The sequence below is a fragment of the Macaca mulatta genome, chromosome 17, assembly GCF_049350105.2.
Source record: "Macaca mulatta isolate MMU2019108-1 chromosome 17, T2T-MMU8v2.0, whole genome shotgun sequence".
In the NCBI taxonomy this organism is placed as follows: domain Eukaryota; kingdom Metazoa; phylum Chordata; class Mammalia; order Primates; family Cercopithecidae; genus Macaca; species Macaca mulatta.
Genome location: NC_133422.1, coordinates 89,273,361 through 89,417,539, shown reverse-complemented (window position 1 = coordinate 89,417,539; position 144,179 = coordinate 89,273,361). Strand labels below are relative to the sequence as shown.

The window sequence follows — 144,179 nt, the reverse complement described above, 5'->3', positions numbered from 1 at the left end:
CATCTCAGCTATTGATTTTTTTAAAAAAACACTTAAGTCAATGGTACTCAACTTCCTTGGACAAGCTCTGTCAAGTGTTTTACCTAATTTTATTCTTGGACATATTAACTAAAAAAAAAAACCAAAAAAATGGATGTTAAAAGTTACAAAGCGAAGTTCAAAGGACATGTCTTTCAGATTGCCCACAATTGCTGAAGGTTGGCTCCTATTTATCTTCTGCTACTTAGAACTTGTGCAAAATGTGGTTTATTTTCATGACAAAGACACAAACTCAGAAACTGTCAGGCCAGGCCTTGTCGGCGTTCCTGAGATGCCAGGCCACCCGTCAGTGTGTTTGGGAGGGGCAGACCACTGTCATGCCTTCCAGCACACCTCACAAGGTATGATAATTTGCTTTGAGGTTATTTTATAAAAAGCCAAACTGTCTATTTAAAAAATGTGAAAATGAACATGTTGTCTTGAAGATTTTTTTGCCTCTATTTGTGGTTAAATTTTTTTCTGTCCAGAGATCATTTCACGATTAGCTAAAAGACGCTAAAGACTCCAAAATTGTTTTTATAAAATGGGAAGAAAGCAATATACAAGAAATTAGACAACTTTTGCTAAGTAAGTAGATGCAATTTTTTTCAAGTTTGTATTGGAATTTTGAATCAGACTGCCAGTGAATAAAAGCCATACTATCACCGGATTTTACTGTGATTTGCTTTTTGTATGAATATTTGGAAAAACATTGCCTTTGCACCACATTTAAAGCATAATAATGGAAAACAAAAGAACAGGTTTGGGATTTTGCATATAAACAGCAGATTGTGGCCTGAACATAATCTAATCTTAATAGTATATGTTGCTGTACCTACTGCCAAGTATAAGTACCATCAGCTGTTACATATATATAAATAAATACTATAGAGAATAGTAAACAAATAACTTCAGCAATTATTATATGACATGTATCAACAATTTTTCTTTACTAATATTCCCTTAAAGTATTAGATTAAATAGAGGCTGATAGCTAAAAAGAAGAGAATTGAAGTAAAGGTGTTTTGAGATTTTTTAGATACATACATTTCTATCTTTCACTGTGTAAGCTTGTGGTTTTAGTTAAATGCTATAAAATAGAGTAGAATCAATGACAAGGCCATTATTCTGTAAAAATGGACTAGATTTGAGAGTGTTATGTATCTTACAGTTGGTTTTGACATTATTAAAAAGGGGGGAATTATGTAATATTACAACTGTTTAATAATTATCTCGATTATAACTCTAGTCACATAGTTGCAAAGCTAAAAAGAGATGAAACTGAACCATTCTCTAGTAAACTGATGCCAATATCCCATCTAAACTGTTATTCAATCATCCTCTTTATTTCATATCTGACTGTTCTAAAATTGTTCTCAGAGCAACGACTGTAATCCAACATTTAGTAATGGATCACTTAAGTAGAACATGTTGCTCCCCCACAAAGCAGTCAGAATTTTTTTTTTTTTTTTTTTTTTTTTTTTTTTTTTGTTTCTGAGACAGAGTCTCGCTCTGCCACCCAGGCTGGAGTGCAGTGGCTGGATCTCAGCTCACTGCAAGCTCCTCCTCTCGGGTTCACACCATTCTCCTGCCTCAGCCTCCCGAGTAGCTGGGACTACAGGTGCCCACCACCTCGCCCGGCTAGTTTTTTGTATTTTTTAGTGGAGACGGGGTTTCACCGTGTTAGCCAGGATGGTCTCGATCTCCTGACCTCGTGATCTGCCCGTCTCGGCCTCCCAAAGTGCTGGGATTACAGGCTTGAGCCACCGCGCCCGGCCAAAGCAGTCAGAATTTGATACTGGATTCTTAACTAGAAACTACTCATATTGCTAGAGCTACAAGCAATATGAAAAAAAAAAATCTTCTGTTTTTGTATATATATGATTCTCAAATTATTATTTTCTCTAAAAATATTAGCCAGTTTGGTTGCTTAGTTCTTTACAGCTGAGAAAGAGTCTAGCATTCTTTCGGGGTTTTTTGAGACACTGTTGTCCAGGCTGGAGTGCAGTGGTACCACCTCAGTACAACCTGCAGCCTCAACTTCCTGGGTTCAAGCAATCCTCCCACCTCAGCATCCCAAGTAGCTGGAACTACAGGTGTGCAATACCATGTCCAGCTAATTTTTAATTTTTTGTAGAGACGAGATCTCCCTATGTTGCCTCGGCTGGTGCTGAACTCCTGAGCTCAAGCGATTTCCCCTCTTCGGCCTCCCAAAGTGCTGGGATTACAAGCATGAGCCACGGCGCCCTGCCTAGCATTCTTTATAAAATATCACAACTATTTTTTAAAACAATTACTGCATGTTATGATAAGACATTTTATCATGTACTAGGTGGGTTTATATGGGATAAATTTTTTGTAGCTCATTCTTCAATTAATAAGTAGAAATGAAATAATACCACACATCTACAGCCATCTGATCTTTGACAAACCTGAGAGAAACAAGAAATGGGGAAAGGATTCCCTATTTAATAAATGGTGCTGGGAAAATTGGCTAGCCATAAGTAGAAAGCTGAAACTGGATCCTTTCCTTACTCCTTATACGAAAATTAATTCAAGATGGATTAGAGACTTAAATGTTAGACCTAATACCATAAAAATCCTAGAGGAAAACCTAGGTAGTACCATACAGGACATAGGCATGGGCAAAGACTTCATGTCTAAAACACCAAAAGCAACGGCAGCAAAAGCCAAAATTGACAAATGGGATCTCATTAAATTAAAGAGCTTCTGCACAGCAAAAGAAATTACCATCAGAGTGAACAGGCAACCTACAGAATGGGAGAAAATTTTTGCAATCTACTCATCTGACAAAGGGCTAATATCCAGAACCTACAAAGAACTCAAACAAATTTACAAGAAAAAAACAAACAACCCCATCAAAAAGTGGGCAAAGGATATGAACAGACATTTCTCAAAAGAAGACATTCATACAGCCAACAGACACATGAAAAAATGCTCATCATCACTGGCCATCAGAGAAATGCAAATCAAAACCACAATGAGATACCATCTCACACCAGTTAGAATGGCGATCATTAAAAAGTCAGGAAACAACAGGTGCTGGAGAGGATGTGGAGAAATAGGAACACTTTTACACTGTTGGTGGGATTGTAAACTAGTTCAACCATTATGGAAAACAGTATGGCGATTCCTCAAGGATCTAGAACTAGATGTACCATATGACCCAGCCATCCCATTACTGGGTATATACCCAAAGGATTATAAATTATGCTGCTATAAAGACACATGCACACGTATTTTGTTGCGGCACTATTCACAATAGCAAAGACTTGGAATCAACCCAAATGTCCATCAGTGACAGATTGGATTAAGAAAATGTGGCACATATACACCATGGAATACTATGCAGCCATCAAAAAGGATGAGATTGCATCCTTTGTAGGGACATGGATGCAGCTGGAAACCACCATTCTTAGCAAACTATCACAAGAACAGAAAACCAAACACCGCATGTTCTCACTCATAGGTGGGAACTGAACAATGAGATCACTTGGACTCAGGAAGGGGAACATCACACACAGGGGCCTATCATGGGGGGGGGGAGGGGGAGGGATTGCATTGGGAGTTATACCTGATGTAAATGACGAGTTGATGGGTGCAGCACACCAACATGGCACAAGTATACATATGTAACAAACCTGCACGTTATGCACATGTACCCTACAACTTAAAGTATAATAATAATAAATAAATTAAAAAAAATAAAATAAAGTAAGTAACCCTAGCACATTACATAAACAATATTTACATAATCACAACATAAACACTGACCTGTGTCTTAACTAAAAGAGTAATATTACTTCCAGGAGGACAGGGAAACAGAATTGTGCATATAGGTGGGGAAGGTGAGCATGGTGTGAGGAAGGCCCTGTAAGTGATCTAATCCCTATATGGCAATAAACTCAACAAATAATAAATAAATAAATAAATAATATAAGGAAAAAAAAATAAGTAGAAATGCTGGTTGTTTCAGTTTGACCATTTTTAACAACTGAATTGGAGCTAATTAATAAACTTTCTATTCAGGATTCTACCTAGAACTAAACAGCAGATATATTAGCAAAATTATTTAAATTAGACAAAACTACGATTAATATATCATTCTTATAAACACATGATTGATTACATACTGCATGACCTAAAGCACTACAACACTACTCTTAACATATTCTGTGAAAATTTCACTAACTTCCTAAGGAATTCCATTTTTCTTTGTAAGTCTGTTTAAATCACTAGCTAGCCCAGCAAGTACATTAGCTGGAAAGTTAAACATGGAATATTTCTCAATAAGACTTTCCTTTCTTCATTCGTTCAGTCATCCAGAAATCCTCTGTCTTCACATGACCTTCTTCCCTCTATGCATGTTTTCTCCTTTTTATAAAAACGACACAGTCATATTGGGTGAGGGCCCACCCTAACAACCTCATCTTAACTTGATCGCCTACAAACACCCTATTTCCAAATAGGTCACATTAACAGGTACTAGGTGTCAGGACTTCAACATCTTTTTGGGGAAGACACTTTGTATTATTCCATTTTCATGCTGCTGATAACGACACACCCAAGACTGGGTAATTTATAAAGAAAAAGAGGTTTGATGAACTCACAGTTCCACATGGCTGGGGAGGCCTCAGAATCATGGCGGAAGGCAAAAGGCGCGTCTTATATAGTGGCAGGCAAGACAGAATGAGAGCCCAGCCAAAGGGGAAACCCCTTATGAATCCATCAGATCTCGTGAGACTTATTCACTACCACGAGAAGAATATGGGGGAAATTACCCCCATGATTCAATTCGGTCCCTCCCACAACACGTGGGGATTATGGGAACTACAATTCAAGATGAGATTTAGGTGGGGACACAGCCAAACCATATCACAAATCAACCCATACTGGGCAACTTAACAATAATGGAAAACCTCTGGGTTAAAACAAAAAAAAAAAAAAAAAAAAAGAGGCAAATCATGCTAAGCTGGTACCATTTTCTTAACCTCAGTTTTGATTACCAAGGAGTCTATGTTTGAGTCCTTAGCGTCTTAATCTATGCAGTCCCAGGAAGACAAGTTTTATACTAGATGATATGACACAAGATGCTGTTTCAGCAGACAGTCACAGGGCAGCTGATTACAACTCACTCTCCTGACCCACTAACCAAAAATCAATGATCAAAAGCTTGAAAGGACCTATTTCAAAAGCTAGTAGTAGCCTGATTTTGACAAATCAACATTCCCTAGAAAGATAGATTGCTTAGTTATGCAGTGAAAAGGGACAAAAGATTAGGTAGGAAGCAGGAGCTCTGGCTTCCTGGTTTCCCCAGATAACTGATGGCTTTGGCTTTGGGCAGATATTTAAGTTTTCTTTTTTTCTTTTTCTTTTCTTTTCTTTTTTCTTTTCATTTTTTAAATTGAGACAGGGTCTTGCTCTGTTGCCCAGGTTGGACTGCAGTGGTGCAACCCTGGCTCACTGCAGTCTTGACCTCCTGGGTTCAAGCGATCTTCCTGCCTTAGTCTCCCTAGTAAGTGGGACTACAGGCATCTGCCACCACACCCAGCTAATTTTTCTTTTATTTTTAGAGACAAGGTCTCCCTATGTTGCCCAGGCTGGTCTCAAACTCTTGGGCTCAAGTAATTGTCCTACGTCAGCCTCCCAATGTGTTGGGATTACAGGCATGAGCCACTGTGTCCTTTTCTGTCTCAGTCTCCTCATGAGGGAAGTAGACAATGACCCCTAAGTTCCTTCTCAGACCTATGTACCAGTCGCCCCTGAACACTGAAAGCCCTGATGTGATGTGTTCATGCATACCCGAGACAGGGAAAGAAGTAGCTCTGTCTCATACTCCAGAGTAAGATCTTCAGGCCCTTATCCATGCCTGCACCCTGTATGTTCCATTGACTTAACAGGTGCTTGTCAATAAATGTGACATTAACTCTTACACAGTGGTCATGTGCAGGAGTTGTGGATATATCAATGCACCAATTACAGGAAATGGAAAAACTTAGAGAAACTCTTACTAGGCAGCACATCTCTGTGCTCCCCTTTCCCTGTATAACTTCCTCTTCACTCACTCAGAGACATGGGGGAGTCACTGTGTGAACAGTGTTACAAAAAAAATAGGGAGCAAGGCCTTTGCCTGTGAGTAATTTGTTGGTCCCTGTAGAAGGTTTACCAAACAAAGGCATAAATGAACTAAAAGGAACATGAACACTGAGAAGTAGCCATCTAAGTATAGAGGAAGAACCTTTTTAAGTGGAGCGGCAAGGCCTGGGACACTAGCCACATTCAGAATGTGGACACTAGCCACACTCAGAAATGCCTAACAGCAGGGTTGAGAGACTGTCTTTTGTCTTTCAGAGCAAGGATCTTACAAAGTGCTTCATAACACACACATTTGTGTGTGTGTGTGTGTGAATATGAACACACCAATGGCAGTCAGTAGTGGAACTACTTCTTTAACATGTTTTCACAAGAATTTCAGCTAAAGTCTCAGAAAAGTACCCGAAATATGGCTCCTTTTTATTCTTCAATATGTCCTCGAAATATAGAAGATCCAACTGGACCCATGTACATCTGTGGATGAAGATTTGGCAAGACCCTCTTTGTTTCATCTTGGCTGGGTTAGTGCTAGGATTTTTGTAAACCTGTCTAGAAAACTGTGTTTTCACCTCCATTTGGCTACACATTATTGCAGGGGAAGGGTAAATCAGATTTCTTGATGGTGATTGCTCTAGAAGGGTGGGGATGAAGGTGGGCTTGGTTTGGTAGACTTCTTTGTGTTTCCAAGAGGTCATGTAAGACTTGCTTTCCTTCTGGCAATGACTATTGGAAGACAGACTCCTTTCCTCTGAGAAGCAGTAACTGCTATTTCCCTATCCAGTACCACATTTCAAGGGGCTTCTCTTTGGGCAACAGTCATGAACCTTCCAGCATTCCCTAAAGGGAAGTAACTCTCTTTTGGCTGGATGTTTGAAATGGCTCCCTGGGTACTCACACGAGCAGACATTTTTCTCTGAGAACAAGTCGCTGTTTTCTGCTGAGTGAGGAAGTTGGAATGAGCTACCTCGTGTCACTACTTGAATCAGTAAGGCTGAGACTGACAAATGATTTGCCCCCGTCACTAGGATAGCACGTTGATGCTGTTGGCGAGACTTTTCTGGCATGGGGCATGCTGCAGAAATCAGCGTTGAGCGTATGTGTATTTGTGCCTGTTTTATAATTTGGCTCTTTTGGGACATATCATTATATCAATAGAAAGGCTCATAGTGTGGGGAAATAATCTGCTAAGGGATTTGTTGCAACTTCTTCCTCATCGGATGTCTTTATCAAGTGCTGAGCAAAGCTGTGTCAGGTGTATTTTGGTGTTTGCAAGGGGGCTTTAGGCCTAATAGCCAAAGAAACAGGCCACACCAATAGACACCGGAATCCTTTATGAATCTCTGCATATATAAATCCTGAGTACCCTATTCAAAACAAACTGGTGATGGGTTTTTTTGTCAGTTGCCATAAACTAATTCCAGCTGCAAGTGTGTGCAACTTATCCCCGTTTCTTCCTCTGTCACTCAGCTTACCACAGCAATGACAGTCACTGATTGTAGATGCACTTCAGGGGTGGTTTATGCATAGAGGTAGCAGCATACTAAATGTTGCTTTAGGGAGGAGGAACTCATGATCATTAATGGCAAGGATAACAACAGTGGGTGTAAGGCAAAGTTGGAGTTTATCCTATTTCCTAGTGAAAGAGGAAATAGTGCTTTCTCACCAGCGGATCTGTCCTGTCAAAGACAAAGGGAATCCTTTGGACGGGAAAGTTAAATGGGTTGTCATCTTGGCCGCATCTCACCCCATGCATGGTTCCATTTATCTTTTCTCCTGACATTGTCTGTAACCTAAAGACTCTCATCCACAATAGAGACTTCAAATGGGTAGGGAGGAGAATTAAGAGCTTATCAGATATCTGATGATAGGCAACTTGGGTTTAGGCTTAGACGTTATAGGATCTCCATTTAGAAACATCAAAATGTTCATTTTGTGCCAGTTTGAAATGTGACTTTCAAAGATGACCCTAATCTTAGGGGAGTAGATAGTCTGTCTGACAGATGTGAATTTCACTAGACAGCCTGCTTTTGCTTCCCTGTGAGGAATTAAAGTAGATATGCTAAAAGGTTGTACCTCTTTCAAAGCCGATTCTCCCTGTAAGAAAGTGTTAAACCGCAGTTGGCGATGGAAATGGCTGATAAGGCATCTAGTCGGTGCCACTGCCTCCGTGGGTGGCTGCTCTTTTGACTTATCTGAATTCGAAGTGAGCGGCTGTTTGTAACAAAGTCTTATGGACCAAATGTACATGGTCAGAAAGGTTTATAATATAACGAACACCCTTATCATCACTAGAATCTTTACAACAGCTTGGATGACTTTTTAATTGTGGCTTAATATAGTTAATTATGGTAACCCTTCCCCATTTTCCAGGATGATGAATTAATATTACAGATCATTAACGTTACTAAATTGGCATAATGATACAGTAGATTTAACGTCCCAGTTACGTTAAGACCTGCTTTATAATTTGGCTCCTTTGTTATTTGCCTTAAACAGGAGAAGCATGCAATGTGCTTGCCTCTTACAGTAGGCTGCATGTAACCACTTGTACTATTTTCCTTAATAAATTATTGATATAGAAAATCCCAAATGGAAGACTTCTTCATCTTCAGACTCCATATGAAGCCAACATTTTCTTTCTAATATCCACTTCATCAGTAATAAAAGTTAGAAAGCTCTGGCTCTTCAGCCAGGTTTTATAATTAGACAAGACCGTATTTTACATCTGCAAAATACTCATGCTTAGTGGGAAAAAAATGAGAAACGCGATATGTTCCATTCTGTTGCAATGGTTATACCATTTTAATCTCTTAAGTTCAATATATATCCTCTAGCAGGCTATACTTCTAGGATTTCATTTTTAGATCCTTAAGGCTGCATATATCTGTCAAACTGACATAATGAATTTAAAGTGCTAATGCCTAGAAGACCAGAAAAACATTGAAATATATCCTTGGTTGATTAAATTACCACCTCCAGCTACTTTACATCCTCATGTCCAAATAGATTTTCTTTTTACTTACCAAGTGCCGGATCTGGAAGATGTGGAAGATGTAATTTTATGGTAAAAACATGCACATGTCTTTAGACAAGAGCATTTTATTTAAGCATCTTTTTAAAGTCTGTACAGTACTTCTGTGATAGGACTTTCCATTTGATTATGGTCCTTTCAATTATGCTCAACCTGCAGGTTAACCTTAGGATCTAACATGTACCTTACAAGTGTATACTTAGAATGAGATTTATGTTAAAAATCTGGGTACTAATATTCAAATGTTTGTGATAACAATATTTAAAATATGTCAACTTGTTTTGTAAAAATAAAAAGGCAATGATGAATCCTAATCTTCATGTTAAAAGTTATTTGTTCAGGAACTGCTTAGATCGACAGACTGGCAACTCAAGGCAGTAAAAATGACTGAGAGGCATTCCTTGCTCCCAAATGGGGTTGCCTGGTCATCTAACTAGTCTGTCACAAAAGGGAGACCTGGTGGAAACCCTTATCCCTGCCAGTAAAAGTAGCAGTCAAAATAATCCTAAAATAAAAACGCTATGGACCCGAGTGGGGAGAAAATACTGGTTTTCCATTCAACTTTTACTTCTGGAATTTAGGGTAGAATCAAAGCTGAAAGATAATCATGTCTTTCTATATGCCTGTATTCACAGACCTACACTGCCTTAAATAACTCAACACAGCTATGCACACTGTCACGTAGTCTAATTCATACACATGTACAAACACACACATGTATACTCAAGCAAACCATTACAAAACTCATATATACACATTGTAGTATCAGTAATCACTCCCTCACCATATTTAACAGGAAAAGTAACAGCAAACTGAGCAGCAGTTTTGGGGGCTCATTCTCTATTGGAAGATGACTCATTATAAGTATCAACTACACGACACCCTGTCCTGACCATGAGCCACTGGAAGGACCAATTCTCACCCATTGGTATGTTCACTGTCCACACCAGTCTGAACTTGACTAAGGATGGAAGAGAATGGTTCTGCCATTTTAAGGTTAAGTTTCTAGAACCTTGTAGTGCCAACACACAATGCAAAGACAGTGAGTATCAGTGGTTAGATATCAGGGTACTGTGATGTCTGGGGTGAAACTAAAGACCACGATGAATGTGAAATAAAGTGACAAGTATCAGAGGAAACGGGGGAAGGTACCGAAAGCAAGAGAGCAGATTTGTAGTGCTTTCAAATGAAACGTTATAATCCCTTTGACAATCCTGTTGACTATGAGCTATAGCACTAGGAGTACAACACAGAAAAAAAGATACATTGGGGGATAAACAGCTTCTTATAAGGTAAAACTGAATGGCAAAAATAGATTAATAAGGAGACACAATGGAGAGAAAAAAAGAAATGAGTCAGTGGCAATATAAGAAAAAGGTAAAAGTGAACAGAGGACAGAAAGGCAGAAAAGAAAAAAAATGTAAATGAGTGAGACAAAAAAGCCAAAAGACGAAAAAGAAAAAGAGAACAAGAGGGGGAAAGAAGTAATATTTTCCTTGATAAAAATGCACAAAAGGGAAGATGAACTTTGTTCTTTTTCTCTTTCTACTCTCCTCTCTTTTTCTGCTTTTCGCCTCGCAGCACGCCAGCCTAAGCTGAGAGCTGTAATGTCATTAAATTGCAAATGCTTTTTCATTTCCGACACACACTGTTTACTTATCTGGCAAAAACATATGTTGGAAGGAATCCGTTAAATTCTGCCCATTGCCTTGGGTAAAAGTGCAATGGAAACGGCCTCACCGAGCGTCCTCTTTCTTCTTCTTTAGCACTCCCCTTATCTACAAGACGGCTTCGCAGAAAACTGGCTAGTTCAATGAAAAATGAAGATACAGCGGGAGATTAGGGAAGAACACTGAGCACAAAATTCCTGGAGAGAGGGTCACTCCATTGCAAATGATTTCACTCCTCTAGATCTGCATAAATTACTATTTTTAAGGCATCTCCAAAGTCTGTATATTTTTCTCACTCTGTCAAACATTTAATTTCACGCCCCGTGTTCTGAATATGCTAAAATGCATATCTCTGATGCACCTTTAAGCCAGAAAAACGAATGCAAAATTGAAGATAAAATGATGTGATTTGCACTACAAGCCTATTACTTGAGGTATTTACATATAGTTTACCTCTGCAGTTCTGAGGATGATTTATTTAAAAAAATCTGGATTAAGCTCATATAAATATGTATAAATCTTTGTTTAGAAAATAGATTTTGCAGCTGTTGTGTCAAAAAAGTTCTTTAAGATTCTGTGAAGAATTTTCCTTTTAGCACGCTTTAAGAGGGGAAAAAAGGGGGACAGAATTTGACATTCTGCTTGGCGGGGAGAAAAAAGCCTATTCCACCATTCGGCAGTTATAAAGATTCCTTTTATTGCCCTTCTTTGCCCAAAGCAGCTGGTTCCTCCTTGCTCTTTTATTATACTCATTTCATTTTCTTCCCCCGCCGCCCCCCCCCCCCCGTGCTTTTTGCTTGGGACCAAATAATAGTGTCCTGGATTACAAAGCTCAAATTAAATATCAATGTTTAATGACTGAAACAATCGGGAGTTTCTGAGACGTGCCCCCAGTTCCTCCTCTCCGTTTTCCAAACAGACTGCTTTCTGCTGCTTCCCACACAGAGCCTCTGCACTGACACCAAGCCTTGGAACTGCTGAAGGAGCTGACTTCTGGACACTGATTTGAAAATGATTATTAACGTAGGGCAAGCAAGACATCTGATCCGCTGGAGAAGCCATTCTAAAAACACTGGAGTTCTGTTTAAACAATCTCCACATGTGCATTTCAACCCCTGTCTCATTTTTTTTTAATCTAGAGTTTTGCCTCTTTGTCTGAAAAAAAAAAAAAAAAGCTTCATTTAGTCCGGCCTCTCACATCCTCCCTGATCCCCATCCCTCTGTAATTATTATGGGGGAATTACTCTTTGCTATTTTCTTGTTAGGCTTTGGGTTTAGGAGCATTTAGATAACAAAGTTGGCTAATTCAGGACTGAACACACGTTGGACTCTGCAAATATACCGCCCGCTACATGATAAGGGCAGGACCCAGCTTCTGGGCTGCACCTGCCATGATGCTGTGGGAACAGCTGCTTCTGGAAGCAGGTAGTGGGAACAGCTATTACTTCAAAGCCCACATTAATCCTTTCGCAATTAAAACAAGAAAGGGATGTTTACAGGCATTTGATCGCTTTAGGTGGAGATATGAGTTTGCTTACAAAGATTGAATTCCAGTTCTGGTGTGCTGTGCCTGCTTAAAGTTGACTAATGACGATTTAAAATAATGAAACTGCAGTCATTTTCAAAAGTTAAGAGTCATTCTTTTTGCACAAAATGGCTTAACGATCCCCCCTAGTGGTCTGATTCCTGTTACTATGATTTGTGAATACTCTCCTTTCCAAAACTGCCCTCTTGGTTTGTTTATAGGTTCATAGCAAAGAAACTGCAGATAAAACCAAAGTCAGATCATTTAGAATCGAACTAAGCTTCCACTAAATTCCTCCTTTTTGCTCCTAGACAGTGGTTATTGCTCTTAGAGCAATCAGACTAAAGCTTCCCACAGAGCCAGCTTTATATCTTGAGGGTTTTCTTAAAACTGATGAATAAACTCAGGTTTCCCACGTTCACACTTTCATCGCTGGCAGCAGTGAAGAGCGGGGTGTAAGGCACTCTATCATTTCAATATTGCTGGTGGTAGATTGGAGTTTCTGAAGGGAAAATGAGTAAATCATAGAAATGGTCTATGTCTTGTTAAGGTTTGGCCCAAACTGGATTACTTCAATCCTTTAGGATAGAATTATCTTTAAATGATTGAAAAACCCTATATGTTTTTCAAGTGTAACCTCCATGAAAATGCCTGGTCATCGTTGCCACGCCAGTGTTTAATCCTTTTTCTTTGCTCTGCATACAAAGGGCGGGCCATCCATTTCCTTCAGTGTTTACAGGTGAGATGAACTCTCTTCTGCTGCCTTCAAGGCCCCTGTGGACACCCAAGGGAGGCTGTAACTGAGCTGAAGTCATCTGAATATTTTAAGCTAAGAACATGGAGACAGGGAGAGATTTCCAAATCCAAAGGCTAACTTCCTTTCCTTTGACCGTGTTCCCAGTCACATGCCTCTTCTGGAGTATGTAGATTTGGAATCTAGCACTTCCATTCATCATGGAAGAGGCTATACAGTTTTCCCCCTTAATAGCTCACATGGAAACAGTATCAAGATTTCTTACATTACTGGAATATTAGAGAAGAATATTAGATATGTACTAAATGTGCATCTACAAAAAATAGTGCAAAATAATCCTAAAACCCTAAATCCTGACTCGCAAGAAGCTTAGGACGTTAGGGAAAAGTAACACCAAAATGAATCCATTGCCAACCTCTGCACTTCAGCCTTGAAAACTTGCAGACCTTTCAGTCCTGTTTTCTTCCACATATTTAGACTATTTCCTCCAAAATCACTTGGACATGACTTCATTTCCTTCCTTTCAGTTTCTGCAGTCTCCATCCTGGTCCACAAAATCATCATTTCTTGCTACAAATATCTCTAGGAGCCCTAGTACCTACTTTTATTTATGTATTAATTAATCTTAAATCCAGTGGCAAGAAATTTTTCCCTAACCATGCAACTTTTCCTCTTGAAATCTGCTCTAGTTTCCAATTACATAATCATGCAACTTTATCTCCTTAGCTTTTAGGACCCATAAAATGACCAGCCTTTTCAATCAATCTGTTAGTAATGTAATTGTCATTTCCTCTATCTGCTAGCTTTCCTTTCCCACCCTAGTTAAACCTGTTTGTACTTCCTTGAACCACCACTTAGGATTTTGCACATACTCAGACCTCTCCTGCGTAGGCAGATCAACCCTGAAGCTAACAAATCTTAAGCTTCAGGGCCTTGCTTGCACCGGCTAAGACCTTATGCCTAACTTTGCATTGTTTTCTTAAAGAGGACCCTTATATAAATTGTATAAGCTTCACTTCCCACAAAATCAAGATCTACTCCAGCCTTTCTCCTTTATTATTTCACCTAGCTGTGGACATCTACCCAGTTCAGAATGTTCTTGGGATATACACACATGCCTGTTCATTCTCTCTCTCTCTCTCTCAGAACTATGTATTGCACTTGTGTGTGTGTGTGTGTTATCAGTTTTAGAAGCCTGAGGGTTTTCCTCCCTCCAATTGTGCTACCTTTCCCATTAGATGATATCATAAGCCATTCTAAAATAGGGACTATTTCTTATTTATATTCTGTAAGAGTACTGAGTATACTCTTATAGAATATAAGAGCATTGGTTTAATATTTTAACATATTGAACAAACATGTTTACCAATTGCTTCTTGAGGAAGCTTGAAAAGTGTTTACTTATAAGTGTCTATATTAAAAATTATTAGAGGCTTAACCTATAATTTCACAATAGCAAGATCATTCAAATAGAAATCAAAACAAACATTCATAGAACATGTTCATTGCTGTATCTTTAACCCTAGCATGGGCGGGTAATAAATACTTTTTGAGGCCACATGCAGTGATTCACGCCTGTTATTCCAGCATTTTGGGAGGCCGAGGTGGGAAGATTGCTTGAGCCCAGGAGTTTGAGACATGCCTGGCCAACAAGGTGAAATCCCATCTCCACTAAAAAAAATACAAAAATTAGCAGGGCATGGTGGCAGATGCCTGTAATCCCAGCTACCTGGGAGGCTGAGGCAGGAGAATCGCTTGAACCTGGGAGGCAGAGGTTACAGTGAGCCCAGATGACGCCACTGCACTCCAGCCTGGGCGACAGAGTGAGACTTCTTCTTGAAAGACAACCAACCAACCAAACAAACAAACAAACTTTTTGAATAAATTATACATAAGTCAGGACTTGGAGTGAGAACAGAGAGACTTTCTCATTGGTTTATGTAACTGAAAGCCAGGGGCTTTCACTGGCTCCTGGCACAGCTGGATCCAGAAATCAGTCTCTTCCCCCATTTGGTGCTTCTTTCTTCTGCATTGAATTCACTCTTAGGCAGGTCTATTTCATGCAGTTGCATGATGACCTTCAGCACCTCTAAGCATACATCCTATTGGTTCAGAAGCCACAGAATAAAAAATCAAAACGAAACTTTCCCAGAGTTTCCAACAAAAGTTGCAAAATTGAGTCTCATTGGGCAGACCTTAGGCACAACCTAAGTCATGTGTCCCTGCTGACCTGTGCTTAGAATAGACATGCACCTTTGGGGAGGGGGAGGGGAGTGAACCCCATCGAGACTATGGATTGAGAGAGTGGTTAGAGGTGATTCTCTAAAGGGAAATTGAGGTGCTGTTACCAAAAGAAGAGAACAGATGCTGGGTAGGCAAAAATGACCATACCTGCCTCTTGGCCCTCATGTAGTTTTTGATCTAGTTGGAGAGGAAAAGACAAACACCTGAAAAACTAAATAACAATATAAATAGATATGTAATAGCTATGTAAGTACTATTGCACAGCAAACAAATGATGTACTCACGTGTGAGTAGGAATGAGATCATCCTGAAGAAGTGCTAAAAAACGAATTCTAAAAGGCACCTATATAAAGTATCTTTGTCATTCTAGGCCACTTCCATTTCTTTACAGAAAAATATGACAAATACTTACAAAGCAACAAAAAATCTATAAATTGATGGTTGGGGTATAATTTGGTAGAACCACTGTAGAAAATAGTTGGGGATTATCTTGTAAGGTTGAATATATGTGTCCTCTGTGACCCAGTGGCCCCACCCCTTAGTGTATGTCTTAGAGAATTGCTTTCATACGTGTACAAGAATATCCAGCATCTTTATCATCAGCACCGAACACAGTCACAAGCCAGAGATTCTGCCAGACATGCACAGCTGTGTCTTCAGCCACTGTGTTCTATGCATTGGCAACAGTACATACAGCATCCTTCACACTAAACTCCTTTTGAAAATCTTCCTCACCCACTTCTTTTCACTGCTCCTAGCTTGCTATTCAATAAAGTGTTTTTATATTTACTCCTCATTCACCTAAGCATACCCTGGTTTCATGGCTGAATTAATGAAGTCACATATGGGGGAACGTACATGGCACAGACATTATTTCTGAGAATTTCAGTTGGAGAATGAGATTATTTGTCAAGGAACAACAAAATCTTGCAGTCATCCTCCAGTCTAGCCTCCCTGCAGTCAGCACAAGCTACTGGTAAAAAATGTTTGTGAAACGAACAAACAAACAAACAAAAATGTCCCTGGTGACTCATACCTTTCTGTAATCATACTAGTGGACTGGTAAGAAATTCACTCCTTGAAAACAGCAAGGATGCAAGTATTTTACTATCACAGCAAGTTTACATTTATGCATGCCTGCTGCATTAACACATCCCAGCACATTTGTTCTGTCCTTGGCCTTCTTAATCCCATAAAGGCTGTCTCATCAGCTGTAGTCAGTCTTTTTCTGGGGCAATAAAATTGAAACAGTGATGTTTCATCAGCATTATAGACTTGTTCAGCATCAGGTTTTCATCAGTGATGACCCTGGCAAACCCAACAATGAATTTCTTATTTTTATTTATTTATTATTATTTTTTATTTTTTATTTATTTCTCACTCTGTCATCCAGGCTGGAGTACAGTGGCATGAATACAGCTCACTGCACCCTCAGCCCTCTGGGCTCAAGTGATCCTCCCAACACAGCCTTCCAGTTAGCGAAGAAGATGGGTGCATGCCACCATGCCCAGCTGATTTTTTAAAATTAATTTTTGCAGAGACAGGTTCTTGCCATGTTGCCTAGGCTGGTCTCGAACTCCTAGGCTCAAGCAATCTTCCCACCTTGGTCTCCCAAAGTTCTGGAATTACAGGCCTCCCAAAGTTCTGGAGTCTGGAGCCACAATACCCAGCCCATGCATCATTGAATATATTTGCTGCTTCATCAGCAGCAGATGATTTATCACCATAAATATTTAAACATTTAATGCTGTCTTTTCTTAAATATCTGCAACCAGCCTGTTGAATATTCACAAATCCCTTCAATTTTCAGTTCATCATGATAGATGTTTGCTTGTTTCATGATCAGCATACCAGTAAGTGGCATGTGTCTACCATTATGCAGACAGATCCACACTTTCAATACACCATCAAGATCTTCATTTTTAGTTTTATGCAGCATTTCTTGATTTTTCAATTTCTTTTCATCACTTTCAACATAGAACTTTCAACAGTTCATCCTTCTGTTTCTTCAGGTCCTATATGGTAGTCATTCCAATATCATACTCTCCTGTAAGATGCTGCTCACTTACACAGCCGTCCAGTTTCTCCAACATCTTGACAGTCTGTGCTACAGATAAACATAAATGCATTTTCTTATCACTGTCACCCAGAGGGACATCTGCAGGCCTTTTTTTTTTAGCACTTTCAACAATATCTTTACACTGTAGAGCAGAGAATAAGTTAAAAAACAGGCCGGCCATGGTGGCTCACACCTGTAATCCCAGCACTTTGGGAGGCCAAGGAGGGCAGATCACCTGAGGTCAGGAGTTCAAGATCAGCCTGACCAACATGGAGAATCTCATCTCTACTAAAAATAAAAAATCAGCTGGGCATCATGGTACATGCCGCTAATCCCAGCTACTCAGGAGGCTGAGGCAGGAGAATCGCTTGAACCCAGGAGGCAGAGGTTGTGGTGAGCTGAGATAGCGCCATTGCACTCCAGCCTGGGCAACAAGAATGAAACTCTGCCTTGAAAAAAATAAAATAAAATAAAATAAAATAAAACAAAACAAAAACAGAGTAAGTGATGCCCATAGGTCTTGGCCCCTTGTGGGGTATCATGGGGAACTGCCAGTGGAGCATCCATTCTGCACATATACCATTTTATTACCCTTTGTGGGTGTGTTTGCATGGGGGAATTTCAGTGTGCGTTAAAAAGGTACATCACAGCTGAAAGAGGGTGGGAGGGTCTTTTTCCCTTGGGGACACTGAATAAATTCTATGTGTGGCCTTTGTTTTGACTGCAACCTGTCACATGAGGCCCAGTGTGGAATTTTTTACTTGCGGTGTCACATTGGCACACAAAAAGTTTTGGATTTTGGAGCATTTGGGATTTGGGGTTTTTGGATTAGGGATGCTCAACTTGTAGTATATTCACACAATAAAATACTATACAGTGGTGAAAAATGAAAGAACTACAGAGACACACAACAACAAAATGTATCTTGAAAACCTGACTGAAGAAGTCACATCCAGTATAACACCATTTTCACAAAGCTCAAAACCATGAAAAATGAAACAATATGTTGTGTAGGGGTATTATTGTCTCTGTATAAAGTATTACACAATAAAAGGTTTTAAGTGCCTTCAGTCATAGCTTCCGGAGTCAAAAAAAGTAAAAAGAAAAAAGAAAAAAATCCATAAACTCTTATATTTGTGCTTCCTGAAAAATCTGTTTATGGATTATTTTCTTTGAAAGGAAAAAATCCTCTCAGTTTCTGTTAGCCATTTAATATATTTTTTAAAAAATGATTGCAGAGAATTTTTATCTATAATAGTAGACCGAGTAGAACAGCAAAGTCCCATGTATTTATCAACTAGCTCTAGCAGATATTAACCCTTGGTAGTTCTTCCCCATCTACACCTCCATCGACTATCCCTACCCTGTGTATTAAGTTGAAGCAAATATCCATGCATCATCATTTCATAATGACATTCATCCATACATATTTCAGTATGTAGCTCCAAAAGTGACACTCTTAAGAAACCCACAATATCATTCTTACACTTTGCTCACGCCTGTAATCCCAGCACTTTCTCAGGCTGAGGAGAGCAGATCACCTGAGGTTGGGAGTTCGAGATCAGCCTGGCCAACATGGTAAAACCCGTTCTCTACTAAAAATACAAAAGTTGGCCAGGTGTGATGGCACTCGCCTGTAGTCCCAGCTACTCAGGAGGCCGAAGCAGGAGAATCACTTGAATCTGGGAGGTGGAGGTTTCGGTGAGCCAAGATCGAACTGCTACACTTCAGCCTGGGCGACAGAGTAAAAGTCTGTCTAAAAACAAACAAACAAACAAAGCCAAAATTCCTTAACATCAGAAAATACCTAGAATTCAAATTTCCAATTATCTCTTTTATGTCAAAAAGTTGTTTTGGTAGGGTTTTTTGTTTTTTGTTATTGTTTTTGTTTTTGAGATAGGGTCTCACTCTGTCTCCCAGGCTGGAGTGCAGTAGCACTGTCTTGGCTCACTGCTACCTCCGCCTCCCGGGTTCAAGCGAGTCTCCTGCCTCAGCCTCTGGAGTAGCTGGGACTACAGGCATGCCCCACCACGTCTGGCTAATTTTTGTATTTTTAGCAGAGACAGGATTTCGCCATGTTGGCCAGGCTGGTCTCAAACTCCTGACCTCAAGTGAGGTGAAAGTGCTGGGATTACAGGTGTGAGCCACCGCATCCAGGTGTTTTGGTAGTTTTTTAAAAGCAAGATTCAAATAAGGGACACTTTTTCTTTTTCTTTTTCTTTTTTTTTTTTTTTTTTGGTCTAGTTGATACGTATGTTGAGTCTTTATTGTTTTATTTTGTTTTTCTGTAGTTGGTCATCTTCCATTTCTTTTTTCTTTGCAATTTTTTTAAATTGAACAATCTACGTTGTTTTGTCCCGTAGAGTTTCTCTTCTTCTGCATTTTGTTGATCACATCTTGTGATAAGTCTATCCTGTTCCTTTGTCTTCTGTTTTTCTAGGAAATTGAACATTGGATCTGGAGACTTGATCAAGTGCAGGCGGTATTCTTTGACAAGTCCACTTTGTTGGGTGGTTGTATCCTTGTATCAAAAAGCACGTGATCTTTGGTTATTTTTGTGATGTTAGCAGGCATTGATGCCCAATGCATAGATCCATTCATTATCTGGAGTTGCAAAACAGGAATAGTTTCTTGTCCCATCCCTTCTTTATTTATTAGCAGAAATACTTGTATAAAGAGTAAGGTCTGCTCATTAACTAGTACAGTTTATACAGGGAAGACATGGTAAACGTTTGATTTTTTTTCACTTTATCAATCTTCAAAATTATGATTTGGTTTCCTTCAGTGATGCTCATTTTTTGGTATTATTATGAACTAATGTATTTAATCATGTTTGATGCATTTCAATTCATTGCAGCTACAATTCTTGTCCTTCATTCCTTCTTTTTCTGTATTATTGTTTATCCAGTGGAAGCAGTTACTATTTTTACTGATGCTGAAGCTCTCACATCTTTCGTTATTGGGAGCCTTTTCAAACTGACCCCTAAGTCCATTAGACAAGATCCCAGTAATCTTTGATTATGTCCTTTCTTTCTGGTTTGACAAGATTTTCTGGCATCATCTTATAAATCTCCTGCCCCAAACCTGTGATACACACAGTTGGCATCTTGGGTGCTAGAGGTGCTCACTGTTACTAGGCTCACCATTGTTTCTTGGTTTTTGCAGTGGACGGCACTAGGAAAGTATACATATCAAAAATACACTACATGTAGAGTTCATAGCAATACTTCTATTTTAAATTCAGAGCTACAGGGTTTTACTCAGTCTTGGCTGTCTTTTACTGGTAAGTTTACTTTTCCTTGTTAAGAATGGTGGTTCTCGCCGGGCGCGGTGGCTCACGCCTGGCGGATCACGAGGTCGGGAGATCGAGACCACCCCGGCTAACACGGTGAAACCCCGTCTCTACTAAAAATACAAAAATTAGCCGGGCGTGGTGGCGGGCGCCTGTAGTCCCGGCTACTCGGGAGGCTGAGGCAGGAGAATGGCGTGAACCCGGAAGGCGGAGCTTGCAGTGAGCCGAGATCGTGCCACTGCACTCCAGCCTGGGCGACAGAGGGAGACTCTGTCGCAAAAAAAAAAAAAAAGAAAAAAAAAAGAAAAAAGAATGGCGGTTCTCAAAACATTTAATATTTAGTTTAAAAACTTGCTTTAGTAGTTGATCATTTTTACTAATAAATTTAATTGTCAATGTTTCATTTTTTCTCACAGTTCTAATTAAACTCAAAGAAAAGTATCATAAATATAGGATTATTTTCCTAAAGAAAATTTTAAATTATAATATTTTATATCTAACTAGTTCAAAACATTTCATGTCTTTTCTAGTAGTGTTAGTAATATGTAATGTTGGTTAAGTTAGTATTTTCCAGTTTGGGGTCTGAAAGTCCAAAAAATGATTTTTGACTTTTGAATAGTCAAATAGTCATCCAGCTTGCTTTGTTTAAACACCTCATGTTTTGTTCAGGTAAAACATGTGATACTAAATCAGAAAAGTTATCTAGTCTTGCATTTTAAAAAGTGTCTTGGCTTAGTGATGGCTTACAATGGCATCATCATGTGAAAAGATAGGCCCAAACATTCAGTTGCTTCCGGTAAGACAAAGATATTATCAACCCTAACTAGCAGGTTAGTGGGGAGTTAGGATTAAATGCCAATCTAGGATTAAATGCTTGAAGGGTGCTTCCCAAGTAGGCTCTTCTCACTTCTCTCTTCATAAAAAATATAGAAATAGAACAACTCGTCCAAAGTCACACCATTACTTGATAGAACTGGAGAGACCCTTGACTATAAAAGGCCAGTGTCCATGCGTGTTCTTTCCACCAAGACAAACTGTTGTGACTTTAAAGTATGTGAACTATACACTTGCCTAGATCTCTACATACTTATCCTTTATCTTATTTGTGTACATATGTATACACACATCTACATGTGTGTATGTGCATAAACATATGCATACATATATATATATGCACACACATATAAAAAAAACATAAGGGATGAGTATGTAGAAGGCTAAGCATGTATATTACTCACAGGTATAACCAATACATAAACATGGCTGACACAGCTTCTTCAGATAATGAGTTCTATGTATTTACTACAGGTTTTAACAACTTGTCTTTGAAGTACATGCTTAATTTGGATCATAAATCCAAGGACCGAGTTTACTTTCCAGTCTTGACCTTGTTTAATTCTCAGCTTGCGCTCAAGAAATATTAAATTGTGGCCATACCATACCATGCCACCCTGAATGCATCCAAGATCAGACAACATTGTCTGATCTGGGAAGGTTAGCAGGCTTGATTAGTACTTGGATGGGAGATCGCCTGGGAATACCAGGTGCTGTAGGTTAAAAAAAAAAATGTGGCCATGGCCGGGCGTGGTGGCTCATGCCTGTAATCCCAGCACTTTGGGAGGCCGAGACAGGTGGATCACTTGAGGTCAGGAGTTCGAGACCAGCCTGGCCAACATAGTGAAACCCTATCTCTACTAAAAATACAAAAATTAGCCGGGCATGGTGGCACATGCCTGTAATCCCAGCTACTCAGAAGGCTGAGGCAGAAGAATCGCTTGAACCCGGGAGGCGGAGGTTGCAGTGAGCCGAGATTGTGCCACTGCACTCCAGCCTGGGCAACAGAGTGAGACCCTGTCTCAAAAAAAAATAAAAATAAATAAAATAAAATAAAAAGTAGCCAAAATGCTACAAGAAACAAAGGGAACATTTCAAAATCAAAAGTCATATCAAGGGAAAAATTCAATAGGTCATTTATGGAAAAGTAAGCTAACAGTCATTCTGATCTCAACTTTTCCAAGCAAAATAGATTGTAAGAAAAAGAACAATGTTCCAAGTAGGACATTGTTAAACATCCTACAGTAAATGTTCTGATTTCTATAATCTTTACTTACATAGCTGTCTAATAGAGCAAAATCTGGCCCTTGTACTATATATTCCTGAGGCAAGGTGGGCAACTCAATTCTAGCATTTCAGCCATTAACTTTAAATTTCTTACAACTCTAATATCTACTGGGTGTACTTGTTGGCAAACCTGTTAGCTTTTCAAATATATTACACATCATACCTAGTAACTATGAGGACTCATTTGTCACAATCTGGCTAAAGAAACTGGTGCTAAATTTTGTGTTTCTGGGTAGATGAAAGGAAAGTGAGCTAAAGTGTACACTTCCAACACCATTCCACAAATGTGGAAGCCAATGGGTGAATACTAAAGAAAATGAAATGAGACATATCTGAAAAGTAGCTGCTGTACTTATGAGCTAATCGCACCTCAAAGCATAACATTGTTTTTAAAAAAATAACAGAACCAATAAAATCCTATTATGGATTAATCTTGTGCCAAATTTTGTTTTTTAATCAAATCTATTTTGAGCTAAAGAAAATACAAAAATGCAAATGAGGGCCCTGATCCTCTAGATCTTGTGAACATGTAAGGGCTCATACACTTCAAAGATTTTTTTTTTTAACTCATAAATTTAAATCATTATACCACACAGCAAAACATACTTATTTGTAAACCTTTTAATTTTGTATTCCATGTAAAGTTTCAGCCTAATAGAGGTCTTTAGGAGAGAGAGTTTTAAAAATCCTAAAATTAGATGTTTGCTCAATACATACTGATTTAATTTCTCAACAATGTCCTATGCTCCTAGAATGTGAGTGAGAATTCAGTGGTTCCACAAGGCAAGCAAAGCTAAATGACAACAGCAAAACCATGTTTGAAAAGAGTCGGTGCCATCAAATATGCAGCCCCATCCTCTTCAGATACACACACCACTTGAACACAAAGGGTGAGCAAGTTCATGGACTGGTTGTTTGTGCAATATTCCCCTGTGTGCTTTCTCCATCTGGGATGAAATATTCATTAGTAGACCTAAACAAACTCTTCAGAACATTTTTATCTCAAAGTGAGAAAATGCTATTCAAACAGGCTGCTAATGAAGCCATCCACCATCTTGTTTGATGTTGTTTTTGTAGTTAAAGAGTGTCTCAAAGGCTTTCAGGCAGTGCCGCCTCTCATTTGGCAACTGTTTTAACCTTTGTAGGGCAATTGTGTAGCTTGAACACAGGCTTTTCCTATAAAATGCCAACCCACGTGCTGTAAATGTAAATATGGCAATATTCACCAGCATCAACTGTGTAGTATCAGGCATCACATAAACTATATTTTACTGCATAAGATTACACTCTGTAGAAGTACATAATAATATATCATTATAAAGACACCTTTTCTTAAAATTCAAAGCATAAGAAAGAATGTGTTTTAGTTTCTGTCCTGAAGCCAGAGAATCCATTAGTATTGGGGAATAAATGTATACTGTTGGTAAAATACGTAAAAGAAGCATTTTGTATATATACCTTTCATAAGAATATCTCATACTACTTATAGGCAAATATATAATGTGAAATAATTTTATATTATTTCAAGATGTGTGTGTATATGTGTCATAGACACGAAACTATGTCAAGTAAAAACATATAAGATGAAATGTTTACATTAAGATTGTAATGATGCAAAGACGTTTTAAGATGCTCTTGTCATCCATGCAATTACTACTTTTGTTCCATTGGGTGACTAAGGTGATCAGGAAGATGATTTTGCAGGATTTGAGCTGACACAAAATGTGTGCCAGAGCCCGTAGGTACTATGTAGAAAGTCACCAAATACAGTATTCTGTACCACATGACACAGATAGTTCAAACAATACTCATTTGAAGACAAAACTTAATATTTAACCCCAATGAAATTGCCCTTCTTCATGTGTTTTCTGTTTTAATTCATGACACACTCTGTGGTAGGCAGAATTCTAAGAACCGCCCAGGGACCAACACTTTTGAGTATAAGCAGGACCATGGATGTGATGAAAGAGCCCTCCAGTGATACCCCACGTGGCAAAAGTGAAGGGATCGTGCAGATGTCATTCAAGCCAAGTCCCTCCCCGGCTGGCCTTGAGTTAATCAAAAGAGAGCTAAGCCTGGGTGGGCCTGATCTAATCAGGTGAGCCCTTTAAAGAGGGCCTAGAAATAAATTAAACTCTACAAGTCAGAGAGATCCTCCTGCCGCCCCTGAAGAAGTGAACTGCTATGCTGAGAGAGGACCTGTGAGAGGGCCACATGGTAAGGAACTGGGAGCAGCCTCTAGATACTAAGAGTGGCTGTGGCTGACAGCCAGTAAGAGAACAGGGACTGAATTCTGGTATCAACCACACAGGCTTGGAAGAACATTATGGACTGCAGAAAAGAACACAGCCACTCTGACATCTTTGTTGAAGCTTTGTAAGACCCAGGGCAGAGGACGCAGCTCACCTGAGCCCAGGAGTTCGAGAGCAGCCTAGGCAACATAGTGAGACCTCATCTCCACAAAAAAAATTTTTAAATGAGGTGGGAAGCTCCTATGAGCCCGGGAGGTTGAAGCTGTAGTGAGTTGTGATTGTGCCACAGCACTTTTACCTGGGTAACAGAGCGAGATCCTCATAAATAAGAAATAAAAAATAGGCCAGGCAGGGTGGCTTATGCCTGTAATCTCAGCACTTTTGGAGGCCGAGGCAGGCAGATGGCTTGAGCCCAGGAGTTCAAGACCAGCCTGGCCAACATGGTGAAACCCTGTCTTTACCAAAAACACAAAAATTAGCCAGGTATGGTGGCAGGCACCTAAAGTCCCAGCTACTCCAGAGGCTGAAGCACAAGAATCACTTGAACCCAGGAGGCAGAGGCTGCAGTGAGCCAAGATTGCAGCACTGCACTCCAGCCTGGGTGACAGAGCGAAACCCTATCTCAAAAATAAATACATAAATACATGAATAAAATTTGTATTCCTTAGTCTGTTATTCAAAAGGCTTTTTGATTGGCCACCTTGCTAGCCTCTTCTGGTACTCTCCAACTCGTACCTTGCCCTCTGGACTTACCAAACAACATGTATCTCCCCAAATAAGCTCATTGAAACCTCTGCTTTGCATGGGTCATTTAGTTTGCTTGGAATGCCCTTCCTTCCTTGGGCCTTCTGGTAAACTTTCTGGCTCATTCTTCAAGATTCCAATATCTTCACCTTGCCTTTCATCACCATGAAGCCCTCCCTGTCCACCATCAAAACCCTGCAGTAGCTTTCTCCAGTCTTTCCATTAAACTGCGTGCAGAACTCCTCTGGTACTTCCTCACTGTAATGCCTGTATCTGATTCCATGCCTATCTGTTACCTGTAAGAGCTTCCTGAGGACAGAGCCTCCATCCCCGTTCTCATTCCTTTGTATCTTCACCTCTACTCTAACACACCCCTTGGGACATAGCAGGCAGTGAGTAAAACGTCACGAATGAAAGAAGATATAGTAGGAACTCAATAACATCATCACATGCTGTTTATGAAACTTCCAAAAATGCTCGGCATTGTACAATGTGCTATGTAAAGTTTAAAAGGTACAATGAACTGAGATCATAAACTAATATTGCTGATAAAGATAAACCATGAAAACACTACAAGTAGGAATGAAATTAAAACAAACTAAAATTAACAGCAGAAATATTATTACATTTGTGCTACGAATAAATTAACTGCAAAGTAAAAAAGTTAATTTGGGCATGAAATAGAAACCCAGAATTGAATAAGAAGTGAATTTCACTATAGAGGGGGAAGGCACTATCATGGAATCCTGCCCTTTCTCGCCTTTGCTGCCCTATAAAACTCACCTAGTGCCTCCCACGTGACAGATGGAGTGCCCGATAAAACAGGTCCACTCCAGTCTAGCGGAACTTTTAGTGAAGATGCATTTCTGTTATGGTACCTTCCCCTTTGATGAAAGAGACTACTTGCCTTTATAAATCTTTAAGAAATGATTTAGCATTGTTTATAAAAATGGAAAATTCACATCTAGGGATTCATTAAATAAGTTATGTTCACACAGTGCAATAGTGTTCAGGCATTTTAACTGGTGATAAAAATTGATATATTCTGAACATGATGAAATAATATTATACAATTATCCATTTAATATGTGCATGATATTTATATTAGACTTAACCGTAAGGGGAAAAATCTGCAAGAATATACACAAATTTATTAACAGTGGTGTCTAGCTAGTAGGGATAGGTTTTTCTGTTTTTTTGCTTATAATATTCTTTGCTTGATTATACTTTCTAATCTTCCCCTATTAAATTCCTCTAATTTTCCCGTGTATTTAGTTTTACAATGGAGTATGAGAAAAAAGGAATTTTCAATTAAAACGAAAAAATACTTCTTTTTTCTTTTGAGGCAGGGTCTCTGTCACCCAGAGTGGAGTGCAATGGTATGATCATGGCTCATTGCAGCCTCGACCTCCTGGGCTCAGGTGATCCTTCCGCCTCAGTCTCCCAAACAGCTGGGACTAAATTTTTTTAAATTTTTGTATACTTCATATTTGCCCAGCTAATTTTCATATTTTTTGGTGAGACGGGATCTCACTATGTTGCTCAGGCTGGGCTCAAAAACTCCTGGGCTTAAGCAATCCTCCCACCTCAGCCTCTGGAAGTGCTGCAGGTAGTCATTAGGAAGTCATTTTTCCCATTAGCAAACTTATTTAGGCTAGTGGTCATCTTTCAACGAATATCTATTGAGTACCTATTATGTGTTAGGCTTCCTGCTAAGTTTTGAGAATAGACTAGTGATACAGTTCTTGCCCTCAAGGAGTTCAAAGTGTAAAGAAGAGGAAGAAGATGGAAAATTGAAGTGCAGTATGGCAAGGCGAGAACCACAGGAGCATAAGGGAAGGGTATCTAACCCACCTGGGAGCCAGGGGAGCCAGAGAGGCTTCCCAGAGGAGCTCGTACCTAAGTTGAGCCCTGAAGATCAAAAGCCAGGGGATTCTTATTAATCGTTTTCTTAAAAATTAACAAACAGCTTCCTTCCTTCCATAGCTGATGAGAGCCAAAATGGATGAGGATGTGTATTGACTTAGAGTTTTCCTTTCATGGATTCCATTAACTAATACTCTCAGATGTCCTGTGGTCCCCAACTCAGGGCTGAGAGAGGCTCTCAGTGGCCAGTTGTCCTTTCCTTTGCTTCCAGGCAGCACCACCAGCATTGGACTATGGCAACTGACTTTTGGCAGCGGGGAGCGTGCCCAATCACTGAGTTCTTTCTAAAAGTCTAACCTAAATTGCTTTTACCATAGTTTTGAATTATTGCATATAATTCTGTTATCTGTGAAATATAAAAGAGCTATGTCCTCCACATCATACACTTCCCCTTCATTTACTTAAAAAAAAAAAGAATCAAAGTCTTGTTCTGTTGCTCAGGCTGGAGTGCAGTGGGGTGATATCATAGCTCACAGCAGCTCTAACTCCTGGGCTCAAGTGATCCTCCCACCTCAGCCTCCTGAGTAGCTGGAATGCAGGCGCTCACCACCATGCTCAGATATATATATATGATGTTGCTTACATGGATGTATATATCTATCAAAATTCACCAAAATGTATACTTACGATCCATGCATTTTACTCTATGTAAATTTTACCCAAAAATACTTTTTAAAGATGGCATTGTAATCACAGCTATGAAGGGGGCTGACAAATGAAGTTGTTCCACATAAGATGGGGGCTTAACTAACTAGGCACAAGGCATAGAAGCAAAATTCACCTTGGACTTAAAATCCAATGACTAAGCTATAGACTAGTGATACAGTATATCACTAGTGTATACTAGTATAGACTATACTAGTGTACTAGTGTGTGTGTGTGTGTGTGTGTGTGTATTTGTAGAGATGGAGTCTCTCTATGTTGCCAGTCTGGTCTCGAACTCCTGGGCTCAAGCAATCCTCCCACCCCAGCCATCCAAAGTGCTGGGATTACAGGTATGAGCCACCTAGCCCAGCCTCATCCACATTTTTGTTTTTAAGAAGTCCCCTCAGCCTTTTCTTTAACCCTTGTAACTATCTGTCATTTTACATTTCCTCATAGGATCTACTTCACATTGTTTTAGCTAATTGTCTTCTACTCTCTTCAATAGTCCTCTCAAAATATTAAAATCAAATTTAATCTAACATTCCACTGAGTTTAGCCTAGCTAGACTAAATAAAACAAAATAATAATTTTCCAGTTCTTCCATGTAACACTTCCATTTAACATATTCAGGTCTTACAGAGTAAAATCTACTCTATAACTTAGTCATTGGATTTTAAGTCCAATGTGAATTTTGCTTCTATGCCTTGTGACTAGTTAGTTAAGCACCCATCTTATGTGGAACAACTTTATTTGTTAGCTCCCTTCATAGCTGTGATTACAATGGCATCTTTAAAAAAATATTTTTAGGTAAAATTTACATAGAGTAAAATGCATGGAACTTAAGTGTACATTTTGGTGATTTTTGCTAAGTGTATACATCCATGTAACCAATATCCAATCAAAATAAGAATATTTCTAGCACCCCAGAAAGTTCTCTTGTGTCCCCTTCTAATCAGCTCTTACTGTTCTTATTTCTATCACCATAGATCAGTTTTGCCTGTTCTGGTCTTGGTTCTACTTCTGTGTGACCACATGTTCTTCAGCAAATGTTTATCCCTGGAGGCTTTAGATTCCTGGTCAGTAAAATAAGGGGATTATTTTAATAGAATCTCTAAGACTCATTTTCAGATCTAAGATTTTTTTTCTTTTTTTTTTAAAGACAGAGTCTCACTCTGCCATCCAGGCTGGACTGCAGTGGTGCGATCTCAGCTCACTGCAACCTCCGCCGCCTGGGTTCAAGTGATTCTTCTGCCTCACCCTCCGGATTAGCTGGGACTACAGGCGCATGCCACCACGCCTGGCTAATTTTTGTATTTTTAGTAGAGACAGGGTTCCACCATATTGGCCAGGCTGGTCTTGAACTCCTGACCTTGTAATCTGCCCGCTTCGGCCACCCAAAGTGATGGGATTACAGGCATGAGCCACTGCGCCCGGCCCAGATCTAAGATTTTAAGAATTGCCACTCTGCTCTGATCAAAATAGTCAAATGTTTAGGATAAGATGTTTCACATCCCCTTGCTGCACTCTAGCACTTAGGGAAGATGCTAGGGCTGTCAAAGTACTCTTCCATGTACATTTTTTAAAAAATCACTAGAAAAGAAAAAATAAAAGTAGGCCAGGCACGGTGGCTCACACCTGTAATCCCAGTACTTTGAGAGGCTGAAGCAGGTAGATCACCTGAGGTCAGGAGTTCGGGGCCAGCCTGACCAACATGGTGAAACCCTGTCTCTATTAAAAATACAAAATTAGCCAGGTGTAGTGGTGCACGCATGTAATACCAGCTACTTGGGAGGCTGAGGCAGGAGAGTCACTTGAACCTGGGAGGCGGAGATTGCAGTGAGCTGAGATTTCACCATTGCACTCCAGCCTGGGCAACAAGAGCAAAACTCCATTTCTAAATAAATAAATAACTAGATATTAATCTTTGATTTTTAAATATTAAAGTTCTTTTATAATTTTTCTCATTACAAAGAGTAAAATATGATCTTTGTGGAGTATTTGGAAAATGAAGAAAAGGATAAATAAGAAAATCTAAATTCTACCACCCTGAGATAATCATGAAGATTTGGTTGTATTTTTTCAGTTCTTATATAATAGTATATAAAGTAGTGCAAAGTTGGAAATGGAGAATATTGGCATATATGAAGTTTTCATTTTTTTAACATTTACTTTATCACGACAATTTGTACATCAGTATTCTTTAAAAACGTCTTTGCAGGATGGATTGGAACAATTTGGAAAAAGAAAATGTTGGATCCCTACCTGACCCTTTACACTGGTTCTTGAGTCTGGTTGTACATCTCAAGTCACCTGCAGAAATTCAGAAATAATACAGTGACCACACCCACCCTCAGAGATTCTTGATGAATTAGTCTGGGATGGAATCTAGGTAAGAATATTTTTGTTCTCATATGATTCTAATGCATAGCCTGGATGAGAACTATTGTTTTATATAAAAATAAATTCCAGGCCGGGCGCGGTGGCTTAAGCCTGTAATCCCAGCACTTTGGGAGGCCGAGACGGGCGGATCACGAGGTCAGGAGATCGAGACCATCCTGGCTAACACGGTGAAACCCCGTCTCTACTAAAAAATACAAAAATCTAGCCGGGCGAGGTGGTGGGCGCCTGTAGTCCCAGCTGCTCGGGAGGCTGAGGCAGGAGAATGGCGTAAACCCGGGAGGCGGAGCTTGCAGTGAGCTGAGATCCGGCCACTGCAGTCCAGCCTGGGCAACAGAGCAAGACTCCGTCGCAAAAAAAAATAATAATAATAAATAAAAAAAATAAAAATAAAAATAAAAATAAATTCCAAGTAGATTAAAGATTGATTGTAACAATTGAAGCCATGGCATTAGCGTATACAGATGCCAGTGAAGACGGAATCTCGGGTACTGAAGAAAACCAAACACAGGAATCCCAGAGGAAACTATTCACATACTTGATTACATGAAAACTTTAAATTTCTGTATGCCAAAACAATTACATAAAAAAACTGAAAAGCAAATCACAAAGCAGGAAAGATATTTTCAATATGCATTGTAGGCACAGTTCTTAGAAAGTGTAAAGAAAAAGATGAAGAGCTAAGAGAAAAGGCCAACCATAGGCAAATAACCCAGAAAAAAGTCATTATATATACGGAGATAAAAAGCATCTCCTTTTCAAATAAAAAATAATCTTCACTTCAGAATCGATTCCTCCCTTTCTGACTCTTCCACGGCCACTCTCTCTGCCCCTACCACTTATAACCCAGGGGTTGTACAGCAGTGTTTACATTCCTGCCCAGAATCTCCTTAAAAAAAAAAATCAAACTCAAAGCAGATATATTAAAACTAAAACATGAATATATAAAGAGGAAAGTCACACTGGACACATAAAGATCTCATAAAACCAGATGCAAAGGAACGTAGCATCATGTTATTACTGCCTGAGTCCAGCTCTGCACAGGTTCAACTTGCAATAAAAGGAAGTCTTTTCAATCTGCTCTAGTGACTTTACCCTTATTAGAATGCATACTCATTATTTTCTGATTACTCCTCTACATAAAACATATCATTTTGTACCTCGGTTTCCCACACTCCTAGTATGGTATTTATATTTTATCTCTAAAGATTGTAATACATCACTTCAAACACAATAACCCATTTAAGAATGGATTTCATAGGCAAAAAGGTGCACCTTTAGTGATGTGACTGCAATCATCAGATGATCCAATTCTCCTCAAGCATGTATTATACAGTGTGTACACAAATGATGCAGCAGTGTAGAAGAGGCTATTACAGGCTGAGTGAGTCAACTCAACTCAGTGTGTACTTCCTAGTTTCAGGATGTATCCATAGGAACCCTTTGAAATGTTTTGTTTTATTAATTTGGCTCCTTTCTAGTTTTCACTAGAGCCAACGCTTTCAAGATAATGCAGTTTAGACATGTCACAGCTGTTGAAATTCAGCATAAGCTTGAGCTGACAGTGGTGTATCATCAAGAATCAGAAAAATCAAAACAACATTATGATAAAGAGAAGAAGTATGAAAAATACGGAGGAGACAAAGGCAGGAAATATTGCCTTACCGACTTAAAGCAGAGCCCTGGAGGGAAACATCTGGTTTGGAGCAAATGGTGATTCCTTTTTTTTTTTTTTTTTTTTTTGAGACGGAGTCTCGCTCAGTCGCCCAGGCTGGAGTGCAGTGGCACAATCTCAGCTCACTGCAAGCTCCGCCTCCCGGGTTCACACCATTCTCCTGCCTCAGCCTCCCGAGTAGCTGGGACTACAGGTGCCCACCACCACTCCCCGCTAACTTTTTCTATTTTTTAGTAGAGACAGGGTTTCACCGTGTTAGCCAGGATGGTCTCAATCTCCTGACCTTGTGATCCGCCCGCCTCTGCCTCCCAAAGTGCTAGGATTACAGGCGTGAGCCACCGCGCCCGGCCTCCGTGATTCTTTTAGCACACTGAAGAGTTCTCACTGTATAGAGTAAGGAGTGGCCAGATCTGAGAGAGGGGTTCCTGGAAGTTGAAGAACAGACAGGGAAATGTTGCTCTCTGGAAGGGAATTCATATTTTAAAAGGTGAAAGACCTATGACCTTAAAATCTAGATAGAAGCCATAATCTGCAATTTTTGCTATGTGTTTAAAACCCAATCTTCCTCTGCCAGGAATGTTTTCCATCTTGAATTCTCAGGTTAACTCTATGAACCACTCTACATTCTTTGAAGAACAATCAAAGATATAATTCACAGGGATTTAAAAGGATTGTTGGTTTTGAAATATTAAAATTTAACAACTATCAGGTATTATTTATTTCCACAAAAGCTGCTGTCTTTACAAAATGAAATAAAACATAGTCTACTAATTTGATGAGGAACATAAGTTAGAGCAATTTGTGGTATATCCAGAAAGAAACCACTTTGCACTGAAACAATCCGTCTCTTACTTACCGAGGCCCCCTGGCCACAAAAAAAAAAAAAAAAAAAAAAAAAAGCCTTTACAAACTTTGACTTCTGAGTAAGTCTTAAAAACTAATCTTCTGGAAGATCTATAAGGCTCACAGGCTAGGCAAGAGATTTAAAAGTTTATTTTGTGTGGAAGTAAGTTGGAATGCAGTCATGTGTGAATTAGATAGAATCTTGAACATAACCCAAACACACCTACTTTCTGTTCTAACCACATATGTATGATTGTTTAAAACAAACATTTCATCTCATGGACATTTAAATATTATCTCCACGAACAGACAGATTAAGAAGAACATCAGGCTCACTGCAAATTTTACACACAACCTTCAGGTCTATAAACAATGAGCATTGCACTGAGTGGGAACAAGCACCATACATAATCTTTACAACAATCCCATGAGCTCCTAATATTATAACTCATCTCTCAGATTTGGCCACTTCTCACTCTATCTTGTAGGACATATTTCTGTACTAAAAGAATCACTGTTCGCTCTGAACCAGATTACAAATGAGAAAATTGTTGAAAAATGGCAGAGCCAGGATTTGAATTCAGGTATGTCTTGCCACAAAGGCCACGCTCTTTTCCAGTATATCATAATACCTTGTAATCGTGGAAGGTTTCAACATCATTTATACCTAATCAGCCATATTCTAAAGCACCTAGTGGCAATAAACCTGAAATATAAGTGATGTATAAAGCAAAAATGGAAACAGTACAACCGGTCAGGAGTGGTGGCTCACGCCTGTAATCCCAGCACTTTGGGAGGCTGAGGCGGGTGAATTACTTGAGGTCGGGAGTTTGAGACCAGCCTGGCCAACATGGTGAAACCCCGTCTCTACTAAAATACAAAAATTAGCAGGGCATGGTGGTGGGAGCCTATAATCCCAGCTACTCAGGAGGCTGAAGCAGGAGAATTGCTTGAACCCAGGAGGCGGAGGTTGCAGTGAGCTGAGATTGTACCACTGCACTCCAGCCTGGGCAACAGAGCAAGACTCTTGTCTCAAAAACAAACAACAACAACAACAAAATACAGCTGATTTTAAATAGACTTTTCAGAGCAAACAGATATGACTTGAGAGTGAATCTGAATGTTCTCATTCTTCATACTGCTAGAGTTTATACCCTATTAAGTACCCAGATTTTTTTTTTTTAAACAGAGTCTTGCTCTGTCGCCCAGGCGGGTGTGCAGTGGCATGATCTCAGCTCACTGCAACCTCTGCCTCCTGGGTTCGAGTGATTTTCCTGCCTCAGCCTCCCAAGTAGCTGGAATTACAGATTACAGCCACATGCCACCATTCCCGGCTAATTTTTGTATTTTTAGTAGAGACGAGTTTTCACCAAGTTGGCCAGGCTGGTTTTGAACTCCTGATATCAAGTGATCCACCCACCTCGGCCTCCCAAAGTGCTGGGATTATAGGCGTGAGCCAGCACATCCGGCCTTTTTAAAAAAAACTCATCAATTTGGGATAAAACTTTCCAAAATGTATTGAATGATGGTTCTACATCAGGAAATCTATTACTACTGTTCACCATATTAATAGAACAAAAGAGAATAATTATGTCATCGTATTCTTGGATGATGAAAAGGCATTAAACATCCAACATTCATTTTTTATTTAAAAAACATGATACTGTAAAACTGACTTATTTGATGTACAATTCTTTGAATTTTAACACACATCTAGACTGACAGAACCACTACATAGTCAAGATAAAGAACAGTTTCATCATCTCCCTCCCTCCCTCACCTCCATCATTTTGAAGTCAAATTTGGTGTTATCCCTTTGTACTCATACCCTGCCCTCACCTGTAACTCCTGGCAACCACTGATCTTTTCCCCATTACTGTAGCTTTGTCTGTGTGAGAATGCCATCTAAGTTGAATCATACAATAACATGTAACTTTTTAAGACTAGCTTCTTTCATCCAACATAAGGCCTTTGATTCTCATACAAGTTGTGTGAATCAATAGTTTCCTTTCATTACTAACAGTATTCCTTTGTAGGGATACATCATACTTTATCAATTAAGGACATCTGGGTCATTAACAGTTTTTTATAATTATGAATAGAGCTACTAAAACACTATGCACAGGTTTTTGTATGAGCCATTCATTTCTCTAGGGTTAATAACAAGGAGTGGAATTGCAGGGTCATATGATAATTTAACTTTATAAGAAACTGCAAAACTGTTTTTTCAGAATGGCTCTCCTATTTTGCATTCCCACAAGCAATGCAGCAGTTCCAGTTGCTACACATCCTTGCCAGGACTTGGTAATTTCAGTATTTTTGTTTTAGCTATTTTAATAGATGTGTAGTGATATCTCTCCATCCTTTTAATTTGCATTTCCCTAATGACTAATTATATTGAATATCTTCTCATGTGTTAATTTGCCAACTGTATATTATCTTTGGTGAAATGTCTGTTCAAGATTTTGGCTCATTTTTTAATTAGGTTGTCTTCTCACTGTAGAGTTTTAAGAGTTCTTTACACATTCTTTATATGGAATCCTTTATTAAACTTTATCGTATTCACAAATATTCTCCCAAACTATTGCCTATTCATTCTCTTGACAGTGTCTTTTGCAGAACAAAAGTTTTTCATTTTGAAGTCAAATTTGCCATTTTTTATCTTCTGTGGATTATGTTTAAGGTATCTAAGAATTCTTTGCATAACCTTATCACAAAGACTTTCTCCTGTGTTCTAAAAGTTTTATAGTTTTATGTTTTACTTTTAGATCTACGATTCATTTTATGTTAATATTTGTATGAGGTGTGATATGGTTTGGCTGTGTCCCCACCCAAATCTCACCTTGAATTGTAGCTCCCATAATTCCCACATGTTCTGGGAGGGACCAGTGGGAGAAAACTGAATCATGGGGGTGGTTTCCCTTATACTGTCCTCCTGGTATTGAATAGGTCTCACAAGAGCTGGTTTTATAAGGGGAATCCCATTTCACTTGGCTCTCATTCTCTCGTCTGCTGCCATGTAAGACATGCCTTTTGCTTTCCGCCATGATCGTGAAGCCTCCCCAGGCACATGGAATTGTAGGTCCATTAAATCTCTTTTTCACTGGCCAGGCGCGGTGGCTCATGCCTGTAATCCCAGCACTTTGGGAGGCCGAGGTGGGCAGATCACGAGGTCAAGAGATCGAGACCAGTCTGGCCAACATGGTGAAACCCCGTCTCTACTAAAAATACAAAAATTAGTTGGGTGTGGTGGCACACGCCTGTAGTCCCAGCTACTTGGGAGACTGAGGCAGGAGAATCACTTGAACCCAGGAGGCAGAGGTTGCAGTGAGCTGAGCTCACGGCATTGCACTCCAGCCTGGATGACAGAGCAAGAATCCATCTCAAAACACACACAACCTCTTTTTCGTTATAAATTACCCAGTCTCGGGTATGTCTTTAAAACAGACTAATACAAGGTGAGAGAATTAGGTTGAGGCTCATTTATTTTGCATATGGATGTCCCATAGTTTCAACATCATTTGTTGCAAAAGCATCAGATGCATTCCTTTCTTCACAAACTTGCCTTTGCACCTTATGCTCCCACCTCTTCTATTTTTCTGGAATAGACTGCGTAGGATCAGTGTTATTTCTTTTAATGTTTGGTGGAATTTACCCATGAAACCATCTGTGACTAGAGATTTCTATTTCAAAAGTTGTTTAAATAAGAATTTAATTTCTTTAATAGTTATAGGACTATTTTGGATATTTATTTCTTGAGTGGGTTTTGGTAGTTTGTGACGTTGGGAGAGGCAATCCACCATCCTTTTGCATCCCTGCATGTTCCTAATGGGTAGACCAAGAATAAAAGGCTCTAACTACTCTTTATCTAGGCCATGTCTCAAGGTTGTGTATATAGTGAGCAGGATGAGGAAATGTTTCCACCTTGACAAAGAGCCAGTTATAAAGGCGATAAACTGTCTAGGTTCAGTGTCCCTTTGGTACAACACAAATCCACTGAATGTGGAATATTCATGTAGTTCTGCCTGTATTGCCTCCATAAACTTCAGATATATGATAACCAATGTAAACCAACATGAAGCTCATGGTGCTTGCTGTAACAGTTTTAACTAGTTAGCTTGTAAGTATGGTAAAATCTCAGACCTTTTATAGTTCTTGCCATTTAGTCTTCAGAGAATTGGTTATTTCATCTAAATTGCCATATTTATGGTAGTAGAGAATTTTTTTTGTAGTATTTTCTTACTGTTCTGTTAATGTCTGCAGTCTGGTATCTCCTTTTATTCCTGATATTAGTAATTTGTGTCTTTTTTGTTTTGTCAGTCTTGCTAGAGGCTTGTAAATTTTACTAATCTTTTCAAAGAATGAGCTTTTGGTTTCGTTAATTTTTCTCTATGGCTTTTCTGTAATCAAATTCATTGATACCTGCTCTTTATTATTTCCTTGTTTCTGCTTGCTTTGGAGTTTTCATTTTTAAGTTGAAGGGGCAACAATTAGAGGTAAAAAATGGAATAGAAAAATAAAAATGATGATTGTTTGCAGATAATATGGTTGTTTACCTAGAAAACACAAGAGAACCAACCAGAAATTTATTACAACTGTTAGAAGAATTCAGTTAGGTGACTGGGAACAAAATTAGAATACAGAAATCAACAGTTTTCATGCATAAAACAAAAGCCATATGCAACATATAGTGAAAGAAAAAACACTAACATATTCATGAGTATCAAGAAATGTACAAGAGCTATATAAAGAAGTCTTTAAAAGGTGATTGAGAAACACATACTTCTGGTTACTTAATATATAAGTATATATAATATATATTATATATGTATCTAATTATAAGTATTAAAAAATCAAAAAGGCATTTCATACTAGTTTCTTGGATCACTATGGGAAAACCTAGTTTCAGACAGTTGATACTGATAATATGCTTGGCTGAGGAGTCAATGGCATGCTACCACCTGTGGGTTCAACACTCAACATGTTAAGAAAGTCAAATTTCCCTAAATTGCTATGGAAATTTAATTCATTCCACTAAGAATACTAAATTTGACGTTTTTCTTTTGAAAATCAGAAAAATTGATTTCAAAGTTTATATAAAAAATGAGCAAGACTAATTGGAAAATTATAAAAAACAAAAACATTTAACAGAAAATTATCCCTACCAGAGAGTATGCCAATTTTAAGACTACAATAATTGAAACAGTGTGGTACCAGATCAACAGTTCATCAGATAACCTTAAAAGTCCAGAAATCAATTAGCAACAAATCAGTAAATAAAAGATGGATTATACAATATATGATATCGCAGTAAGTGAGCAACTATCTGAAAAAAATTAAGTTGGATCTCTAGTTCATATTTTAACAGCAAAATAAATTCCAGGTGGATGAAAAAACTTGAACATAAAAAATAAATCCATAAAACCACTAGATGAAAATACAAGGCATTTAAACATAATCTCAAAGAGCTAAGGCTTTTCTACCTGTGAAACAGGTAGAACACAGAAGAAAAAAAATAAAAGACTGATAATTCCACTTGCATTAAAAACTCTACAAGAAAAAGATACCATTAAAAAAGGAAAAAGAAAAATGACAAATTGAGAAACATAGTTTAAACTCATATCACAAATGACCAATTTCTGTTATAAAGAGTTTTAACAAATCAATAAGAAAAAGACAACCAAACCAATAAAAAAGTGGGAAAAATATGTTAACAGATCATAGAACTGGAAAGAAAATGGTTTTAAAACATATAAATTAATAAGAGAAATGCAAATTAAAACTATAATGAATAAAAGTTATTTATCAGATTGATATCTAGTACAATCCATGGAAAACAAAAACAACAGAAAATTACGTTGTACTCTCTGGTTAAGGGATAATTTTCTGTTAAGTGTTTTTGTTTTGCATGGGTAATCAGGATTCTTGTGACATGAACTGCCTAAAGTTAAGCCAAACTTCACAGGTTAAGGGCCCAGTCCTCCATGACTGCCCTCACTTCAGAAACTAGCAGCTTTGGGCATTCCCAGGGCCATCATTACTTCTGACCAACTGGCTGCAAGTTCAGGGGTTCCCACAATACCTTCAGGTTAGATAATTAAATAGAACAACTCACAGAACTCAGCAAAGTGCTATGCATACAATTATAGTTTATTATAGCAAAAGGATACAGATCAGAACAGCCAAAAGAAGACATATATAGAGCAAGGAGTAGGAGAATCCCAAATACAGTTTCTGTGTTCTCAGGGACATGTCACCCTCCTAGAACACACCAGAGTATTGCCGACCAGGAAAGTTCACTTGAGTGTCACTGACCAGAGCTTCTCTCGGGGTTTCATTACAGGCATGATTGATTGACTCAATCTCTATACAAAGCTGAACTCAATCTCTAACCCCTCTCTCCACCTCAGATGTTGGGCTAATATCATATGACTCAAAACTCCAACCCTCTAATCTGATGGTTGGTCTTCTGGTATGGCCAGCCCCTATCTGAGTCATCTTGTTAGAAAAACTATCAGAGAGCTTACTATGAATAACAAAGATACTTCTATCACCTAGAAAATCCCAAGGATCTAGACCTGGAACCTGGAGTGGAGGCATTTTGGGAGCAGGGGAGGAAGCCTTGGCAAATACTTGATTACAGTCTTAATTTCAGCCTTGTCTGTATTAGCAAAAGGCTGGAAAACAGCAATGTGCAGTAACAGAACTGATTCTCTGCAAAAATCAAAGTACATCCATATAATGGAGTTCTAGGCAATCGGTGAAAAAAATGGGACAACTGTAGGTAGGACTACAGAATAAATTGCTGAATGTACAAAAGTCTGAATGGTATGCTATAAATTGTGTTTCATATATGTTTATATGTGCATGGGGCCATTTCTAGAAAGATAACTGGTAACAGAGATTAGATCCAGGGAAGGGAAATGAATGAGAGAACTTCTTTTTCCCACCTTTTTCAACTTTCTGATTTTTGTACAATGTGTATATATTACCTGTTTAACAAGAAGAAAACATTACAAGGTTTTCGCATACTTCTTTGAGGCTACTGAACATAATTTATAACTTAATATCTTCTTGATTACGATCAGTCACTGTCATGAATATATTGAACAACAAATCTCTTAAGAGTCTACTGAGATACACAACACAGGGTTTGCTTTCACCTACACTAAATGACCCCAGGCTGCTGTAATTTGAGTGTTACTGTCATTTCTAGTTTTCCTATCTTTTCCCAGCTGCTTCTGACTACTGTCAACATTCCCTCCTCTAGCTGACTAGAAACTTCTCTTTTAAATTAGTGCTTCTAGTTATGGCAGGCCAAGAAACCAGACACATGGTCCTATTACAGGACTACATAAAATAAAGAGAAACTGCCTCTGTGAGAACTTGAGAAATACTCTCATAATTCATGTTTTATAACAACTACTTGACTAGTCAAGATTTTTACACACTACCAAATTCCATACAATTGAACAAAGAATAGGCAAGGCATTATTGAAGTCACTATAGGAGCTTCTATTATATAATTAATACTACACTGGTAAGTTCAGATTTGGAACTTTTCAGCATTGCCTTCATTCATTCACTCAAAAATATTTTTGAGCATCTAGTATGCACCAGGGAGTGTCCTAGTATTAGGCATACAGCAATGAACAATAGAGACAAACTCACTTAAAATTTATATTCTAATTTGAGAGATGACAAAGATAAACCAGCTAAGTACAATAAACAAAAAAAGGGATAATATGATAGAACTAGGATGGGGGAATAGCATTAGATACGACTGCATGTTAATCAGGGTCTGATCAGAAAAGAACCACTAGGATCTAATACACATACACATATCTTAATATTCAAAATAAGGGACTTTTATAGCGATTATAGGAGGTAGTTTCTTTTGTGTCTGGCAGTTGAAAAGGGAAGACAAGGGAAATGGGGGAAGCAAGGAACTTGCTAGGATGAGTAGAACCTGTGGGAATTGAGTGGAACTTGTGAGGATGGACGGGAAGCCATACAGGTCTCTCACTGCCTCTAATCCTCCAGTGTGAATGATGGAGTTGTCCAGCGGAAGCTGGCACCCTTTGTCAGAGTAAAGCGCACACCTGGCCCAGGAGCCAGAGAAGCTGAAGGAGGCGTTCCAGCAGGAACTGGTGTTCCTGTGGGCCTGGCTGTTGTCCCACAGGCCAAGATGAGCCAACAGATAAGCAATAATGTGGATAAGCTGCAACAGTGTCTTGTGCCTTGTCTGGTCCTTCCACTTATAAAAAGAATCCAGATCTGGCTGCTACTTTACTTCTACCTTCTATATCTTGTATCAAACATTTCTTATGGCCTACACTGTCCTGAAATTATGCACGGAAGAGAATTCTGCGGAACCTATCTCCAGGTTGACTAAACTGTACCATATAAATCCACCACAGATGATGTGAGTTCTCTAAAAGACATCTGAGCTGAGAACCTGAAGGATGAGGATTCAGCCATCCAACCATGCCAAGATTTGGAAGAGAATGTCCCCGGCAGAGAAGATGGCTAGTGCCAAGTATCTGAGGCTGTGATATAAGCTAGATCTTTTTTTGATGAAGGACAATGAGGCTGGGATATGTGTGTGAGAGTGGTACAAATTAAGAGAGAACCAGATCCTATGGGCCTTGCAGAACATAGTAATGAGCGAGGACTTCTTTTCCTAAGTGCAGTGAGAGGCACATGGAGGGTTTTTGTCAGGGAAGCAGTAGTTTGATCTGATTTATATGATTTATAAACTTTGTGAAATAATTTCAAACTTACAAAAAAGTTATAAGATTAGCACAAAGAATTTCTGTATGCTCATCATCCAGATTATTTCCATTTTTAAGAGATTGTTTTGGCTACATTGTGGAGAATGGCCCTAGTGGGCAGGACCACTTCTTTCCTCCCCACAAAGGCTTCATGGCACTCCTACAGCACAACACATATGATGCCCCTGGAGCTGTGCAGAAGGCTGTCCAAGTGTGGAGGTCGTAATATTACATAGAGAGCTATTGCAAGAGATCAAGCTACGGTGCTTCTACCACACTACTTTCAGATCACAGAGGAAAACCAATCTCATTATTTTAGTCTCAATTCACAAATACACGTTGGAATAAAAAACGGTATTACCTCTTCAGATCTGGCTACTTCTAACAATCATATCAATCCTCAAAACAAACAAAAAACAACTTCAGTGATTTGACACCACAGCAGCTATTTAAGAAAATGTTTCACAGATAATTCCAGATTTCCAAATTCCAAAGAACATGCAGTCTCCTAGAAGAAACATGCTGAAGGAGCCCATGTTCATGTTGATAGATAGGTTCTAGTCTCATTATTTTAGAGATGATCTCAGATTTGTGTATCTCTTATGTTCATCAGATGTGACTTACTTTACTGGAGATCATAAATAATTACCCTAAAGCAAGCTCTTCTGCCTAGATTAACTCTCCTGCTAGTAATACTGTCTAGCTAACAGCCAGGTTCAAATACTGAAGTGTGCTGAGGTCTTACAGATATTCAAGCTCATGTTCTGATTTTAGCACAATTCTAGTTTTAACATTCAAATCAATAGCGAAAATTATGATGGATAGCAATTCATTCTCACTAAAACACAGCTAATACGTGTTCCTTAAATCATGAAGGTAAAATGGAAAAACTAAATAGTTTGGTGACCTTTGAGAAATCATTTATTCTCCCTTATACTCAGTTAAATGGGAGTCTGGTTATTACAATAGAGATTAGTAATAATCAAGGTAAAATGCTTGGTAAAATGCATCACCGTAGGCACCCATCTTATTATACACACATCAATAAAAATAAACATCTATTTTTTAAGGGAAGAAAAGAAATGCTTCTTAATAAAGCTCTGGATGAACCATTTATCTTCTTTCAAAAAACATAAAAACACATAAAAAAGCATTATCTGACAAAGGAAAGTAGAAAAGATTTCTATCTTTAATTAGAGGTTGCAGTATACACTTAACTTCTGTAAGCTGCAGTGATGAATCTCCGTGTAAACATTCAGAAAAGGAGGGGATACTGTGTCATGACTTATGAACTATAAATTACCAGTCAAGATTACTAGTCAAGAACAGTTTTATACATTAACAACTACTTTCCTCCGCTTAACAATGGCTCTTGAATAACAAAATAAATTATCAGCAATTCCAACCACAAATTTAAGAATTAAAGTTTAAACAACTGGTTTCATAAATGCAAGCAGAGTAATAAATTTCATATATGTTAATTGCAATTACTTATGTTCTTTGAGTGAAATAACACAAAGATTTTTCCTTCCCCTTTTGGCAAGTTCACAAAATTTATGAAAAGGCTTCACCTTTTTCTTTTTTGCTTAATTTCTTTTTTGCATCTCAGCTGAACACAACAGACAATAGCTGGGGTTATTAGGGAGACATGATAAAAGAAAAGGTTATGACCACTCAGACGATCATGTATACCTAAAACGTAACTCAGACTTTCTAGTCTTAACCTGTAGCTCTAATTTACTAAATGATCTACAAAGAACTAAAAGAGATATGATTTAATGAGCAGGCTGAATTTTGTAACTTTGTCACTTTGGGTCACAAACACATATTCTGCCCTGAAAGTGAGGCAGAATACTAGTCATTCCCAGTGAGACTAGGTACAAGGGAAAAAAAAAAACAAAGCCATAGATATTTTTAAGTTGCACTACATTATTTTAACTATTTAATTAAAAAATTTAACTACCAGATCAGTGCACTGTTTCTTGCTTAAACACACAGTAAGTAGATAAAAAATATTTTTAAAATAAGCCAGAAGTAAAAAGGAAAAGGCCTGAACAGCTTGACAAACAGCAACAGAGTAATTTCCAATCAGTGACTATTAATGGGAATACTCATTTTATACAGCGATTATCGACAACCATTTAGCAATTCTTTAATCAGGCACTTGATATTTTTTTAGCTAGCATACTCAATACTGGGGCATCACACACACACACAAATATGGCTTTATTACAAAGGATTCAAGATGGCAACTACTTAGAATCCAGTGCCAACACGGATTATAACAAATCCAGTGAGTGTTTTGTTTTTCAATTATTCATAGAAAATTTAATCCTGATTAAGTATCCTTGGGCAGGAATTCATGGGTAGTTGATGACTGAAACCAACATTTATATGAAATGCTTCTGTTAATTTAATCTGTGTATACGGCTTAATTATGATTGGGGATTCAATGTAAGAGAAATGAATTCTATTGGGATCAAAATTTCAGTACCGTATCACGTAGTACCTTTTCCCTTCTTTCTTTTTAACCACATAAACCTGCTTGTCCCTTCACCTAAGTGCTCAGATTTTAAAATCCTTTGTCTTTACAACCCGTTAATGTATTTAAGTTTTATTTTTTCATAAACTGTTTGTCAAAAACCTTTGCTAATCAAGCTAAAACCTGAACTAGAGCCAAAAATGGCAGAAAAAAATTGGAGACTAACTCCACCCACAAATAAACAAAAGCCTAGTCATTTAACTGTGAACATATTTTATATTCATTTCCTGAAGTAATTTCAATTCCTTTAAACTCAAATATGAAATGCATTTCCTTAAAGCATAAAAAGCAGCAGTTTTTAAAATCAATGTATTACACTGATTTCATAACTGGACTAGTTTAGATATTTATAAGCAAGTAATCATTTAACTGATTACTTTTTATAAGACTATTAAACCTGAGTTAGCTATTAAGATGAGGCATTATAAGTGGTGAATATTTTACCAAAATAGCATATAGTTATTTTTCACATTTATTTCCATATAGAAATTGCTTCAATCATTTTATAACAACACTTTCTTCAAAGTTTGTTGTTTAAGTATATTTCAAAACATTTCATTTATTACCTTTTTTTCAGTCTTGGTACTGCTTAAATGCAGTTATATAAATAACGTGCTCTGCTTTCGCTGTTCCAAGTTTTCATACTAAATGTATGAAAAAAAAGTAACTGTATTTGGATCCTTATTGCACTCTTTTAAACCAATTCACTTTTCCTCTCAACAAAAATCAAGTATCAGAAATGAGGGCGACTTTTGTGTCCAGATGATATGGTCAGTGGTAGTGTTACTGAAGAAAGTGAAGAAACTTCCCAATATAGACTGTGAGATAGAAAGAGTCTGTAGAGAATAACCATGGAAACAGACTGGCAAAGGATAACACCTATTGTAATAACCTGAAAAGAAAAAGAAAGGAATGCTTTTACTGCATGCAGAAACAGAGAAATAATACTCAATTTCTCATGAATCTATATATGCTTTTTATATAAATACAATACTCTATCTTTCATCTTTACCATAGGTACATTTTATCAAAAAAAATTTCTGACTAATGCTCTAATTGTTTAAGGATAAAAAATCCCTTTAACAGTTATTTTGTAGATGAAAAAGGCACAAAAGAATAACTTGCTAAACCATTCTCTCCCAAGGGTATGCACTACAGACAAGAGTTTCAGTAAATAAGAAAAATCAGGTTCCTAGCTAATTTAGTAATAGGAATAAAGCATGCTCCTACCTGAACTTTAAAGGGTACTCTAAAAGCCCTTTCAAAAACTCTCAAGTTGCTTCTCTATTTTTGTAGACTACTGTCCTATCTATTCACCCTTTGTAAATACCTCAGGCTCAATAAACATTTGTGCATTCAGGCACATACTGCATTGCTTGTAAAGGGCTCCTGGCAGACCTCTATTTTGAAACGATGGAGCCATTCACCTAAGAAGGTAGGTATCAACACAATCAAAATGCATCATACTTCAGCATGGCACTCTGGTTTGTAGTCTGTTAAAGCAACTAGACTGATTTTTACAAATCTTGATTTTTACTATTATGTAACAAAAAATTTTAATCATTTTTTAAAAGATGTATTATAAATTATCTAATTTATAAAACAAAATTTCTATTTTAAAATTCTCTATTGCCGTTTCTAAAATAAGCTAAAATAGAATCAAGAAAACCTATTTCCACCATTTTGCTTATAAATATTTTGAAAATATTTTAAACTTCAAATTTATCTACTTACTGGTTTACTACTTTGTTTCAAAGTTTTAAATAACCCAGAAAATGTCTTAAAAAATAAACAGGCCCCTCCTATTTAAATATTCTCCCAATTAAGACAATATTTTCATTAAAAAAAACTACTTTCATCATGTATATTTCTTACCTTGTCTCTTTGGTAGTCGCTAAAAATGACAGAAATGCATGCAAGAACCGGATGGCATAAAAACCACAAGATACAGCCCTGAAACAGATGAAAAAGTGAAATAAGTACAGCTGTGTTTTTTTTTTTTTTTTTCAGAATGTACCACATAAAAAATGTTACTAGCATATTTAGGTCCTGATTAACCTCAACAGGCCTTTAGAGTAGAGCTTGTAATAAAATGTAGAAATAAATTTACTGTTGCTGTGACATTAGTATTTTGTTTCTAACCAAATGAGTATTTTGGAGTATTTATAATCTTATGTTTATAAATCTGCTGCATACACATTTTGATACACTACTAATTATTAATATAACAAATTATTAAGTGACAAAAGCAAGGCACAAATGTGTAATATTCCTGTAAAAAGAAAAAATAATGTACATTCATATTTGCATGCTGATACACAAAGAAATTCTGTAAAAATACACAAAAAACATTAATAGTTGTTACCTGTTTGAGGGGTAGAACAGAGGAGGGGGAGCTGGGCAGGTAAGAATGGGTAACTGTTTATACTTTTCAAATATTTTTCTATTTTTCCTTGAACCAGGGGAGCTGGGTAGGTAAGAATGGGTAACTGTTTATACTTTTCAAATATTTTTCTATTTTTCTTTGAACCGGGGGAGCTGGGCAGGTAAGAATGGGTAACTGTTTATACGTTTCAAATATTTTTCTATTTTTCCTTGATCTATGGCAATGTATTCTCTTTCCCAAAATTAAATTTGAAATAAAAAAATAAGTTAGTAAATAGTAGCTGTTGAAATGTTTGGTACATTGAAGATATAGGAAGAAAAAAACAAGATATAGAAAAATGTTTCGTATGTTACTATTTGTATAAAAATGAAGGGAAATATATATAGGCATATATACTTAAAACTCTCTAGAAGGATAAATTAAGAACTAATAGTAGCAATTGTGTGAGGAGGTGAGAATAACTTTTTGCTACTCCTTACTTTTGGATGTTTGACCCTATTCAGAAAGTTAAATTAAAACACAAAATACTTTAAAATTTGCACTGCTTTAAGCATAAAGCAAAATAAGAGGCCGGGCATGGTGGCTCACGCCTGTAATCCCAGCACTTTGGGAGGCCAAGGCAGAAGGTTCACAAGGTCAGGAGATCGAGACCATCCTGGCTAACAAGGTGAAACCCCGTCTCTACTAAAAATACAAAAACTTAGCCGGGCATGGCGGCATGCGCCTATAGTCCCAGCTACTTGGGAGGCTGAGGCAGGAGAATGGCGTGAACCCGGGAGGCGGAGCTTGCAGTGAGCCGAGATGGCGCCACTGCACTCCAGCCTGGACGATAGAGCGAGACTCCGTCTCAAAAACAACAGCAATAATGACAAAAAGCAAAATAAAAAAACCTTAATGCCTAAACACCTCAAATATATATTAACTTATCAAACAATAAGCACTACTGTCCCTGTGAAAAACTGAAAGGCAGGATGACATCTTCTTGTCTTATGCTCAGAAGCCTGAAGTTGGTACCTAGGGCTGCAGCAGCAGCTTTGCAATGCTCAACACTAGGAATAAAGCAGGAATCTGGCTCTCCTTCCATAGCTGCCTTAGAATAACAGTCAATAACTCTGGACAAGATGGGCTGACTGAACAGAATCAGTCTGATCAGAATGCTGGTTTGAGGTGCTAAAATGAAGGGGTATGGATTCTCTCAATCTGACAGAAAAATGAAACCTTCTAGGGAGGGAGGGTTCTATAATGTTACTGCTCTAACCCTTCTCCTGTATAGAAAAAAACCGAATTTGCTTTTAGATCTCACTAGCAGAAGAAGGACAAGAAAGGAGGAATAAAGTGACAGGATCTCATGTGGATGGAGTAAGGCTGGCTGAAACATGAACCCAGCCTCCTGGCTCCAGCTGCTTATGCTGAAGGATAGCTCCTAACAGTTTGTTATAAAACATTGTATAACTCTGAGAATAACAGATTATAGTCAATTAATAAGTGTTGAGAAATCCAAAGCATATTTGATTTTAAAAATTTAAAATTATATTACAGAAAAAAATGCAAAATCCCTATTGACGAAAATACGAACCAGGCAAAACTGACCTGCAAAGAGTATATGGAAAGTACTGTCTCACAGGTCTTGTAAAATGGGGATAATACCTACATCACATAAGTTGCTAAGGTTAAATGAGTTGAACCACATAGAGAACTTATGGTAGTGTCTGTCACATAATAGTTTTTTTTTTTTTACAAAAAAAAAAAAAAAAACAAGGTCTCGCCCTGTCACCCAGGCTGGAGTGCAGTGGCCCAATCTTGGCTCACTGAAGCCTTCAACACACAGGCTCAAGCAATCCTCCCATCTCAGCCTCTCGAGTAGCTGAGACAACAGGTGCTCGCCACAGAGCCTGGCTAATATTAATTTTTTGTAGAGATGGGATCTATGTTGCCCAGGCTGGTTTCCAACTTGCGGGCTCAAGCGATCCGCCTGTCTCGGCCTCCCAAAGCACTGGGATTACAGGAGTGAGCCACTGTGCTCGGCCCAGAAGTTTAATAAAAGTTAGCATGTAGTTGTTTATTAACTTCCCAAAGAAACCAGAATGAAGTGGATAATCAGAATAAACCATTTTCTTTCCAAACCCATACTTTGGCAAATGTGATGTAGAACTCCCTTTTGAGTGTACTTCTCTCCACTGTGATGATCTGATAGAGTCCACAGCCTAATGACAATGCTAGGCAAATTCTTAGGACGATTAGGAGGATCCCTGCTAAGTTGTGGTGTGAATGGTAGCTATGATGACTGGTATCTTCAAACTGTTCCCAAAGTAGCAAAACACTCTGCAAAAGAAAAACAATATTACGTTTAGGAAAAAAAAGATTACACCTAATTAAATATTTTTTTCAACTCTTTAATAAACATCCCTTTAAATGTTATATAAACATTCCTATCAGACCATAGAGGTTGTTAATGAATAAAGTACAGTCTTTTCATCACTCTAATACCCTAAGCTAGAAAAAATGAATTTTTATGAAGTAAGACCAGAGTTAAGAGATTTTTTTAAAATTCTATTGCTGCTGGGCATGGTGGCTCATGCCTGTAATCCCAGCACTTTGGGAGGCCAAGGCGGATAGATCACCTGAGGTCAGGAATTTGAGACCAGCCTGGACATGAAATCCCATCTCTACTAAAAATACAAAAAATTAGCTGGGCGTGGTGGCGGGCGCCTGTAATCCCAGCTACTCAGGAGGTTGAGGCAGGAGAATCACATGAACCCAGGAGGTGGAGGTTGCAGTGAGCTGAGATCGTGCCATTGCACTCCAGCCTGGGCAATAAGAGTGAAACTCCATCTCGAAAAAAAAGGGAAAAAAAAAAATTCTATTGTTGTCATGATTCAAATAAGATCATCTCTAAGGATGAAAACGAACTGAAAAGGTTAAAAGAACAAACTTTCTTCTAAATCCATTTCCTTTTTACTTCAACATCATTGAATGTAAACCGTTCTGCATTCAAACTGGCTATCTCAGGGTAACTTTCAAACATTTCAGTGTTTTTTGTACAACTCAGAAATTAAAAAGTCAGAATTGTTGATTTCAGACTTTATTCATTTTCATGCTAACATCCCTTGGTAAAGGACAGCATATTTTTATTATTCACTATAAATCCTCAGGGCACTTATCACTGTTTACCGACCTTTTCTCCCATGTTGCTAACAGTAAAAAGCTCAGCTAGTTCCTCATTAAGCTATTCTGTTTATTACTATTCAAAAGAAATTAGTGTCCATGTTGCCTCCATCTTTACTAAACATCAATCACTTAACTTACTCTAATATTTTAACCATTGCAACACACGTCTGCAGCTCTCTGCACTTCTTTCCTTTGTCAATTCAGCCAGCCCTCACTCAGAATTGAGTCTTTGGTGACTTCCAAGAACTTTTAGAATACATCAAAACTCAATAACAAATCCAATTATTAGGTTTTATGGGGTTTACCAGCAACCTCTTGCTTTCCTCCTTCTCACATCCTCTACACTAATTTTACTCCTGCTACCATTCTTGTTAGGTAAATTCCTTTGTCACTATAACATGTGAAATTCCTTCTTGGGCTCAATATATGCTCTGTTACCGAAAGTGTTATTCTTCCAAACCACCAAATTATACCCATCTGATTTCTTTTTTTTTTTTTTTTTTTTAAGACAAAGTCTCACTCTGTTTCCCAGGCTGGAGTGCAGTGGCACGATCTCAGCTCACTGCAACCTCCACCTCCCAAGTTCAATTGATTCTCCTGCCTCAGCCTCCTGAGTAGCTGGGATCACAGGCATACACCAGCACACCCGGCTAGTTTTTGTATTTTTAGTAGAGATGGGGTTTCACCATGTTGGCCAGGCTGGTCTCAAATTCCTGACCTCAGGTGATCTGCCCACCTTGGCCTCCCAAAGTGCTGGGATTACAGGCGTGAGCCACCGCGCCCAGTCTCCCATCTGATTTCTTAACCTACATTTCTGAACTTCACTTTTGCAACACAGAAGTGCTACCACAGAGCTACCACAGCCCATGGTTCATATTTTTACATATTCAAACTTCCCTGTTTTCACATACATATGCTAATATGTGATCTGTATAAAATATGTATGTATTTGTATAGCCTCTGACTGCCTGTCTGATCTGCCTTGTCTGGGTTGTTGCTGAAGATCACAGCTATGTTTAATGTATTCTTCATAAATTCTCATGTAAACTCTAGTGTAATATCATCTTAGTTCTCAACTCATATTTGTCTATGACAGTAAATTAAAATTACAATGAAATAATAAAAATGTAATTTTTAAAAAGAAATAAAAAGTGAGAATTTAACCTGACATTGACACTACTCTCTGTAAGTCCTGGCTCAAAAACATTAAGTTGTTAGAATCTTAACCTTATTTTAATCAATTCTTCTAATTCAATTCTTTCTCATCATCCCCTTTTCCGGCACTATCTCCTTTCTAAATATCACCACCTGTGATATGGTCTCTTACCCAAATCATTCATGTAAATTCAATACTCCTATTCCACTCAAAACCTACTATATTAAATAAATACTAGGGATAGAAAGATGAATAAAGCACTGGCCCCATCCTTCATTAATATATTTTTCAATTTATTTAATGCATTAAACTTATATTATAATGTCCTTTACAGAGCCTAAGTATATATACTTCATTTTCATCTATAGCTAATGCTCATCAAAAACTTAGTAAAAATTTTATTTTTATACCTTTCTTCTTAATTTTTACAAATCCATTGAACACAGGCATATGGGTATCTTAGAATGTCAATACTATTAATACAGAGGAAAAGAAAAAAAAAAAGACATGCAGGACCCTTATAAAAGACCAGTTTTGTTTTTACATTTGCTTTCAAAAACAAGATCCCATTCTTTTTTAGTCTATATTTGGCCTTTTAATTAATCTTAAATAATCACCTGAATTCTTTTATGTAAAGCCAATCCTAAAGATTGACAATGGATAAATCTCAAATCCATTGAATCATTCATTCAATGTTAAGTACTTACCATGTGCTAGAGAAATATGAAAGAAAGCTATTATTAAGTAGGAAATAAGACTCTAACCTAGTATTAAATATATGGTGCTTAAATAAGCTGACAGGAAGCTCAAATTCAGGTAAATTATATATTCTGCAGTCTACATATAGTTGCATCCAGATAATTAAGATTATTTGATCTAATGCTCTTTAAATTCATACTTTAAATGACACAAATTGTAGAAGCTCAGACATTTCAAGAAAAAAAAAAATGACACAAATTCCTCATGGGTCCCAGCTTTCAATTCTGAAATGAGGTATGCTCCAGTTTGCATTTCTGAGGATTACTAAGCAGAAACAGAGTATCAACACTCACCTGTGTCATGACAATGAATACTGCAATGCCAGTGGATGCAGGTGTAGAATCCCACTGGAGAGGTCTGCTTTGAGACTTCTTCATTCTGACTATCGTCCAACCCATGCATAGACTCAAAAGCAAGTATAACATCTGAATTTGGGAAGCGATGTCAAAAACTAATGGGACATGAAAACCAATGTCAACCAAGTTTACACAATATTAAAAAATTTAGCGCTTTTTGCGTTATGATGAGAACATCTTTTTTTTTTTTTTTTAACCACAAAAAGACAGCTATTTTCAAAGAGAAGCTAAGGAAATTCATTGAGAGATATTCGCATGTAATAATTCTAAAGATTTAAAAATTGTCATAAATTTTGTATATATTTATAAAAATAGTTAAAACAGCAGCAATACTATTTAAAAATACATATATATGCCCATACCATATGTCCATTAAGTCCAATCTTAACTCTCTTCATTTCCCATTTTTCTTAGCTTTTCTAACTACATAATCTTGTTCTCTGCTCACTGCTTGTTAAATTCTAAATATGATTTAGAATTTAATCATATTAAATTGTTAATAACTCACTGCTTGTTAAATTCTAAATATGATTTCTGCAATGTGGAGAATACTAGTACCTTCATTTCTGAGTTTTTTTTTTTGATGGCTGAACTATAAAGTAAAGAGTATTTTCTAAAACTATTAACAAGAAACAATACAATGAAATGCATAGCTCCCATAACATCCAAACATTGGCTTTACTTTCAGAATCCTGAAGACACATGAGAAGCTCCATACATTAGTGTGATGTGCCACCAGGTGGCCATCACCTACACTGCAGGGGAAGCCTGCTACTTCAAACAGAAAAGATGTATCAAAACCACCTGTATCCACGTCAACACTATAAGAAAACAACGAAAATCTATAAATGCTTCAAGTTCCATATATATATTTATTTTGTGAGGTAGTATTTAATGATTTTTTAAGAAAGCTTATCACTTTTCTTCATAGTGTATTTTGATGTGAGTTTTAGGCTTTGGGTCAGAAATAGAAAAGAGTCAGTATAACAGAGAATGGAATTAAAATAGGAAGAAAACCTTCAGCTTTGAGGTAAGAAAATTTAGGTCTGAGTCTAGTCTCTACCACTCAATAGCTGACTGACATTTGGAAATCTGTTTCACATCACTGAGCCCAGATCCTTTATCTGCAAAATAAGGATATGCAGACATACTCTTCTATTGAGGATAAGATGAGAGAATGTATATAAATATGCCTAAAAACAATGAAGAGGCAGAGTGTAGTGACTCATGCCTGTAATTCCAGGACTTTGGGAGGCCAAGGCGGATGGATCCCTTAAGCCCAAGAGTATAAGGCCAGCCTGGGCAACATAGTGAGACCCCATCTACAGAAAAGGAAATTTAAAAATTAGCCAGGCATGATGGTATGTGCCTGTACTCCCAGCTACTGGGAAGGCTGAGGCAGGAGGATCACCTGAGTCTAGGAGTTTGAGGCTGCAGTGAGCCGTGACTGCACCACTGCACTCCAGCCTGGGCTACAGAGTAAGAACCCTGCCTCAAACAAACAAAAAAACAATGAGGAGCTGTACACATTACCTATTATTAAGAAGAAACTAAGTAGGACATATGGGAACTTAAACTGTAATCTTGTACTCAGTCAAGCTGATTTCTAAACAACTTTCGACAGAAAATTTATACTATGACAAGAAATAGTTGAAAAAAAAAAAGCAGATAGCAAGTGTAAAAGCTTTTTTAAAAATGCTCAGAAAGATACTCACATTCTGCCAAGCTTCCCATAAATGGTACCCCTATTCCATCTTTGGAGTAACTGAGGAATTGAAGAAGATTAGTGTAAATGACAAATGTGAAAAAAATTGTTCATAATCAAAGCAAGCATAATTTTGGTGGACTAATTAGGATTAATTAGATGTAATGATGAACACAGTTTTAGTGGTTTTGAGTTACCTGGAGAAATGAATGTAATTAGCTAAAGCTGAACCAGCTTGTAACAGCAAGGCAGTTGTCAGAACCTTTAAAATCATGTGCATGGGTCCTCCTTTCTTAATAGCCTGCCACAATGATTGAGCATAAATGCAAGCAATCACAAAGTACACTAGGACTAGGAGGAAAAAGAACTCATGTAACCCTGTGAAGAGAAGAAAGGGAGTTTGCTTCAGTAAAACAAAGCCAGTTATCGTATTGGGTTGCTTTCAAATCTCCCTGTCAGTATATTTCTAGAACTTGTTTTTTAACTGGAGTCATAGCATTCACCTTTGTAAGAGAAAAAAAAAAACTCTTAAAACTTGAACGTTTTTGTGCCTTGGGGCAAAATTTTAACTACAAGAAAGCAGATTAAACCAAACTAGTTAAGGTCAATCTGTAGGAAAGCATAATGGTCAGGGAAACCCAAAGACTCATCATAAAATCACAGTTTTATTTGAAAACAGTAAATGAAAATAGTGATTTTAGCATTCAGTTAAATATACGTTTTACCCCCAAAGTGAATTTCTTTTGTAAAAAGTTTAGAAATAGATTAGCTCAGTCAATAATAGTTTAAAATACCCTGACAATGTATCTCAAAGTGTGTTCTCTTGCCCAGCAGCAACATCAGGGAACTTGTTATAAACGCAAATTCTTGAGTTCCATCCAGTTTTTGATCTACTGAATCAGACACTCTTGACTAGAGCCCAGTAATCTGTGCTTTAGTAAGCCCTAAGCATGATTCTGATATAGCTAACGCACGAGAACCACAGCTTGGGAATGTCCCAATACCCTGAATTTCCATTTGGACAAATCTTCAAAATATCTGTCATGTCCAGAGATCTCTTCTGAGATGAACTGTCTACAGCTCTTGCCCAAAAAAAAAAAAAAAAAAATCCTGTGGAGATCATGCAACTCCATGCCAGGATTGGCTGAAAATTGTAACACCTAACCAAATGGCTACCAATGCAAGAGGCCAACAACATAACAATTTTAATTTAGGCTAATCATCTTCTCTTAGTAGATCAAACTATAAAGCAGAAAGGAAAGAGGCCACAGAAATTGAAGTTGAAAGGAGATGATGTTGGAACAGGCCAGAGGAATCAAACTGAGCCATGATAAAAACCAAAGTTTTGAGGGAGCAGAAATTACAAGTGAGGAAAGAGAGATGGCTGGCAAAGAACAAAGAATGTGCAGACTTTATATTAAAAATGAAACCAGTCATTACAGCAGCCTCTAGTGCCTACTAGCAGCTTTTTAGTACAGTTTTCATGTAACCTTATTATAAATGTCACTTTTTCTGTGTTAACTTGAAATCTTTTGACTGAGTCTCCATTTTTCAGAAATTTCAGAAAATTTTTATAATAAAGCACCAGGCTAGCTTTCAGTTTAACGGCTAACATTTACTTGGTTACATGTCAAGATAGTCCCTAATATTAAGACTTTTACATTCTATCTAACACCAGACTGCTCTAACAGTGGTGTGAATAGAGCTGTCTTAATTAAGTCTATGGATGAACTTTCATTCCAATGGTAAACACCAAGCCTGCTCTAGTGTGCCATTTGGGTAAACTTCAATTAACAGTCAGAGAAGAAAATATTTCTAATATGTGGAAAATAATTTTGTAAAAGCAATCAGAAGACACAAATCATAAGAATCAATAAGCAGCTCAATCATGCTTTTGGCCTGGTTAGGGGGGGAAAAGCAGCAAAAAGTATTTCTGCCACTGGGTGTCTCTCCTGCTCTATGAATATAAATGTGGACAGTTAACTTTTCTAGTGCAGGTGAAAAAGCATGTTTAGACTTCAGGAAGGGAAGATCAAGTAAAATAGCATATTTTCTTTTAAAACTCCTTACATAGAAAAGCACTCTAGCCTTAGAAATAATGGCAACATAATCCTGGGGTGGTTATAGTACTGGAACAAGACAGAAAATACAAATGCTAAATATATTATAACAACTGTGGGACAGTAAAGTTCCTTATGCTATCCTGTGTTTTGAATCTTAGTTTTTATCTTTCCTTCTTTGTATTAAGGAATTAAACATGGCATTCAATTTAAAGTTTTATTTATTTATAATATTTTACAGAATATCTTTAAAGTTTCTAACTTATAGGATAAAGTTTCCGACTCCACTAAGTTACAACTCTACCATGAAAAGAAAATGCTCAGACTATTTACTGAAGAATCGGAATAATGTAGAAGGAAGGACTCTGGAAAATAAGATATACGTTACAGTAAAAAATGTTTTAGGATTATTCACAGTTAATAATCTTCCAGCAAAAGCTAACATTATAATGAACACAAAAATTATTTCATTGACATAACATATTAAATAAATTGAACTGGGTCATGCCCCACACTTTATTCACTGAATTTTAGATGATTCTTACCTTGAACCTTTCCATAAAATACTTAAAAAGATAAAATGCTAGCTCTGCACTCAATGTTCCTTTAAACAAATCATCTCTTTAAAAAAGTCTGTCTTTTTGGTCAGGCGCAATGGCTCAGACCTGTAATCCCAGCACTTTGGGAGGCTGAGGTGGTTGGATCACAAGATCAGAAGATCTAGGCCATCCTGGCTAATGCGGTGAAACCCCCCGTCTCTACTAAAAAAAAAAATACAAAAAAATCAGCCAGGCATGGTGGCACATGCCTGTAATCCCGGCTAGGAGAATCGCTTGAACCTGGGAGGCAGAGGTTGCAAGTGAGCCGAGATGGCGCCAATGTACTAGGGGGGACAATGTCCAGCCTAGGGGACAGAGCGAGACTCCCTCTTTAAAAAAAAAAAAAAAGTCTGGTCTTTTCCTCTCTTCAGCTACCAAGTTTTTGTTTTGCCAAAAGCAAAAATTGTTTGTTCACTTTGAAATTAAACTCAATTTGTGTTCACTTTGCTTGTTCACTTTGAAATTAAAACCTAATTTTAAAACAGGTGGGCACTAATTGCCAAATCTTATTATACTTAAGAGTTAATATACACTAAAAAAGTATACACTAAAGAAGAAAAATACTCTTAATGAGCATACAACAGGTGGTGAACACTTGTAAGGGAATGTGTAAGGTTTAAGGCAAGCTTAAAGGAAGCAGCAATGGCAAAATAAAGTAGCAAGAAAACTTAGAGGACAGCTTCAATAAATTCAGCCCCAGCTAAATGATGGTAAGTAAGAAAGGAGGAGAGCCTAGGGGGAAAGGGTCCTTGGGTTCTGGGGCAGCACCTGGAACAGACATTCCCGCCTACCCATGATCCTTGTCTCAGAGCCCCAGTGGTCTCCCACACTCAAGTGTCTCAAGAAATATCCTGATTAGTCTAAATCAATCAGAAATTCCCATACCCTTACCAGTAGGAGGTAAACCTAACCCTTTTGACATATTTGTCTACTTTTATCCTCTTTCTTTCATGTCAACTTACATTTCTCTTATGATGCTATGACCCAGTTCTGAAAAAGGAAATGTGATAGGAAGCTTCTGGGAAAAATTTCCTTCCTCCTAAAAAGCGATACTGAATATTGCAATCATCTAGACATGATGCTCAGAACTGCCACAGCTAACTTTGAACTTGAGGCAGCTAGCTTAAGAACACTGATAGTCTGAGGATAGCAGGGTAGACAGATGCTAAATAAACCACCCTGGAGAAGCCTCAAAACTTCTTGTTGCATAAGATAATTCATTTCATTACTGTCTACACCACTTGCATTAGGGTTTTCTGTTACTTTAAGCCAAAAACATTCCAACATGTCACCAGTAACACACTACTGAAGCTAAATGGAAGATCCAACCCATTGTCTTTTGGGACATGGAGGAAAACAGGAATAACACTAAAGAATGAACACAGCTGCTAGAATTTTAAAAACAGTGAGATGGCAGATGTGGCAGAGCCTGTAGTATTATTCCAGTGTAAACCAGTCTACATGCCTTTTGGTAATAAGGCTCTCAGGATTCTGGGTACTTCTTGGTCTCTAATTAGAGTACAAACATAGTTAACAAGGATTCTAATATTTTAAAGATGCAGTTTTATTTTATTTTACCTTAAAGTATTATAATCCTATTTAGTACTTTGTCAAGTGGCATCACACTTGCCTTACTTTCTTTGTTTAATCTAGACCAACTCTGAAAAATAGAGGATTAACCAAAGTCTGGTAGATAGAAAATACATAATTGGTTTGAAAGAGAACAAATTACAAAATTTAACCAGAACAACATGTAACATTAATTGCAACTATTAGCACCAGGTTATTCTAATTCAAACCTCTGAGACATGTGGTAATAATCAATTTTCTATAAAAAGCATAGCAAATCAATTTTTCCTACTTGGAGGAGATAATTAGACAAACTAGCAGAAGTTTCTAAAATGAATTGAAGATTTTCCCTGTAAACAAATTCCATACCTGAGGCTACAAAGTAGGAAGAATCCCTCTTAAGGCTCTATTTTAAAACACATTACTAAAACATTGTGAAATATGGACTTTTAGATCAGTGGTTCTGTACATAAGAATCAACTTTAGAGCTTTAACTGGCTTCCACTCCAAACCAAATCTATCTGAGTCTCGGGGTGTGAACATCTGAATTTTTGTTTTAAACCTCATAACCTTAAACTAGATGCATACAGTGATGGGTTAAGAACCACTCATTGATACTTCAATGTAGAGTTATTCACAAAAGCTTTTAGGTATTTTAATCAATAAAATGATGTGATGTTTAGAGGAAGCCACAAAACAAGGCTGGATGGTTTTGGGTACTTCTAGCACTTTTTAATGATTAATTCCCACAGGTTAGCCTTGCATAGAATGTCATGCTTAATGAAAATACATACAATTATAGTGAGGTTTTGCCCCTTGTTTAAATATTGTTGCTGACATACTCAATGTAACTTACCCACTGTAGTATAAGACAGCTTTTAGACACAAGAGTAAGCATAAAATCAAAATCAGTCACAAAATCAGGAAAAGGTAGGTCAGAAGGAGTCAGAACTAAGAACTGAATCACAATGGTTAGTATGGATCATAAAGAAAAGGTTGCCACAACTCAAGATGTTGAGGAAAACACTGGAAGATATAGGCAAGGTTCAGGACAAGGCAAGGTATGACTGGCATTCAGTAGTCCAAGCATGGCACAGGGCACAAATGTGATCACTTTATAGCCTGGGATAAAAGTTTACATGCCAAATTGGTGATAAAGAAAAAGACCAAAAATGGAGGCCTGGATAAGGAGGCAAGTAAAAGCATATTAGGATCCAGAAAAGTCTCATGGATCCACTCAATACATAAAACCACCGTTTGAGCCAAAGGGCTACAGCCTGGAAGGCAGGAGAGGAAGCGCTAATTCATCTGGACTCCAGTAGAGGCAGCAGGGTTTGCACATGCAGCAACTGCAGCAGAACATTACTTCCTAGTGAGCCTTGACCAGTCCTAAAAACAAGTGTCATGTGAAATAACGAAGTCTTACAGTTAAAAAGGACCGGAAGGCTGCGTGCAGTGGCTTATGCCTGTAATCCCAGCACTTTGGGAGGCCAAGGCAGGCCTGCCTTGGCCTGAGGTTAGGAGTTCTGGTCAACATGGCGAAACCTCGTCTCCACTAAAAATACAAAAATTAGACAGGTGTAGTGGTGGGCGCCTGTAGTCCCAGCTACTCAGGAGGCTGAGGCGGGAGAATCGCTTGAACCCGGAAGGCAGAGGTTGCAGTGGGCCGAGACTGCACCATTGCGTTCCAGCCTGGTTGACAGAGCAAGGCTCCGCTTCAAAAAATTAAATTTAAAAAAAAAAAAAGGACCTGAAGAGCAGTTCAGTCCAACCACCCATTCAATGCTCTTAGTAGACCTGGGTTCCATCAATGCCTTTCCAAAATACAGAAAAATGTTGGCATCTTTTACAAAGATTAAGGAAATGGAAGGACTAAGTTAATTTCCAATAATGATCTATACTAGTCAAAGGTATCATAAATGAAATTTAACCTTTACATTCATTTGCATTCAGAAACAACTTGAGTAGTTTACACTACATCATTTCTTTCACAGAAAGAACTTTAAAATTAACCACTTTAAAACATTTAGGGCCAGGTGCAGCAGCTCACACCTGCAATCCCAACACCTTGGGAGGCCAAGGTGGGAGGATCACTTGAACCCAGTAGTTTGAGACAACCTGGGCAACATGGTGAGACCCCATCTCTAAAAAATAAAAATAAAAATAAATTAGCACGCCATTCTGTCACTAGATATACATTTTTCCCAAACAAAGGATATTTTTAAAAAGTTTATCCCTTAAAACATTATTTGTGACCTACTGTCACAAATCTCAAGTTGCTTTTTTAGCTGTGACGAATTTACACTTTGAACTAAACAATCGGTTTAAGCTAATGTGGCCTCACTCCTGCCTCACCTCCACCCACGCCACTCTATGGCCAACAGGATACAATGGAACTAAATTTTTCTCTTAAGCAGATTGACTCTTTCAAACAGCCAATGAACTCATGAAGAGGTAAACCATTAACGCTTTTCTTTGACAGATGGCGTACAAATCCTTACTCCTACATGGTAATTTACAAATCAGTTATACTTCATAGCATGTTTATCATGATCATAAGAAGTCATTCACTTCTGCTGGGGCTAGGAATCTTACCTCAGTAGGCCAGGACATAGTTACCTAACATTTTGATGAAATATTTTATATGAGTAAATCTGATTCTGGGAAGTATTATAGACTCTGATCATTTAAATTGTTGTAAGCTTCAATGAAGGCAATCCCTAAATCTGTTCAAACAACCTAGTAAAGAGTTAACCATACAAAGCAGTTCAGTTTCTAATCTCATTTAATTATTGAGTTAACAACTGAAATTGTTCAATTTATTACATTTTTCTGTTTATAAAAATAATGCAAAGTTATCATAAAAACAAAATATTTAGAATTATAGAGGAAACTAAAAACTGCACAAGTCATTTCCTGTCAGGAGCCCAAACAAACAAGCAAACAAACAAAACTATACAACTCTACCAACTCAGAGTATCAAAATAATCTGTTAACAGTTTTGTACTTCTGTTTAATTCTCTGCAGGTTTTAATACACTCAAATAATACTCTGCTTTTAAAAATTAGTATTATGGCTATCAAAAAGGTATAAGAAGATTCATTTAACCATTTCTCTACTTTTGGACATATAGGTTGCTTTCATTTTTTTATTTTAAAAATATGACATGAATATATTTGTGCATAAATCCTTTCCAGAATTTAGGATATATTCAAATACATATTCTTACCAGATTCTCCAGCACTAAAATGATCAAATGGATTCCCTTCGGCATCTGGGTTTAGTAACACCATTTCAAATGGGATATCTTCCACCTGAGAATTCTCCTTGTCATCTTGGCACGTATACTTGTCTGCATAAAACACATGCCACGTTTGTGGAGATGGAATCTGGGACACTGTCAGATTATGTTCGGTCTGGTTCATGGTCACTTTAAAGAGAAAGAAAACAACACCTTTCGTAACAAAACTCTCACACGTGTTCCATTATTTTATTATATAATCAATTTGAGGTTAGGACACTCTTTTGTTTCATTTTTATTGCCTCAGAAATCCAAGACTTTGTGAAGTATTTGGAATAAGTCTTGTAAACCAGATATTTACAGAATAAATCAGAATTTATCTGCAAAGGAGATAAAAATGATGTTTTTAACCAAGGAATCACTATACAAGTATGACTATAAAACACCACGAGTAGAATGGCTTCACTGAAACTCTGAATTTTTTTTTTTTTCTGGTTCTCACATTCGTATTGGGAGCCATGGGAGGGGCCTCCTCTGTCAGTGGAGGTGCTCAGTTTCTTCAGCCACTCCAAGCTGGGGCTCTGGGAATCCTGGGGGTGGCTGGGCACATCGGGCATGTTCCCATCATTGCGGATGGGCATTGGGTAGTTGTAGGGTGTGACCTCGTTGATCATGATGACGTACTTAGTGTAGGGGCTGAGTGGGGGCAGAATTACAGCTAGGCTCCTGATGATGAAGGACACGACCAGCACCGGCTCCTTGGCCCAGGCATTCTTGAGGAAGGCGCTGAGTCTCGCCACCATCTTGGTCTCGACAGCTGAAACTCTGAATTTTAATTTTCAGTATTTTCACAGTTTCCAGGTGGGTTAATGACATTCAAAAAAATTGTGGTGGTAAAATATACACAATGCTAAATGTATCATTTTAACCATTTTTAAGTGTACAGTCTATGGCATTAAGCACATCCACAATGCTGTGCAACAATCACAGTGACATTTTTGAAGATTACTCGAGTTAAATTTAAAATGGAGCATTCAACTTACGAAATCATTGTATCTAAAAACTACGTATTTTCAAAAGATTTTCCAAAACCTTTTTCTGATTGGTTGTTCTTTAAAAGGGTACAAAGAGCAGAAAAAATAGAAATTACAGGAATGTAGAAGTTATTATACTGGATCAGGTCCATATGAAGTAATATGATATAGTCAGGGGTGGGGGTGTGTGGCATCATTCAGATGTATGTTTCAATCCTGGCTTCAATACTTAACTGTTGTGTGACCTTGGGTAAGTTACATAAGCAATGACACTCATTTTCTTCATCTGTAAAATGAAGATACTACCTACAGCAAAGAGCTGATGTAAGCACTAAGTTATGTGAGTCACCTAGCATGGTATCTGTCACAGAGCAGTTGCTAAACGTCAACTCTGCTTTTCCTTTCTTTAAAACAAGGTGGTTATATTAGTAAGTGGTTCTCAATCCAGGGTAATCTCCTTTCATCCAGGGCCTCTGAAAATATGAGGGGATCGTTTTTTGTCACAATAGCTGGTTAGATACTTGGAGGGGGGCTATGCTGAACCTCATGCAAAGAATTATTCCCCCTAAAATGCCAATGGCACTCCCTTCTGAGAAACACAAAATGATGTATAAGATTCTCTCTGGATCTAAAACTATTAGGTTGGTGCCAAAGTAATTGCAGTTTCTGAATATGACCTGACCTAAGAGGCACTGACTAACACTAACATGAAGCTGCCTAGGAGAGGAGTGTCTCAAGTTCTGAGTGTAACGAAGAGTAGAGTCAGAAGAGTGAGTCTTGGCCTTGTGACTCAGCAAATAAATTTACAACCTCTCTAAATTTGTTTCTTCAATAGTAAAATAAAGATACCTTCCCTGTTAGCTCAGAGTTCTTGTGAGGTGCAAAGGAAAAGCATATGGAATGTTATGTAAAGAGAATGATTCTACACAAAGTATTTTTAAAACAGTATTATGATGGGCCCAATTCCCAACTCTAGTTTGCCCCCATAACATGTCAATATTTAAGGACAAATTAGTCTTAATCTCTTTCTCAATTGTAGATTTTTAACAAATAAAAGACATTTCTTGAGGTAACCAGAAATTTGTGTATGGAATAGATTTCGGAGGACATTATAAAATTATATTAATTTTCTTAGGTGTAGGACAGTTAAACAGATGAATTTCTTTACTCTTAGAAGATGTATGCTTAGGTATGGAGGAGCAAACTGTGATACCTGCTGCTTATTTTCACAAGGTTCAATTAAAACAAAAATCACATACATATAGACATAAAGCAAATTTAATAAAATATTAACAATTATTGAGTCTAAGCAGAGGATATACAGATGCTGGTTGTATTATAATTTCATCTTTTCTGTATGTTGGGAAATTTTCCTAGTGGAAAGTTGGAAAAATGTTATTTATAGGTGGTCTTTATGAATGAGATACAGATGTAGTCAGGATTTGAATTTTGAGGACTTGGACTGTACAACTGGGAATTTCATTCATTGGTAGTTAAATTGAGTAAGAGGATTTGATTAACACCACTATGACATTGCTTTTTTGGCCACTGTAAGTTAGCTGACATTTAAACTACCTTTTTAAAAAACAAACAAACAAAAACCATACAGCTTCCGGAAAAATGTAGCAAAGACTCTAGTCTCTGTTAAATATTGGAAGACTTTTAGTAAGAATTTAATAAATGCTCAATAAATGATTCAGAAATAAGACTGTTTAAATGTGCAATGTGCAATTATATAATCCGGACCTCATTATATAAAGGCTCTGCTGTGTTGCTGTTTTTATCATTTGCACTTTTTCTCTTAGATAAAATATTTAAAAACCACACTTTTACCAATATACTTCTGATGTTTCATTTTAAATTATGTGGATTTACTTCAAGCAGAAATAAAAGTGTGCTTCATAAAGTGATACTGGCCTTTAGTTTTTGTCTTGCTGTCTTTTCAGCAAGCCTGGGAAACAAGCCTCTTGACAAAACCGTGTGTTCATTGTTTCCGAGACAAAAGACTACAGCACAGCATGCATATTCTATGCTGGTGTAATTAGTACCTCAAATATTAACAAAACTTGAACTGCTGAGAATGGTGCTGAATAGCTAATTGTCCAATCATATTATAAAAGGAAATGAATACTGTTAACCAAAACACACAATAAAATACTAACACCTTTAAATGATTTACAAAATATATCAAACTACAAAAGGAATCATATGCATAACATGTAAAAAGACAACACTGAAATGTTTTGTATACAATATTTTATTTAGCTCCTATAATCTGATAGAAAATTCCTCCAAATCTCCTTGTTTAGATAGAAATACATAAACTCATCATTTTCAGTGCTTTTAAATGTCTTGTTTGCTTGCTTTAAAAATCTACAAAATAGTTTTTAGTATTTTTTAAATCAGATTTTTATGACAGAAGAGATGATTGAAAAATAATTTCTCAAACATTAATTTGGGAGAGTCAAGCAACATTCAACGTTGAGATTTTTCAAATCTGCTAGTCCTTTCATAGCACACAGCAGTGGCAGGGTTTTACGTAGGAGCTGGGCAGAGTTGCTGAGTTCATTACCAAATAGGTGAAAGGCTGTTAACTCTTAAGTCTCATTAATAGCTAAGAAAAGCACTTGCTATAAGGAATTATTCTTAAATATGTGCTACTATTACATCATGAATTTAAAGATATGCTTTTTGTTTAAATGTATCTAAGCTCCTAAATAACATACCATAAATATGACAACTAATATATAGAAGAGACTTAAGACTTGGATTTTGTTATTGGAAAAAAAAACTGGTGAAGTATATATACGTAGAAATCAGTATTAAATTTATTTTAGGCCCCAAAATTTGACAAAACAACCTTCACTCCTCTAAAATTCCTGTTTCCTGATATCTTTCATTCCACAATTCCAAAGAATACTTCTGCACTCAACAGAACAGGGAAAAGAAAGAGAAAATAGAAAAAGAAACAACAGCAGAAGGTTTTGTTAAGTTGTAGTCCTATACATAAGTAACTCCATCCTTAACAGTTATAATGAGAATGGCAGCATTTTGGAACTATTATGAACCTTAGGGAAACCTAGTCAACTTGCTTGTTGTACAGATAAGTAAAATAGGGTTCAAAGATAACGAGTTCTTGCTATAAATCACTAGCAGTGATTCTCAGTTTTGTGGTCTTCCCATTGCACCACACTGTCTCCCGGCATATAGAAGTTCTGGGAATACAGGAATATGACTCATACAGAAATGATGTTTTTAAGTGTATAAAGTATATAGTATAATACTGACTATGTGATACAAGAGAACAAATCAATATTTCTATCGCTCAAAGCTTTAAACTGCCTAATAAGTTTTTGTTGGAGACAGAAAAAGTCTTTGAGATGTCAAACGCAAAAAGCAAACAACCTACCTAACAAAAAGCCCTTAAACACTAAGGTCTACGACTATTCATTCTACAATACTTAGTAAAAACTTAACTAAGCACCAGGGTACGATAAATTCTCATTCTCATAGTGCCATATAATTGGCATTCATAGGGCTTATCAAAATAGCAATTTTACATTTATTCACACTGATCTGATTCATTCTGGTAACCGCCACCAGCCTTAAGGACATTTTGGTCACTAATCTATCACCAGTACCTAGCATAGTACATGAAACAGTGGAAGCACTCAGTGAATGAACACACCAAAAGAGCCCTACTGCTCTCATTGACTGATTTTATAACAAATAAATACAATGGAAAGTGGTAACTATAGTAAGTGTTATGTAGGAAAGCAAGAGGCTATAAAAACTTAGGTGTTAACTTAATCGAGGGAGGAGCCAGCAGGGAGGCTGAAGAGGAAAAAGCTTATGCAAAGGCTCAAGGTAGCACTGAAATAAAATGCAGTGAGTGGGGCAATGCCCTGAGATAAAATGGAGAGGTAAGCAGCAGCCAGTATACAATGGCTTTGCTGGTCAGGTTAAGGAGGCCTGGACAGGTTAAGGGAAACGGCTTTGCTGGTCAGGTTAAGGGAAACCATTTATTTTAAGGGTGTGGTGAGGAAGTGATTGTAACATAACCATATCTGCTATTTAGAAACATCTAGTTACAGAAGGGAGACCAGCATGGCTATAGAATAACCAGGTAGGAGACTGCTGAAATAGCAAAGGCAAGATGATTTCAAGAGATATTTAAAAGTAAAACCTCAAGACTTAACTGATGGATGGGGAGGTAGAAAGGTCAAAGAGGGGAGTATTAGAAGACACCTTGGTTTCTCAACTGTTTACTAGATGGTGGGTAGTGCCAGTTCTTAAAACAGGGAACACCAGAAGAGGACCAGGTCTGGATGGGGAAGATGGTGAGTTCAGTTTAGACACCAGAGGAATTGGGAACTGAAGGACATGACCTTTCATACATACGTGGAACACTTAGATGAGCAAATTGGCAGAGAAAGGAAGAGATAACTAATCATGAGAATCTGCATATATTTCCCAGATAAGTTTTGAATTCAGGGTCAAAGTAAATAATTGTATGTAATTGTCTCTTTTATAGTTGAATCCAATCATTCATCTTCAGGATACTATCTTCTCACAATGTCAGCTCACAAATCTACATTAAAGATCCCCACAATGGGTGGCAAGGATTGGGGACCTCTGCGTTTTTCACTGTTCTAACTAGTTGCCTTATGAGGGAATCAGACAGCTGATAAGATAAAGACTGGATGTTTAGAAATGAACGTTTCGCTAGACTAGGCTAAGAGGAGACTACCATGTTCCATATATGGATGAGTCCCTGAATAATAATGGGAAAGAGGGAAGAGTAATTCCCAAATTTGAAGCATTTGGATGCTTCAAATTTCTAACGTCTCCTACACCTAATTAACTTGCAAGGTGCAAAATGGAAACAATGGCACACGTTCTTCATTTCCATATTTAAAAAAACTTTCACTCACTCTGGATGGCTAGCACTCTAATGCACAGGACAATGTTGATGAGAATGAATGGGATCACAGATTTAAGCCACTAGATTAGGATTTTAAAAGTACAGCCTCTCTAGAGGCAAACCAGCAGTATACAAATGATGTGGTGCTGGTACATCTCAAAGAGACTTTTTTTTTTTTTTTGAGACAAAGTCTCACTCTGTCACCCAGGCTGGAGTGCAGTGGTGTGATCTCGGCTCACTGCAACCTCTGCCTCCCAGTTTCAAGCAATTCTCATGCCTCAGCCTGCCAAGTAGCTGGAATTACAGGTGTGTGCCATCACACCTGTCTAATTTTTTTTTTGTATTTTCAGTAGAGACGGGGTTTCATCATGTTGGCCAGGCTGGTCTCAAGCTCCCAACCTCAGGTGATCCGCCCACCTTGGCCTTCCCAAGTGCTGAGATTACAGGCGTGAGCCACTGTGCCTAGCTGTCAAAGTGACATATTGTATCACCATGTAACTAAGTCTCATGTTCAAATGACATGTTGGGAAATAGCATCACTTGAGCTAAATTATCCGATTAACTAAAATAATACATGTTTGGCATTTAGCTCAGTGCTGGCAGATAATTAGCATTCAACGAATGTTACCATTCATTCCATGCTGCCACTGGGTCAAAATATATTTTCCATATTGGCATAAATTATACAAACTGTAAAGAGTCTGAATGAAAGAAAGGACTCCTATATAAATTATCTGGATTTTCATTTTTCAAAAATGATAAAGAAGGGAAAGGCATTGTTAAAACTCAGCTTAAAATGTACTAGACAAAGTGTCATCACCGTGCGATGTAACATATGTACATATGGTACTGTATTTCAACATTAGGAGGAAAAAAACCGTATCTAATGATCAAAGAAAAAAGGATATACTCACTTGTCAACTGAGCTTTGGATAATTTTTCACTACAGCTATAACCATGACTGCTTTGCTGTAGCTTTAGCCATTCCTGGGCTTGGAACAGGTAGAGTTTAGCTTCTTTTCCAACAGCTACTGCTATGTTGTTGATTCTGACACACAGAAGAGCATGGTCACCTTGACATTAAAACAAAAATTATCAACTAGTTTGGTCTTATATGAAACTGAGACATGAGGACAACTCAACACCTCTACTTACCAAAATGGAAATTTAAAAAGCACAATTCTTCTTAAATCTCGCTTAACTAGGTAAATCACATCAGAATGAACACCACATTTAGAAGCAAGAGATTATTCAAATGAACGTGTGGTATTTCCTTGAAATTCAGCTGATAACTGATAATATTTCACTCAATAAACAGCAAATATCTAGGGTATTTGGACAATTCACTGTATTACAATTTTTGCCTCACTTTACAACCACTTGTTTTACATTTTATTCATAATCTATAGAAATGTCCCACCAGGACTGTAAACTAGTTCAACCACTGTAGAAGACAGTGTGGCAATTCCTCAAGGATCTAGAACTAGAAATATCATTTGACCCAGCCATCCCATTACTGAGTATATACCCAAAGGATTATAAATCATTGCTGCTACAAAGACACAAGCACACGCATGTTTATTGCAGCACTGTTCACAATAGCAATGACTTGGAACCAACCCGTATGTCCATCAATGATAGACTGGATTAAGAAAATATGGCACATACACACCATGGAATACTATGCAGCCATAAAAAAGGATGAGTTCATGTCCTTTGTAGGGACATAGATGAAGCTGGAAACCATCACTCTGAGCAAACTATCGCAAGGACAGCACATGTTCTCACTCATAGGTGGGAATTGAACAAAGAGAACATTTGGACACAGGGTGGGGAACACCACACACCAGGGCCTGTCGTGGGGTGAGGGGAGAGGGGAGGCATAGCATTAGGAGATATACCCAATGTAAATGACAAGTTAATGGGTGCAGCAAACCAACATGGCACATGTATACATATGTAACAAATCTGCACATTGTGCACATGTCCTCTAGAACTTAAAGTATAATAAAAGAAAAAAATTAAAATTAAAATTAAAAATTAAAGTCCCACCAAAGTTTCTGTTTTTCAATATGACATAGGTGTTAATGTTTAATTATACTCTTAATATAAAAAATAAACATAGCTAATAGCAGGAAAGTTTAAATGTATGTGTTCTGGAGTAGACACATTATATCTAAAACAAAATTTGGTATCTATGACTTTTACAAAAGAACTTTCAAGGGCTGGGCACAGTGGCCACACCCATAATCCCAGCACCTTTAGGAGGTCAAGGTGGGAGGATCACCAGTCCAAGAGTTTGAGATCAGCCTGGGAAACAAAGTGAGATCCTGTTGCTATTAAAAAAAAAAAAAATTATCTAGGCTTGGTGGCTGAGCCTGTAGTCTCAGCTACTCGAAAGGCTGAGATGGGAGGATGGCTTTAGCCTGGGAATCTCAGGCTGCAGTAAGCTTTGATTACACCACTGCGCTCCAGTCTGGGTGACAGAACAACACTCTTTTTTGGGCCAGTGTTACTCTGTCACTCAGGCTGGAGTGCAGTGGCGTAATCTCCACTCACTGCAATCTCTACCTCCCAGGTTCAAGCGATTCTGCTGCCTTAGCTTCCTAAGTAGGAGTTGCTGGGATTACAGGCATGTGCCACCACACCCGGCATCACCACATCCGGCTAATTTTTGTATTTTTAGTAGAGACAGGGTTTCACCATGTTGGCGAGGTTGGTCTTTTTTTTTTTAAATTTTTTGAGACAAAGTCTTGCTCTATTGCCCAGGATGAAGTGCAATGGCACGATCTCAGCTCACTGCAACCTCCATCTCCCCGGTTCAAGCGATTCTCCTACCTCAGCCTCCCAAGTAGCTGGGATTACAGACACCTGCCATCATGCCCGGCTAATTTTTATATTTTTGTAGAGACGGGTTTCACCATGATGGCCAGGCTGGTCTTTAACTCCTGACCTCAGGTGATCTGCCCACCTCAGCCTCCCAAAGTGCTGGGATTACAGGCATGAGCCACCGCGCCCGGCCACCAGGTTGGTATTGAACTCCTGATCTCAAGTGATCTGCCCGCCTCTGCTCCAAAAGTGCTGGGATTACAGGCATGAGCCACCCACCGAGTCTGGCTTCTTTTTTTAAAAAAAGAACTTTCAGAATAATATACGTTGTAAGATGAATACAGAATGAACCTGGTTGCACACACCAACTACATTTAAGGCCCAGAACAAAAATGGCAATAAGTTAGTGCCTCTAAGGAAAGGGATTCTGGGTGAAAAGAGCTAAGACAGGAGACTATTTTTCATTTTAAGATCTTCTGTTCTCCTGGAAATTTTTTTTTTCTATGCTTTTGTTACTATAATTACCACTTTTATCAAACATTTTAAATATATTTAAATATACAGTGTATATATCAAATAATGTGAAAATCTCTTACATATTTTGAACAGTCTTAAAAGTGACTCTGAGGCCCAATTAACACTGTAAATTGCATTCTGAGTTACAGTTCATTATTTCAGTATAGTTTTTGCATTATTATTTTACTGAATTGGGATTCATGAAAATTGGTAATAACTATATATGATTTTATACATATGAAAGAGAATGAATGTACTTGAAACACTTTATCCCCAATCTGTCTTGAGAAATCCGAATTTAGTACATGTTTCTCCTCCACGTTTACCAGATGATCATCATGAACTATGAGGAAGTCCAAGTCTCTCTGCTGGCCCTAAGTAATAACCCATGTCTTCTATATATCCCAGATTTTCCAACACTGTCCACATTGTGCCATTTAAGACAGTGGCTGTCAATACTCAAAGTATGGTTACAGTCCGTTGATTGAGAAACTCAAAATGTGACCAAAAAATAATAAAATTGTTTCTAGTGTTTCTTCTTCATTCACCCAAAATATATTCCACATTGGATTATGAAAAACTGGGTTGCTGAACTCCTTTTCTTAGGTATCTTAAAAACTTCAAAAAAAAAAAAAATTCAGGATCCCTTCCCTTTATTCCGTCAATTCTGCAATTTCCCATTACTTTAAATTCCTTTTCTCACCAAAGTAGTTCCTAGTTTCTATTATCTTCTCTTAAGAACATTTTCTAGGCCAATATTCTGATGTTCAACGTTGCATCTTTTAATGCTTAAGACTGTACAAATCAAAGTTCCTAATGTCGTCCAGGCAAATAATTATTTGAAATATAGCACTAGTCAAATTGACAGTACCAAGAAAAACACTTAAATTGTGAGGGTGCAAATGAGACCAAAATTAGAATGAATTGCAAATTCATTTATTGAAGGAATAATTACTGATATCTGAGGAAGATCAAAAGGTAATAATCAAATGCAGCTCTGATTTCAGAAGAGCCACACAGAACACAAAGTAGGGAGCTTCCAGAGCGCTACTTACATGCTTTTTCATCAGCCTAATTCTAGGCCTTACCGCCCACAGTAAATCTACTGCACTAGTAGCCAATTAACCAAACTGTTCAATATGACAACTACATTATCAAGTGTTTTACTTGGTTTCCAAAAACCACTGTGCTGCAAGCAGGTCTCAGCAAATTGATCTTAAAAAAAAAAAAAAGAAATTTAAGTTCCTAGTCTTAAATTCTCCCGTACGTCAGTGTACACAGTGCGGCCGAGACAGGAAGGAGCAAACGTGCTTCTCTGGGGGAAGGATCTGGAAAGATGCGGCCGACCAGTCATTTGCACATTCGCTTGCAAGGAGAGGGTTGGGGAAATGGAAACCGGCTTTCAGGTGCGGAACACGATCACTAGTGGCGGGAGGCCGCTGCCTTGGGCTGGGAAGCCGCACCAGCGGGGTTGGCAAGGAATGCATCCCACTATTCCCGGCAGCTGCAGCGACGCAGGAGGTCCAGGTGAGGCTGGGGAAGTCGCCGGCCTCGCCCAACGTGGCGGGGAGGGGCCGGGAAGGAGCGGCCCGCGGACCCCGCCGGCGGGATGGGCCACGCGCCTTCATCCCTCTCCCCACCCCCAAACCTACCATGGAACTCGAAGTGGCCGATGCGCTGGCCCTGGGCGTCCTGGGCCGCGGTGCTGCTGAAGCTGCCCCGCAGGGTCTTACCCTGGCTGCCCTGCGGCCACCAGCAGCACGTGAGGGCCACCGCCAGCAGCCGCAGCCCCCCCATGCCCGTCTCCCGCTCCTCACCGACGCCTCGGCACCCAACTACCCGCGGCTGCCCGCCCCACGTCGGCAGCTGGGGGAGGCGGGGTCGGCGCCGGAGACCTGCGGCTCTGGAGCCTGAGAACCAATGAGGCGGGCTGCTCTGCCACGAGCCAAAGACATTCACCAATCAGAGGCCGAAATGGGCGGGACGCGCAGATCCGAGCGTCCCATCACTCTCCGGCTTTTGACTAGTTCCCGCCTTTTTCTTTAATGAGGAATCAGTAGGATGTTGCTTCAGGTTACGGAAAACTCATCTCCCTCATCGCCTAGCACGTCTTGCTACTGAGCATGCGCGGGCGCGCTCGCACGAGTCCGCTTGGCCTTCGAGGGGCATGTGAGATTCGGAAAAACTTAAGATAACACAGGACAGGACTGTCTCTGGTCGAGAGAGAAAAACTCTCCCGCAAAGAAAAAATCGTGTTCCTATGCAGCTTTTCTTCCTCGGCGCCTGTATAACCGACAGGACGTGTCTGATTTAATGCCTCAAAGACACTTAGGTCCGCAAGACCACAGTTTAACGCATGACTTCTCTTGGCATCTCCAGTCGATTTTTCCCTCCTAGGTTCTCTGGCTTCTCGACTTTTATTATTCTCCGCCCCCCGCGCCCCGCGCCCCGCGCCCCGCGCCCCGCGCCCCGCGCCCCGCAGACCAGACCGCTGGGAATTGTAGCCGCCCCCAGCCCCCATTCAATCAATTCAATTACAAGTGTGGAGTAGCCCCTCTTCTGGTGAGGGTGGGAAGCAGCCACCACAGTCCTACTCGGTTCATCACTTTCTTGGCCTATGGCAAAGACCGTCTTTACAGTCTTCATTCTAATTGGCTAGTCCATCTCTATCCTACAGGCACAGAAAAGCTGTAGGAAACAATTTGCTGCAAAAGGTTCTCATGGCTCTCCAGCCTCTCAAATGTCCATTTTTTTTTTCTCATCTCCATCCTCACCGCCGTCGGTTTCCTGAACACTCCCAAGTTCTCCCTTCTAGGCCTTATCACTCCCTGATCCCTCTGGCTGGAATACTTCTGCTTATTCCAATACTGGACCTCTTCACCTTCCTTTTCCTCCTTTACTCCTCCTTCCCAAGGCACTTTAAGAAGCCTTTCTCAAACCCCTAAGTCTGTAGTAGCTGCCCCTGGCACCAGAATCCCTTACTTCCCTATCAGAGCACTCAGTCACTGTACTGTAAGTATCCATTCATGTGTCTGAAATCTCCGCCTCTACTGTCAGCTCCAGCTGATCAGCGACTATACTTTTTTTTTTTTTTTTTTTTTTTTTTTGAGACGGAGTTTCGCTCTTGTTGCTCAGACTGGAGTGCAATGGCTCGATCTCGGCTCACCGGAACCTCTGACTCCCGGGTTCAAGCGATTCTCCCGCCTCAGCCTCCCGAGTAGCTGGGATTGCAGTCATGCGCCACCACACCCGGCTAATTTTGTATTTTTAGTAGAGATGAGATTTCTCCCTGTTGATCAGACTGGTCTCGAACTCCCGCCCTCAGGTGATCTGCCCGCCTTGGCCTCCCAAAGTGCTGGGATTACAGGCGTGAGCCACCGTGCCCTACCTGTCTTAATGAAAGTGAGGCAGGAGAATAGGGCCTGGGGGCAGGGAACCTAAGGCCTTTTCACACCTAGAACTAAATTTAAAGAAAAACCCTAACTTTCCACCCTAAGTAACAAAAGGACCACAGGCTATGCCCTTTGCAAATCCCCACCTTCTCTGGAGGCAGATAAGAAATTGGCTGTCCCTACCCAAGCAGACTGATTGCCAGCTGAGTCTTCGTTTGCATAGAAGCGCAACTTTGTAACACTGTAACATTGCTTTTTGCAACCAATCAGATGTTTGCACAGGAGTGTGACCTTTGTAACTCCACTTCAGACTCTGACTCGTTGCTTTCTGCAAGGATTCAGACCTATTGGGGGCCACCACTTCATTTACATGAGGTGAGCTCCAAGTGACCAGTGGGAAACCTCTAGAGGGTATTTGGACCCAAGATGATTATGTATCCAGGTCCTTCTGCGCTGCTCGGGAGGCTCCCATACTGTGGAGTGTATTTTCATTTTCTTTTTTTGAGACAGAGTCTCCTTCTGTCACCCAGGCTGGAGTGCAGTGGCACAATCTCGGCTCACTGCAACCTCCGCCTCCCAGGTTCAAGTGATTCTCCTGCCTCAGCCTCCAGCTGGGATTACAGGTGCGCACCACCACACCCGGCTAATTTTGGATTTTTAGTAGAGACCGGGTTTCACTATGTCGACCAGGCTGGTCTCCAACTCCTGACCTCAAGAGATCCTCCCATCTCAGCCTCCCAAAGTGCTGGGATTACAGGTGTGAGCCACCGCGCCCAGCCATGTACTTTCATTTTCAATAAATTTCTGCTTTCGTTCTTTTGTTGCATCATTCTTTCCTTGCTTTACTGTGCCTTTTGTCCAATTCTTTGTTCAAAATGCCAAGAACCTGGACAACTTGCAGTCAAGACCCTCCACAGGTAACAAAAGTAGGAACTCAAAATTATTTCATGAATAAATGTATATAAATGATTTTCATTTAACAACAAGCTTCTATAACATATAAGCAAGTTCTCATAACAGACCTCACCATTTAGAAAAAAAAAAAATATTGAGGGACCACCTCCTACCATATACCCAGCATTTTCAGTATTTCTGGCTGAATATGCTGGAAGTATTAATATTTTGGGATTTAAAAAACTACAAGGGTTCTTTGTTATAAAAGTAATCCATGTGTCTCAGAAAAAAATTCACAGTCAAAATTATATAAAGTGGGCTGGGTGCGGTGGCTTACGCCTGTAATCCCAACACTTTGGGAAGTGAGGTGGGTGGATCACCTGAGGTCAGGAGTTCAAGACCAGCCTGGCTAACATGGTGAAAACTCATCTCTACTAAAAATACAAAAACTAGCCAGGTGTGGTATGCACCTGTAATCCCAGCTACTTGGAGGCTGAGATGGGAGAATCGCTTGAACCTGGGAGGCAGAGGTTGCAGTAAGCCAAGATTGTGGCACTGCACTCCAGGCTGGGCAACAGAGCGAGACTCTGTCTCAAGAAAACAAAAGCATATAAAGTAAAAATTAAACTCCCCATTTCCTCCTTTCCTTTCCCATATCTCATCCCCAAAGGTAACTTATTTTAAGAGTTTAGGGTGAATCCTTTCAAGTAAGTCACAAATACCACAAAAATATGTGGTATTTGTAAACCAAGGAAAGGAATAAAATTGGTCCTGAAGAAAAATCATAACATAGGCCTTGAATGCTGTTAGGCCTCTCCTATCTTTTCTTTCTTCTCAATCAACTTGGTTTTTCTCACTGTGAAGACAGGCTTTTTGGCTCCTCAGTTACTTTAAAAGAACATGGCCACCAAAAAATTGCAGCTTTGTAGGACCTCAGAGTTCAAGTAGAGTAACCAGACTATACTAGCACCTTAGTTGAATTCTAAATCCCAAGAAGAGGCTTCAGTTGGCTTAGAGTCAGCCAGATTCCATTCTGTGGCCTGCCTGGGTCAACTTGGGGAGATCATAAAGGATGGTGGGGGGAGGAGTCTGGTCAGAAAAAAACTGTATGTATCGACTGCAGTATATTTTGGTCTTCATTCCATGTTGGTGCATTCTTTTTAAAGGCTATAAAACAGTCTACTGCATTTAAAAGTTAGAAGACATTATACACATTTAGATTATTTCCAGTGTTTCATTATTGCAAGCAATATAGCAATGAACAATTGTTTACATTATACATCATGGAATTCGGGGGGTCATAGAATATGAACATTTGAAATTTTCATATATATTTCATATATATTACCACTTTGCCCTATAAAAAGGGCAAGGTATATATGTGATGTGATACTTCCACATATATACCTGTACTAGACGTTTCCATTCGTTTTCAGCTTTGCCAAACATTTTTCCCAAACATGTTGAGGAAAGAAAAGATATTTATTTATCTATTTGACAATATTTAATGGTCATTTATTTTGTACCAAGTCTCTGAGGACATGCAATTACAGCAGAAAACAAAACAAACCCCCTGACCCCATGGAACACTAAACAGAGGGCAGTTACATCAATGTAAATGTTGAGTGCTAGGAAGGAAAATAAAGAAGTGTAAGATGATTCGGCAGGTTTGGGCAGAGCTCGCTATTTTAATTGTGGTGGTCAATAGGATGCCATTCAAGCTGAAAACGGAAGTAAGGGTAAAAGCTGGGCAGACATCTGGGGAAAGGCCATCCAGGTCCCAGGGAAGTAGCATGCCTGGCACATTCAATGAAGAGCAAGGAGGGTGGGGAGGCTGGGGCAGAGTGAGCAAAGGGGAGAATAGGATAATATATCAGGGTAGGACCTAGGGAATATCGTTATCATGATTGCAAGCCTTCTGCACTGTCTGTAATAATATTATTATTTTTTGAGACGGAGTTTCGCTCTTGTTGCCTAGGCTGGAGTGTAATGGTGAAGTCTCAGCTCACTACAACCCCTGCCTTCCAGGTTCAAGCGATTCTCCTGCCTCAGCCTCCCGAGTAGCTGGGATTACAGGCGCCAGCCATCACGCCCGGCTAATTTTTGTATTTTCAGTAGAGACAGAGTTTCACCATGTTGCCCAAGCTGGTCTCGAACTCCTGACCTCAGGTGATCCGCCCACCTCGGCCTCCCAAAGTGCTGGGATTACAGGCGTAAGCCACCGCGCCCGGCCTGTAATAATATTAACAACAGCAAAAGATCATTTTGCAGGCCAGGCACGGTGGCTCACACCTGTAATCCCAGGACCTTGGGAGGCTGAGGAGGGAGATTGGCTGGATCCCAGGAGCTCGAGACCAGCCTGGGCAACTGGGCGAAACCCATCTCTACCAAAAATTAGGCGGGCGTGGTGGCGCACGACTGTATTCCTAGCTACTCAGGAGGCTGAGGTGGGAGGATTGCTTGAGCCCCATTGGTCGACGCTGCAATGAGCCGTGATCGCGCCACCGCACTCCAGCTTGGGTAACATAGCGAGACCCTGTCCCCGCCCGGCTAAAAAAAAATCATTTTGAAATTGCAACCTCCCATCTCCATCTGTAACAACTCCCCGTTCTCAGCTCAACTGATAAGTAACCTCTAGATATGGCTGTAGTACAAGAATGAAAGGAGGTACTCATTCATAAATCTGATCCATAGTGGTGGCATTTCCGGGAAAAACGTTCCATACCCCCACCATACCGGCGACCCTATTTGCACGTGGCTGACCAGGCAATGGGAGAAAGGAGCAGCGCCTGCGCGGTGGTGAGCGCAGCCCCGCCCAGCCCGCTAGTGGGCGGGGAGAAATTGGCCACAGAGTAGTCTCCGGAAGCTGCCGCTGGCTACCCTGTTAACGTGTCCCGCGAGTGAGGCGCGTCGCAAAAGGTCGCGGCGGAACTTCCCTGCGCTTTTCAGACCATATGCTTTACGGTATTAGGCATTGCTGAGCTGGGAGATGTCGGCAGCGGGTTGGGAGGAACCGTGGGGTCCTCCCGGCGGCTTTGCGAAGCGGGTCCTGGTGACCGGCGGTGCTGGTTTCATGTAGGTAATGGCCAAGCAGTGGCTCCCCAGAAACCCCAACCTTTTCCCGCAGCTCTGCTTGCCCTAGGCAATTTGGGTCCAGCTTTGAGGGGTCTTTATTCTGATGGGAGGGTCCTAATGCACGACCTAGACCAGCTTTTCTCTCCCTGGCGTGCAAAGAAGTGGTTCCTTTGAAACTGTGACTTCTTTAAAACGCCTCTTCCAAATCTGTGTTACTCTTGCCCTTCTGTGGCCCGAGGTGGTCACCACGTCACTCCTTGAGTGCGTGCAAGTTAACCTAAGTTGCTCACCGACTGCTTCCCACCCCCATCCTAGAGCACCCCCACCCCACGGTGGGCCCTGTACACATAGGCACCCCAAAAACGATTTGAGGATTATAATAGGACATCCAAACATTTACACATCCACTGTTGACACCCTTTTCTTCCTCAGACCCACATTCGATCAGCAAGCCCTCTCTGCTTCCAAAGTATATCCTTACGGCGACCACTTCCCACCACTTTCCCCTTTCCACCCTAGCCCATGTTTACCGTCATCTTTTGCCTAGACTGCTGCTGTAGCCTCCTGGTTGGCCATAACTGCGTCCACGCATGTTCCTTTAAAGCCTGTTGCTCACATACAAGTCAGTGTTTCTTAATCAGGTCATGTTAGGAGCAGGATTTTACTTCAGTGGTTCCTGCCACACTTAGAATAAAGCCCGAACTCTACCATATGTAGAAAACTCAAGTGCCCAAGCCCTACTTTTGCAACGTGATCTGCTTTTCTGTACCTGCCATGCTTCCCCTCTTACAGTTCTTGGAACACACCAAGACACACACTTCTATCTTGAGGGCTTTGCACTTGCTTCCCCTTTCGTAAGGCTGTTTGCATCACTCAATTCCGGTTTTTATCCAGATATCACCTCCTCAGAGAGTTCTTACCTGACCACCATATCTAAAATAGCCTCTTTCCCAACTAGCACACTTACCTCTACCTGCAATTATATTGCGGATTTGTGTCTGCTTGTTTATTGTTTGTATCCCCACTCTAAAATGCAAACATGGTAAGGACAGAGACTACTGTTCACTCAGCACCTGGAAGAATGCCTGGCCCATTCTATATAAGTCTTTAGTCATTGTGGAATGGATGAATGCAAGAGTAATAAACAGGAAACTCTCCCATCCTCCCCTCAAGGAACTCTGTGTCTAGTGGAAGAAAAGGGAATGTGAGGATTCCTGTTTATGGCCATTTGCACATTAAATCACCCTTCTAATCTGACAAATCACTTGGGGGACAGCATCAGGCTGGCAAGTTTCACTTAATGAGAAAGAGGACTGTGGGCATGAAAGGGTAATACTTGTGTGAGTGTGCAGGTCCGGGAAGGGGGCGACTTAGAAAGTGCTGTGAAAGGAATGCCAACTACAACTCCAAGTTCATAATTTGGTCAAGGGCTGCCCTTTCCTGGGAGCCCAACATTTTAAGTATATATGGTAAATCTGGTAGATCATTTCACTGAGATATGCCTCTGATTGCCCTTTAGGGTCCTCTGAAGCTCAGGACCCACAGTGGATATCCAACTCAGGATGGTTTCAGCTGTTACTAGCCTGGGAATCCTGGGTTCAGTCTAGAACCCTCCTGAGGATTCTAGTTTAACATTACCAAAATCTTATACCAAGAAATAGCAATTGCAGAAGTTACTATTAAATATAGACAACTGACTATGCTCATAGTAATTTAATTTTTACATACTTATATCTGCAGTTCCTGAAAAGGCATGCTATAGGCATGTACAGTTGTGCTGACTGGCTCCCATTTATCGTTCCACTTTACTCCACACTTGTGCATGTATGGATGGCATCATTTGGTTAAACTGACTTTTTTCCCTATACCCAGAACCAGTACGTTCTCTCTTCTACATAGTCTAAATGGAATGTAAAACTTTTGTTTATAGATACTGTTGAGAAGTTTGGTAAAAAGTTTGCTTGTGTGTATATTTAGTATAGTTATATTGTTTTCTGTTATCTTAGAAAAAAGTTAAAGTTATCTTTGAGTATTTTCCTAGTACTCAACATCTTAGGAAAATATTCAAGAGTTTAGGGAACTTAAAATTTTTCACTAACAAGATATACTTTTTTTTTTTTAATAGTGCATCACATATGATTGTCTCTTTAGTGGAAGATTATCCAAACTATATGATCATAAATCTAGACAAGGTGAGTTTTATAAAAATGAGCTTCATGCACTGAAATTACATTTCAATTTATATTTTTTAAAAGTATTAGAATCCTGTCATGCTGATATTTTAATTTTTTATTTAGTCATTTTAGCAATTTAGAGGCTCTATATTATAATGTGCTTATGCTGTATTTAATCTTATATGTCAGTTTTTGAAACTTGCATTTCTTATGGTGGTCCACAAAGTAAAGTTTTTGTTTTGTTTTTTCAGTTGCTACCTTGCAAATGGACTTTTTGGATTTTCATTAAAAAAAAACTCTAAGAAAAATGTGTAAGGCAGTTTGGTGATTATAAGCCTTAATTGGATTTTTTTGTCTATTTTTTAATTGACATATCTTAGCTGTACTTGCTATGGGGCATATGGTGATGTTTTGATACATGTATACAATGTGTAATGATCACATCAGGGTAATTGGGACATCCATCATAAGAATAACCCTTAACTCTTATGAAGCTTTGCCTGACTTGCTATTAGGGACAGGAATTTTTTTCTATATCACCAATATACCAACAGTTTGAGGAATAGGTATAATAAATTCTAATATGTGTAGGTGTAATTATTTTCACACTAATTCCTTTTCTGTAAGAAATGGTAAACTTTTCTAGCCACCAGTGGCTACAGGCAAATTTTGGCAGAAACATTTTTTTGTGTGTTTGTTTGAGATGGAGCCTTGCTCTGTCACCAGGCTGGGTTGCAGTGACACAATCTCAGCTCACTGCAACCTCCACCTCCCGGGTTCAAGCGATTCTCCTGCCTCAGCCTCCTGAGTAGCTGGGATTATAGGCACGCCACCAAGCCCAGCTAAATTTTGTATTTTTAGTAGAGATGGGGTTTCACCATGTTGGCCAGGATGGTCTCAATCTCTTGACCTTGTGATCTGCCTGCCTCAGTCTCCCAAAGTGCTGGGATTACAGGCATGAGCCACCACCCCCAGCCAGGAACATTTTTCTAAGTAGAGATTTATGAAAAGGTTTTTGTTTTGTTTTTTGGTACTTTGAAAAGGTAACAAAATTACTTGTTTTTTACTTTTAAGATATCAGAAACTTAAAATGTGTAAAAACAGGCCAGCGCGGTGGCTCACGCCTGTAATCCCAGCACTTTGGGAGGCTGGGGCAGGCGGATCATGAGGTCAGGAGATCGAGACCATCCTGGCTAACACGGTGAAACCCTGCTTTTACTACAAAATACAAAAAATTAGCTGGGCCGTGGTGGCTGGTGCCGGTAGTCCCAGGTACTCCGGAGGCTGTAAAACCAGGGAGCAAACACACTTTAAGAGGACATATTCTTGTATTATAACCATTAACGTCTATAGTCTAAAATAAATTGGTATTTGATTGGAAAAGCTAATGTCACTTTTTGTATTGCCCCTTCTGTGCTCTCTTCTTTCAAGTTGGATTACTGTGCAAGCTTGAAGAATCTTGAAACCATTTCTAACAAACAGAACTACAAATTTATACAGGTACGAACATTTTCATGTAATTGTACTGTGACTCTTTAGTCATGCAGGGATTATAGTATCTTTGTACTTTACAAACCTGTGTAATATGAGCGTGAAAGGAACACTAATTAAAGGCCTTTTAAAAGATCAGATAGTTAATTTCCAAAAGTACCATGTGCTCTAGAGGATACTAGTTTTGATTGACAACACATACAAAGCTACGTGTGATTTTTGGTACCTTAGCAGATCTACCAGTAGCTGACTGAATTTACATGGCTTGTATTTTAGTTCCTCCCTAGTCTTTCCCTATGAAGGGTGATTGACTCTGGAAGTCTCATTTTTAGACAAATCCAAAGTATAAACCACAAGACCAGTTCAATAATTTGCAAAGGGAAATGTTACTGTCAAATGAAACTATTTAACTTATGATATATTGTTTTTTAAAGTTATGCTATAAACTTTTTAACTACAAAAAATATACTAACAACCATTTCATAATTCTGTGTGAAAGTATTTTCTTCAGCTGTTGACGAATTGTCAAGAATACATATTTTTAGAAGAATTAAATGTACATGTAAACGTTAGAAGTACCATAATTTTACTTAATTGTGATAAAATGTGTTTTCAAAATATGATTCCAGTTGTTACACTATATTTTTTTGAGACAGAGTCTCGCTCTCTTGCCCAGGCTGGAGTGCAGTGGCATGATCTCGGCTCCCTGCGACCCCTGCCTCCTGGGTTCAAGCAATTCTCTTGCTTCAGCCTCCCTACTAGCTGGGATTACAGGCACCCGCTACCATGCCTAGCTAATTTTCATGTTTTTAGTAGAGACAGAGTTTCACCATGTTGGCCAGGCTGGTCTCAAACTCTGGACCTCAAGTGATCCACCCATCTCAACTTCCCAAAGTGCTGGGATTACAGGTGTGAGCCACTGCACCCTGCCTAAGATATATTTTAATAATGGTTATCTCAAAGGTTTTTTAAAAAATGCTAAAAAAACTTTTCTCTTAATATAGTGGCCTTGGGTTGGCAAAAATGTTGTGGACAGCAGTAGCATGGTACTTAGTAGTTGTTGGTGCTCATTAAAATATTATTTGGAAAAATAATTTGAATTGAATATCTAATATCCTAAGATGCTGGAGAAATACATCATTGGTATACTTGTTTGAGCACTTAGTTGAATTTTCAAAACATTCCCTATTAAACAGGGAGGTGGGAGGTAGGGGGATGTTATAGTAAAAATGATTATGAATGTGAGTGCTCAATGAAACCTAACCCTTTCATGTTTGCTTTTTCATATAGGGTGACATATGTGATTCTCACTTTGTGAAACTGCTTTTTGAAACAGAAAAAATAGATATAGTACTACATTTTGCTGCGCAAACACATGTAGGTAAGCATTGTTTTATGTTACAGTTATGATTGGCAGTTCTCTCCCAGCCCCTGCCCCACTGCCCCCACCCACATACTTAATAATACTTATATTTGAAAGAGGATATATCATACTGTACTAGAAAAACAGCCACTGTGTCATCAATAAACTCAGCACTTTTTAGATACTTTTATTAGCATTGCAAGGCTGTATTAGTGAAATATAACCTTGAATGCTATCTGAAAACTTGAGTTGAACCAATTCAGGATAGTAAAGGGGAGCAATGGGGAGATGGGCCATCAACTGTATTTTTTACGTTGTTTTTCTTAAATTTTGTTGTGGTATGCAGATGAACATTATTTCTATCATTTTGTGAATTTTAGATATTTTCTAATAACTTGACAGTTTTATTATGAAATATATTTGAAAGCGTTTAGAAATACAGTCAAATAATGATAATGTGAGCACTCATGTATCTGTCACCTGAACAAAAGACAGAATGTTGCTGAATCCTCTTCAGTAGTAAGTACTACTGCTACCTATTACGAGATTTAAAGTTGTAATTTCCTTTGCTTTTCTCTACACTTTTGCTGTTGTGTGTATATATACATATATATACGTATATATATATTTATATATATATACGTGTATATATATATATAATGACTTTTTTTGTTTTTTCAGAATCCGTGTAGATTCATCCATGGAGGCGGATATAGATATAGTTTGTTTTCAGTGTCATTCCAGTCTAAAAAATATATATATATACACCGTAGTTTACTTAATATACTTTATTCTTAATGGCCATTTGGGTTCTTTACACTTTGGAGCAACTTTGAACACTACTACCTTGAACATGTATCATGATACATAAATATACATTACATTTGGCTATATAACTGAGATAATAAGATCTGCATATTTCATGTTGAGATAATGTCAAACCATGTTCCAAAGTAATTATACCAACTTCCACTCCTCCAGAAGTATGTGACTTCCTGTTGCTCCAGATCTCACCAAAGCTTAGTTTTGTCAGTCTTTCCATTTTTGCCAATTTCAGTGCTGTGTAGTGGTGTCTCATGTTTCTAATTTGTATTTTCCCTGATTACTAATAAGATTAAGTACTTTTCATATGGTTTTTTGTAATTTGGATTTCTCCTTTGTGAAATGCTGTTGCAATCTTTTGTCCATTTTAAAATGGGATTGTTTACCTTTTTCTTATTGAAAGAGAAGTTTCAATAAGAAAAAATGGCAAGTAGAGTTTTTATATATTCAGGACACTAGTTCTTTGTCATTCTGTATGTTACAGATGCCTTCTACTCTGTATGGCCTATCTTCTCACTTTCTTGATAGTGTGTTTTGATGAACAGACGTTTTCAATGTCGGTGTAGTGAATGTGTGTTTTTTCCTTTATGCTTACTGCTTTTTCAGTTCTTAAATTCTCTCCTACCCCGAGGTCATGAAGATATATTTTTCTATATTATCTTTTCAAAGCTTTATAATTTTGTCTTTTACAATTAGATTTGTAATCCATCTGAAATTCTTATATAACACCAATTTCATGCGAATACCAATTGTTCCTGTACCATTTACTGAAAAGTTTACCAGTTCCTACCCTCTGTCATATCAAGTTTATTTTTGTATCTCTGTCTCTCTTCATTTGTCTCTGCCTGTCTGATACGCACTATATTGACGAGTACAATGATTTCATGTCTGTTAAAGCAAATCTTTCTACTTGGTTAATGATAAAAGCAGTTGTGCACTTCTACCAGCAATTTATGAGATATTTGCCAACAGTTGCTGTGTCAGTTTTGTGGTTTTAGTTTTCCTGATGAAGTTAAAAACCTTTTCATTTGTTCATTGGACTATTCTCCCTCTCTTTCTTATTAGGATATCCTCTTTGGAAAAATTTCTATTTAAGTTTCGTGACCATTTCGTATTAGGTTGTCAGTTTTTTCCTTACAGATTTTATGTATTTTGGATTCAAGCCTTTTGCAGCTACATTTTTTTTTTTTTTTTTTTTTTTGAGACCGAGTCTCACTCATTGCCCAGGCTGGAGTGCAATGGCACGATCTCGGCTTACTGCAACCTCTGCCTCCTGGATTCAAGCGATTCTCTTGCCTCAGCCTCCCGAGTAACTGGGATTACAGGCATGCGCCACCACACCTGGCTAATTTTGTATTTTTGGTAGAAATGGGGTTTCACCACATTGGCCAGGCTGGTCTCGAACTCCCAACCTCAGATGATCCACCCTACTCAAGTGATGCACCCACCTCAGCCTCCCAAAGTGCTGGGGTTACAGGCGTGAGCCACCACGCCCGGCCTTTTCCCATTTTTAATGGTATCTTATTATTAGTGAAAGTTCTTAATTTCAATGTGGGTTAAATTATCTGTACCTTTTTCGTTAGGGTTAGTGCTCTTTCTGTCTTGATTAAGAACTCGTTTCCTACCTCCAAGGTCATGGACATGTTGTCTTATAATTCTTTTCTTAAAAGTTACTGTTTTTCCTTTTACATTTAGATTTCTTCCCCATATCCATATCAATTTGACTCAAAATCATTTATTGAAAAGACTTGACTCTTCCTGATTGTCTCTTTTGTCATGGGTCAAGTGTTTTTATATGTATGCTTCTATTTCTCGGCTCTGTTCAATTCCGTTGGTCTTTGTCTGTGCTTATACTATTATCACACCATCTTAATTACTGTAGCTTTATAATAATGCTTTATACCAACAAAGCAAACCTCCCACCCTGTTGTTCCAAAAAACAACATTTGACATTTGACATTGTTATTCCAAAAAAACAATCTTTGATATTGTTGATCTTTTCTTATGCTTGGTTTGTTTTCTATATAATGAATTTCTGGTCTTACCTTTATTATTTCATTATTTGTGCTTTGTTTAGGCTTTCTATTCTTTTTTCTAATCTTTGTGATATATTTAGCTTATTAATTTTCACCTTTTCTCTAATATATACATTTTAGACTATGAATTTACTTCTAAATACTGCTTTATCTGAATCCCACAGATTTTCATATGTATTTTTTCCTTATCTTTTATTCTTAAGAGTTTCATTTCTTGCTGGCTGCGGTGGCTAACACCTGTAATCCTAGCACTTTGAGAGGCCAAGGCAGGCGAATCACTTGAGCCCAGGAGTTCCAGACCAGCCTGGGCAACATGGTGAGATCCTGTCTCTACAAAAAATAATAATAATAAATAAAACCCGGCATGATGGTGTGTGCCTGTAGTCCCAGCTACTTGGGAGGCTGAGGTGAGAAGATCTCTTGAGCCCAAGAGGCGAGGTTGCAGTGAGCTGAGATTGCACCCCTGCATTCCAGCCTGGGCAACAGAATGAGACCTTGTCTCAAAAAAGAAAAAAAAGAAAAAAAGAAGTTGATTTATTCTTTAATCCATGGGTTACTTAGACATGTATGTCTTAATTTCCAAACATGTATGGATTTTCTTTTTCTTATTGAATTCTAGCTTAAATGTATATGATTAGATAACATACTCTATGATTGTAGTCCTTTATGCTACAACTTGCTTTTTGGCTCAGTATATGGTCACTTTCTGTAACTTGTATATGTATTGAAAAAAATGTTAATTTGCAAGCATTGGGTTCATTGTTCTTTACACATCCATTAGGTTAAGTTGGTTAATGATGTTCTTTAAATCTCTTGTGTATTTCTGGTGAATAGAACCTTTTATCCTTATGAAGTGATCTCTTTCCCCTGGTGATGTGTACTGCTTTAAAATCTGTTTTGTTTGACATTAATATAGCTGTGTTACTTCCTTTTTGGTTAGTATTTTCATGATCCTTTTTCCATCTTTTTATTTCTCTAGCTTTACGGGTTAGCTGCATGTCTTGTAAACAACATGTATTTGGATTTTGATTTTTTTTAAACCCATTCTGACCATCCTTGATATTTACCCTCAGTGTTTAGTTTGTTGCTATATTTGGATTTATTCCTACCATCTTACTGTGTGCTTTCTTTTCTCACCTGTTCTGTTTCCTTGGTTGCTGCTTACTTTTTTTTTAAAAAAAGAATTCTTCCTTTGTAAAAATTGTTTATTTTTTAAAAATTCTTGCTTACTTTTTTTAAGGACTTGACTGAGGAATTTTTCTTTTTTTTTTTTTTTTTTTTTTTTTTTTTTTTTTGAGACGGAGTCTCGCTTTGTCGCCCAGGCTGGAGTGCAGTGGCGGGATCTCAGCTCACTGCAAGCTCCGCCTCCCGGGTTTACGCCATTCTCCTGCCTCAGCCTCCCGAGTAGCTGGGACTACAGGCGCCCACCACCTCGCCCGGCTAGTTTTTTGTATTTTTAGTAGAGACGGGGTTTCACCATATTAGCCAGGATGGTCTCGATCTCCTGACCTCGTGATCCGCCCGTCTCGGCCTCCCAAAGTGCTGGGATTACAGGCTTGAGCCACCGCGCCCGGCTGACTGAGGAATTTTTCTTATTCTCTTTTTCTCCCTCTACTAGTTTGGAAATTATATGTTCTGCTGGTACTCTTGGAGTGGTTACCCTACAAATTACAGATGTGTAATTAGCTTATCAAAGTGTAAAGTTCATCAAAACCTTTGTCCTCTTCCCATTTAATTTCCAACTCCATTTTTAGCTATTTTTAACTCTGTTTTTATCTGTTTTTTTGTTTTGTTTTGTTTTTTAAGGCAGAGTCTTGTTCTGTCACCCAGGCTGGAGCGCAGTATTGTGATCTCAGCTCACTGCAACCTCTGCCTCCCAGGTTCAAGCAGTTCTCATGCCTCAGCCTCCCAGGTAGCTGAGATTACAGGCATGTGCCACCACGCCTGGCTTATTTTTTGTATTTTTAGTAGAGATAGGGTTTTGCCATATTGGCCAGACTGGTCTCAAACTCCTGACCTCAGGTGATCCACCCACCTGGGCCTCCCAAAGTGCTGGGATTATAGGCATTAGCCACCATGTCCAGCCTGGAATTTTAAATTGATCTTATTTTTTTATTCCCACTAGATGTCATTATTACTACTTTATATAGTCAGTAGTCATTATATTAGGGGTTTACAAAATGATATTCTAATTATGTCATTCTTCATTTATACGTGTAATATCTACATAAAAACAAGTTTTCCAGCCAGGCGCAGTGGCTCACGCCTGTAATCCCAACACTTTGGGAGGCTGAGATGGGTGGATTACCTGAGGTCAGGAGTTCAAGACCAGCCTAGCCAACATGGTGAAACCCCGTCTCAAAAATACAAAAACATTAGCTGGGCGTGGTAGTGGGCACCTGTTACCCCAGCTACTCGGGAGGCTGAGGCACAAGAATCGCTTGAACCTGGGAGCCAGAGTTTGCAGTGAACTGAGATTGTGCCACTACACTCCAGGCTGGGCAACAAAGAGAGAGAGAGAGAGAGAGAAAGTTTTTCTTATAAATTATTTGCTTACCTTGATATTTAATTGTTATAGAAAAGCCAGGTTAAATACCTGATTATTTTTATTTATTTAGTAGATTTTACTATAATGAGTTGGTTTCCAAGCATCCTCCTTTTTCTTTTTTCTTTTTTCTTTTTTTTAGTATCGTTATGAATTTGTAGATTTTAACACATTTGATTTTTTTTTTGTTTTAATCACTTGCAGTTATTTTTCTTATTTATGTTCAAAATGACTCACCATTAGCCATTGAGAGGCTCTTCTAGTTGCTTCCTGAGTCCTTTTTGACATGACCTTAGCAGTCTTTGACAGCCATCTAACTTTCTGGTTTGATAGGATGTTTCAGTTTTATCTTCAATATTTTTCCCCCCACGATCTGGAATCAGCTCTTTGTCTCAGGAGCCATTGTTCCTTTTGGTGGGAAATGGTGTTTAGAGGCCACAATCTGGGCCCTGGGAGTGCTTATTAACGGGACATTGTTTCAAGGCTTTTTCAGTTAACAAAACTAGGGAATATTATTTGCCTATTAAGATTAAATGTGACATGGGTTTATACTGAAATGTCCAATTCAGATTCAGAGTTTTTGTTTAAGTTCATCAGTCTTTCATTTATATCATCTTTTCCTTACCTTGAACACCTTGGTTCTCAACAGCACCACCCTAATTACTTATTTACTTTATTCCAGAACACACAATGAGTCCACATTTCTTCTTTTAAGGACACCAGGTAGATTGGATTAGGACCCATCCTAAAGACCTGATTTTCACTTAATCACCTCCTTAAGAGCCCTATCTCCAAATATAGTCACATTCTGAGGTTCTGGGGGAAAGGGTTGGACCTTAAGATGAATTATGGGGAGAACACAGTTTAACCCGTAACTCTGGATTAGAGGGAAATGCCTATGTAATTTGACTGGATATTTCCAAGTTTCCTTCCTTAGGGATTGTAAACATTTTACATTGTTATTGTCAGTGTACAAAGTATCTTTTGTCTAACAGCCTCAACAAATAAGTGATTTGTCAAATTTTTGAATTTTTGCCAGTCTGATAAGAAGTGATATCTCTGAGTTTTTAATTTGGGTTTTTTTAATTGTATGTGAGGTTGATCATCATAATCTTAAGGATTCATTTGTATTTCTTCATCTAAACTGTTTATATCTCCTACCTGTTTTACTGTAGGATTGTTCTTATTTATTTAAAGTTCTTTATAAGTTGACGATACTTAACCCTTTATCTCTGTAATTTCACGTGTTTTTTCCCAGTTTGTCATTTTTGTCTTTTTAATTTGTTTTTTGTTTTTTAACCATGCAAAATTTTTATGCGGTCAAATTTATCCGTCTCTTCCATTATTGCTTCTGGATTGTGATTCATCGTTAAGGAAGTTCCTTCCATTTCCTGGTTATAGAGGTTCAGTTCTTTTAAGGTGAATTTATTTTTAAATAACTCATTCAACATTTATTGCTTTCAGCAGTAACAGATTGATCTTAAAAAGCCTAGCCCTGTAATTCATAATTTTTAAATTTAAGAACGTTTTAAATTTCGGTGAATTATTTTTAAATTTTCTTCCTTATAGAATAAAAAACTTTCCTGCAAATTTAACACTGATAGTTTTCTGGGTTCTAAGAATTTGCATGTACTATGTAATTTAGGTTTAAAGAAGTCATAAATATCACTGCCTGTGTATGTTATTACTATAACTGTTGCAGCTGTGGTAAATGAAGAGACGTGAATAGTACCCTCCTTAAACCTGAAGCCATCATTTGGCATTTGTTTTATCCATTGGATAGACTTGTTTTAGCTTTTCACTCTTTTTTTTTTAGATCTTTCATTCGTACGTGCCTTTGAGTTTACCTATGTTAATGTTTATGGCACTCACGTTTTGGTAAGTGCTGCTCATGAAGCCAGAGTGGAGAAGTTTATTTACGTCAGCACAGATGAAGTATATGGTGGCAGTCTTGATAAGGTGAGCTTAGAAAATATATATTTTATCTGCTTCACCATGTACCATGATACAGTTTTATTAAACCTACAGTGGGCTTTTTTCATCCTCAAATTATATACACTTGTAACACTCTTCAAAGTGTTTTAGGATTCTGTAGAGGGACAGAACTGATAGAATAGACAGATATATAAAGGGGTATTTATTAAGTATTAACTCACACGATCACAAGGTCCCACAACAGGCCATCTGCAAGCTGAGGAGCAAGGAGAGCCAGTCTGAGTCCCACAGTTGAAGAACCTGGAGTCAGATGTTCGAGGGCAGGAAGCATCCAGCATGGGAGAAAGATGTAGGCTGGGAGGCTAGGCCAGGGTAGTCTATTCATGTTTTTCTATCTGCTTTATATTCTAGCCACACTGGCAGCTGCTTAGATGGTGCCCACTCAGATTGAGGGTGGCTCTGCCTTTCCCAGCCCAGTAACTCAAATGTTAATCTCCCTTGACAACACCCTCACAGACACACCTAGGATTAATACTTTGTATCCTTCAATCCGATCAAGTTGACAGTGTTAACCATCACAGAATGTTATTGCATTGTCTCCTCTGTTCAGATCAAGTGATACCGCCCCAAATGGGGAACAACAGCCTAGTCTTGGTAGAGACTTACTTATTTATTTTTTCATGCCCCAGAAATCTCTTTAGGTAGATTTATTTGTAATTTTGCAAGAGAATTGCAGATCTCACCTTTTTGTCCCACTCTTACACATATGATGAATGTCATTCCGTGGACCAAAGCATAAGTTACACTGCAGCATACTACCTGTTCATCTTTTCCTTTCAGTCATATCTTTCCCTTTCAGTCATATTGGAATGTCAAGGAGACAGTGTAAAATTCTTGTAAAAACCAAAATCTTTTTTTTTTTTTTTTTTTTTGAGATGGGAGTTGCGCTCTTGTTGCCCAGGCTGGAGTGCAATGATGCAATCTTGGCTTGCTGCAACCTCCATCTCCTGGGTTCAAGTGATTCTCCTGCCTCAGCCTCCCAAGTAGCTGGGATTACAGGCATGCGCCACCATGCTCGGCTAATTTTGTATTTTTAGTAGAGATGGGGTTTCTCCATGTTGGTCAGGCTGGTCTCGAACTCCCAACTTCAGGTGATTCGCCTGCCTTGGCCTCCCAAAGTGTTGGGATTATAGATGTGAGCCACTGTGTCCAGACTTAGAATCTATTTTTTAAATCATGCATAAATATTGTACTTTTTATGCAAAGGAAACTCCATTGTCCAATCTATAATTTTTATAGTTGGGGTCTGCAGTGACCTCATTTTGTTTATTATTTATGAATTTACTTATTTTACCAAGACACATACACAGTGAAAATCAAATAGTCCAAAAAGACTGACAGTGAGAAAAAGTAGACCTTGACCACTTCTCAGTTCTCAATTCTGCTTCCAAGAAGTAACTGTTTTTCAATTCTCTGCAGTTGTTATCAGGTAAACTTCTTTGTTCATGCACCCTGCCACCCTACATCAGATCCGACACAGTAACCAGAGTGATTTTTAAAATGTAAGTCAGACCTGGCATTACTCTGCTCAAAAATCAGTCATTGTTTTACGGTGGCCTTCAAGGTTTTGGCCTTCCTCTAGCTCTCTGACATCCTCTCCCACGGTCTCTCCCCTCATATCAGCCTTCCTGCAATTCCTTTGGACACGCTTCTGTCTCAGGGCCCTTAACTTGCCGTTCTCTCTCTCTGCTATATAGGATTGTTGTGCACATTAAAGAAGCTACTACATGTCCTTGGGAAAACACCAGGCACGTAGGATTTAAGAAGCGGCTTTTAAAATTTGGTGATTGACATTTCAGGTTTTAACATATGCTCTGATTTTTATACTAAAAATATGCATAATTTTTAAAATATGTTTAAAATTAGGAATTCGATGAATCTTCACCCAAACAACCTACAAATCCTTACGCATCATCTAAAGCAGCTGCTGAATGTTTTGTACAGTCTTACTGGGAACGATATAAGGTAAGACCTGATTGCAGAAACTCTTGAAACATTTTCCTTTGGACCTAAGTGTTAAAACTCCAAGTGGGCTTTTTTTTTTTTTTCCTAAAGATTTTTAAGTTTTCTATTTATTCTTCGGAGACAGTCTCGATCTGACACTCAGGCTGGTCTCAAACTCCTGACCTCAAGTGATCCACCCACCTCGGCCTCCCAGAGTGCTAGGATTACAGGCGTGAGCCATGCCCAGCCCAAGTCAGCTTTTAGCAGCATGCTTAGAGTAGAAGGCATAGATTGAGAAAATTTACATATTATGGAATTTTAAAAACTAATTTCCTCTATTGTGTGGACAAAATAGGACCTACCTCTTCTTACTCAGTTCATCATTAAAGGAATAACTTGAATATACATTGTTTTTCTATTTCGGTAATAGGTAGAGTGTTACAGCTAGAGTCAGAATGAGGTTGGAGTCCTATGAGTGGAGGAAGACAGAGGGAGGACAGATCCCCTTTCTGCCGTGTGCTTCTCTCTGCATGATTTGGCTTTTGTGGCTCCTCATGAATGGGAAGTAGACTTGCCCCTGGTGGCTCTGACAGTGTCGGTATGGGAGCCTTACCCCATATGAATCCTCACCTTCAATCTCCTACATTTGGCTTCCCACTGCTCTTGGTGAGTTTTTAGGGTGTGGGTCAGAGAGGCAAGCCTTGGAATTCCTAAAGATTCTCTCACCATTTGGGTTCTGGTGGCATCGGTCCTTTTCACTTTCATCGTAGCTCTTTTTATTTGTAGGGATTGGTACAATGAAGAGAGCCAATTTAGAGTCCTTGAGGTGGTCTTTAAAATAATCAGCTGGAAAGTTCTTCAGTGTTTTGCTATCAATCAGACTTATAAACCTGTGCCATCTGTGTTCGTCTTCTTGTACTAATAAAAGAATGTTCCTCTTCTTTTTTTTGGAACCTCTGCCTTTATCTGAATCCTGTTCTCTCCTTTCTAGAAACCTTACGTTAGAAAAAAATCTCTTCCCTTTGACCTTAAGGTGTGTAGAATTATTTAGGCAACAGTGCCCATATTTTGAAATTCTGCTCGTCTTTAAAATAATCATCATTATTAGACCTTTTCAAAAGCCTTAATGTTGAATATTCTTTTAAGTTTCCAGTTGTTATCACAAGAAGCAGTAATGTTTATGGACCACATCAATATCCAGAAAAGGTAAACTTTACTTCTTAATTCATGGTGTTTTTCAGTGATTGTAACTTCTCATTATTTGAAATAACCTCTTTTCAGTTATTTGTCAAAATAATATGTTGTAAATTTTACATAATTTTATATGCTGTATAACACCTCTTGCAGATTCCTTCAGACTTAGAGATTGAAGATGAGTTTTAAGTCTCAAGCTGGCTGACACTCACCAGCTGGCTTCACCACTTGGCAGAGATTTTGAAGGATCCAATGAGAATGATATATGTGAAAATACCTTGTACCTTTAAAGACTTTAAAGCATTGTAGTATACTTCTACCACTACTGACATGCTGTAGTTGACTCCTTGTTTGCAGTCAGACCCGTATGTCAGGGTATACAGAAAGTCAAAAGCTAGCTAGCTAGTGATGCAAGAAGCTTGTATACATTAACTGTCTTAGTGTCAGCTGGCTAACTGTGCCTCAACTTATCTTTATAGTGTAGGCATGAATATCTTCCAGAAAGTACTACAAGTAATGAATAAAAAAATTTAGTTTAGAGGCTGAAAATGCCTGTGTGGTTGGTTCTGTATCATCAAGTCTGATTTTACATAACTTTGGCCACTCGGCCTAAATTTGGAGACTGGGTTTTTCTTTTTTCTTTTCTTTTGGTTTCTTTTTTTTTTTTTGAGAGGGAGTCTCGCTCTGTTGCCCAGGCTGGAGTGCAGTGGCGTGATCTCGGTTCACTGCAAGCTCCGCCTCCCAGGTTCATGCCATTCTCCTGCCTCAGCCTCTCAAGTAGCTGGGACTACAGGCGCCCGCCGCCATGCCCAGCTAAGTTTTTGTATTTTTAGTAGAGATGGGGTTTCACTGTGTTAGCCAGGATGGTCTCAATCTCCTGACCTCGTGATCCGCATGCCTCCGCCTCCCAAAGTGCTGGGATTACAGGCGTGAGCCACCGCGCCCGGCTGGGTTTTCTTGCTTCCCATCTGGTTGCATTGATCTGTTTGCCCAAAGGAAAGGGCCATGTCATGACCTTCAGGTATTAATATTTACTTTGCTTAATTTAAGTTTTCTTTGAATCCAAGAGCACTGGAATTTACTTTCTATAAATTCCTCAAACACTTAGTGCATAGGTGCTATATGTAATCCAATAAGTAAGATACAAATGTCTGCCTTTATGAAGTCAGCACAAAGGTGAGCCTTATGATGAGACCAACTGTCTGATGAAGACTCTTTCTGCATTTTTCCACTATTTAGATCATTTTATCTTCAAGTAACCTGTCTTCATGAAATAGCAAACTAAGAGTTCTTTTACTTATCAAATATTATAGTAGGTTTTAAAATGAACTGATAAAAAGAATTAGAAGCAATCCCTATGCATATTTCTTAATAATCTTTTAATCTTGGTATGAGTTCAGATTCTTACTAATGAGTAAATTTCCAGTCTGAAATGATATTTAAATATTCTTTTAGGTTATTCCAAAATTTATATCTTTGCTACAGCACAACAGGAAATGGTATGTTATTATTACCTTTTTACCCATATGCTTTTCTGGTATGTTAGAGTATTTGGTGACACTTTCTTGAATATCATAAAGTCTTAAAGGCCACAAAATTTAATGTCCCACGAAATTTAAGAATCATTTCTCCAGTGTAATAGTTTTTAAAATAATCTGTATCTTATTTTTGTAATTTACTTGAGATAATTTCAAATCTTAATAACCTATCATAGAATTTTGAATTATAGCATTAACATTTGAAATCTATTTTTATATAATTTTACTTTCTCAAAGAACTTATTTAATTCATAGAACTGTAGATATTTCTTTAAAATGAACTTCTGGTATAAAATTGAATACACATTTCACAGGGGTCACTAATATGTTTGTCAGTTTCCTACTGAGTACCCTCAGAAGGTTTGGAAATTATTTAAGAAATATGAACAAAATTTAGAAAAGCTATGAGAATTTGTATTTTCAGTAAAAGATTCTGGGATCCCCATGGGAAGTGGCTTCTCTGGAGTTGTAGTACCCAGTCAATGCTTTAGGAAACTTTACCTTTTTACACTTCATGATTTCACTTCATTTAATCTCTTTAGTTGCATTCATGGGTCAGGGCTTCAAACAAGAAACTTCCTTTATGCTACTGATGTTGTAGAAGCATTTCTCACTGTCCTCAAAAAAGGGAAACCAGGTGAAATTTATAACATCGGAACCAATTTTGAAATGTCAGTTGTCCAGCTTGCCAAAGAACTAATACAACTGGTATGTATCTATTTTAAAAGGGTGGTATTTTCAAAATTGTTAGTGACAGTAACCATTAATTTAGTCAAAATCAGAAGCATACAGTTTACTTAATTTAAAAGTAAGCAAGTAGAAAATGAAATGGATTATGTGTACCATATGTGTCTTAATTTAAGTTTTATCACCTATTTAGTAACAGCTTTTCAGGAAAAAATAATTCATTAAATGTACTGTCCCTAATTGTAAGACATAACTCATTTTCAGAAATATAAAATTGTGTCTTGAAATAAGTAACAGTGACATATAAAATAATCATATCAGTAGTTATGAATATCCATATATATTAGGGGACATCAATTATAAATTCATTTAATAGAAAGAGGGACTGAATAATAACCAAAATCCAATGTGTATATCTGAGCTTCAGATGGAATTTAGTATAAAGTATAGACAGTGTTACTAAAATGATGTTCATTTTAGCTGTCTTCCCCACTATGAAGCAGTTGTTTTCTTTTTAATCAGCCATTAAATACCATTGTTATTCTCTGATCTCATTTTATAATTTGACTCAAAAACCTTCTCCATTTTAACAGATCAAAGAGACCAATTCAGAGTCCGAAATGGAAAATTGGGTTGATTATGTTAATGATAGGTGAGTAACAAGTTAAAACATTGGGGAAAGGTTGTGAAATCTTAGGTACCTTTAAAATTATAAAATATGTGGACTTGACCAATAACTAGTTTATCTCTTTTGAATTTTCTGGTAAAACATTTTTTTTCATAATCGTAAGTACTATACAGATTAAGTATAGCATTATTACTTACTAGCTATGTGACTTAAAAAATTATTGACCCTTTCCAAGTCTGAGGTTTCAAACCTCTAGTGTGACCTAGGGATAATAACATCTCTCTCTTTTTTTTTTTTTTTTGAGACGGAGTCTCACTCTGTCGCCAGGCTGTACTGCAGTGGTGCAATCTTGGCTCACTGCAACCTCCACCTTCCCAGGTTCACACCGTTCTCCTCAGCCTCCCAAGTAGCTGGGACTACAGACTTATGACACCATGCCCAGCTAATTTTTGTATTTTTAGTAGAGATGGGGTTGCACCATGTTGGCCAAGATTGTCTCCATCTCAACCTCATGATCCGCCCACCTCGGCCTCCCAAAGTGCTGGGATTACAGGCGTGAGCCACTACACCCAGCTGATAATAACATCTTTCTTATGAAAGTATTTTAACATTTATTTATAATGTATATTAAATACCTGACCCACAGCCTGGCATATGAGTCCTAATAAGGTTTTGTGTATTTGTTTATTCATTCATTGAACATTTGTTGAGTTTTTTTATGTGTCAGGTATTTCACTTATAGCTAGATCGTGGCTGAAACAGGAAGATAAGACACAGAGAAGGTTAGGCACCTGGCATTATGGATGACTTTTTTTTTTTTTTTTTAATATATACTTGATTTTACAAACTTTCTGCAGAAAACCTATTGGGAATTTTTTGTCAAGAGAAAAGTTGGGTTGTGGTGCATAAACATATATTTCCTAGTATCTACATTTGTAAATATATATCTACAATATCATTTTAAATCTGTTTTGTTTTCCAAGACCTACCAATGACATGAGATATCCAATGAAGTCAGAAAAAATACATGGCTTGGGATGGAGACCTAAAGTGCCTTGGAAAGAAGGAATAAAGAAAACAAGTAAGTTATCAATTAATCATTTTGGGGTCAAGTCAGGAAAATTTAAAGGAAAAATAACTTATTTCTAGAACATTATACAAACCAGTGGAATATTGTGTTGAATCATTTGTACTTTTCAGATTGCCACATTTCATGTATTTCTGGTAATAGTCCTGTGTTTCCTAAGCATCTTGAATTTTATAAACCAACTTCTGATCAATCTTCCCATATCTCATTAGCATTAATCAAACACCTATATTATTTATTCTGAGGTACATATTTTTTCACTTTCTTCACACTCCTAAAAGGTATGTCTTTTTATAATCACTAGTGTCTTATATTTATTATTGTAGCTTTTTTCTTTTTTACATGTATGTAAAATAATGATCCATCAGTGGCATCTTAGAGTTGGTGAAATAGAGCTGCATGCTTTTTTGTATCTTGAGGCTTTTTATATTGAAACCAACAAAGGTAATACATTTAGTATGTGCAGAAAAATCTATTAAAATAAGTGCTTATAAAGTCTGTGTATATATATTAAAGCTCTGCTTAGAAATGTATTCATAAGAAAAGCTCTACCCAGATGTAAAAAAAAAAAAAAGTTTTGATTCAGAGCTTGAAATACAAAATACTTAAGTCAAATATTAAAAAACAAAAAATAATTTAACACTATCAGGTTTCTTTAAACTAAAAAAGCTTTTACTGATAGTATAGCAATATAAAATAATTTAACATATTACTAGAAGAAAGGTGCTGGGCATAGTGGCTCACATCTGTAATCCCAGCACTTTGGAGACCAAAGTGGGAGGATCACTTGAGGCCAGGAGTTCAAGACCAGCCTGGGAAATATAGCACGACCCTATCTCTACAAAAAGTAAAAAAAAATCAGCAGGACATGGTGGCACATGTCTATAGTCTTAGCAATTTAGAAAGGTGAGGTAGGTGGATCTCTTGAGCCCAGGAGTTTGGGCCTATAGTGAGCTACGATCACACCACTATACTCTAGCCTGGGTGACAACGAGACCCCATTCTCTTAAAAAAAAAAAAAAAAAAAAAAAGCAAGGAAGTTCACATCAACTCATTGTGACTCTGATGCAGTGTTATCATATTTATATGACCAAACACTGTATTATACTTTTTTATATAAAATAATCTTAAAATCAGAGCAGATGACTTATTTCCAACACCCCAAATTCCTTAAAATCAGAATGTCTTAAATATTTATACCAACAAGTTCAGTATTGAATGACTTTTGAAGTTAAAAAGAAAAAAAATCATTGATTTTTAATTATAAATTTTTTAGGTGATTTAAATGTCTTCTGATTGACTTAATTGTTAAGTTCAAAATCAAATTGTTTACATCATTAGGCAGCCCTTGTCTGCTGCTTAGCTGATGGGCAAGACTTAGCTAGCAGGAACTCAGTAAATGTTGGTTAACTGATGTTGAGTTTTTTTCTTTTTTTGTCTTTTGTTTTTTCCTATTAGTTGAATGGTACAGAGAGAATTTTCACAACTGGAAGAATGCAGAAAAGGCATTAGAACCCTTTCCGGTATAATCACCATTTATATAGTCAAGACAGTTGTCAAAGAAAAAAATTATCCTACCTCTACAAGTGGTATGAAATTAAGTGACCAAATGAAGTGCTCTCTTTTCATTTGAAATTAGATTCATGACTTTTTGTATAATATTCAAATGCAGAATGCCTCAATCTTTGGGAGAGTTTCAGTACTGGCATAGAATTTAAATGTCAGAATTCTTTCTGAAACCCTTTCTCCTGGAAACTAGGAAATAATAGGGGTAGAAGACTCCCCACGGGTAGCCAGGAAGAAGTCTCCTGGTTCTGACAACTATGAGGGGTAATGGTGCTAGGCGGATGGCAACCTTCACTGGTTTTGAGCTCAGTCAGCTTCCCAGCCTTTCCCAGTGTCTAAGAAAGTCTCTGAAATGTTCGTTTTTAGGCAATATAGGATGAGTCTTATGTCCTAATTCACCTTTTCTTTTTTTAAGATCTGATATACTATCATTGCCTTAGTAATGGAACAAAATAAAAGCATATCTAGCACTTTTTAACTTTTGATAATTTTGTAAAATTGATTACGTTGAATGCTTTTTAAGATGTAAAGTTTTTATATTTTCACAATTAACCTATGTAAAACCTTGTATCAGAAATTTATCATGTATTTACTGTTTAAAATGATTTTATTTATAAAATTGTCAATATCTTAATGTATTTAATGTAGAATATTGCTTTTTAAAATAATATGTTTTTATTTTGCTGTAGAAAAATTAAAAAAAATTTTGATTATGTATTTTTAATCCTTCTTTGCCCTAAAGACTTTAAGATGACTTGAAAAAGTAACTGATTGGCTATTGGGTTGAGAAAGGGAAAATAAGCTGGGTGACCCTCTATTAAGGGTGCAGATTTTGGTATGGAGGTGTCATAATTCCTCATTAGAAAGTCTTACACTTTAAAAATACCCTTAAATACCAGCTTCCCACTGTGCTTAGGGATCCCCAAGTCCATCCCTCTTCAGTTTCTCCAATTTCACCTTTCAGGAGAGAAAGAGAGGGAAGACAAGTGTGTCAGTTGAGTTTTGCAGGAAGCAAATGCTAAGAGAAAGTAATGACTATAATGATAAAAGAGGAAGGAAGCAAAAATTGGGCAGGCTGTGCAGGCAGAAAGGCAAACCCATGCAGAGAAAATGTCTATTGTGAGAATCAGCTATTGGCCCTTTCACAGTGGAAAGGGCCCAATGGAGCTCATGTCCCACCAGGTAGCTGGTGGGTTTCCTTGAAGAATAGTGCCACATTGGGGGCTCAGTATTTGTCTCTATTGCCAGCAAGTTGGATATTCACAGGTGGCAATAGCTGCATTGGCCGTGGTAAGTGAGAATTCATGCTGTGGGTCCCAAGAGTAGGGACCATCTGTACAGTGAAGCCTGTTCCATTCAGGTGCCCATCATGGTAGTTCTGGGGTGGCTGATGATGAAAGCTGGCTAAAGTTAACTGACCAAGTCATTTTATCTACTGGGTGGTTCAGTGCCTCTTGCTATGGTGGTTGCTTTCTAGTAAGTGTTAACATGGAATACACAGATCTTCACACTCGCCACCCTCTCCCATAGATAGGCCTATCCATGTTTCTCCAGCCTTTACTTCCTTGTTTCCTGCTCCTCTAGACTTTTTCCTTCTAAGTCCCAAAGTAGCTAGCCAGGCTGCTGCTCATGACTAAACGGATATTCTCACCACAGGTCACTACCGTACATAGTGCATGAGCAGGTATACTACTCAAAGCTTTTTTCTTGGAAAGGTTTTCTTTTTCCATATTCTTTTGATAGCCACCCCTGCATGGCTTTCAGGCAACCACCCTCCAGTTTTGGCTCGCGTGCACATAACAGGCCAATCCATCTGTAAACCAAGATCAGCTTTTCTTCTCCTTTCAGTTGGTTGTATGGGACCCTCTGTATGGCCACAGGTATAAAGAACTAAGGTGGTGACATGGGAGTCTGGCCTACCTGCTCTTACAACTTACTTGTGCTCTCCCGTTCTGCTCATGCTTGATCCCAGATAATGCCGTTTCTATCTTCCAGTGGACTGCTGCTGGCTCCACCTGACTCTGAGTGGGTGGGCACATTACTCTGCTGGAACTGCCGTAACAGAATATCAGAGACTGGGTAGCTTCTACAACGGAAATTAATTTTCTCACAGATCTGGAAGCTAGAAGTCCAAGGTCAGGATCAAGGTGTTGGCAGGGTTGGTTTCTTCTGAGGCCTCTCTTGGCTTACAGATGGCCATCATCTGTCCTCACACGATCTTTACTCTGTGACTAAATTTTTTCTTCTTATAAGGACACCAGTCATAATGGATTAGGGTGTGTTTTAAAGATCTCATTTTAACATACCTCTTTAAATACTTTGTTTCCACGTATAGTCACTTTCTGAGGTACCAGGGGTTAGTACTTCAACATAAGAATTTGGGGGAGACACATTTCAGCCCTTAACAGTGGGTCCAAGTGCACTTAGCACATATGGGCAGTTCTAGATGCATGGTCATTTGGGGTCCTGTGGTCAAGCATTCTGGGTCTACCATGGCACAGTAATTTATTTTACAAAGGAATGATTCTCCACTGAGCCTGAAATGGTCTTTCCCAGGTGTAACCATGGGACCTGCACAGTTATTCTCCACTGGGGCTCACCATAAAACCCACACTACATCTGTCTCTACCACTGACACCACCAGCACCATAGGCTTTACCACATCATATAGCCCAAGTGGCAGGAATGCTTGCACCCCAGCTTGGACCTGCTGCAGACCACTTTCCCGCCCCAGACCCCTCAAAGCTGGCAGCCTTTTCTGTCGTTCAGTACATAAGTTGGAGCAGTACCCGTAAGTGTGGAATGTCTTCCCTCCAGACCCCAAAGCCAGGCTCTGTGTTTCCTTCTTTGAGAAAGGGGATATAAGATAAAGCAGTTTGACTTCAACTTGGAGGGAATGTCCTGGCATACCTTGATTGTTTGACTCCTAAAAACGTGACTGAAATCACAAGTCCTTGATCTTCATCAGGTTTTATCTCCCATCTTCTGGCCATCAGGGTGCCAGCCACCTTTGCTCATTCTGCCTGATCAGCATGACGCCATCAATGTGATAGATCAGTGTGACATTCTACAGGATATTCAGGAGACCTGAGTCTCTTAGGAGAGCAGAACTTACATAGCCCTAAGGTGATACTGCAAATGCTCCCGGTTTCTGATCGTTCATGATTGAGATGGAAAAGAACACATTCAGCAAATCAGTGTCTGGATACTATGTTCCAGAGGCCTTCTAATCCACTTCAGCCAAGAAGATGCCACTTGAGCACAGCGGCTGGTATGTAAGTTTGCCATCGGAACCTGGTATATAAGTTTGGATATTTGTCCCCGCCCAAATCTCATGTTGAATTGTAATCCCTAGTGCTGCAGATGGGGCCTGGTGGGAGGTGTTTGGGTCGTGGAGGAGAACCCCTCATGCTTGACATTGTCTTCGAGATAGTAAGTCCTTGTGAGATCTGGTTGTTTAAAAGTGTGTGACACCTACTCCCACCCCCCACCCCCTACCCCCCACCACTGCCTCTCTCTCTTGCTCCTGCTTTTACTGTGTAATGTGCCTGCTCCCAATTTGCCTTCTGCCATGGGTAAAAGCTCCCTGAGGCCTCCCCAGAAGCCAAGGGATGTCAACACCATGATTGTACAGCCTGCAGAACTGTGAGCCAATTAAACCTCTTTTCTTGTAAATTACCCGGTCACAGGTATCTCTTTACAGCAGAGCCGCTCCTTAATTGAGCTGGCCTTGATTGCAGTAATTCACCAGGATCTACTCAGTTCCAGCAGTGGCCAGATTGGTGAATTAAATGGAGCTTTGGTGGGGGCCTCTCTGTATCCTTGAGATCTTCAAGGGTGGCATCATCTTCACCTCCTCCAAGGTGTGATTTTGTGTTTTAAATTGAGATGGCGGGGGTTGGTGGGGAGTCTCACTGTGTTGCCCAGGCTGGTATCGAACTCCGGGACCCAAGTGGTCCTCGTGCCTCAGCCTTGATTCTAAAGTGTTGGGTCATGGGGGTGAATCCCTCATGGCTTCTTGACACTGTCTTCGTGATAGTGCTCATGTGATCACTGCGCCCAGCTGTGATTTTGGTTTTGATTGACTATCTCAGCCAGGGCAGTGGCCCAGCTGAGGCAGGTTTGTTACGTTTGCTTCAGCCAAGATTAGGGCGCTGGTTGGGAAAATCTAGGACTCTGACACAAGGATGAGATTGTCCAAGTGGATTCCTTTAAAGACCTCTGCAGCTTTTAAACTATTAAATCCTGAGTCTGGTCTTGGGCTTCTTCTGTTCTCCCACCTCATGATAAGGCCCTCACACTTAGTTGTCACTTATTTCTTGTTCTCAGCTTTTCATTACCTGTCTGGAGGGCATCAATACAACTTATTAAAGACCAGCAATTCCACTGCCCTTGTAAGACTTGTTCTCCTGAGCTTTTCAAGTGCCTGGATTATTGCAGTAAGCAGGGCAGGGTGGTCCCCTTCCCAGGAACATTCCCCCGAGTCACCACTATGAAAGTTTTAGCAACTACATCACTACCTTATGCTAGGGATTATTTATGTCCCTGCCTCACCCAGGATGGTATTCTTATGACCAGCCAGGCAGAAAGTGATCCAGTCTAAACCCATCTTATCAACTGTTTTGTTAGACCGCTCTTAGAAGTGACTGTGTCGTTTGGGTCCTCTGGGAAGTAGGGCTGAGGCCAAATTAGAGGTGCTAGCAGTTTATTAATAGGATGGGGAGTTAATGCTTGTGAAAGATACAAAAGAAGAAGAAATCTTCAGGCTGCAGCGTAGATCAGACAGCTATGTTTTAAAGGATATCAGACAGCTGTGAAAAGGAAGGGGTGAGGAAGAGGGTTGGCAGAGTGAGCCTCAGAATCTCTACCAGCTCAACAGGGATCTGCAGAGCAAAATCTGAAAAAAAGTCCCACCTGGGCAGAAATGGCTGGGTTACCTGTTGTGCTCAGCCATTGGCCAGGGGCTACTTAGAAACGGCCAGGTGGATCCTGAAGGCATTGCAAGTGGAAGCTGCTGGCTAACTGCACTCTTGCCAGCTGAATGGCAAGCTTTTTCTTAAAGGGAAATCCAGACGGTAGACCTTGATAATTGCCATTTGTAGGGAAGGACGGGGTCTTGGAGTTTAATTGCTCTCTATACAGACTTTCAGCCAAACCACTTGGTTTTGTTTGTTTGTGAGACAGAGAGTCTCACTTATCACCCAGGCTGGAGGGCAGTGGTGCAATCTTGGCTCACCGCAACCTCCGCCTCCCGGGTTCTCTTGCCTCAGCCTCCCAAGTAGCTGGCACTACAGGCATGTGCCACCACGCCCAGCTAATTTTTTGTATTTTTAGTAGAGATGGGGGTTTCACTGTGTTAGCCAGGATGCTCTCGATCTCTTGACCTCGTGATCCGCCCACCTCCCAAAGTGCTGAGATTACAGGCATGAGCCATCGCGCCTGGCCACACCACTTGCTTTTTATCCAATGCTTTACCCTCCCCTACCTCCCATACCTCCGCCTTCCATTGCCCCGGTTGCTGCTGGGTTCTGTGAGGTCAGCTCACCCAATCTGGAGGTTCCTAGAAGGCTCACTGGAGATGACATTTGACCTGTGACTTATTGAATGGGAGTTAGTGAGGAAACCGAGGATGATTCCAGGCAGAGGGATCATCAGAGTGAAAGCACGAAGTTTTAAATAGTGCTGTGTGTTCAGGGAACAACAGGCCGTCAGTTTTACTCTAGCATAGTCATTCTCAAAATGTGTCTCCATTTCATTAAGGAAATCAAAACTATAATGAGATATCACCTGACACCTATCTGGATGGCTGTTATTTTTTAAAAACACAGTGTCAGTGAAGATGTAGAGGAATTGGGACCCTGGTGCATTGCTGGTGGGAAAGTGAAATGATGCAGCCTCTGGAAAACAATATGGTGGTTCCTCAAAAAGTTAAACATAGAATTGTAATGTGATCCAGCAATTCCATTTCTAGAGATATATCCAAAAGAATTGAAGGCAGAGACTAAGATGCCTGCACACCAATGCTCATGGCAGTAGTATTCACAATAGCCAGAAGGTGGAAACAACACAAATATCCATCAGCAGATAAATGGATAAAACAAAATGGCTTATATAATGGAATATTATTCGGCCTGAAAAAGGAGTGGAATTCCGACACATGCTGCAACATGGATAACCCTTGAAGGCACAAAAGGACAAAAGTGGTATGGTTCCACTTAAATGAGGTTCCTGGAGTAGGCAAATTGATACAGTATCAGAGGTTTACCAGTGGCTTGAGGGAGGAGGGAAGGAGCAGGTATTTTTTAATGTGTACAGAGTTTCTGTTTGGATGAAAAAAGTCCTGAAACCAGATAATGGTGATAGCTGTACAACATTGAGTCTACCTAATGCCCCTGAACTCGACACTTAAAAGTGGTTGAACATGACTTTTACATTATGTATATTTTGCCATAATAATAATTTTTTAAACTGTGGCCCGGGACAGCCAGGATTCACATCACCTGGGAACTTGTTAGAAATACAAATTCCCAGACTTACAGAATCAGAAACCCTGAGAGTGGGGCCCAGTAACTTAGAAGCCCCCTAGTGTTTGAAAGCCACTATTCCATAACGTGAGATGGGGAGGTGAGGCTGGAGAGGAATGTGGTAGCCAGTTCACGGAGGGCCTTGTCTGCCATGGTAAGATGCTTGGACTTTATCCTACCAGCCAAGAGCTAATTCTGGATTTTAAGGAAGAAATTGACATGGTTAGATTTGTAGGATTTATCTTTTTCCTAGTTTCAAAAATAATGTGCTTATTACAGAAAACTTGGAAAACTAATCAGTAAAAGAAAATCACCCATAATCTAACACTGGAAGATAATTCCTGTTAATATTTTGATGTATGTCATTTAATTTTTTGTGCATATATACATACATTTTAAAAACCAAGTAGAGGATCATAATGGACATACTGTTGTGGAGCCTGTTTTTTTTTTTTTCATGCAGCAGTATATCATGAACGTTTTTACATATTATGAGATCTTTTGCCATTTTTATTGACTGCAGAATTACGTTTTGGATAGCTTTTTCTGGCAATAGCATGGAAGATGAATTTAAGGAAGACAGGAATGAGTTCCTGCAGGGATTGAAGTTATGAAGCTGTTGCTGTAAATCAGGCTGGCGATGATAAGGCCTAAAGCACAGCACCATAAACAGGCAAGTCTGGGACAGACATGAGAACGTTTTAGATTTAAAAACGTACTGATTGATGATACATTGGAGGTGCTGTTTTTTGACGTGAGTGGTATTTTAAGGTTTTCAGTGTTGAACTGGAAAGAGTGGAGAATGGTGGATTACAGTTAGGAGACATTGAGCTTGGGGAGATGTTGAGCTTTAAGGGCCTGTGGAACATGTTAAGTGGAGATACCTGCTGAACAGTCAAGTATGAGAATCTGAAGCTCAGATTGGTGGTCAGGGCTCAAGATCTAGAGACACATGTTTGGGAGTTAAGTGACTATTAACATCTGAAAGCGGATTAAATCCCCCCAAGGAAAGTATACAGAATGACAGGGTTGATGGTGGGTGGAATGATTTACACACAAGCCATAAGAAACACTAATATGTAAGTTGCAGGCAAGCAGCCCAAGAAAATTAGGAAGGAATGGTTAAAAAACAAAATTACAGGCCGGGTGCGGTGGCTCACGCCTGTAATTCTGGCACTTTGGAAGGCTGAGGTGGGCGGATCACCTGAGGTAGGGAGTTCGAGACCAGCATGACCAACATGGAGAAACCCTGTCTCTACTAAAAAAAAATGTATACAAAAATTAGCTGGGTGTAGCGGTGCATGCCTGTAATCCCAGCTACTTGGGAGACTGAGGCAGGAGAATTGCTTGAACCCAGGAGGCGAAGGTTGCAGTGAGCTGAGATCGCGCCATTGGACTCCAGCCTGGGCAACAAGAGTGAAACTCTGACTCAAAAAAAAGAAAAAAATTACTCTCACTGCTTCACTTGACTAGCCTTAAAAATCAATCCATCAATCAATCAAATTTGAAATAAAAAAGAAGGAATGGGTGGGGCATGATGGCTCACGCCGGTAATCCCAGCACTTTGGGAGGCCAAGGTGGGCGGATCATGAGGTCAGCAGTTTGAGACCAGCCTGGCCAACATGGCGAAACCCTGTCTCTGCTAAAAATACAAAAAGTAGCTGGGCATAGTGGTGGGCACCTGTAATCCCAGCTACTCAGGAGGCTGAGGCAGGAGAATTGTGTGAACCCGGGAGGCAGAGGTTGCAATGAGCCAAGATTGCGCCATTGCATTCCAGCCTGGGCGACAAGGCAAGACTCTGTCTTAAAAAGAAAAAAAAAAAAAAAAAAAAGGAATAGTCAGAGAATGGAAGAAAGGAAGAAATAATGCCACCAAAGCAAAAGGGAGAGACATTCAATAACCAACAGATGGCCAGCTGAAGTTCATTGAGGCAAAGACCAAGAAGTGTCTGCTGGTTTTTGGCAATATGCAGGCAAATTTTCTAGTGTGGGAAGAGGCAGATAGCCTCTGGATTATGAAGACTGAGTAGCAATTAGGAATCAAGGGATGGAAAAATGGAATTTAGCCTTTCAGGGAGCTGAGAAGAGTCAAGATAGGGCCAGCCCTAAGGAAGGCACAGGCTTAAGGAAAGGTCTTCAGAAGCTGCTTTATTTTGTTTTTGGCACAGAATGGATTTCTGTATGATTATAAGCTGAAGAGATGAGCAATAGACGAAGAAAGAGAAATGATATTCAGGAATGCATAATTAATGGAGTACAGTGTCCATGGAGATGGACTCCCTAGGGAAAGACTCGCTTTGGGATAGGATTGATCTCATCTTTCTGGATCAGTAATGGCAGGAGTTGAGATGAGATTGGATACAGTGACTTTTGGGGAGGGAGGTGAGGGAATTCACCATGGCCTCAATTTTCTTCCTGAAATTAGGGGAGGCGACAGGAGAGAAGTGAGTTTTGTAGTATATCAGAGGAAAATGAGAGCAGTAGCTCTACCACGGCCCAGTGAAGGTGCAGCCACGTTTGAAGGCCATTAATTTATACTCTTACAACTGCTGAAAAAATGCTGCATTGACCATCTCAATATACACCTGTGTGTACACAAGAGAGTGTATTTCTGAAGGATTAATGCCTAGATTTGGTATATCTGGGTCCAAAAAGCACATGCACTTAAAATTTGAAAGATAGAGATGAAATTCCTGCCCTCTAGCAAGCCATGGGTATTAATAGATCTTTAATTTTTGCCAGTACGAAAGATGCAAAAATTGTTTTATTGCACTTCTAGAATCTTTAGCTAGCTTGAGCCTCTCTTTGACCTCACCTGCAGATGTTGAAGTTCTGCCCTCTATATTATCATCACACTGTACTCATACAATTTGTTTATAGGTGTGTGTGTTGTTTATAGGTGTGTGTGTTCCACTAAACGTGGAGCTCCTGGGGGTGTAATCACCTCCCTGGACACTCAGCATCTCTATTCATTTGCAGGTTTTTTAAAGAGCAGAGTCTTTGCCACTGTCTGTCTGTCTCTCAATTTCTCTCTGCCTCTCTTTCCTTCTTCCTCCTCACATGCACATTTCCCCCTCCCTCCTCATCCCAGGCAGAATCTCCTGCATTTTCACCATTTGTAGTCAAACACCATTTGACTACATAAAGCTTACTTTCTTGCTCAAATCTCACACTTTAAGAAAGAGGTGAGGGCCGGGTGCAGTGGCTCAAGCCTGTAATCCCAGCACTTTGGGAGGCCAAGACGGGCGGATCACGAGGTCAGGAGATCGAGACCATCCTGGCTAACACGGTGAAACCCCGTCTCTACTAAAAAATACAAAAAAAAAAAACTTGGCGGGCGCCTGTAGTCCCAGCTACTCGGGAGGCTGAGGCAGGAGAATGGTGTAAACCCGGGAGGCGGAGCTTGCAGTGAGTTGAGATCCGGCCACTGCACTCCAGCCTGGGTGACAGAGCGAGACTCCGTCTCAAAAAAAAAAAAAAAAAAAAAAGAAGTGAACCAGTTTTGCAAGTCTTATATCTGATTTCACTTATATTTTGTTATTGTTTAGGAAGGTTGGTCTTTAATTCTCACTTTGGTGCTTCTTTATAGAAACTTCTATCCTTGAATAATTGTTCTAGGATCCTTCCTTCGCTTTAATAGTATTTTTAATACTGTTGTGTTTTATAGCTAAACTTACTATGTTTTAATTGGCATACTCTTAAAAATAGTGTTACTCAGTGATGAAAAATGTTATATTTTACCAATGTAACCTTTCTATCCCAAATTTAGGAAGTAGAAGCCCCTTTGTATTATCTCTACTTAAGTCAATTTTGAAGAGCAAAAGAAGCAATTCTAGTTCTTCATCTTTTTCCCTTGGCACCAAACGACAGGCATATCTCATTTCATTGTGCTTCACGTTATTGTGCTTTGCAGATAATTATGTTTTGTATAAATTCAAGATTTGCGGCAACTCTGAGTCGAGCAAGTCTATCGGTGCCATTTTTCCAACTGCATGTGCTTACTTCTTATCTCTGTCACATTTTGGCAAGTCTTACAACATTTCAAACTTTGCCATTATTTTTATATATATTACGGTGGTCTGTGATCAGTGATCTTTTATGTTACTAGTATAATTGTTTGGGGACACCACATATCATGCCCATTTAAGATGACCAACTTAATTAATAAATGTTATGTGTTATGTCTGTTCCACTGATGGGCCTTTCTCCCATCTCTCTCCCTCTTTTTGGGCCTTCCTATCCCCTGAGACAATACTGAAATTAGTCCAGTTGATAACCCTACAATGAGCTGGGCACAGTGGCTCACACCTGTAATCCCAGCACTTTGGGAGGCCAAGGCAGATGGATTACCTGAGGTCAGAAGTTTGAGACCAGCCTGGCCAACATGGTGAAATCCCGTCTCTACTCAAAATACAAAAATTAGCTGGGCGCCTGTAATCCTAGCTATTTGGGAGGCTGAGGCAGGAGAATCGCTTGAACCTGGGAGACAGAGGTTGCAGTGAGCCGAGATCATGCCACTGCACTCCAGCCTGGGTGACAGGAGTAAAAACTCCATCTCAAGAAAAAAAAAAATTGGCTCGGTGTGATGGCGCTCATGTAATTCCGGCTACTTAGGAGGCTGAGGCACGAGAGATGCTTGAACCCAAGAGGCAGAGGTTGCAGTGAGCTGAGACCGTGCCAGTGCACTCCAGCCTGGGTGACAGAGCAAGACTCTTTCTCTAAAAGACAAACAAAAAACTGTACAATGACCTCTAAGTGTTCAAGTAAAGAGTTACACATCTCTCACTTTAAATCAAAAGCTAGAAATGATTGAGCTTAGTGTGGAAGTCATTTTAAAAGTTGAGAAAGACCAAAAGCTAAGCCTCTTGTACCAGTTAGCCAAGTCGTGAATACAAAGGGAAAGTTCTTGAAGGAAATTAACAGAGATGCTCTAGTGAACACATGAATGATAGGAAAGCAAAACAGCCTTATTGCTAATGTGAAGAAAATTTGAGTTTTCTGGATAGAAGATCAAACCATCCACATTTCTTTTTTTCTTTTGTAGATGGAGTTTCATTCTGTCACCCAGGCTGGAGTGCAGTGGCATGATTTTGGCTCACTGCAACCTCTGCCTCCCAGGTTCAAGCAATTCTCCTGCCTCAGCCTCCCAAGTAGCTGGGATTGCAGGCATCTGCCACCACGCCCAGCTAATTTTTGTATTTTTGGTAGAGACAGGGTTTCACCAAGAGAGACCAGGAGTTAGGCTGGTCTCTAACTCCTGACTTCAAGTGATCTATCTGCCTCTGCCTCCCAATGTGCTGGAATTACAGACGTGAGCCACCGCGCCCGCCCCACAACATTTCTTTTAAGTCAAAGCCTAATCCAGAGCCAGGCCCGACTCTTCAATCCTGTGAAAGCTGAGAGAGGTGAGAAAACTGCAGAAGAAAAGTTGGAAGCTAGTAGAGATTGGTTCATGAGACTCAAGGAAAGAAACTGTTCCTGTAATATAAGTGCTTGGTGAGTAGCAAGGGCTGGTGGAGAAGTTGCGGCACATTATCCAGAAGATCTGGCTAAGGTCACTGATGAGAGTGGCTACACTAAACAACAGATTTTCAATGTAGACAATACAGCCTTCTATTAGAAGATGCCATCTGGGCCGGGTGCAGTGGTTCACGCCTGTAATCCCAACACTTTGGGAGGCCAAGGTGGGTGATTCGGCTGTCAGGAGTTCAAGACCAGCCTGGCCAACAGAGTGAAACCCTGTCTCTACTAAAAATACAAAAAATTAGCTGGGTTTGGTGGCAGGCACCTATAATCCCAGCTACTTGGGAGGCTGAGGCAGGAGAATTGCCTGAACCTGGGAGGCAGAGGTTGCAGTGAGCCGAGATCACACCATTGCACTCCAACCTGGGCAATAAGAGCGAAACTCTGTCTAAAAAAAAAAGAAAAAGAGAGCTATCTAGGACTTTCAGTGTTAGAGAAGAGAAGTCAATGCCTGACTTCAGAGCTTCAGAGGACTCTCTTAATGGGGTCTAATGCAGCTGGTGACTGTAAGTTGAAGCCAATACTCATTGACCATTCTGAAAATTCTAAGGCCCTTAAGAATTATGCTAAATCTACTCTGACTGTGCTGTAGAAATTATACAACAAAGCCTAGATGACTGAAAGATTTCTTTCAAAATATCATTGCTTGTTGACAAGGCACCTAGTTACCCAAGAAGTCTGATATAGATGCACAAGGCTATTAATGTTTTCATGCCTGCCAACACAACTTCCATTCTGTACCTCATGGGTCAAGGAGCAATTTTGACTTTCAAGTCTTATTATTTAAGAAATAAATTTTATAAGGCTATAGCTGCCATAGAGAGTGATTCCTCTGAGGGATATGGGCAAAGTGAATTGAAAACCTGAAAAGAGTTCACCATTCTAAATGTCATTAAGAGCATTCATGATTCATGGGAGAAGGTCAAAATGTATTAACAGGAGTTTGAAAGAAGTGGATCCCAACCCTCATGAATGACTTTGAGGGATTCAGGACTTCAGTGGAGGAAGTTAGTAACTGCAGATGTGGTGGAAATAGCAAGAGAACTAGATTTAGAAGTGGAGCCTGAGGATGTGACTGAATTGCTTCAATTTCATGATCAAACTTCAGTGGATCAGTAGTTGCTTTTTATGGATGAGCAAAAAAAAAAAAAAAAAGTGATTTCTTGAGATGGAAACTACTCCTGGTGAAAATACTGTGAGCATTGCTGAAATGACAACAAAGGGTTTAGACTATTACATGAACTTAGTTGATAACACTGCAGCAGTGTTTGAGAGTATTGACTCTAATTTTGAAAGAAGTTCTACTGTGGGTAAATGCAATCAAACAGCATGGCCTGCTGTGGAGAAATTTTTCACAGAAGAGAGTCAATGCAGCAAACTTCATTGTTGTTTTATTTTAAGCCACCTCAGTCTTCAGCAACCACTGATAAATCAGCAGCCATCGACATCAAGGCCAGACCTTCCAGTATGACTCACTAAAGGCTCAGATGATTGTTAGCATTTTTTAGCAATAAAATATTTTCATTATGATACATACATTCAGTTTTTAGGCATAATGCTATTGCACACTTAATAGACTACAGTATCATGTAAACATAGCTTATATGTACCGGAAAACTAAAATATTTCTGTGACTCCCTTTATTGCAATATTCACCTTATGGCAGTGGTCTGAAACTGAATCCACAATATCTCCAAGGTATGCCTGTTCTGGAAGGCTCTCCAATTGCATGTCTAGTAACAGCTCTATACTTTGCCTAGTCCCTCATCTGTTGACTTGGAATGAAAACATTGCTTTCTTAATGAAGGTTGTTGTGAGAATTAACTGTAGGGATAGGAGAGGAGGAAAAGCATGTTTTTAGGTTATAAGGCTGAATGGAAATTACAGAGATGAGAAATTGTACCTAAAATAAGCCAAATAGGCTCTTGAAAAAAAATTTCTATTTCCAGAAAATTTTAAAAATGTAATGGCTCCGGAGCTCCGCCCTTCACATTTTTTTAATTGAATAAACTTAAGTGAAAATATAAAACAATGTTTCTTTGCCCAGAAGAAAAATTTCTAAAGGAAAGTGGTCATTTTAGCTATTTGGATAGTAGATGTCAAATGAAAGCTCCGTGTGTTAACATTTAGAAAATGCACATTTCTCTTAAATTGATTTGCTGCTCTGCAGGGTTTTCTTTTGCTCTTGTAATATTCTAAATAAGTATGCTACCTCTGACTTATTCTGCAGATATTTCAGCAATCATAAAAAGGGAATAGTGTACCACATAGCTTACATTAAATCGGTTTAAATTTCTCAGGAGTTGAAATTGTGGTTGCTTAAGTTAATGGACTAATCAAACCATAGTTTTAGATGATGTTACTACAGTATTCTAATTACTGCAATCTGATTTTCCTTAGTAATTGTGAAGGTCACAACTCAAAGCCTGATTCAAAAAGGAAATTAACAGTTAAAAATAAAAGACAAGGAAGACATTTTTGTCCTCACATACATTATGGTAGATTATTAAGCTGACCTTGTAAAGTTAAAGATTTTGCTGTAAATCACATTGGAGTTGACTACAAGACATGGAAACTGTATATTTGAAATCCTCGAAACAGCATAATTTCATTTATGTGATTTTTAAATAAAGATGATTCATTATTAAACAAATAAAAAATTATATCTACAAATGTTTTGATCTGTATGCTTTTTTAAAAGGCTTTCATATGTGTAAAAGCAGAAGCAAGAAAAAAAAATCATTTGCCAGACCACATATCCTGACTTGAGAATTAAAAATATGATCTTGGTATGTGCAAGACAAGCCTTAGCAATAAAGATATAAAGAGGTTACTTAGGCCGTTTGTGGATTTGGGGAAGGGTCTGTTCATTTTCACAAAATGTATCTCTAATCACCTTTCCATGCCTAAACTCCTATTACTAAGAAGGAAAGTTCTTCAGTCTTTAATGGAAAATAGGATTGAAATCCAAAAATTTCTAGGATCTGTAAGACAAGACTAATTTTTAAAAATTTTTATTATGAAAAATTTAAAACGTACAGAAAAATTGAAAGATATCTTTCTCTACCTGAATTTAACAATTGTTAACATTTATCATATTGATTTTTTTGTGTGTATGTATGTGGAAATGTGTGTGTGTTTGAAAATAAGTTGTAGATGTCATGATACTTCACTTCTAAATACTTTAGCACAAATATTCTGAAACCAATAGCATACTCCTACCTAATGACCATATTATTTTTATACTTAAGAGAATGAAGTCATATATTTTATTCTCTAATACCTAATATACATATTCTAATTTATCCATGTTCCCCCAAAATTATCTTATCTACAGCTTTTTTTTTTTTTTTTTTCATAGCAGGATTCAATAAAGGTTCACATATTTTGGTAATGTATTTTCAGTCTGTTAAACATAGAGCTGTCTCTATATCTTTTTGATGTGGTCTTTTTTTTCTTCATGGCACTGACATTTTTGAATACACCAGCAGGCGAGATGTCTTAGAGAGTGCCTCATATTCTAGATATATCTGGTTATTTCTTCATGGTGTCATCTAACTCATTTCTCCATTTTTTCAATTTCATATAAACTGGAAGTTAAGTCTACCTGGAGGCTTAAGTAGTTTCAGATCAAACATTTTTAGCAAGAAACCTTCATAGGTAATGCTATGTGTATTACATTACAGTGTATCAAAAGACCCACCCAAAGACGGGTGGAAAGACTGTTTACACTGAAGTATAGATGATTCCCAGCATGTCCCTTTCTGGGCCCTAGATTTTTAATTGAAAGTAATTAGGCCTCAAGAGTCTCAAAACAAGTGTTAACAGCAGAGGATGTCCAGGTTCTTGACGTCTTGAACAAAGGATTGGACAAAACGCACAAAGTAAGGAAAGAATGAAGAAACAAACGTAGAGATTTATTGAAAACAAAAGTTCACTCCACAGGGTGGGAGCCGACGATTACAGAATTATCTGGGATTTAAATACCGTTTAGAGGTTTCCCATTGGTTAGTGTATGCCCTATGTAAATAAAGTAGTGGTCTGTGATCAGTCTGATTAGTTGCAAGAAGGGACCAATCAGAGGCTGAAGCAAAGTTACACCCTATGCAAACTTCTGATTGGTTGTGGAAAGTGACCAATCAGAGACTAAAGTGAAGTTATAACGTTATACTCCTATGCAAATAAAGACTTGGCCTGCCACCAACCTGATTGGTTGCGAGAGAGGACCAATCAAAAGTACTTTCAGTTTTTCATCTGCCACGCAGAAAAGTGGGAGTTGCAAAGGAAGTAGTCTGTGGTCCTTTTGTTACTTGGAAGTGGAAAATTGGGATTTTCCTTTTGATTTATTTCTAAGAAGTCAGCATGAATTGGCCTATGTTCCCTGCCTTCAGAGCCTATTCTCCTATCTCACAAGATTGGCATAGAAATTCTTCATGGGCTCAGGGAATGCGCCAGTTTAGTGTAAGCAGCAAGATTCAGCACTGAGTAAAGCCGGGAAGACCATTTGCCTTGAAACTTAATATCCCCGAAGTATATGTTACCATAAATTTAAGCAAACTTCTATTCTGATAAGGTTGGTCTTAAATAGGGACAAACAAGCATAAACAAGTATAACAACTCTGACCTGGGGTCTGAGACCTAAGTTCTAGTCCTACCTCTGTCACCAGATAACTGGGTCACACTGGGAGTCATTAACCTCTCTGGTATTTCATTGATTCACACATGGGATAGAGGCATTGTCCCTTACATTTTGTAAATATTACACTAGCACCAATATGATAGGATATCCTTGTGTATTTCTTATTAGGACAAAGAACAGCACTCTAATTTTATTTCTTGCATTTTTTTGGGGGTGTGGCGGGCAAGCAGGGAAGCATCAGTCATTCCCAAACTGAAGCATTTCTCCTTATCCAACTATCTGGGTAATTATTGTCATGAGGGTAAAATGTGGTGTCTGAATAGGGTTCTTTGGTCTGTGGTTTGATAGATTCCTTCCTGCCTGTCGGGAAAGAATCAGGCATCAATGGGAAACACATGTTGAACGAAAGGGCTGGGTTGCAGTTTTATTCCTTTCTGAATTGTATGTAAGCTTGTGTGGTTGGGAAAATCGGAGTCAACTTTTCCAACTGCAAATGAGGAGAATAGGCTAGAGAGCTGAGTGGTAGAATCTTGGACTAGGGCCCTGCTTTCTATCCCACTAATTGGAAGAGTCCTGGACATGTGCCCTGACCACTCCAACCACAGAAGGACTGAGGACAGTGGGTTCAGTGAGGCTTCCCTTAGAGTCCTGCCTGCGCCCTGACCACAGAGAGCCGCAAAACTCCACTATCCCCTCCTGCCACCCTCTCCTGCCCATACACTAAAGTCCTCTAGAAGAATCCTGGCCTGTGTGTGCAATGAAGATAGGGAGGAAGGGTGGAGAAGAGCTGCCTTGACTCCAAGACTTTTATACTAAACACTACATTTCTGAGTAAAAGTGAGGGGTGTGGGTTGGGCACAGTGGCTCATGCCTGTAATCCCAGCACTTTGGGAGGCCGAGGTGAGTGGATCACCTGAGGTCAGGAGTTCGAGACCAGCCTGGCCAACATGGTGAAACCCCATCTCTACTCAAAATACAAAAATTAGCTGGGCGTGGTGGTGGGTGCCTGTAATTCCAGCTACTCGGGAGGCTGAGACAGGAGAATCGCTTGAACCCAGGAGGTGGAGGTTGCAGTGAGCTGAGATCGTGCCATTGCACTCCATCCTGGGCCACGAGAGGGAAACTCCATCTCAAAAAAGAAAAAAAAAAAAAGTGAGGGGTGTGAGGAATAGGCCAGTGGGAGGAGATGGAGTTAAGGGATACAAATAAATAAATAATAAATAAACAGGACTAGAGAAGTGGATGAAAGCGATGGAAAGTGTTGGAAAGATTTCCCCTTTGCCTTTAGGGTTCAGTGGGCAGTGGTAGGGGTTGTGAATTAACTGAAAATAGACAGATTAATGGGAGAAAAATTTTAACTCACACACATGTGGGAACATTCAAATGAAAAGGCTGGCTGAACAGCTACAGATAAGGGTTTATATACTTGCTTAAGAGGGGGAAAGAGGGAGAGAGAGGACTTCCGTGGGAGATATATGAGCTTTTAGGAGAGACAAATGGCTTTAGGGAAACAAATGGAAGGTAGGACAGTCTGTGATAATGTTTGCTTATGCAGCTTTGTATCCCAGTGCTAATAGTCTCCTTCCTTGCTGGAAATTCCCCCAGAGACAGAGAGGACTATGGCAGCTTCCTTCTTGGAAGGCTGTGCCTTTCCTCAGATAAGAGAAGCTCACAAAAGGCTTCTTGCTGCATCTGTTGTATCTCAAATGTCTTCAGTTTAATCTTTATACCATTTTAGTGAGTTGCAAGTCCCTACAAAAGTCAAGAATGTGAAGCCCCCAGGAGGTTGAAAGGAAAACAGGACCAAAGTGCACAGGCTTCTCTGAGTCATGGCCTCATTTTCTGAGCCCCTGGTCATTGAACATCAGCTGTGTACCTCAGTGGGTTAAAGGAGGAGACTGGCCAATTTAGGCTTTCTGACTTTTTTTTTTTTTTTTTGGAATTATTAAGGGATTTAGGAAACTCTTGTGTTAAATTTATTTCATTTGATTTCTCTAGGTGAATAATCAGGCCTTATCCTTCATGGTTGAATAAGGGTAGGGTGGGAAGATGAGGAGATGGGGATAGAAACGTTGTTGGGAGTCTGGCCCACTTCATCAAAAGGCAGAGACAAGCAATTAAGCTAAGAAGTATTTAAAGAGCATCCAAGCCTCTGAAACTCAAGTTCTAGAATCCAAGTTTTCTGGCCTGTAGGGTATTGTGCAAAATCCACATGATTAGCTAGGCGTTTGCTTGATGGATGTGGGAGGATTGGATTAGAACATATGAAAAGCTTGGTAGGTTGTTTTGAGTATAATTTACTTAATTGTTTCTGGCCTGGTAAGTATACCCAGAGGCTTGATATTGATGTATGTGATTCAACAAAAACAAAAAACAATAAGGTCTTTATGGACTTGCGGTTTAATGGCTTTAAATAAATTAACTTCTTTTGGATCAATTCAGCACACTGATGATGATCTTTGCAATCTGTTAATTTTTAAAAATACTTCTTCTCTAAGTTACAACTTTAATATATAACTTCGGAGGAATCGCTTTGTATCCATCAAACAACTTCCTTCAAAAAGCATACCATGCCCTTAAAAAAGCATCTGCAGGAAAAAACTGGTCCCTAACCCTAGATTCAAGTTTGGGTTTTTGATTCTCACGCCAATTTTTCATTGAAACAGAGTCTTTATGAAAAATATTAAGAGCATTTGGTGCAAGGTAAAGAATATGCTCTATGGGTCAGCAGTCAGCGCTGTATCAGTTTGTGTAACTGCTGTGGACTAAAAAATATGTCCCCCCAAAGTTAATATGTTGACAACCTAACCCCAATGTGACTGTATTTGGATATAGCGTTTTCGGGAGGAAATGAAGGCTAAAGAGGTTGTAAGCGTGGGTTTCTAATCTGATAGATTAGAGACTGATGGCCTTGTGAGATGTGGAAGCCTTCTCTCTCCACACACATACACACACGGAGGAAAGGTTATGTGGGCACATAGAGACGGTGGCCTCGGCAAGCCAGGAAGAGAGCCCTCACCAGGAACCCAGTCCTCCAAAGCCTTGATCTTGGACTTCCCAGCTTCCAAAATGTGAAAAAATAAATTTCTGCTGCTTAAGCCACCCAATCTATGGTATTTTGTCATGGCAGCCCAAGAAGACCGATACAGTAATCTCAAGCAAGTTACTGATTAGTGTCTCCAAAACATTAGTGTAAAATTTGTGGTCAGGCAAAATAAACGCTAAATTCTCTTCCAGCTCTTAGCTATAGTATGATTCTAATTGAAATTGTCTTGGCTCAAGAAGACCACCAAACATTTTTTACTTATTTATTTTATTTTAAAAACAAATCTGAGGGTTTTTTTTTTTCTTTTTTCTTTTTTTTTTAAAACAGGGTCTCACTGTGTCACCCAGGTTGGAGTGCATGGTGTGATCACATGATCACAGCTCATTGTAGCCTCACCCTCCCAGGCTCAAGTGATTCTCCTGCCTCACCCATTAAAGTCAAGTAGCTAGGACCACAGGTGTGTACCACCACACCCGACTAATTTTTAAAATTTTTTTTGTTTTTGTTTTGTTTTTACGACAGAGTCTCTCTCTGTTGCCCAGGCTGGAATGCAGTGGCATGATCTCAGCTCACTGTAACCTCTGCTTCCTGGAATCAGGCAATTCTTTTGCCTCAGCCTCCTAAGTAGCTGGGATTACAGGCCCGGCGCCACCATGCCTGCCTAATTTTTGTATTTTTAGTAGAGATGGGGTTTCACTATGTTGGCCACGCTGGTCTTGAACTCCTGACCTCAAGTGATCCACCTGCCTTGGCCTCCCAAAGTGCTGGGATTACAGGCCTGAGTCACCTCGCCCGGCCCAATTTTTTTTTTTTTTTGTAGAGACAGAGTTATTGCCCAGGCTGGCCTCAAACTCCTTGGCTCAAATGATCCTCCAGTCTCGGCCTCCCAAAATGTTAGGATTATAGGTGTGAGTCACCGTGCTTGGTCTGAGTTTCAAATTTTTAGAAAAGTTATAAAATGATACAGAAGAGTTCCATATACCTTTTACTCAGATACACCAAATTTTAATATTTGTTTCTATTTTTTATATTCTCTTCATATATACACATGCGTGTGTGTGTATGTTTACATATATAATCATATGTATGCATAGTATTATTTATTTTCAGAATCTATTTGAGAGTGGATTGTCTCTCATCCCTTAATACTTCAGTATGTACTTCCTGAAACAAGGATATTTCTTACCTAACTATGGTTGCCAACTTCAGGAAATTTTGCATTGATAAAACACTCTCGTCTAATCTGCAGCTCATGTTCCAATTTCATTAGTTGTCCCAATAACACCCTTTAAAGCATTTCCTCCTCCAGAATAGGAACCAGTCTGGGATTACACATTGCATTGAGTTGTGGTGTTTCTTTCACCTCCTTGCCTATGGAACAGTTCCTCAGCTTTTCTTTGCTTTCGTGACTTAACAGTTTTGAATAATACTGGCCATTTATTCACTAGGACGACCTTTACTTGGGGTTTGTATAATGCTGCTCCATGATTAAACTTAGGTCCTGCTTCCCTGCCTGGAACACTGTGTGTTTTGTGTCTTTTACAGGGCATCACAACAGAAGGCACATGCTAACCGAATGTTCTACATTGGTGATGCTAATTTTGATGACCGGATCATGGCATTGTCCGTTTTCTCCACCGTGCAGTTTCAGCAATCTGTGGAGAAATACTTTGAGGCCATGCAATGATCCTGCTCCTTGTTTAACTGTCCCTCCTTAGACTTAACATCCATTGATGATTCTTGACTGAATCAACCTTTACTATGATGTTTGGAAAATGGTGATGTCCAGTGCTACCACTACCTCCAAATTTGTCAGCCTGCACAATTCATTCAGCTGTGAGTCCTCAATTCCTCCCCTGCATCCACCACACACAATTATTGTACTAAAGGACTTTTATTTTATTCAAAGGGTAAATAATTCATTAATATTCTTATTTATTTTGATGCTCAGATTGTCCCAGTGTTGGCCAGTAGGAGCCCCTTCAAACTGGTTCCTAGGTCCTTTTGACATACCCCCATCATTTTAAAAATACTTTTGAGAAATATTGATTAAAATCAGAGGCCCCCAAAAATGTGTGTGTGTGTGTGTGTATGTGTGTGTGTATGCATGTGCACTGTGGAATCCCAAGGAGCAAACTGAAGGAGAGATTAATTAACAGCCATTTAAAATTTTTTCAGAAGAGGGGCACAGTTGTGCATGTCTGTAATCCCAGCTACCTGGGAAGATCCCTTGAGCCCAGGAGTTCAAGACCAGCCTGGGCAATAAATGGAGCAAGACTCCCGCCTCAAAACAAACAAACAAATAACAAAAAGAAAACCCACAAAAATTTATTAGCTGTTTTAACTATACGCAACATACTCTCTTTAGTTTTATTATTCTCAGATCTGCTAGTTAGTTCTCATAATTAGTTGGTTTTTTTTTAATCATAGGTAATTAGACTGGAGTTGGCCAAAATCCGTGAGCTCATTTGGAAAACAGGACTGCAGCTTACACAGTTTCTTTTCAACACAGAGTCTTCTTCAACATCTTTATCTTCATTTTGAATGCCAACTTCTTTATCACCTGTGTCTTCTTACTATGATGTGCGTGCACAGATTTTCACTTCACTTTATTTAGCCTGTGGCGCTTGGTCTCCTTGGATGTTCTGACAGTTCTTGCCACTGCAATCTTGCTGAGTAAAGCAAGGTTTTCCCCAAACTCATAATAATTTTTATTCACTTTCTCTGTTCACAGACAGCTCTTACTGTCTCAGTAATTTTTTCCAATGCCCCCAGGCCAAAAGAAATGCCGAGCAATTTCTTTTATTAAGTACTCAGGTTCAAACAACTTAATAAGGATTTATGTCCAACAACTTCGTAGCCACTTCAAAAAATATTGTACATGTAATTGAAAGAAAAGTTACATTTTCATGTCATTCCTTTTTTTTTTTTTTTTTTTTTTTAAGGGCAGCCTCCCAAGCCAGAGTAGGCTCAGAGAGACTCCCTAATTTCATTCTTGCCACAGTTAACTAGTTAACTTACTGGTGGGATGTGTGTATCCTGGACAGTGTACAATTTCTTAAGCTTGGAAACAGATTGGACATCTCAACCCTAATTTCATATTCCCTGTTGATTCATGGGTACTTTTTATCATGCTGAAAGAGATGACATCATTGATAGAAATGTAATCTCTTGCTGAAATAATGAACTACTGGGTAGTTTGCATAGTGTTCCACAGGTGCCAAGCATTCCTATGTTACTCTCAAAATGTAAAATATTCTTCAGTGCCCTGTGGATTCACTGCAGCCACCCAGGGCTCTTCACTGCAGTTTTGGAACCATGGCACTAAGTCCCAGAAACTTTCAGTCTCCTTTGTAAAACAGCAACAATAAATACTGGTTGATGTTGAAGATCTTTTCACTAACAGGAAAACCTGGGGAAAAACCTGGGGAGAAACCTGGAAAGCATCAAGCTGAGGCTTTCACAAAGTTTATAAAGTAGGTGATCACATTGTTTATTTATCTTCCAGTCATTCCAAAACACTTTTAACTATTTTTGTTGTTAAAAATAGTTTTGAGACAGAAAGTCTCGCTCCGTCACCCAGGCTGGAGTGCAGTGGTGCAATCTCAGCTCACTGCAACCTCCACCTCCCAGGTTCGATTGATTCTCCTGCCTCAGCCTCCCAAGTAGCTGGGATTACAGGTGCGCACCACCATGCCTGGCTAATTTTTGTATTTTTAGTAGAGACGGGGTTTTACCATGTTAGCCAGGCTGGTCTTGAACTCCTAACCTCAAGTGATCCACCCGCCTCGGCCTCCCAAAGTGCTGGGATTACAAGCATGAGCCACTGCGCCCGACCTTACTTTTAACTGTTTAACAGTGAAAAGGCTACTACCACGGAGAGTTCCGGGACAACATATATAAACAAGCACTGTCCTGGACACCCAGCTTATCCACGACATCTCTCACAACACTTACTTTCTAAAATCAACTTTTACTAAACAAATGATCACTATGACAATGTAGTGTCTATTATCTCACAATTTGCCAAGGGATCTCATCACATTAAATCACAAAACAATGTTTCTTGGTTGCACTCTTCCTTCTCCTCTTTCTCTTACCCTTTTCCTCCATTTTCCATTAGATCCTGCTTGGACCTTTGCTACCCATCCCCAGCCCAGACTAAATCCCATTGAAACTTATCTGCCACTTTCCTAGTCACCCAGGATTTGATTTCCTGGGTGACAATGCATGAAGTGGCTGGTTTGCAGTTGTGACTAGAAGACAAGAAAGCTAGACATTAACACCATGTCCCAGTCCGTACATGTGTTATCCCATCACTCTCTAACATATATTTTGAGACTTCCTAGATTTGATTTTAACCCAAAGACACAACTTTTATAAAATTTAAGAAGCTGAGCTATCTCATGATTCAATCCAGTAAGGAGTAGCCAGCCGGTAGCCCAAGAGTCGTTGAAAATAATTTGTCTTGCCTGCAGTGTTTTGAGGAGAATGGGAAAGGTAGCTACATTCAGAACACACAAGAAAGCCTGCTAAAGGCCTCTTTTCCCATCTCTTTTTAGATGTACGATCCTCACACGGCGGCTGCCCAAAATTTCTCCCTCTTCCACTCCAAGCTCCCCAAACCCTTCTCTGAACTCGATCCAGCCCCAAGTTCTCTTTGGTCTCTCTCTCATCCTTAGCTGCTGACTTCTGTTAAATCGGAAGCTCTTCGGTTTTTTTGAATTTAAAAGGCAGCTATGCTAACCACTATACCATCAACGCCTCGGCTCTTTTTTGGATTTGGCACAATAAAGGAACCCAGAAAGAAACTCTCTTTCTTATAACGGAGGAGGCTTGGCGGAGAAAATAGAGATTGCAAACATTTCTAATTTTGTATTTTTTCTCTTTCGCATTTGAAGCCATCCATCCATCCATCCATCCATCCATCCATCCATCCATCCATCCATCCATCCATCTATCCTATCTATCCATCCATCCAAATTGGCTGTGAAGCTTCCACTTAAATGCAAAGCTCTAAAGAGCAGGGTAAGATCCCTGCCTTGAGAGATAATAATTTAATTGGAGACAAAAATTAAAAATGGAAAAAGTAAGGTGTTTGGGAAGTAAAGAATGTCTGCCCCTGGCACGTAGTGGGTTCTTCAGAAGCGTTTGTTGACTCGCGTGGGAACTAGCATTGACTGAATAATCATCGTTAGTGAGCTCACTAAGCATTTATTTGCCAGTCAGGCTCCATGCAAACAGGTGATGATGAAGGTGGACATTTCCCGGGCTGCAAACTCCTCTCCAGAGGCCAGACTAACGCTTCCTGCCCCGTACATCCAATTGTATTGGGCCTACACGGCTCCTCACCTGGGGCCTGGAACTTTTCCGGGAGCAAGGAGACAAATGTGCACAGTCATAGGCGGGGGCGGATCGACGGGAAGGGGCTACCAGGCCTGGGCAAGAGCTCGCCGAGGCGACTCCACTGCTCCAGATCTCGCGGGGACCAGCCCCAGGAGAACTGAACCAGCATCCCGAGGAGCAGCCATGGGGACCCGGCTCCAGCTCCTGGGCTGTGCCGGCCGGCTGCGCGCGCCGAGAGCGATCTAAGAAGTAAGGCGTGTGTGCAGTGCGCCTAGTGGCAGCGGGGAAGGAGTGAGGAGGAAGAATTCCGACGACACCATTTAACAGGACAAGGAAGAAATGCTGTAAATGATTACCAGGAAAAGACAAGCATGACAATTGGACGCAAAGCGCTCAGTGATAGTTTACTCCGGAGACAACCAGAAGCGTGCCGAAATAGCTCAGTTGGGAGAGCGTTAGACTGAAGATCTAAAGGTCCCTGGTTCGATCCCGGGTTTCGGCAGCTACTTTTAAATCCTGACCTCAAGAACTCAAATTTTGTAAGACTCTCCGTCCACGATACCCTGGCCCATTCCTTCAAGTCCAAGCAAAAACTGAGACTTGAAGAGTGAACGAGGAATGAAACAGTCGTTCCCGGCCACCCCCAGGAGCAGGAATCCTGCGCACAACCGCTTCCGGGCCGTTTCCTGGCGGCGCGCGGAGAAGCTTCCGCGCCTGCGCGCCGCGGGGCCTGGGGCCGGGAGCCGGAGCCACCCTGGGCGCCCAGAGACGCGAACGACCCAGGCTTCCGTGGCGAGACTGGCCAGGCGCCCCCTCGGTGGCTGGTGTGACAACCGAGGCTCCAATGGGAGGAGGTCTGGTCTGTCCACGGGGCCAGCAGAACACCTTCATCCCAAGTTCATCGCATTCCTTCTAAGTATCCGAATTTGAAGAAAAAGCAAAACTGCTGCGTGCCCAGATGGCCCCCACCTGGCGTTGCCGGTGAACGGAACCCAGTGCTGGTTATTTCTGGTTAGAGGCGCATGGAGGCCCGCCCTGGGATGGTGCCACCAGGTTACTTGCCCAGCGGTGAAGGATGGCAGCTTTACAGCTCCCCGACGCATCAGACTAAAGAACGTTAGCCAGGGTCTGCACCGGTGGTTCTCAAAGTGCTGTCCCCAGGTAGGCAGCATCAGCACCGCCTGAGAACTACTTAGAAATGCACATTCTCGGCCCTGGATAGACAGCTCTGGCGGTGGGGCCCGGCAGCGGGTGTTTAAACAAGCCACGACTCTAGACGTTCCTTTCTATTTCTAAAAGAGCCCTTGCTTTCCCAAGACTGTTGCTGTGAACCAGCTTTTTCCTTTTGCTGTCTTTTTCACACTTGAAATAGAACTTTGACACGTGCTCGAAATTACTATTTCTGAGATTTTTTGTTCTCACGTGTGGGTGGGCGTGGGTATGCAGGGGCATCAACTTCCCGGCTACCTGTGGGAGCCCACCTCAAGGCCAAACTGGTGTCGTACAGTCAAGAAAATGGAGGCCCAGAAGCCTGATGTTATCTTGTATGACTGGTGGGAACTGAGCCAAGACCCAAGGGGAGAAGTTGCAGGGATGTAGATCTAAATTTTAAAAATAAGAAATATATATTTGTGTCGTTGGAAAATAGAATAGTCAGTTTAGTGAGGTGGCGGGTTGCTGGACAGCAGATGAAGGACAATTGTGAGATGTATGCATTAGGGTCTTGCTTATTTTCTGGTTCTGCTGTTTTGAGGGGGAAGGGAAACTCATATTTATGAAGTACTGTGTGTTCTCCCTTATTCAGTCATTCTCTAATTGGACGTTAATTCCTAACCTCCCACTAGGAGCCAGCATTATTTGCTCTTCATAACAACCTTATGAAGTACATATTATTATCCCCATTTGACACATAACAGCCTTTCCAGGGTTGCAAGAATTAAACATAAGCTATGTCTGTTAGGCAGCTAACATTGCTACCTCCTAAATGTTATCGTAAGTGAAAAGTTGTTGAGATATATAATTAAGAAAGGTGTGAATAAACATACAGGCACTTGTATGAGGGAAATAAAAGTTTTTATCTGGCTCACCAGAAAAGGCTCTATGGAGCAGTGGGTCCTCACCCAGAGAAGAGATATATATATGTATATATACATAAAATATATAGTATATATGTACATATTGTATATATAGTATATATAGTGTATATTATATATACTATATATATTTTATATATAGAGAGTAGTAGTTGTTTTGTTTTATTTATTTATTTATTTATTTATTTATTTATTTTGAGACGGAGTCTCACTCTGACGCCGAGGCTGGAGTGCAGTGGTGTTCCGGGTTCAAGGGAGTCTCCTGCCTCATCCTCCCGAGTTGCTGGAATTACAGGCACCCACCACCACACCCAGCTAATTTCTGTATTTTTAGTAGAGATGGGTTTTCGCTATGTTGGTCAGGCTGGTCTTGAACTTCTGACCTCAAGTAATCCACCTGCCTTGGCCTCCCAAAGTGCTGGAATTACAGGCATGAGCCAGAGTGCCCGGTCAAGAGTAGGGAAAGATTTAACAGGAGTGCCACCAGCTATCACATTTCTAAAGAGTAGGGAAAGGATACAGGTTCTGGGGTGACAGTGACTTTCATTTCAGACAACCTGAGGTCTGAGCACTCTGCCCAAGATAGTGTTAGTGATGGTGAATCTGTGCGGGTCTGCAGCAACCTCAATTCTTGCCTCCTCAGAAGAAAGAATTCGACTGAGGGGCATAAGGCCGAGTGAGAGATGAACGCAAGTTTTACAGCGGGAGTGAAAGTTTTTAAAAAGTTTAGAGCAGGGTCACGCATGGTGGCTCATGCCTGTAATCCCAGCACTTTGGGAGGCCGAGGCAGGCGGATCACTTGAGGTCAGGAGTTTGAGACCAGCCTGGCCAACATGGTGAAAACCCCATCTCTACTAAAAACACAAAAACGAGCTGGGCGTGGTGGTGCAAGCCTATAATACCAGCTACTTGGGAGGCTGAGGCAGGAGAATCCATTGAACCCGGGAGGCGGAAGTTGCAGTGAGCTGAGATTATGCCACTGCACTCCAGCCTGGGCGACAGAGTCAGACTCCGTCTCTTTAAAAAAAAAAAAAAAAAAAAGTTTAGGAGCAGGAATGAAAGGAAGTAAAGTACACTGGGAAGAGGGCTAAGTGGGCCACTTGAGAGATCAACAGCCCTGTTTGACCTTTGACGTAGGGTTTTATATATTGGCATTTCCGGGGTCTTGCATCTCTTCTTCCCTAATTCTTCCCTTGGGGTGGGCTGTCGCATGCACAGTGGCCTGCTAGTGCATGGGAGGGGGGCATGCAGAGTGTGTTTACTGGCATTGTACCCATGCTCACTTGAGGCATTCTTCCTTTACCAGCTGAATGTTCCTAGAAGGTCATGTACCAGTTAAAAGCCGCCATTTTGCCTCTTAGTGCGCATGCTTCAGCCTACTCGCCCAGCTCCTGAGATCTTACCAGGAAACTGCTGATGACCAGTTTCAGGTTTTTTCTGTTTGGAGCCTGCCTTTCCCTAGTGCTGGCTGCGACCAATTACCATTTTAGAGAAACAGTGTAACAACCACCTGCCCACCACTTGTTGGTCTCCTGACATTCCTTGGTGGGGAGAGGGGCTCTCCTGCCCTGCTGGTGCCTGACTAGCTCCCTGCTGAAACAGTAAGACCAGCTACTGGCTATTGGTTTGGGTGGGGGAAGGATGGAGGCGCACACCTGGTTAGTGCCAAAGATAAACCAGACACTAGGTAACGTGGTAAGGACAGATGGTAATCATAATGTACTATTGCAATAGGGAAGAGGGTCCAGCGTGAACTGAACTCAACTTTGATTTGTACAGAGGTGACTGGGCATTTTGAAGGGACAATGAGGGATAAGGGAGAGAAACCAGTGGGACTTCAGCAGAGTCAGGAAGGTGAAAACTGACAAAGGATTGACGCATGTAAATGCTGATTAGGCAGCTGTGTCTGCTAGCTGGCAATGATCAAAGTTTGGATTCTGTCCTTCCAGAGACTGGGAGACACTGCCTCTATCCTTCCTGATGATTACATTGTAAAGGAATGGTTTTTAGGTCCTTGATTGCCTTTGTAGGAGATACACAGCCATCTCAAAGGGACAGAGGAAGGAGTCACAATTGTAAGTCGTTTTTAGTAAGTGCTCTAAGAAAGTGCCAGGAGCCTTTCATCAGATGGTGCATAGAATTTTTTTGGCAGTCTTGGGCTTTCTCAAGCAGGCACTCTGAGGGGGTTGAGGCCTGGTCTCGAAGGGGGCTCAGAGAACCCTGGCTAGCATTTGTCAAGGAGAGAATCCCTGTCATTAGAAGCATGAGGAGGGGAGGGTGAAGTGGGGGAGTTAGGCAGGCCTCTATTTTTTGGTTGAGGCGGCTTTTCAGGACTTGTGGCAGGGAGGAGTGATCGGGAAGCAGGTGGGCAGCATTAAAAAAATACACACACCAGTTATATATATGAAATAAAGGAAGACCACCACATGAGAAAGCAAAGGCTGTTTATTCAGAGCTTGCTATAGCAAGGAAGTCAGCCACCATCACTGGCATTTGGGAGAGACTCAAAGGCAGTCAGGGGAGTGGAAGAGCTTTACAGCAGACACAAGGGATGGCTTCAGGTGTACCCCAATTGGAGGGTGTTGGTCTGGGAAGCTGGAGTTGGCTGAGAATCGGCAGCCATGTGATTATTTAAGGAGCCTTTTGTGGTTGGTCCTAAGTTGGAAGTGAGGACAAAAATGAGGAAAGCTGTCAGTTATTGATCAATTGCTGGCCGTTTGGGATTAATTATTACAAAAGTTATTGTTTAGCTTCCCAGATTGTTGTTTCCCAGACTTCTTGAAAGTCTGGCTTTAGCAGAGGGGCTTGCTGGACTATTTATTGTAGATAAGGGGTTGGTTTCCTGGGCAGGTTATGGTCACAGTTCTGTTTTTATGTATGGTCTGACCATGGCCCATTTGCATATTCAGTTTTATAATATATATTTTACCTGAAGAGCAAAAGTCTAAAAATGTAATCTGATCATTTTTATCATCTTCTGAAGTGTGATGTGCTCTAATAGATGGCAAACACTGTCACTTCCCAGGAGTGAAGGCTGAGAAAGATTGAACATCAGGTGTCTCCTGGGAACCCAACTGATGCCACGATCACACTTTATAACTTAGGAGGCTATAAAGGGTGAAAGGTGGGAGAATAGGGTCACCTCTTACTTTAGAAAAGAAATGCTTTCAGTGGGAAAGAACACCATCATCATGAAACATTTACAAGCATTAATGCTCAGCCCAGCTATTTTGTCAGCAGAAAGGTTGTGAATGTCTCCTCTTGCTTCAGGCAATTTATCGGGGTGGGAGCAGAAAGGCGTCTTTTCTCAAATTTCCTTGGAAAGCTTTTTAGAAAGAAACCTGGGACATATGCCTTGTCTGGGGAGTTTCTAAGATGTCACACAAACGTATTGCTGAGCAAATGTTTATTTCTTAATTGTTTTAGATACTATATTCATTTTAGGTCGGAACTGTGATATAGTGAAGCTGCTATAATTTTTATACATAATTAAACCAGATGAGTATTTAATAATTCATTAAGGCCTTTTGTGTAATCAATGTGTACATACATTAATGCTCATTTCATTAGTCTTGGATCATACTTATCCTCTTTTAAATGGATGGTGGTTTATAGTTTACTTTTGTTATACTATTTGTCATATCTCAGATTTATTTGATGTTGAGTTATTGGCCAGAAATAAAACTTCTGTGTGGATTTGTTACAGATTCCAGGAATATACAGTTCCTGTACAATCATCCTTCATATGTAGTGTCACAATGGATTACATTGTTTAGCTTCCTTTTCTAATGGATTATCTTGGAGGATCGTCTGCAGTCCCTGCTTAGGCGAGGGCCCGCAGACAGCCCTGCAAATGAAGCTGGACAGTCTGAGCAAGGGAAAAACTCTTCATCTCAGACACCAAATGTACACTTTAGCTCTGTAAATTCTAGTGTTCCTATAATGAGTTGTCTTAAAGCAGGGAGCACAAATATTTTGCTATTCACTACCTAAATATTTCCTATAGTGCATCTTGAGCAAACTCGCTTTCCCCACATAGTTCACTGACTCCCTAGTCCAAATAATCAAAAAATAATGAATAATGACAGTCACCATTTATGGAGTGTTCTCTATGTGCTGGGCATTCTGATCAGCACTTTTCATACACAATCCCATTAAACTTGTCAATAATCCTTTGAGATAGGAGGCATAATTGAATACAAATAAATAGAAAAAAATGCATGCTACTAGGAATGCTGTTGTGAAAAATCAGCATAATTTTGAGATGTACTAAAATGAAACATGAGCTCTAAGTATAAAGTACTTCTTTCATACATTGCATTAATGAGATCCATATAGCGCCCTTTTTTTTTTTTTTTTTTTTTGAGATAGAGTCTTGCTCTGTCGCCCAGGCCACAGTGCAGTGGTGTGATCTCGGCTCACTGCAACCTCCGCCTCCCGGGTTAAACCGATTCTCCTGCCTCAGTCTCCTGAGTAGCCGAGATCACAGGTACCCACCACCACGCCTGGCTAATTTTTGTATTTTTAGTAGTGATGGGGTTTCACCATGTTGGTCAGGCTGGTCTCAAACTCCTGACCTCAGGTGATCCACCTGCCTTGGCCTCCCAAAGTGCTGGGATTACAGGCGTGAGCCACCGCACCTGGCCATTTTGTTCAGTTTTGATTAACTCAACTTAAAAGGAAAGGGTTAAGAAAGAATAACAACATGATTAGGAGAGAGATTCATTTTAAAAAACAACAATAAATGGATATGAACTAGATTTGCCAAGAAAAAAGAAGCTAAGGGTAATTTGATTATATTATTATTTTTTGAAATTTTTTTATTATACTTTAAGTTCTAGGGTACATGTGCACAATGTGCAGGTTTGTTACATATGTATGCATGTGCCATGTTGGTGTGCTGCACCCATTAACTCGTCATTTACATTAGGTATATCTCCCAATGCTATCCCTGACCCCCCCCACTCCACTCCCCACAATAGGACCCAGTGTGTAATGTTCCCCTCCCTGTGTCCAAGTGATCTCATTGTTCAATTCCCACCTATGAGAACATGCGGTATTTGGTTTTCTGTTCTTGTGGTAGTTTGCTGAGAATGATGGTTACTATTTTCAAATTACTATTTTTTCAGTAGTATATAATTTCTAGGAAGATACCACAAGAAGGAATGCCCTTAGATAAAGGCAGGAGAGAGTTCTGTTAGAGAAAGACAGGAACCATTCGGTCAGGGTGATTAGATCGTTTGACCTAGTTGTGTTACAGGAAAGTATCCATCCAAGATTGGGTGAGCTAGACAACTGCTGTCCAATAGCCATATCTGTGTTCAAACAGAACTGCTAGCCAACTTTTGGCATGTTTGAAAAATCTTCTGAGTTGTTGTTTCTTTGTGCTTGCTGCTGCTGATGGTTCGAGAAGGAATGGGGTGGATTGGCATGAGGTGTGTACAGGGGTAGAGACAACAAGGGTGGTGGCCTCACTGGATGAATTCTGTTACCTCCTTATCTCTTAACACTAAGTATGACTAGAAGCAAAACCAGCATCTGTCCCTGTGGCTGTGATGAGTTAGTGTGCACATCATAATCATGTGCCCCAGTCAAACAAAAACAGAAAGCACTTGGCATCCTGAGATAAACCGAAAGAAACCCCCCAACAGGATCACCCTGTCTGGTTAGAGGCCCCATAATAAATGAAGCCATGAGACTTTCCTGAAAGTTATTTATTCTATGTCAAAGAATTTTTTCCGTGACCAGTTCAAAGCTAATGGATGAAAACGTCCTCTGTAAATAAGCTACTGTGACAAAATTGCTGTTTTCCCACCATGAACAGAGAAATTGTGAACTTGGCAACATTGGTACTCTTGTGTGTGAACGTGGGTGTGTTTTGGTTTTTTGGGTTTATTTCAGGGTTTCCTGTTTATTTTTGTTTGGTGTTTAAGCTAGACTTTTGAAAGCCTGGACACCCATGTTTAACTTTCATGCAAGTAAATAACTTTTTGTTTTCCTAAATGCTTTTCACAGAGCTGGTTCCAGAACAAAACATTTGCTTAAAGATAGACTCAGTGTTAGAAAAGTGAAAATCAGAGACCTTCGATTGAGCCTCAGGCAAATGGAAAGGTGGGGAATTGAACCCATGAAGCAGGAGGCAGTATGTGATGATAATTAAGAAAAGAAAATTGCCATTCCATCCTCAGTGGCCTTGTGTGAAGGGAATAGGCATTTAAAGATGGAACAGGCCAGGTGCGGTGGCCCTGTAATCCCTTACACCTGTAATCCCAGCACTTTGCGAGGCCAAGGCAGGCGGATCACTTGAGGTCAGGACTTTGAGACCAGCTTGGCCAACATGGTGAAACCCTGACTCAACTAAAAAAAATACAAAAGTTAGCTGGGTGTGGTGGCGCACACATGTAGTCCCAGCTACTTGGGAGGCTGAAGCAGGAGAATTGCTTGAATCCGGGAGGTGGAGGCTACAATGAGCCGATATTGCACCACTGCACTCCAGCCTGGGCAACACAGTGAGACTCTGTCTCAAAAAAAGAGATGGAATGCCCAAGAATTCTTGGTCGGTGTGGAGACATGCTAATGTTTGAAGTGCTTGTATAGTAACACAGACATTTAAATGATGTGTCCTGGTAAAGGGGAAGCATACATGCTGCCAGTCTGTTTCATGTCAGTTTCATGATTACCTGGAGGGAAATTTGATAGGCAAGTAGACTCCATAAAATTACCTAGGAAACGGGTATTGAGGTACTATATACATTTCCCTGTATGAAGGCAAATGATGGGACTGATGTTTTCCTAAAATCCATGGTCCTGCTTCTGGAGTCCCTTCCATGACCCCTGTGCGTAGCCAGTGCAGAGCCCCTTCCCTCCACGTTTGTGTGGTTCTCTTTGAATTAAAAACATTTTTTTATGGATACATAATAGTCATACATATTTATCGGATACATGTGATGTTTTGATACAAACGTACAAAGTGTAATGATCAAATCAGGGTAGTTGGGATATCCATCACCTCAAACATGTATCATTTCTTTGTGTTGGGAACATTCCAAATCCACTCCTCTAATTGCTTTAAAATATATTAGGTTGGTGCAGAAGTAATCGCGGTTTTAAAATTGCAAAAACCACAATTACTTTTGCACCAACCTATACAATAAATTATTAACTATAGTCACCTTATAATGCTACCAAACACTCGATCTTTTTTTTTTTCTTTTTTTTTGAGACAGAGTTTCGCTCCTGTCACCCAGGCTAGAGTGCAATGGCATGATCTTGGCTCACTGCAACCTCTGCCTCTCGGGTTCAAGTGATTCTCCTGCCTCAGTCTCCCGAGTAGCTGGGATTACAGGTGCCCACTGCCACGTCCAGCTAATTTTTGTATTTTTAGTAGAGGTGTGGTTTCAGCATGTTGGTCAGCTGGTCTTGAACTCCTGACCTCAGGTGATCCACCTGCCGTGGCCTCCCAAAGTGCTGGAATTATAGGCGTGAGCCACTGCATCCAGCCTGAACACTAGATCTTATTCCTACTATCTAACTGTATTTTTGTGCCCATTAGACAACACCTCTTTATCTCCACCTCCCTGCTACTCTTCTGAGCCTTGGGAAACCATCAATCTACTCTCTATCTCCATGGAATCAATTTTTTAGCTCCCACATACGAGTACAAACATAGGTTCTTTGTCTTTCTGTGCCTGTGATATTTCACTTAACATAATGTCCTGCAGTTCCACCCACGTTGTTGCAAATGACAGGATCTCATCCTTTTTATGGCTGAATAGTGTGTAAGTACCACATTTGCTTTATCTATTCATCTGTTGATGGACTCTTACATTGAGTCTATATTTTAGCTATTGTGAATAATGCTGCAATAAGCATGGGAGTGCAGACATCTATTAGATATACTGATTTCCATTCTTTTGGATATTTATCTAGCAGTGGGATTGCAGGACCATATGATCTTCCATTTTTTTTGTTTTGTTTTTTGAGGACCCTTCATAGTGTCCTCCACAATCGTTGTACTAATTTACATTCCCACCAACAGTGTACGAGGGTTCTCCTTTCTCCACATCCTCACCAGCATCTGTCTTTTTGATAAAAGACATTTTAACTGGGGTAAGATCATATCTCATTGGGTTTTGATTTGCATTTCTTGGATGATTAGTGATGTTGAGCTTTTTTTCATGTACCTGTTGGCCATGCATTTGTCTTTTTTTGAGAAATGTCTATTCACATCTTTTGCCCATATTAAAATCAGATTATGTGCTTTTTTGCTATTGAGTTCTTTGAGTTGCTTACATGTTTTAGCTCTCTTTGAAATTTGATCCTCCCACAGTCTTTCTCATCTTTACAAAGCATCTGTAATTATTGATTCTACTTTTCAGGTGGTGTCTTAAATGGCCCAAGGAATACGTCTTTCTAACATTTGGACAATGTGAACAAAGGTTTATTCTCTTTCTGCAACCCTTAGTGACCAGAGCAGAGCATCTATTCCACAATTTGTCCCTTCTTTCTTCCTTCTCATCCTATCTTCTTTTTCAATCTCTTTCTTCCACCTCAGAGAATCTGTTCTTACATTTTAAAGCTGGAAATTTGAAACAATGTTTTATATTAAATAATTTTTTTTAGAATTGATAATTGAGGTACATAGTGGAAAATTCAATCAGAAAAGGAAGTATACAATGAAAAACAGTCTTTCCTTTAGCTCTGAGTCTAAGTTCCCCTCTGCAGAGGCAAACGTTGTTACTGGCTTTTAGTATATTTGTTCATAAGTTATTGTTGTATGTCTATGCACACATTTATATATATATATATGTGATACATATCCCATATATATGTGATATATATACATATATATCACATTTAAAACAGTGTCATTATTATGCACACCATTGTAAAGCTTTTATCTAAAGATGCACATTACTTCTCCTTTTAATGCTGCCAACACCATACTTTTCCTTTCTCCTTTTTTTTTTCCTCATCGATTCTAAACCTGAACTGAGCTTTTAAACCATATTTTGTATTCAGAGGCAGTCTCACCCAATAGCAATCATGTTTATGTTCCCTAATTGATTCAAATTCTAAAGATAATATTGGAAAGTAATTTAATATTAAATCCATAAATTATATCTCTATGTGAATAGTCTGATCTCTTATCCCAGGAACAATTATTTTATAATAATTATTTTACGAACAATAATTTTGTTATTTGTAAAATAAACAAAACCAGAAAAATTTGGTTTTATTTCTTTTACAAAAGGAAGAGCTGATTTGTTGTGCAAGTTTAGCTTTGAGTATGCAGGAATGAAATCCAAGTGTACACAGAAGAAACATTCCTCTTTTGAGCATTTTCTAATAATAGGTTGGTAAATTGCTCATAGAAAAATGCACTCAGATGCCTGTTTATTTCATATCTTATTCCTCTAGCATCACCTTAATTCATACTCATCTTTCAAGTTCTCTCGGGTTTTGAGTCTTCTTGAAAAGTTTTCCATGGTTTAAACTAATATCCAGCTCTTTCCACTCTGACCATCCTGAGAGCTTGCAGTCTGCTATGCTCTGGGCATGTGATCCTGTCCCAGCTTTCATTCTCTGTGTTGAATGTGTGTGTTCTTCCTCATGGCAAAATTCTACTGCCCCTCAAAAGTTGGGTTTGATTTCAGGAAGAAGAATTTTCATGTTCTAGTAAAAAAGCGGGGGGCTAAGAATTTTGTAAAAGGTCATAAAAGTCTATTGGAGTTCTTTGGAAATGCAGGTGTTAATGTGTCACCTGGTGGTGGTCGGGACTGAAAGAGGTTTTGTGACCTGGAGTAGCTGGAGGGATGTGGGCTGATAACCCCTAGAGGCTAAAGTAGTGCTGGGCTCTCAGAACGAAAGGAAAAGGGCAAGGACAACAGGGAGAGCCAAACTTCATGGGTAGAAGCAGACAAATCCTGAGAGAGAGAGAAGCAGCTGAGTAGCTCAGACAGTTGATCTAACATGTTAGGATGGGGAAGCTTCTGAAAATGATCTTCATCCCAGGCAAAGAGAGAAACTGCAACAAGAGAGCCTGAATGCCACTTCATTCTTTTTCAGTCTGAGTTCTCAGTTGCACTCGTGATGGGCAGTGGACAGCCCATAACCTGAGCGAACCTAAAAATCCAAGTTCAGGGCTCATTACAATGGTCTATGAACTCAAGGGTCTATACCCTTGAATAGACCTTCAAGGGTCTATACCCTTGAACTCATACCTTGAATAGACCTTCAAGGGTCTATACCCTTGAACTCTTATATTGTAGCAAAGACGGATAATGCACCAAATCCATTTGCTTTTTTCACTACAACAGATGAAGAGGAGGAAATGTGGTATAGCAGGAGGCAGGGGAGAAGGCTGATACCAAGGTGTTGGGGCTACGTGTATACATACGGCTTGGCGGATAGTGGTGGTGGGAAGCACAGCCCCTGGAGGCAGGCTGCCTGGGCCAGAGCTCCAGGCTCACCCCCTGCCTGTGTAATATCCAGAAGTTCCATAACTCTTCTTGGTTTCAGTCTCCCTGTCTGTAAAATGGAGAAAAATAAAAATCCTTATTTTATCGGGCTAGTGTGAGAATTAAATGAGATAATCCATGAAGAGTGCTTGGCATGTAGCCAGGCGGGTCCTGCGGGCTCAGTAAGCACTCTCTACCAGCTCCTCCCTTCTTTCAGGAGTCACTTTCAGCATCATCTCATCTTGGCTGCCCAAGAAAACTTAGCTGTTGCTTCCATCCTGTACTCCCTATACCCTATCCACACAATAATCTGGATATCATTTTATGGTTGTATATTTTATTGGTCTGATTTTCTGACTGGCTGCTATTATCTCCTTAAGGTCAGGATTCACCTGACTAGCAGAAAACTCAGTAGGTGCTCAATGCATTTTTGTTGAATGAATAATAGTACATCTCCTCTTTTTTCATCCTGCCAGTGGTGGCCCACCACTGCATCATAATGGCTGTACTTGTTTTTATTATATTTCCTAACATGAGAATCAACTCTTCTGAGAGCCTACACTGAGGTTCTTATTCCTTTTCCACATCTTATATCACCTAGCCCTGTGCCAGAAACATTTTAGGTTCTCAAGAATTGCTTGTTAACATCTGTTGACTTAACAGTAAGCAACTATTTCAGGACTAAAAGGGTTGTATGGTTAATTTAAGATTATGGATGATTTTCAGTGTTTTCTTTTTTATTTATCTGCATTTTTTTCCTCAATTGCATAATTTGTAGAAAACAATAAAAAGGCTCTACATCTTCTTCAACATGGCAGCACAGGAGAGCAGGAAGGTATAACTCTTTGTTAGTGCTTCAAAAAGATCATGGGATTGTCTTAGTCTAACAGAGACAGACTAGTTGAGGCAGTTTAGGAACAGCCATCTGCCAGGACACTAACTCGGGTTAATTTGGGTTGTAATCCCATGAACCAGGATCATAGTCACACATTACGTGGCTTACATTAAAAAAATATCTTAGCAACAACAGCATTCTCCCCATCTTTCAAGTTACTAGATGTTCTCACTGCTGTTTTTAAACGGAAGGTTTAAAGAACTTTCTAGAGAAATGGGATTTGGAAAACCTTCCAGAAGTAACTGAGAGATTGAACTAAAGATTTTGTGTTCAGAGAAATATAAAGAAACTAACAGTGTAGCAGAAATAGAGATATGTCCTAATAATGGAAACATTTTACTTGATCCGCCAATTACCAATTCAGTTATTCTTACAGGGTTACCAGGTATGTTAGCTTGTTTTTGTGTTGCTATAAAGGAACACCTGACACTGGGAAATTTATAAAGAAAAGAGATTTATTTGGCTCATGGTTCTGCAGGCTGTATAAACATGGCACCCACACCTGTTCAGCTTCTGGTGAAGTGTCAGGAAGCTTTTTTTTTTTTTTTTTTTTTTTTTTAAGATGGAGTCTCGCTCTGTTGCCCAGGTTGGAGTGCAGTGGTGCAATCTTGGCTCACTGCAACCTCTGACTCCTGGGTTCAAGCAATTCTCCTGCCTCAGGCTCCCAAGTAGCTGGGATTATAAGCTCCCACCACTACACCTCTGCTAATTTTTGTATTTTTAGTAGAGAAGGGGTTTCACAATCTTGGCCAGGCTGGTCTCGAACGCCTGACCTCAGGTGATCCACCCATCTTGGCCTCCCAAAGTTCTGGGATTACAAGCGTGAGTCACCACACCCAGCCACGAAGCTTTTATTCATGGCAGAGGGTGACACAGAGGCAGATGTATCACATAGTGGGAGAGGGAGCAAGAGAGAGGAGGAGGTACCAGACCCTTTTTAACAACCAGCTCCCGCATGAACTCATAGAATGAGGATTAACTTACGACCATGGGGAGGGCACCAACCCATTCAGGAGGGATCCACCCCATTACACAAACACCTCCCAGCAGGCCCCACCTCCAACACTGGGAATCACATTTAAACATGAGATTTGGAGGGAACAAACATCCAAACTACATCACTGGATTACACTGGGTTGGTCTTTAGCAGGGATGTTTGGGAAGTCCCCTTTGAAGAGCAGCTTCTTGGAGGCATCACTGGCCCTGGCTGCTCCCAGAACATTACTCTGTCCAATGTCAATGTTAAATCATCACATGGCATCCTTGTGATCAGGGCCCATGATTGGTACATGGCATCCTTGAGGGTCGGACCTTTCAACCCTGGGTCCTAGACTGTATCGACCATTGGCTCCTGGTTGCAGCCACATTTCTGAACACATCCTTTTGTCTCCTGGGCCTTAAATAAAGGGCTAAATATTTCTAAATCTGGAAAGATTTTGTGTCATTTACTGGCTTCTGAGCTAGTTCTTGAGATCATTTGGAAGCACAAGCAATCTTTTCTGTGGTGTTAGGAGTTAGGCTATTTCCTGCAAACATCTCTTTAAGATGCCTGATGAGGAGCTAGATTGACTTTAGTTAACCATAGAGCCTCTATGAGTGGCAGGAGGCATTCTTCCTGGAAGAGGGCAACCTAGGAGGGGCTACACCATTTACAAACACCAATATGTTAATAGTGTTTGTTTGCAATTCACTGTGCCCTACCAACCTGAGATGAAATCACAGTACTGGCCATAGCTCAGAATTTTCTGGCTTTTGCTCCAACTATTTATTGAGGACCTCTGCAACTAGAAAGCTTCCCATTTGCACCTGCCCAGGAATGTTGCATGTATTTTCACAAATAAATCTCAGATTGCTAGCATCACAATTGGACTTCTGGTCTACCAGCTTCCCTCATTTCTTGCTTGGCCTTATGGGTTCTGCCCATGAGGTAGTTCCAGGCACTATCTACATTAATGCCTACAGGGGTGCTGAGTGTTGTGCTCTGCATATCTGCATAGGAGAGCTGCTGGTAGCTCTTGAAGCATCCTTATCTGACAGATTTGTATGAAAACTATCCTTCAGTTTCTGGCAGAGCCTCATTCCATTGGGCTGGATGGAGTGACAGACACTATTTCCATGTCATTTCTCCATATTATTGCCCTGATACTTATAGCAATAATGCTTCCTCCTTATTTAGCCAAAGGCCTTTGCAATTCAACTCATGCAGGTGACTAGTCTTGAACCTCTTCCATCATTTAGTCCAACATGCCATATACCCTGAAACTGTGATACATACAACTGAGGACATGTGGACATATGAAATAGTCTGCATGAAAACAGGTATATAGTATATGTTCTAAATTATATATATTAACAAACTGAAAACACATTTCTTAAGTAAGGCCAGATGTTTGAACATTCTGGGCAGCCTAATCAAGTGGGCTGCAGTACCTTCAAAGTGATGTTTGCAGAATATTTACTCAACATTTATTTGGGCCAGGTGCAGTGGCACTTGCCTGTAATCCCAGCTATTTGGGAGACTGAAGTGGGAGGACCACTTGAACCTAGGGGCTTGAGACCAGCCTGGGCCACATAGCAAGACCTTGTCTCTAAAACAAACCAACCACATTTATTTGGATGGCATTGGAGAAAGATGAATGTTACAGCTAATAGCATCTCTCACGTGTGATGTTGGTGAAATTATCTTTTGCCTTCAAATTTTCCTCCTGCATTCAAACAACAGTGTTTAAGTTAGCTAGACTCACCCTCCCTAGCAGGTGCTTTAGCAACTTTCAGATGTTGCTTCAGATTGTTCTTTGAAGAGCTCGCTCCCTGCCCAGAGCAGCTGATGGCAGTAGAGCAGAAACTGGATTAGCCTGTGCTTTCCATTTTTTCTTTCAAACAAACCGACTTACGATCAGGGTCCACTGAAAGCCCATGGCCACTCTCTAGTATCCCAGCAGGCTTCTGCTCCCAGTTGACTTGTATACTTGGCCAAAAACTGCTCTTGTTCCCACATCTATTTGTGCCAGTTGTACTTATTACTATATAAATGTGAAAAGCAAAAGACAAATAAATAATTGGTGGTCTAAGAAAATTAAGTTGAATGCCTTGGAAAAACTTAATAAAATGAAATCATCAGCTCAAACACATCATTTAGCTGTAATGAGGGCTCAACCCCCTGACTCATTGTATGTTCCATTCAACCTGACCTGAAAATGTAGCAGTTCTCCCTTTGAGGAGACATCAGGGTTTGATTTCAAGGGAAACTTACTTGATTACTTTCTCTTTTTAAAATAAGAAAGAGATCTGGACACAATGGGGTGACTAATAGAGATAAATTAATAGGTTATTTAATTTATTATATAAATTTATATTTTATATACAATTATATATCTATGAATAATATATATATGGGAAAAATTGCGAATGTAGACAGAGGCTACAGCCAACTTATTTTGTAACAATTGTTTTGATCTTGTTCCATTGGAAATCATGGAGGACGCATCACAGGTGTAGTAAATGTGACACCTTTGATCAGTCAACCTACACTCAAAGTGTACATACATGAAAAGATGTGGGCTCTTTTTTGGTTCCATATGAACTTTAAAGTTTTTTTTTTCAATTCTGTGAAGAAAGTCCATGGTAGCTTGATGGGGATAGCATTGAATCTATAAATTACCCTGGGCAGTATGGCCATTTTCACAATATTGATTCTTCCTATCCATGAGCATGGAATGTTCTTCCATTTGTTTGTGTCCTCTTTTATTTCGTTGAGCAGTGGTTTGTAGTTCTCCTTGAAGAGGTCCTTAACATCCCTTGTAAGTTGGATTCCTAGGTATTTTATTCTCTTTGTAGTAATTATGAATGGGAGATCACTCATGACTTGGCTCTCTGTTTGACTATTATTGGTGTACAGGAATGCTTGTGATTTTTGCACATTGATTTTGTATCTTGAGACTTTGCTGAAGTTGCTTATCAGCTTAAGGAGATTTTGGGCTGAGACAATGGGGTTTTCTAAATATACAATCGTGTCATCTGCAAACAGAGACAGTTTAACTTCCTGTTTTCCTAATTGAATACCCTTTATTTATTTCTCTTGCCTGATCGCCCTAGCTAGAACTTCCAACCCTATGTTGAATAGGAGTGGTGAGAGAGGGCATCCTTGTGTTGTGCCAGTTTTCAAAGGGAATGCTTCCAGTTTTTACCCATTCTGTGTGATATTGGCTGTGGGTTTGTCATAAATAGCTCCATCAATACCTAGTTTATTGAGAGTTTTTAGCATGAAGGGCTGCTGAATTTTGTTGAAGGCCTTTTCTGCATCTATTGAGATAATCATGTGTTTTTGTCGTTGGTTCTGTTTATGTGATGGATTACGTTTATTGATTTGCATATGTTGAACCAGAATTGCATCCCAGGGATGAAGCCAACTTGATCGTGGTGGATAAGCTTTTTGATGTGCTGCTGGATTCGGTTTGCCAGTATTTTATTGAGGATTTTTGCATCAATGTTCCTCACGGATATTGTCCTAAAATTCTCTTTTTTTTGTGGTGTCTTACCAGTCTTTGGTATCAAATGGAACCAAAATGAGTTAGGGATTCCCTCTTTTTTTATTGATTAGAATAGTTTCAGAAGGAATGGTACCAGCTCCTCTTTGTACCTCTGGTAGAATTCGGCTGTGAATCCATCTGGTCCTGGACTTTTTTTGGTTGGTAGGCTATTAATTATTGCCTCCATTTCAGAACCTGTTATTGGTCTATTCAGAGATTCAGCTTCTTCCTAGTTTAGTCTTGGGAGGCTGTGTGTGTCTAGGAATTTATCCATTTCTTCTAGATTTTCCAGTTTATTTGTGTAGAGATGTTTATAGTATTCTCTGATGGTAGTTTGTATTTCTGTGGTGATATCCCCTTTATCATTTTTATTGCATCTACTTGATTCTTCTCTCTTTTCTTCTTTATTAATCTTGCTAGCAGTCTATCACTTTTGTTGATCTCTTCAAAAAACCAGCTCCTGGATTCATTGATTTTTTGAAGGGTTTTTTGTGTCTCTATCTCCTTCAGTTCTGCTCTGATCTTAGTTATTTCTTGCCTTCTGCTAGCTTTTGACTTTGTTTGCTCTTGCTTCTCTAGTTCTTTTAATTGTGATGTTAGGGTGTTGATTTTAGATCTTTCCTGCTTTCTCTTGTGGGCATTTAGTGCTATAAATTTTCCCCTACACACTGCTTTAAATGTGTCTCAGAGATTCTAGTATGTTGTGTCTTTGTTCTCATTGGTTTCAAAGAACATCTTTATTTCTGCCTTCATTTTTTTTTATTTACCCAGTAGTCATTCAGAAGTAGGTTGTTCAGTTTTCATGCAGTTGTGCAGTTTTGAGTGAGTTTATTAATCCTGAGTTCTAATTTGATTACCCTGTGGTCTGAGAGACAGTTTGTTGTGATTTCTGTTCTTTTACATTTGCTGAGGAGTGTTTTACTACCAATTATGTGGTCAATTTTAGAATAAGTGCAATGTGGTGCTGCGAAGAATGTATAATCTGTTGATTTGGGGTGTAGAGTTCTGCAGATGTCTATTAGGTCCACTTGGTCCAGAGCTGAGTTCAAGTCCTGGATATCCTTGTTAACATTCTGTCTCATTGATCCGTCTAATATTGACAGTGGGGTGTTAAAATCTCCTATTATTATTGTATGGGAGTCTAAGTCTCTTTGTAAGTCTCTAAGGACTTGCTCCTGTATTGGGTGCATATATATTTAGGATAGTTAGCTCTTCTTGGTGAATTGATCCCTTTGCCATTATGTAGTGGCCTTCTTTGTCTCTTTTGATGTTTGTTGGTTTAAAGTCTGTTTTATCAGAGACTAGGATTGCAAACCCTGCTTTATCTGGCTTTCCATTTGCTTGGTAGATCTTCCTCCATCCCTTTATTTTGAGCCTATGGGTATCTCTGCATGTGAGATGGGTGTCCTGAATACAGCACACTGATGAGTCTTGACTCTTTATCCAATTTGCCAGTCTGTGTCTTTTAATTGGAGCATTTAGCCCCTTTACATTTAAGATTAACATTGTTATGTGTAAATTTGATCCTGTCATTATGATGATAGCTGTTATTTTGCCCATTAATTGATGTGGTTTCTTCATAGTGTCGATAGTCTTTACAATTTGCCCTGTTTTTGCAGTGGCTGGTACTCGTTGTTCCTTTCCATGTTTAATGCTTCCTTCAGGAGCTCTTGTAAGGCAGGTCTGGTGGTGACAAAATCTCTCAGCATTTGCTTATTTGTAAAGGATTTTATTTCTCCTTCACTTGTGAAGCTTAGTTTGGCTG

General features: G+C 39.4%; 3 protein-coding genes and 1 non-coding gene across 5 annotated transcripts; 2 read left to right on the top strand and 2 right to left on the bottom strand.

Moving 5' to 3' along the window:
• Nucleotides 1–43,255: 43,255 nt before the first annotated feature.
• On the bottom strand, nucleotides 43,256–72,765 carry GPR180 (G protein-coupled receptor 180). Its single transcript, XM_001083934.5, has 9 exons — nucleotides 72,581–72,765; nucleotides 68,498–68,656; nucleotides 61,614–61,814; nucleotides 54,354–54,534; nucleotides 54,167–54,216; nucleotides 52,389–52,546; nucleotides 49,143–49,334; nucleotides 46,502–46,579; nucleotides 43,256–45,518 (listed from the first exon to the last, which is right to left on the bottom strand). The coding sequence occupies exons 1-9, from the start codon at nucleotides 72,723–72,725 to the stop codon at nucleotides 45,360–45,362; spliced, it is 1,323 nt and encodes a 440-aa protein (XP_001083934.1). The 5' UTR covers nucleotides 72,726–72,765; the 3' UTR covers nucleotides 43,256–45,359.
• Nucleotides 61,822–62,438, bottom strand: LOC144336155 (uncharacterized). Its single transcript, XM_077973858.1, has one exon. It carries the CDS (start codon nucleotides 62,426–62,428, stop codon nucleotides 61,886–61,888), a length of 543 nt encoding a protein of 180 aa, XP_077829984.1. The 5' UTR covers nucleotides 62,429–62,438; the 3' UTR covers nucleotides 61,822–61,885.
• Nucleotides 72,766–78,183: 5,418 nt separating the features above from the next.
• Nucleotides 78,184–100,074, top strand: TGDS (TDP-glucose 4,6-dehydratase). 2 transcript variants are annotated; one of them, XM_001083495.5, is made up of 12 exons: nucleotides 78,184–78,289; nucleotides 80,415–80,481; nucleotides 81,895–81,963; nucleotides 83,245–83,335; nucleotides 90,537–90,679; nucleotides 92,582–92,680; nucleotides 93,806–93,865; nucleotides 95,309–95,352; nucleotides 95,934–96,099; nucleotides 96,672–96,730; nucleotides 97,690–97,787; nucleotides 99,252–100,074. In XM_001083495.5, exons 1-12 carry the CDS (start codon nucleotides 78,204–78,206, stop codon nucleotides 99,320–99,322), a joined length of 1,053 nt encoding a protein of 350 aa, XP_001083495.1. In that variant the 5' UTR covers nucleotides 78,184–78,203; the 3' UTR covers nucleotides 99,323–100,074. The 2 variants fall into 2 exon arrangements, with proteins under 2 accessions (XP_001083495.1, XP_028693044.1); XM_028837211.2 differs by having other exon boundaries at nucleotides 78,184–78,293.
• A 24,792-nt stretch (nucleotides 100,075–124,866) lies between these two features.
• TRNAF-GAA (transfer RNA phenylalanine (anticodon GAA)) lies at nucleotides 124,867–124,939 on the top strand. Its single transcript has one exon. It is a non-coding gene; the product is annotated as a tRNA-Phe (tRNA).
• The last annotated feature ends 19,240 nt before the right edge of the window (nucleotides 124,940–144,179 follow it).

Excerpts from the sequence above, each read along its gene's own strand:
- TGDS (XM_001083495.5), top strand. The coding sequence starts at position 78,204 with ATGTCGGCAGCGGGTTGGGAGGAACCGTGGGGTCCTCCCGGCGGCTTT. Across the intron at positions 92,681-93,805 it reads CTTACTGGGAACGATATAAG|TTTCCAGTTGTTATCACAAG; the intron begins GTAAGACCTGAT and ends TATTCTTTTAAG. Across the intron at positions 95,353-95,933 it reads CTACAGCACAACAGGAAATG|TTGCATTCATGGGTCAGGGC; the intron begins GTATGTTATTAT and ends TAATCTCTTTAG.
- LOC144336155 (XM_077973858.1), bottom strand. The coding sequence starts at position 62,428 with ATGGTGGCGAGACTCAGCGCCTTCCTCAAGAATGCCTGGGCCAAGGAG.
- GPR180 (XM_001083934.5), bottom strand. The coding sequence starts at position 72,725 with ATGGGGGGGCTGCGGCTGCTGGCGGTGGCCCTCACGTGCTGCTGGTGG. Across the intron at positions 68,657-72,580 it reads CGGCCACTTCGAGTTCCATG|GTGACCATGCTCTTCTGTGT; the intron begins GTAGGTTTGGGG and ends TTTAATGTCAAG. Across the intron at positions 45,519-46,501 it reads GCGACTACCAAAGAGACAAG|GTTATTACAATAGGTGTTAT; the intron begins GTAAGAAATATA and ends TTTTCTTTTCAG.